Source organism: Vulpes vulpes, chromosome 8, assembly GCF_048418805.1.
Source record: "Vulpes vulpes isolate BD-2025 chromosome 8, VulVul3, whole genome shotgun sequence".
NCBI classification, from domain to species: Eukaryota; Metazoa; Chordata; class Mammalia; order Carnivora; family Canidae; genus Vulpes; species Vulpes vulpes.
The window spans coordinates 57411491-57555669 of record NC_132787.1 but is presented as its reverse complement, the minus strand read 5'-3'; the positions used below and the strand labels follow the sequence as shown (position 1 = coordinate 57555669).

General features: G+C 45.8%; 1 protein-coding gene across 1 annotated transcript; it reads left to right on the top strand.

Moving 5' to 3' along the window:
- Positions 1–59560: 59560 nt before the first annotated feature.
- On the top strand, positions 59561–137051 carry PTGFRN (prostaglandin F2 receptor inhibitor). Its single transcript, XM_072766783.1, has 9 exons — positions 59561–59743; positions 99280–99648; positions 103020–103433; positions 106154–106534; positions 118713–119138; positions 123634–124053; positions 130344–130448; positions 134962–135267; positions 136752–137051. Exons 1-9 carry the CDS (start codon positions 59695–59697, stop codon positions 136916–136918), a joined length of 2637 nt encoding a protein of 878 aa, XP_072622884.1. The 5' UTR covers positions 59561–59694; the 3' UTR covers positions 136919–137051.
- The last annotated feature ends 7128 nt before the right edge of the window (positions 137052–144179 follow it).

Below are 144179 nucleotides of genomic sequence, written 5' to 3'. Positions count from 1 at the left end.
ACTAACAAAAGATGCATTAATGAGAGCAAAACAAACAGGAGTTTATTAGCATGTGCATCGTGGATGCAGATGGGCTGCTCCGTAATGAGTAACTCAGAAGGGTGGTTAGAACTTGGGCTTGTGTAGGATCTTAACAGAACGATGAATTTGTGCAGGAGCGACAAGACCAAGGAAAAACTGAGTTTCTAGGGCGGCAAGTATTGGGAAAACCAACGGTAGATAAGGGCAAGTTTTAGCGAAGAGTGCCTTTGGTGCTGACCTCCGTCTGGGCTGATAAGAGTCTCTGATGATTAGTTTCCCTCTTTCCTAGAAGACGGGAGGAGGGGGACACCTTTCCAAACTTATGTCCTGCTTTCAGGCAGATGGGGAGAGCTTTCGTGAAGCTGCTTCTTCTCAACTGCCTCCAGCTCCAAACAATCCTCGTGCCAAAGTGGCACATTTTGGAGTGACCTGTTCTACCCTTCACAGTCCTCAGATGGCCAGGCTGCACCACCACCGGATTATCCGTCACCCCTGTTCTAGATATCATATGCCTATTAATGCCCCGATTTAATGATAACAAAGCGCAGAGGAGAAAAAGAGAAGGAAATGAATTGGTCTTTTCAAAAGCGAGAGCTATTACAACCATTTTTGTGAAATGTTTATTATTGATGCCTGGTTGTCATGCGGCACAATAACAGCTGATGTCAAAATCTGAAGGGCTGCCAAACAAATGAGGGATTTGTCAGATTACATTTGCCAGGCATTGAATGCGACAATAGCAGTTAACTCGAGATAAGTGGCCTCAGTCTTCCTGGTGTGAAGCTCATTGTATTAGTAACAGATAAACCCTGAAGGCTCAATGATTTAACACAATAAAGTTTATTTCTTGTCGCTTTCTTCTCTAGAGGTGGCTCTCCCCTAAATCTGAGATCCAGCCTCCTCTTCTGCCATTGTCAACAGGCTGTCCCCAAGACTGTCCTGCCCGGAGGATGCCCCCCCCCCAAAGAAGAGAAGCCCATTTCCATCTAAGCCGGAGGGGAGACCATGGCTGGTGGCCCTGCTAGAGGCCTTTGGGGCAGGGGTGGGAGTGCAAGGCATCATCCTAATCTGACCTAAGCACAAGGACGCTGGACAATCCAGTCAAGGTGTGTCCCTAAGGAGCAGAATTATCCTCCTGTCTCTTAACAGTCCAACGAGGGCGGTACCTTTTGGGTGGCAAATAACATCTTGAGTTACTGTGGAAATCGTCTGACCTCATGAGCCTCTGAAAGGGTTTCGGGGACCTCCAGAGGTCTCTGGACCACGCTTTGAGACTACGGCCCTAGAACATCAGATGGCCCTCAGGCGGACTAATGTCGCAACACTACAGGAGGCTATTAAAAGGGCACGTAGGGGTGTTGGGGGCTCAGTTGAGTGCTGGCTGTTGGTTTTGGGTCAGATCGCGGTCTCAGGGTCGTGACATAGAGCTCTGCTCTCATCGGGATGTCTGCGTGAGATCCTCTTTCTCTCTGCCTCTGCCCCTCCACCCGCTGGTGCTCGCTCTCTCTCGCTCTCTCTCTCTCAAATAAATAAACAAAATATTTTAAAAACTCATTAATTAATATTCTTAAAATAGAAAGGGCATGCAGTAATCTTTTGCCTTCTTCAAAATTTCATATTCGGAATTAAAATGTCCATCTTTGGTTTTCTGCTTCCCCCCAGGTTCAATTCTAGGGGACTTGGCTAACTGCCTCCCCTCCACGTTAAGGGCCCCTGGAACTCACCCTGTCAGCACTGTGCTGTGCTGTCTGTGGCTTGTGACCTCTTCCCATCTGTTGCTTTCAGCTCAGACAGCGCACAGCCCTCCCTGGGGGCAGAGCTTGGCCCGCCCTGCTCACTCAGTTCCAGTCCTTGCTCCTTGAAAATGACCAACAAAGGAGCATCCCCGCTCTCCTCTGAGTCCCAGTATCTCTCTTACCAGCATCCGTTGTCCTGGGCTTTCCCGACAGGCACTGTCCTCCTGCTCAGTCCAAACAAATGGGACCTGAGCCCTCCTTACCACTTAGGAGCCCACAATGTCCCATGTCTCAGGGCCTCTGTCCCTTTCCTCATGCCCATGTGGCAAAGGCACACCTGTGTACCTTCCAGCACTTCCCAGCAGGAAGCTCCCCAGACTCCAAGGCAACTCTATTTTAGATCCTGGCTTCCCTCACCTCTTGGAGGGGAATAAAGATGTGTGCTGTCAGAACTTCCAGAGCTCTCCCCATCTCCTCTCCCAACACTGACTCCTTCCCAGGCCTGTGCCTAGAGTGGGGAGGGGAAGCTGGGCAGAAACCTGTCCTGTCTCTTAGTACTTCAGATCTCTCAGTCTTGCTAGAGATGTTGATTTTTACCCCAAATGTCAGGAATCAGGTACCTTTTGTAGGTCTCTTCCTTACCTGACGAGTCCCCTTTGGGGCAATGGGCAGCCTCCCATCTCCATATACAAATGCCAGTGGCAGTGGAAGAGAAAAGCCAAACACTGGGCTTAATGTCTCAAGTTATTACCATGTCTGCCCTGTACTAACATGAGCGCAAATAGGTTTAGTGGCTTCTGGGCAAAAATTATCCATAAACGCACTTTTGAGAGAAAGAGGACTATTCTAAAGACTTGGCTTTAAAGTGGGCCCTTTGGGGTTGTTGGCATCAGCCTGCCAGCAGCCCGTGGGGTCAGGGGAAGACTGAGCAAGTAAGGACTAAATCTGAAAATGCCCTGAGAAGAGCTAAGGGCCCCTCCAGGCCATTTTTACCTGGAAAATTCTCTTCTTCAAACCCTGGCTCCTGCCTTCCGCTCCCGTTTTGCCAAGGCCCCAAGCAGGTCCTCCTTCCTCCAGCCCTCTGCTCCTTGTGTGTTTCCTTAATGTTCACAGGGCCATGCCTCTTGGTTGGGGAAACCCAGGTAGTAGAAATGCTGAGAATGACGTAAGCAGCACCTGATCTGTTCGCCGGAGCTCAGGACCAAGAGGTGCCAGGTCACCTGTTGTCACTACACCTGGATTTCTGAGCACTGATCAACACCTGCTCTCTGACAAAGACCTGCTCCTTGGGCAAATCCTGGCTGGGCTCCTCTGAACTTTCTTCTCACCTAGGGCCTGAGCTTGGGCTTCTGTGTTTGGCCCTACATTCTCCAATTTTAACAAGAATCCTGCTGAGTCAGGTTAGCACGAATAGCTGGTCATCCACACATCTGATCGGCTCTTCATTCTCCACCACCAACACCCTCCCTTCCCTCACCTTAGCCTGCCTTCGGCAAGAATCCTGATATATCGAGTTAGCCAAAATCCTTCCTTAACGCTTCCTCTTACTTTCCCATCCACCATCCCCCACCCTGCTTCTTGGTCATAAATTCTTACTTTTCCCTTCTGTTTTCAGAGTTGAGCCCATTCTCTTTCTTCCACTGCAAAACCCCACTGCAGTGGTCCCTGCACCCATCATGACATTCCCCCTGTGATAAAGTCTGCCTGACTTTGCTTTAATGGGGCCAGGAATAATTTCTCCTTTAGCAGATATGATAGTTTCTCTTTACCATCTCATAGCGAGAGCTCATATGTCCACACCGAAGCCTGGGAGGCTCCTAAGAACTCCTGGAAAATGTGCAGATGAGCTGAAAATAAGTCGTCTCTGAGAAAGCAGGCTGATGATGCATGCCCTCCTCGAATCTTAGTTGGTTTCATGTGCCCAGCGAGAAAAACCTCCACCCTGACTACCAGAGAGAATGCTGGCACTGCCTTCCCCGCTCCTGGACCCCAGAGAAGCAGGGCCCTGGGATAGAGGCCACTCCTGCAGAGAGGCTGCAAAGTCACAAAGGCTAGAGGAAAGAATAAATCAAAACAGATATGGAGTCAACCGTGTGGACACGATTGCTATGTGACCCACAGAGAAGGCAATTCCAGAAGAACAGAACTGGGGTTTCTGCTAGTATCATGCACACACTGGACACCACACAGCCTTCACCATCATGCCACCAAATGCAGACTCGGGTAAAATTTGGTTCTGATACAACCGATGATACGTTCTGTAACAGCAGTGATACAGCGGAAGGAATACAGAGCTGAGCGGACAGTGGGATGTGGTGCAGCACCACTTGCTGCAGAAAAGAGGCCGGGAGCGAGATGGTGGTAGGATCAGCTCTCCTTCTGTCTGGAACAATAGACACTGTCACCTCCTGAGGACAGGAGGGTCCAGCCAGGGCAGTAAATAGTTGTACTCAAAGACTGACCTAGGCTAAAGGATGTCCAAAGAACCAAGAGAGTGACAGTAGAAATGACCGCATTTCTTCCTATATACCAATAAAAATTCTAGTATTTAAAAGTGTGCCAGATGCAAACAGGGGCATCACAGATATGAAAATATTGGAATGACACAGGGATCACCAAGGCCCCTGCAGCAGACAACTTGCACCCTCGTGAAGCACTCCCTATTTGCGGGCACTAAATACATAATAGTTCTCACTTTCTCCAAAATGACCTATAGAATGGTTAAAAAGAAGAGACTGGGGTGCCTGGGTGACTCAGCTGGTTAAGTAACTGCCTCTCGATTTCGGCTCAGGTCATGATCTCAGTGTTAAGTCAGCCAACCAGCCAACATGGGGCTCCTCCCTGGGCGTAGAGCCTGCTTGCCTTTGCCTGCTTAAGATCCTCTCTCCATCTTCCTCTGCCCCTCCCTTTACCACCCCTCACCCCTCACTGTGTGCTTGCACCACACTCTAGCTGTTAAAAAGAAAAAACAAAAAAAAAAGACCAGAAGTAAGTCAAGATGTCAATGGTGGCAATTCCCAGTGTGAGAACATGAATGTCTTTTTATTTTTTGTATTTTCTACATTTTTTTAATTTTCTGAAAACAAAATGAAAAGGCATCAAAAGGTAAATGCAGCACAAACTGGTTGAAACCCCTAGGGTTTCACAGGTATAATCTTAATCTTCAAATCATTTCTATGGGACACATATTATTTTCCTCATTTTCAGATGGGGGAAACTGAGGCTGGAGCTGTTAAATTGTCTCCTTGAGTTCACACAGCTAGTATATGAATGAGTCTGCACTAGAACTCAGATCCTTTTTTTTTTTTTTTTTTTTTTTTTTTGAGATAGAGCATGATGCAAGGGGAGGGTGTGGGGGCAAAGGGAGAGGGAAACAGAGACTCTTGCCCAGCATGGAGCCTGGTGGAGATATGACTTAAATCAAAACCAAGCATCCGATGCTTAACCCTCTGAGCCACCCAGGCACCCCTGAACCCAGGTCTTTTGACTTTGGATTCCACATTCCTTCTTCCACTCTCCCTGTTTCCCAAGAATAGCATATTCTTCCGACAGCTAACACAGCAAGATACATCAGAAGGAAACCCACTGGTCCTCTCCTGCTCTTGCCCAGAATGAGTGACAGGGCTGCAAATGCCTGGGAGTGACCAGGAGAGAGTACTGGGCCACCCCAGCCTGGGAGACAGGTGACTTGGGAGACATAGAAACATGGCCTTCTGAGGAATGAGCACGGCTTGGTCACGCACTCAAAGAATCCTCAGGTCAGAGCTAGAAGTAGACCTCTATTTTGCAAATTTCCTCTGCAGAATCTTATAATTCGTGGGCCTCCCACAATCTTGATCAGGCATCTATATTGAAAAAGCCTGCAAGGCCTTCACACCAGCTACCACTGCTGAGTTACCAGTTACCACAAGGTTGGCATCTTAGAGCAAGTTTAGAACTTAGTTTACTTATGATTTTCTGGGTGAAAAGTTCAGGAAGGACATGGCTGGGCAGGTCTCACTGGAGGGTCACTTGTGGTTAAGTTGGCTGGAGTCACAGTATCTGAAGACTCAGCTGGTCTGCACAGGCTGTGAGCTAGAAAGTCGGCCCACGGCCTCTCTGGGTTAGCCAACTTGGGGTGGCAGGACTTCACAGGAACCCCTGTGGGGCTCTGAGGACTTTCTGATCCAGCCTCGGACGTCACACAGCACCACTCCCTTGGCATTGGGTTAGTTAACAAGTGAATCATCAGGTAGGCCAGATTCCCACACACACAGAGCAGGAATGTTTGTGTGGCTCATAACACACCAATTAGTAACCGTCTATGATTAACAAAACTTCCTTTCCCTACTTTCTCACTAATGGGCACTCAAGGGCAAGATTTCCCACCTGGTTTGGGGTAGTTTTTGAGCCAACAGAATAGAACTGCCCCAAGCACTGATTCCTCGTGCTATAGGTTCCCCTGCTATAATGTGTCCAAAAGCTTTAAGATCATTTTCTGTCTCAATTCCCATAAACATTAAAGGAGAGAATATGTGCATTCTTCATGCATTAGATCTGTTTAAAATATCTGCTGCTGGGGTGCCTGGGTGGCTCAGCAGTTGAGCATCTGCCTTTGGCTCAGGTCGTGATCCTGGAGTCCTGGGATCGAGTTCCACACGGGGCTCCCCTCATGGAGCCTGCTTCTCCCTCTGCCTGTGTCTGCCTCCTCTCTCTCTATGTCTCTCATGAATAAATAAATAAAATCTTAAAAAAATATATATCTGCTGCCCATCACAAAGAATACTAATTCAATGGACCAAGCACTTCACATATGTTAAATTTCATAAATTCATAATGGCTTCAAAACAACGATAGACATCATGATGACAATCTTTGGGGGTTTCCGGGGCACTAACTCATTCAGAAAAGTAGAAATTAAAGGGAAATTATAATAAAGCATCTCTCCTGCCTTTCCTGCATGAACTATATTTCATGGGACGCCAGTTACTAATGGACTGCCTCTCAGCCCCCAATCCAACCTTCTTGGTTCTGCAGGGTGATTCTGGTGCTGGACCCTGTAAACATCTCTCCTGCTGTCACCTGGCATAGTATTAAGCATTTGTCAGTACGGGATGCTAGAAGGACATTGCAGGAAGAGGAGCTTCTCCTGGCTCTATGAGGCTTTTCTGCTTCTTTCTGTGGTACACAGTGGCCAAGAATGTGAAGGATACCTCAGTATGTTCTAGCAGCACCCTGTAGGCAGCTTTCTATTGAGCCATGTCAGCACTCCAGTGGATGGTTTCCTGCTTCCAGCCCTAGCCTAAAGTATTTCAGTGAACTTCTCCACCACCCAGTGGGTTACAGCCACCCTCTCTCCATCCTTGGAGTGGGGGAGACCCTCTTCTGGTTCGTCACCCACTTGGGTGCTCTGACTTTGTTCTGGAGGTATAGCTACTCCCTATATCTGCTATTCCTATATTCTTTAGAGTTACTTAACCTTTTTTGGCTAATCCTCAATTATTAGTTAATAATTTCTTTTTTAAAAGATTTTTATTCATTTATTCCTGAGAGACACAGAGAGAGAGAGGCAGAGACATAGGCAGAGGGAGAAGCAGGCTCCATGCAAGGAGCCCGACGTGGGACTCAATCCCAGGACCCTGGGATCACGACCTGAGCCAAAGGCTCAACCACTGAGCCACACAGATGTCCCTATTTAACAATTTCTTACACTATCTTTTTTTCTATTCAAATGACTGTGTGGTTTCTGTCTCCTGCTTAGACCTTGACTGATTCTCAAGGTAATCAAATAATTGATACAAAAAGACCAGGTAATAAATATTCAAGGAATGGTAGAATTAGAATTTTTTTTATTTTTTTTGATTTTTTTGATTTTTTTTAATTTAAAAGAAAATTGGATCTAGGCAATGATCACCAACAGATAATGCAATGCTGACAGGGAACATAATAAGGGATGGCCCACACTGATTTCACCTGAAACCAGGTGCAGATTTACTGTGAACTAATATAGGGTCAGTTTCAGGGATGGTACCACTCCAAGGCCTAGAACCTAATTTTATATTTCTAATTTTGATTTCTTGCTCTTACAGAGGAAGCTCTTCAATTTGGAAACTTTTATCTTCACAAAACTGGGATCACTGTGTGAATGCACTGATGAATCTTAAGACCACAAAACAGAGACGACCAAATAGGTACCTCCTGGTGTGATGGAACAGGAAATGGCCCCTTGTGAAATACTTTCACCATAAGTTTTTTCACTAACTGATCAGGCCTTCAGACAGAACCACTAGTTTGTACAAATGTCCGGGATAGAAGAACATGAAAAAGACACTGTGAGGATATAGCCAAATACAAAATAGGGGAGATTTTGTAGGACAAATTACCCAATTTTTTTCAACAAATAAATAGCAAGTGTAAAAAAAAAGCTGGGGCTGGAAGGGAGACTGTCATATAGATTGTTTAAAACTTGAGAAATGTCACCAGAAGGAATGTGTGCACCTTGTTTGGATCCTGATTCAGATTAAAAAAACCACTTATGAGATCATCAGAATTTTTATGCTGACTGGATAGATGGTATTAAGGAATCACTGGGGTCACTCCGGGTGGCTCAGTTGTTGAGCATCTGCCTTTGGGTCAGGTCATGATCCCAGGGTCCTGGGATCAAGTCCCCCATCGGGTTCCCCACAGGGAGCCTGCTTCTCCCTCCCAGGGTCTCTGCCTCTCTCTCTCTCTCATGAATAAATAAATAAATAAAATCTTTAAAAAATACTTAAATCTCTATCTCTAAGCGATAAGGACTCTTTAAAAAATATATCCATAATACTATTATCACATCTAAAAAAATGAACAGCAATTCCTTTTTTTTTTTTTTTTTTTTAAGATTTTATTTATTTGGGCAGCCCCCGTGGCGCAGCGGTTTAGTGCTGCCTGCAGCCTGGGGTGTGATCCTGGAGACCCCGGATCGAGTCCCACGTCGGGCTCCCTGCATTGGAGCCTGCTTCTCCCTTTGCCTGTGTCTCTGCCTCTCTCTCTCTGTGTCTCTATGAATAAATAAATAAATAAAATCTTAAAAAAAAAACTTGTTAAAAAAAGATTTTATTTATTTATTCATGAGAAACACACAGAGAGAGGCAAAGACATAGGCAGAGGGAGAAGCAGGCTCCCTGTAGGGAGCCTGATGAGGGACTAGATCTCAGGACTCTGGGATCACCACCTGACCCAAAGGCAGATGCCCAACCACTGAGCCACCCAGATGCCCTGAGATTTAAGTATTTTTTAATGAAATATAAAATCTTGCAACTCTTGATCTCAAGGTTGTGAGTTCAGAGTGCACATGGGGCATAGAGCTTACTTTAAAAAAATGTGAATTAGGGCAGCCCAGGTGGCTCAGAGGTTTAGCGCCACCTTCAGCCCAGGGTGTGATCCTGGAGACCTGGGATGGAGTCCCACGACCGGCTCCCTACATGGAGCCTGCTTCTCCCTCTGCCTGTGTCTCTGCCTCTCTCTCTCTGTGTCTCTCATGAATAAATAAATAAAATATTTTTTAAAATGTGAACTAATATGGGATTGTTTTAAAAAATAATCAAGTAAAGAGTGAGATAGTAGAGGTTCTCTAGTGCAATTGGTCTTATGTTAGTAAACAGTAAAGCTGGGTGATGGGTACACAGTAGTTCATTATAAATATATTTATTATTTCCAAACATATTTTAGTGTGTGTTTGAAAGTGTCATTACAAAAAGTTTAATGAAAAAAAATACATGTTACCCACAGGTGGCATATTAACTGCATAGTAATAATAACAAATTCATATCGTACATTGCAGTTTACAGAGCACTTCCCATGTATAATTTACTGTAATCCTAACCTTAGGCCTCCAAGATAGGTTTTATTATCTCCATTGTTACCTGTGGTTAACAATTTCAGAAAGGTTAAGTCAGCGGCTCAGAGGCCTGGAGCTAGTACAAGGCAACACTAGAATTCAGATTTAAGTCCTTCATCTCTAAGACCCATGCTCTACCTGGTGAGGTAGGAGAAGACTCGATGCTCCTGGTTAAGTCATTTAACTTCCCAGCCTTAGAAAAATGGGAACAGTACCATTTAACCTGCCTTCTTAGTTGCTGGGAAGTTTGAGTCTGGTAATTTCTAGAGAAGCGCTTTCTACATTGTAAAGTGCCTTATAAATGTATCATATATAGATGTGTCTTCTAGTGGGGGTGGGGGTGGGGGCTCCTACAAAAATGGAAGAAAGAGGAGAGAGCTCCAGTGGCTGGTCTTGAGCAATGCAAAGCTTGCTCTTGGCAACTTCTGTATCCCCTTTCTAGAGACCAGCTCACATTCCAAAATCCATCCGTCCCATCAGCATTAACGATAATGGTTAAGATGCTTTTCCTTATGGTGCATTTGAATGCTTGCCATTGTCCCTGGTGTACTGTGTTATTAGTAGCTTGTGGGGGCAGAGGGCCCCACAACAGCTGTTTATAACTCAAAGTTTTATGGCTAGTTTTTAGGCTAGTAAATGAGTAAGAAGCTGCATGGTCTTTTCTGCTGTTGTCCACAATTCTCTATTAGATTATCTACACTAACTCATCGGTGCCCATGAATTCTTACCAAGCAACCCTGAAAAACAAAACAAGACACATTTTGGTATCTCCAGTGCAGGGGATGAAAAGTGGAGTGGTACGGTTCAAACTGCTGACATTAAACAGCCACACCAGCTACAGAAACTAAGAAAAAACCTCTTTGGGAACTCGATGCGGACATCTAGACAGCCCCCTCACAATGGTTGCATGCAAATAACCACTTGAAAACACCTTGCTCTGAAACAACATGCCATGATTGCAATGTAATTCTGCCAATATATTAGTTATATACTATCAAGAGCATTTAAATATAACTATTTCATTTTAAATACGATAAGCTATTTCACTTGCAATTATTTCTTTTATGGTAATAATTTTAGCCATAAATAACTTTGGAAGTCCCATCATCCCCTGTCTCGATTTTCACAGGCATAATTTAGGAACAACAATAATATTTATTTCATGGGTTAAAAATTCAGTAAGATCATAGGTGTAAAAGTACCTTATGCCTTTCTCAGGGCCTGGCACAAGGCAGATACTACATGTTAGAGCCTCTTTGGATGCATTTGTTAAGTTGTGCATTTAAGTCTACAGCTGCCCTAGGAGCTCGGAGAGGGAGAGTTCTGTGGACAAAGCAGGACCCTCATGTGGTAACTGAACACCAGTACTTAAGACACAAGGCCTGCATGTGTAGCAAAACAGTGTAAAATGCCAATTTTCAAATCTCGGTGCTCAGTATACAGTTGTTCACGGTAGCAGTTGTTTTTTTCCCCCCACTTTTCTGAATGTTTGGAAATTGTTATAATAAAATGTTAGGAGGCAGGGTTAAAAATAATATCAAGCGGCCCCTCTGAGCTGTCATGGCCATGAGCAGTCTCAGCCGTGTGCATGGAAATCAACTGTCCAGATGGATCAGTCCACGGACACTAGGGAGGGAGAACCAAAGGTAGGGCTGCGCTGGGGGTTCACAGAGGAAGCAGCTCATTCCTGCCAGGGGCCACAGTGCTGGGACCCCAGCCTCCAGAGGGTCTTGCTCGCGTGCAGCCAAGAAAGTCTGCGGCACTTGGAATCTGTGCAGGACTTCTGCCGCCAGACGAGCCACGATCATTTCCAGTTCCACTTCCAGCCTGCCTGGGGGAGCCGCATTACCAACAATTACTCTGCTTTCAAAATGGATTTCAACAGCAACTTCTGGAACTTGTGAAAGGTGTCCCCGATCCTCGAGAGTTGGATGAAAGGGTGAAGTTTCAGAAATGCTTGCAAAAGCGAGCCTCAGACGTCCTGAAAATGAAAACAGCGTGTCCATAACTTCTAAGTGCCGTGCAGGTGATTCACTGGGACTCTGATGTCATGTTTTGGTCTGATGGGTCGTACAGGGTATCAGTCGGGACAATGGTGCAGTATTTATGCCAAACACAGAGCAGGGGGTTATTATCATACTGAGTAGCGGTTCCCTTAGAATCTAGTGAAATGGGAGTATACATGTATATCTTAACTCTGAACAAAAGTTTAACTATTTTCAATATTATTGAAGCCAAGAAAATCTGTTGAGCACCTACAACCTACCATGTCAACATAAGAAAGTACAGCAAACACTACTTTCTCTATAATGCATTATTATGTAATTCCAGGAATGTGTCACATTCCCACCTTCTGCAAGCACAATCTCTCCACCTCCTCTTCCCTATGAAAAATCATTGCATTTTTTACCGTCATCCAAGTATTCAGTCAGAAGAAAGTTGAGACTCTATTCAGCTGGTGAGGAGTTGTCATTACGTCCCATTCTTGTACTGTTTGAGTGGTGTCCTTTGTAAAAAAGGGTTTTTAAAGTAAAAATGCCAGCGGTTTGAAAGGATAGAGACTGAAAAGTCCATATCCACATGACATCCCCAGTTTCACTTCTCAGAGGTCAGCCTGGTAACATTGTTGCATACGCTTCTAGAATACTTTATACATGCACTGCACATATGTGACCCAGATGCTGACAATCTACATCATCTACATGGCTTCATTCTTTTGGTCTTCATGCCATGGTTGATGCAAAACTCAGCCCCTTGACCAGCATTTACAAGAAATCCAATCGTACCAGGTATATTCTGGTGTTTAAAGTATTATTTAAGATGGATGGAGTTGGGGAGTAGGGTCACATTGTCTGGCACAGCATCTCTCACTCAAAACAAGATTATGTTCAATATATATCTCCACCATATATCTTCAGCCCATACTGGGCATATTCTTCTTTGGCCCCTATTCACTGTATCTTGTCAACACACACACACACACACACACAGTAACTCTGGCATGCCTATTCCAAGGCCTCTGCATCCCCATCCCAATCCCTACCTTCTCCCAGTTCACCCCAGTAAAATATAAAAGTGCAACACTTTTAATTTACCCCGTCCCTTTGTGATGGACTTTTTTTAAAAAAAATTATTTATTTATTCATGAGAGACACAGAGGAAGAGGAGAAGCAGGCTCCCTGCGGGAAGCCCAATGTGTGACTTGGTCCCAGGAACCCGGGATCATGGCCTGAGCCAAAGGCAGACTCTCAGTGAGCCACCCAGGTGTCCCTCTGATGGACCTTTAGGTTGCTTCTAATTTTCTCTTGCCACATTAAACAATGTCATAATTAATACTGCTGAAGATACGTCTTGTAAACTTGCAGGTTTGTTGTAAACTCTTAAAAGTGCAGTGTCTGAGTCAAGGACATATGCATTCACAATTTGGGTATATTTTGACAAATTGCTGTTTGAAAAATGACATGAATGTCCATGAATGTATGCTCCCACAGTGTCTGGGACCATCTGTTTCACATACCTTGGCCAAGACTAACTACCACCAAACGCTGTCATCTTTACCAATCCAACAATGAAGAGTGGTACCTCATTATTATTTTCATCTGTGCTTCTGTAATGATGAGTATGATTAAGCATCTTTTCATATATTTATGTGCCATTGATCTTTTTTTCCCTGCGAACTTCATCTCAGCGTTGAGATGCTGAGACACCTCCTAGAAAAGATCTTTTCCCTTTGCTTCCAGGACACTTCCAACTTTTTCCAAGCACTTCTTTGGTCCCTGTTTCCTGTTCCTTTGCTGGCTTCTTTTTCTTTACCTCTGGAATGTCACTGTTCTCCAAGATGCCAGCCTCATCCTGCTTGCTTTCCACTAGACACACTTTCATCTCCTCCTCCACTTATTATGTTCTAGACATTCTGTTAGGCCTTCATCATGTGTATTATAACACTCTGAGGTTGGCATTATTGTCCTCCAATTTACAAGTGAGGAAACTGAGGTCACAGATACACTTGCTTAAGTCATGCCGTCAAGAAATGATGAAGTAGGATTTGATGTCCGGGCTAATCCTCGCTCTCACTCACCTTGCCGTGTCCTCATGTACCATCTAACAGGGAGAGAATCCCAAATCTGATTACCACTCCAGGCCTCTCCCCTGGTCTCCAAACCCATATACTCAATTCCTCCATAGAAATCTCTACCTGGACATCTAAAGGAACCTCAAATACAACATGCTCCCCCATGAAACTGCCCTTCCAGTGATGCCTTCCATGGTTAATGGGGTCTTTCAGCTTCCTAGCCTTAGCCAATCAGTCACCAGATTCCAGAGAAACAGCTCAGACTTCCAAACTTGTCTCTTTCCCTCTGCTGTCCCTTAGCTCAGGGCCTTGTCATTTCTTGCCCGGAATGTCCCATACTTTCTATTCTCTCTGCCATCAGGCTCTGTGCATTCTAGTTTATCCCCACTCTGTTGCCAGAGGTAGCTTTTTCAATAAGCATAGTAATCCATAAATGATTATAATGCTCTTTATCTTATAAGGCTCTTACAAGGAATAAGTAAAATAATCTATATAGAATATATAGCTCATGCTAATTCCTCAATACATATTAGGACTCTTCCCTCCCTCCTAAAATGCAAATCTGGTAATATAAATCCCTCTGGCTGCATAAGAAAGTCTACAGACCACATGCGTTCCAAGGTCCTGACCTACTGCCCACCCCTGCTCTGGCCTCATACCTTCTGCTCTAGGCAACCAAAGTCCTTGCTTTTCCTGTCTCTGTGCCTTTGCATAGACTATTCCCTCTGCTTGGAATTCCCTTCCTGCCACTTACCCCATTGGTGAGCATCCTTGAATCTTTAAGATCTAGCTCAAACAGCATCTTCCCCATGATGCCAGCTCTGAATTTCTCCAGCCAGGTCCCTGGGCCCCATCTCTTCCTCCTTTATTTACTTACAACACTGCATTGTAATTTGTCTACCTGCTTCTCTCTGTGACAAGGGTGAGAATCAGGGCCATTTCCTATCCATCTTCAGAATCTCAGCATATGGTACACAGGAGTTCCTTTAAAAATGTGTGTGGAGTTAACATGTCCCATGTGTTAAAAAGCACCCATGCCCCCTTCTCCCCTCTTCTGGAGCTAGAGTTCTGGAGAAACAGAATCAAAGTCATGCAGCTCGTGAAAGTGCGCTGCAGGCTAGAGACCCAGGTCTAGACTCAAAGTCCTTGCCCTGAGGCATGATGCCAGCTGAGTCACCCCAAGCCTCTGAAACCTTGCGTTTAGACCTGGATGTAGGCCTCAGCAGTCTCTCAGACTACTAGGGCCAAAGGATACAATACGTGAGAAGCTAAAATGCAGCCCAAATTTAGTAGAGGTTAGATTTGCTGGCCAAAGGCAGATGAAGAACCATCATTCTTAGGTTGAGAATAAGATCATGACTTAGAATCTAAGTCATAGATGCCTGGACAGAGTGCAGGCATTGGAGTCAGATCAATTCAAATTCACAACGTCATCCTGCAGTAACAAATTAACCCCCAGATGTCACTGACTTGACGCCACACAGGGCCAGCTTCACTCACAGTATGCGTCCACGGAGGCAGGGGTGGGGACCTGCTCCTGCTCTACCCTGTCCTTGGGGACCTGTACCAACAGAGCACAGGCGACCCATGGCAAAGCAGACATTGAAAGGAGATCATGCAAGAGAGGTCAGGACGTGCTCTTGGGATCGACACCTGTGCAAAGAGCTGTGGCAAATAGGACTGTGTCCAGGGGAGAGGATGAGCTGCATGCAGGCCTTCAGCATCCCTGGCCTAACCCCGGGGGACATCTGCAGCTAGGACAGCCCTCCAGAGCTGCTGGATCCTTATACTTCCACGTTGGTGGTTGGTCGGGGAGGACTGTGGGCGAGGTGGCTCTAGAGATGATCCCCGCAGGGAGATGATGCCCTCGGGGACAGGCCGCTGAAGGCTGTCTGCGGACAGCACTCCCTGCTGCCACTCCTGGAGTCAGTCCCTCCTTGGCAGCTCCAAACCTGCCTGGCCCACCCCGGTGACTGTGTCCCAGGTAGCCGTGGGAAGAAGCCATTGCTGCGAAGAGCAGCAGGAGCACCGTGGGCACGACTCAGTGCAGCCTGCAATCTCTCAGGAATGTGATGCGGCCTCAGCCCGGAGGTGGGAGAGCTAGTGACCTGGGCCACCTGGGCCGGGCTTGGGGGAGGAGGGAATCTGCTGTGCCCTGGTACCAGCCACCACCGCCCATCCTCCCTACCAGTTGCGGATGATTGAGAAGTCATTTTATCTTTCTGAGCCTCAATTTACCCATATGTAAAGTGGAGAGGACAACCCCAACATCATAAGAATGTGAGAAACAGAACCAATGCACATGAAGGATCTGCCACACTGTAAACCGTACTGGTGACAATCTGGTTCCAATCTGGAGTCACCTGATAGGTTCTCTTTATTTTATTCTATATTTTAGAACACAACTATGTTTTTTTTGTGTCAATAGGATGCAAAAAAAATTTTTTTAAGGATTTTATTCATTTATTCATGAGAGAGAGAGAGAGAGAGGCAGAGACACAGGCAGAGGGAGAAGCAGGCACCATGCAGGGAGCCCAATGTGGGACTTGATCCCGGGACCCCAGGATCATGCCCTGAGCCAAAGGCAGACGCTCAACGGCTAAGCCACCCAGGAGTCTCAATATAACGCTAAAATAAATATACTCACTGGACATTATGTATTGTTGAAATCCTAAGACGAATTCCAAATAGATAAGTATTTGAATATCTTATATTTGAATATTAAGTATTCGTATTAATATATTTCTAAATAGTCTATTTCAATTTTGTAGTTCACAGAGGGCACCCAGTAAATGGTTATTATTATTACTTGGAAACTCTTGGCAATCAATCTCATTAATGCCAGGCAAACAATGGATCCAGAATGTGAGTTACCCAGATAAACAGCTCAAGGGTCTAGTTGGAGAAGAGAGCTGACCTATGCCTGTTGACTCACCATGTAAACACAAGTCAGGGTAATTCACTAACAGCGAGACCTATTTCCTGCAGAGCACTTCCAGCTCCAGCTCCAAATCTAGTCACAGGGGAAGAGGTCAAATATGCTCCCATGGAACCTGTCCCTCTTTCCACTAACCTCTGAGCGATTAGACACTTGCTTGTTGCAAAGTCATCAAAATGAGACGCGGAAATTCTTCACCTGCCATGAGCTAGACAGAGCTTTTGAGATGCAAACTATAGACATTCTCAGAGGAGAGGAGTGAAACAGAAGAGAGAAGTCACTTTCAAAGAACCATCCCCCTGCCTTCCCTCTCTATACACATGCTAAGCACACAGAGCTTTTGCAATCTGCTACGAAAACAGAATTTTAAAATAAACCCAAGTCTGCTCTCTCAAGTCAGAATCTAGAGGAAGATGGATTTTTGTAAGGTGAATTTGTTTTCCCAAATTAATTTCATTTTCACGCATGCACATCCACACTTATGGGCGCACGTGTGTGCGCACGCACAGACACACACACACACACACACACACACATGCATGCACACACCCGCAAAATGAGGCATCCATTAATAGGCCAAATACAGACCAGCCAAGTTCACCCTGAGCACAAGAGAGACGGTTGATAATTATGAGACCGGCTTGAAGCTGCATAAAAATAAAACCCACAGAAGCCAGCAGATGGCACTTAATCATAATTCTTCCTATGATTTCTATTAATTGTTAAATATTCTTCATTCTGTCTTCCCAGTAAGATGAATGATATGCTAATATGGCATAGTAAGTAATGTTTTTCCTTTGAGATATTAAATAGGCTTGTTACATGAAATTTCCCCACCTATATAACTAGCCCAAGACCCACTTTCCTCATGCATATATTTATATCACAGTAAGCATATGCATGCCCATATATCTGTGTGCTTCCAAGCATGCAGCACATTTGATAAATGCACGAAGTAAAAGCTCACACCTTCATTTCTTTCCAGAAGCAAATCCAAATCAAGGAGCTGTTGTTCCTGAAACAGTCACATAAAACCATTTAAACCACATTGTCTGCCAAAAATAGAAACATAGAAATACCTCAGGGAGGCCACTTTGGCAATTTCCTTCAGGGCTCCTATTACCAGCATTAACAAGGTGGGCGACCCCTTCCAGGCTGTTGTGCTTCACCTGCCAATTCCTGGATTTCCTCCCTCCCCATCCACCCCCCCCCCCCCCCATGGCTCTCCTTCCTTCTCCCCATGCCTCTACAATGCCTCCCTCTGTTCTGCTAATTCCCCTTCTTTTTTTCAGCTTCTCCCATCTTTCATCTCTCCTTCTCCCTCCTAAGCCCTGGAGTTGGTTTCCTAAGTCTTGCAGGGACAGATGCTATACCAGTCAGGGGTCTTGGTTTCTGACACTTGAAATTGACTCTGTTAAGCAGGAAAAAAAATTATTGGAAAGTGATCAAGTAGTTCACAGAATCAACAGGAAGCCCGGAGAATCTGGCTTGGCCAACAGGCAAGAACCAAAGGAGACTGGCACCAGAGAAGACAGCCAAGGTCACACCACTGAAAACTGCTCAGTTGGAACAGTGCCACCCGCACCGCAGCCACCAGCCACTAACGGCCACCACTGCTGCCGCTTGACGGTACTGAATTAGCATGTGCTCACTCCAAGGGCTTGCTTCGTTCCTTCCAGATTCCCAGTCCAAACCAGAGAGCCCAGTGCCAAGGCAGGGAGGGCAGGCCGCATGTGTTGCTCTCCAAGAGCAGAGCTGTAGCTCTGGCTCCTCATGAAAGGGGGTTGGGTGCAAAGTAGAGGGCTGAGGAATCTATGGAGAAAGGAGGACAAAGCTGATCTTCGGGGCGCCTGGGTGGCTCAGTGGGTTAAGTGTCTGCCTTTGGCTCAGGTCATGATCCTGGATCCTGCGATCCAGCCCCACACTGGGCTCCCTGCTCAGTGGGGGGCCTGCTTTTCCCTCTCCTTCTGCCTGCCACTCCCCCTGCTTGTGCTCTCTCTCCTTCTTTCTCCCTCTTCCCCTGCCCTCAAATAAATAAAATCTTTAAAAAAGAAAGAAAGAGAAGAAAGCAGATCTCCAGAAACACTCGAGGTTAGGAAACTCCCAGAGCCACAGACACCACTCACTTCAAACCCACCCTCTCTCTGGTGCACAGATGGGAGGTCTGCACTTCTGCTATGTAGGGACAACTTGGGGAACCGGAAAGCTTTGGGGCAGGATACAAATCAATCATGCCCATTCTAGAAAGACAGACTGAAGTGAATTTCGGCTGATGCTGTAGCCCTACGTGGTCTCCTTGATTATTTCCTACATACCGTATTCTAGACAAAGCAAGGAGCCACACTTACTAATTGCAGCACCCTTTGTTTGCCATTTAAATTCCAGCTCCTGAGCACTCTGCCTTTGACCTCCCACATCTTAACCCTTAAAGGAGCAAGTCAAGCTTCTTTCTAGGGATGAAATTTGTAACATGATTCCTGGCTCTGCAGGGGCCTCCTTTCTCCTCCTGCCAGCTGGTCCCAATTATGAGCTGGTTGGGGTAATTTAAGAGTAAGGAGGGTGTCTGTGCAGTAGGAGGAGCGTTCTCTAAGTGCTTCCCTTAGGATCCCAAGCCCAACTAGAACTAATGGATTCTTTAATATTCTGAATTATGAGGTGATTTTCACCGGTTTTCTAAAAAAAAGACAGAAAAGGAAATAAAATATATAAATAAAACCACTCGGTAGCGTGCCTGATAACCACTGCCAACACAGAGTGAGAAATGAAGGCAGCTGTTTATATCATTCTGGCAAAGCTCCAACTTCGCCTACATATTTTGGGTGCTTGCCTCAATTTTCCTCTGTGCTTTAACAGAGTAGGCCTGTGTTGCAGCAAGTTTCCTTTGTGATAAGTGGCACCACTGGGGAAGTCCAGTTTTAAAGGGCCACAAGCCTATCTGAGGTCAAGTTAATGTTTGGCCAACTTAGTGTTTATTGAGCATCTATTACAGCAAGGCCCTGCAAGTCCTGCAAATTCAAAACTAGATACAACTCACTGTCTAGGAAGATGGATCTCATCCAACCAGTGGCATTCCAGGGTGGTGGAGGGTAGAAGAGTCAGCCGTTGGCTAGGAGGAGCATTTTGTCACTGACATTGTTTAGGATCACCATAGTACATGGTGATAATACTAACCAGATGGCTTTAAGTTGGTTTTATTATTTTTAAACTCTCTACAGACTAATACACTCCTTATTGGCTGCACCTGGGCCGACTTCTCCCACAGGCCCCTTAGCCATAGCCTTCTGCTTCCAACCACTCCCCCAACTTAGGCCATCAGGGGCAGTCTGAGTAGGTGCAGGAGGGAGAAATAATGCATTTGAAGACAGAAATGTGACCGGAAGACAAGGGCCCATCGCTGAGTGGGCATGAGCTCCCCTGGTGGGTTAATGCCAGTGTTAGTGGGGGAGACTTCATTGTTGTGGGGCCTGTCTGAGGCACTCCCTCACCCTCACCCCTTGAGTCACATTGTTGGCATTTCTGCACCAGCTTCTTTCCTTGCTAAGTTATTATTTTCTGTCTTTGGGCCCAAGTGTTTTCACTTGTAGAAGAACTAAAAACTGTCATTCCTTAAAAAAAAGAACAAAGAAAACAAAACAAAACGAAAAAAAACAACTGTCCTTCCTGGAAGGATTATTGTAAGGATTAAACAGTAGAGCATATGTAAAGCACCCAGCACATGGTAAGCACTCCATAAAGGTTACCTGTTATTATTATTCCTTTTTTTTCTTTTGAGAAGTCTTCATTTTATATGTGTAAAACCAGTAACCAATTAAATGGGAAGCATGCCACATGGTTAAATTGCCAATGCTTTGTTGCTAATTTTTAAAATCAGTGTGAGGGTTTTTTTAAGTATAGTAGACGCATAATGCTACATTAGTTTCAGGTGTACAACATAGTCTATACATTACGCTATGCTCACTACAAGTGTGGCTACCATCTGTTACCATACTACTGTTATTACCATATCTGACTATATATCCCTTATGTTGTGCCTTTTATTCCCATGACTTATTCATTCCATAGCTGGGAGCCTGGGTCTCCCACTCCCCTTCACCCATTTTGTCCTTCTCCCTTTGTCATTATTCTATTAGAAGACATGAGGTATACGGTGCTTAATTGCAAGGAATAATTTTTTTTAAATCTTTCCATAAAATTCAAGCTCGTGAATTAGGTTGTAGACAATAAAAAAAAAGAGAGAGAGAGAGAGAGAGAGAAGGAACCCAGGAGACAGGCAGAAGTATGTACCCTGGTCAGCTTTATTCTTTTTTTTTTTTTTTTTTTTTTTGAGAGAGAGAGCAGTATGCAAGTTCATGCAGGAGGTGCAGAGGGAGAGAGGGATAATCCAATGTGGCGCTCGATCTCATGAGCCTAAAATCACAACCTGAGTCAAAACCAAGAGCTGAACACTTAATGACTGAGCCACCCAGATGCCCCTGCACATGTAATTCTGAGGGACTCTTGCCTGAGCACTACCTCCCACTCTGATACAGGAATGGCCAGGAGATACAGGGTGGAGAGGTTAGTTCTTTCCTCACACCGTATAACCCATATTCACCACTACCTATTGAGATTTATTTCCTAAATTATTACACCAACTATTGTCAAGTGGTGACTTCCTTATACCATTATTTCTTCTGCATTTATTAGTGACAGTCTACTGTAAGAAATAATTTTCCTCATTTTTTTCATTTATATCTCTACATGGACTTACAGGTTTCCATTTTATTCAGTGGGTTATTGTTATTTTGATCTTCAAATTGTCCGAAAGTTGATCAACAGAAGCCCCCTTCTAGACTGTTTCTGTGTCCTTTGATACATCCTCATCATTCTTGGAGAAATTCGTTACATTCTGGTACAACAAAATGTTCTTATACCATCTGATCTTTCCCTGCCCCACTCCTGGAATCAGCCATTTGTTCAAGGAAGCCAATGTCTCTGATGGTGGAGAGTAGTGCTGGAAACTGACATCCGAGCACAAGGAATTCTTGTTGCTACATGGGGTATCAATCCTTCTAGGTTCTTTCCCTGGACAGAGCTAGCAAACACATATGTGTACACATACACACACATTTATTTTATTTTATGTATTTATTCATGAGACAGGCAGAGACACAGGCAGAGGGAGAAGCAGGCTCCCTTCAGGGATGCAGGATTCCATCCCAGGACCCCAGGATTATGACCTGAGCCAAAAGCAGACACTCAACCACTGAGCAACCCAGGTGCCCTATACACACACATTTATATTTCCTTTCATTTCCTGTCTATCCTCTATCCATCTGTCCATCAATCTATCCTCTATCTATCCATCCATCTACTTATCTGTCCCACAATTTACACTGATAGATCCAGCTGCAATCCAACACCATAACGTTTATTTTTGTTTCCCCTTGCCCTATGTGTGCCTCCCTTCTCCAAGAGAAATAAACCTGCTCAACCATTAGCTCAACCTACCTCTAGATAGCCCATCTCTCAACACCACTGACTCATGCCACACACGACCACCTCTCCTTGAGCTTGCAGTTCCCATGTTCATGTTTTTTTTTTTGTTTTTTTTTTTGTTTTTTTTTTGATGAAGAAAGAAAGCAGGGACGCCCGGGTGGCTCAGTGGTTGAGCATCTGCCTTTGGCTCAGGGCGTGATCCCACGGTCCCAGGATCGAGTCCCACGGGATCGAGTCCCACATCAGGCTCCCTGCATGGAGCCTGCTTCTCCCTCTGCCTATGTCTCTGCCTCTCTCTCTCTCTCTGTCTCTCATGAATAAATAAATAAAATCTAAAAAGAAAGAAAGAAAGTGAAAAAGCCAATCAATTTTTTTCCAAGACAGGAAGTAAAAGGAAGAGAAAGGAAAGGAATGGAAAAGAGGAGAGCTGGGTCACTTTTTTATTTGCATGTTTAAAAAAACACTCCAGAAGATTTGTGGAGAAAGACTTGCAAGTAAACAAGAATAGATTCACCACCACTGACTCATCTTGGCATTCCTAGCACTTGGTAGCACGTTTTCAGAGAGGCACTATATAAATGTTTGGAGAAGGAAGGAAGGGTGGGAGAGAAGATAAAAAGGGAGAGAGAGGGACCAGAGGTTTCCCCCAAGGGATACACCACAGAGGAACTTGTGGTTTGCTTTTCTATGGTGGAAGTTGCCTCTTTCTATAGTCAAGGATAGAAAATCACATTGAAGGGCTCTGTGAAAATCTCTTAAGTGGCTTCCTGCAGTCCATACAAATGGAGTAGGTTTAGGCCATTGTCCTGTTGAGGGGTAAATCATCCTGAACCAGATATTCCTTGCTCAGTGACAAGCCACTCACAATCTCTTTTAGTTCTATAAATGTAGGACAAGTGGGCCCTTTGTCCTGGGAGAAGTTGTAACAGAATTTTTTTCCCCCTCACCTCACCACTGAAAACCTTCCTCATTCTTTTATTTTAATTTTTTTTAAAAATTTATTTATGATAGTCACAGAGAGAGAGAGAGGCAGAGACACAGGCAGAGGGAGAAGCAGGCTCCATGCACCGGGAGCCCGACGTGGGATTCGATCCCGGGTCTCCAGGATCGCGCCCTGGGCCAAAGGCAGGTGCCAAACCGCTGAGCCACCCAGGGATCCCAACCTTCCTCATTCTTTCACATGTAGATGAAGACATTCTGGAACCGGAGGACCTGTTTTCCTGAAAGCCCAGTGTCTCCTGGGAGGGAAAGGATTAAAATCCATGACCCTGCTCCCTGAGGTTCAAAGTTAAGAGTCTATTGTTCGGTGGCATGACTCGGGCTAGGCAGTAAAGTTCCCATGAGGCTACAGTGCACCTGGCATCTCTAGCTCTTGGTAGCAAGCCTCACAAGAGAGTGGGATCCTCCTTAAGTCAGATGGGTCCTCCAGGTAGCAAAGGCTGGCACCTGGCCTGAACTTACTACTTACAGCTAGCATGATTCCAGGGAGGTGGCTGTTTGTTGGCGTGGACAAAAGAGTTGACTGGTAAGAGCTGTAAACCAGTGGTGTTCTGGAACGGGTTCCTACTGGCTTGCGAGAACTCATTGTCAACTTATCAGGAGTTTTGCCAGCCAGTTGTTCAATGTACCCATTATTAAATATTCAATGATGTAAACTTTCAACTAAATCATTATATTAAAAACAAGGGTAATAAATACTCAAAACTCATCACTTACTAATTATTTGACCACATCTTACTATTTTTTTATGCTCCTGAGATTATATACATCTCTTGTAGCTGCATAATGGAGACTTTATACCTACTGTGGTGGACTGCTACACACCTGCAACTCTGCCTTTAGTGCCATGGTGTTGGTAGCTTGCAAGCAGCCATGGTGGGAGTATTTACACCATGAGAATTGGCAAACTATGAATCAGCACCCCCTCCTCTCCCTCCAGCCAGTTGCCAAACAGTTAGCTGCACTTCTTTGACCAACCCTTGAGACTTATTCATTCTGTCAGCCTTTATCGACTGAGATTAGCTAGGGTGCAGGTCCTCACAACTGAGCACACTAACAGGGTGGATCCTGAAGGAACTGGAGCAGTGGACTCAGGTACTATCTCTATCCTCCAGGCTTGGAAGATTCTGGAATTGCTTCAGCTTCCTGAAATTTTTGCCTTCTACCAGGAAGACTCAACAAACTATGAAGTTTCTATTCCAACTTTTCTTCTACCTTGTTTCTAAGTCACCTTGTGGCAATATTGCTCCCCAGTCCAAATCTCTGCTCTTGTGTGTCCGTGAAATGCCTTGAGGGAGGAACAAAATGAAGGACCCCAGGATCTTTCTTCTGAGCAGTCCTGGCCGTTGGTTGAGGAGTGTCTATCACAAAACATAACTCTGGTGAGTGGACCAGCCCTCAGAAAGATGCTATCACAAGGCATAGCATTGCATTGTCAAACCAGTAGCTGTTACAAGAGGGGCTTGGCACAACTTCCACGTTTTGAAACATGACCTATGTTGACCAATCTCTGTTAAGTAGCTAGCATCTCTCTGCCCAGTGAGCACATTAAGAGAGGAGCAAACTGGACTGGACACTCATTTTCCCTCTAGAATTCCTGGACATAATATGGTGGTTACAAACATGGAGGGGAAAAGCTCTCCCTTTAGACCTCCTGTGTATCACCAACATACAGGGTCATGAATAACATGCTCTGGAAACCAACTGGACACATTATTTGCATCTCCAACTGGGTAGAGAGAGAGCCCACTTCAACAGGAAGGAACAAAGGAAATAAATTAGGAAATTAGGGAAGAGCACCAAATATTCCTCCTCAGACTACTTCCTCCCCACTATCCTCCATCTCAATTAATGGTATTTTCATTTTCCAATGGCTCAGACCTTGGTATCATCCTTGATTCCTCTCTTTCTCAGCCCAAATTCAAACCGTTATCACCTACACTTTCAAAATAAACCCAGAATTCAACCTCTCCTCACCATTTCCCACTGCCATCACCCACCTAAGCCATCATCACATCCCTCCTGTACAGTCACAAAGGCTCCTAATGGGCCTATGTTTACCTTCTCTATTTTCTTTTCTTTTTTTTTTTAAGACTTTATTTATTTATTCATGAGAAACACACAGAGGGAGGCAGAGACACAGGCAGAGGGAGAAGCAGGCTGCTTGTAGGGAGCCTGATGTGGGACTTGATCCCAGGATCCCAGAATCTTGCCCTGAGCCGAAGACAGATACTCAACTGTTGAACTACCCAGGTGTCCTGACCTTCTCTGTTTTCAACACAACAACTGGAGTGATCTTGTCCAGTCACAGGCCAAATGACATCACTCACCAACTCGAAGTCTTCCAGTAGCTCTCATCTCATCCAGAATGAAGGCCAAAGTCCTTCCTCTGACCCACAAGGCCCTGAAGATCTGCACCCCCACCCTCTTCAACCTCTATCACCAGCTACTTCGCCCCCCTTCACTCTGTCCCGGCTGTATTTGCCTCTGCAATTCTTGATTTTCCCTGAGACACTTCCACTTCAGGGCTTTTACAGTTACCTTTTGCCCCTTGAGATGCTCTCCAAGTAGCTGCATGGCTGACCCTTCATTTCTGACTCACAAGTCATCTTCTCAGTGATCCTTCCCCAGCCACCTTAACCAAACTTTCCTCAACCCCCACTCCTCCACTCCTCCATAGTTTATATTTCTCCTTTCTACTTTATTTTCTCACCTTGGCTTTTATTACTATTTGTGTATTGACTATCTGGCCTGCTAGACTGTGGATTCATGAGGAAACAGATTTTCATTTGTTTTGTTCACTCTCCAAATTCTAGGACAGTGTCTGGCTCATCTCAATTGTCTATTGCTATATCATAAAGCATCCTGAAGTGTAGTGACTGAAACAACAGTTTGTTCTAGTCTCACAATCCCATGGGTTGACTGGGCTTGGCTGGGTGGTTCTTCACTGGGAGTCTTTCATGTGGTTGGAGCCCATGGCACCTAAAGAATACAACTGGCCGCTGATACTCACTGCTGGCTAAGAGTTCAGCTGGGGTGGTGGTCTGGAGCGCTTTCACATGACATTACCTCTCCAACTTCATCGGAGGGGGGGTGACATCTACCAGAGCATTCAAGAAGTATCTGTGGGCAGAAGGAAGGCAGGAAGGGAGCGGAGGTGGTAGTAGAGAAGGGAGTGGAACTTTGGAAAGACAGAAATGAGGAAGGAAGGGAGGGAGGGGTATAGGAGGGAGAGAGGGGAAAACGGAGCTCCACTTCCATTTCTGAGTGTGACGATTACATGTGATAGCCCTGGAATAAAACCCTTCTCCTGCTAGACTCTCCTTTCCCTTTTTCGTCAAGTTGCACAATGACCTGGCTTGGAAGCAGATTCATCCAACGCTGCATATCAGAACTTGGAGTGCTCTTGGCAGAATCTTTTACAATTTATACCCCAAGTTCCAATTTGAACCAAGGCATATTTCCAAGGGAAGAACAACACAGCACTTCATCTTGATGTAGCTTGTTCCCCTTGGTAATTTCAAAGCAGTTTTATAAACAAGCACTATCATTGTACAAGAAAGGAAACGGAAGGGCGCTGGTAACATTTAGGTAACCAAGAGCAAAATCACTGAATCAATGCTATACAGAGGTGATTAAATAATGATGTGGAATCAGAGGCAGGCTTCAACAGCATCAAATTAATAAAATATATTTTGAAAGAAATAGAATATGAAAATTTCCATATAAAAACTGCAGCCAATGGAGATATAAGGAGTTAAGAAATAAAAATAGGTTTATACCAAACTAGATGGAACAAAATTTAAACAGTTGTTGGGATATTAAGAATGGATTTGCTTTTAAAACAGTTTGGAATAGTTTAGTCATTTTCCAGAGCCACAGATATTCTGTGCCAGTTGGGAAATTTTTCCTAAACCAACCTGGCAGACAGTTGTCTAATAAGGGAGCTTTGCAGACAAGCTCCCTGGCTAAAACCCAGAGAAGTAAATGAATTTGGGTTTCTGAAGCTCCAGTATCTCAATACAGAGGGTTAGGTATTAGTGTTTCCTAGAGAGACTGACAATAATGTAAATTGTGGTGCAACAGAATGTGAATTCCCTGAACATGGAATTCTCCTCTAACTTATATATCAAGGGCAAGGTGACATCTTGTTTACTTCCATTTGTGGCCTAAGCCACTTTTGGTCTTCAATCTCCAAAATATCCTCATCTTAAGGAAGTTGGGATAACTCAAGCAAGTCATTTCTCATGTAATAGTTAAAATTAACTTTGGCTCAGGAGGTTGAACTCTTCTTACCCTTCTCCCCTATGAAACAAAGAACAAAAACAAAAAAACACAGTGGCTTAAACAACATGGAAGTTTATTTCTCTTTTCAATGAGCCTGGTCAAGTAGTTCACTGATTATAAAGTGCTCCACAGTATCAGTGACTCCGATTTCTTTTTTTTTTAAGATTTTATTTATTCATGAGAGACCCACAGAGAGAGGCAGAGACACAGACAGAGGGAGAAGCAGACTCCCTCTGGGGAGCCTGATGCGAGACTTGTTTCCAGGACCCTGGGATCATACCCTGAGCCAAAGGCAGACACTCAACCACTGAGCCATCCAGGTGCCCCAGGGACTCAGATTTCTTTTCCTTAATTTTCTGCCTTGTATGAAATCCCATGATGATACCAAATCATCTCATAGTCCAAAATGGCTGCTTCAGCTCCAGCCCTTTCACTGCACTCCAGAGAAAGAAGAAAAAGATAAAGAGAAGGAAACTCGCCCTTCCTTTAAGAACACTTGCTAAAAGGTGCGCACACTGCTACTTACATCCAATTGACCAAATCTTAATCATGTGAACTTACGTAGCTGGAAGGGAGTCAGAAAGACTGGGAAATGGAGTCTTTCCAGCAGCATTTGCCTGCTTAAATATTAAGTATTCAATACTCTAAAATCAAGGAAAACAAATGTTTTCAGATAATTTAGCAGTCTCTGCCATAGTTTGCCCCTTTGACTTCCCCAAAATATATGGGTACCCTTCTTTTACATGCGGGATATATTCCCTCCCCAAAAGAAGAAACACCAAAATTGTATCAAGGGACTACCTCCAGATTAAAATCAAGATCAGTGGATGATGTATAGTCTCTTGGCGTGAATCCAGAGATGATGTTCCATGGTCTTGCAAACCATCAATTAAAAACTAGTTATCTACCCCCTACCACAAAATATATGTGCCCAAAATATGTGCCCCATACACAGTGATGGAGTTAGAACCTGAAAACCACCATTAAAACTACCATTCAGAAAATGGGAAAGCCCAAGAAGTCACAGTGTACAGCAATGATCAAATCCTGCTAAGCAAGAATAGAAGAGGCCAACCTCTCAAACAGAAGAAGCCAGCCAACTGTCCTCTGGGAGGCTCCCCTGTGTCCATTATCTCTCATGGCCCTAGCTGAGGCATGGAGCAGGGAGTATGAACTCTGCACAGCTTTCATATCTTGTTTTGGAAGGTGGAGGGTGGTGGAGGCACAAGGCTTGCTTTAGCACTGAACAGTCATTGGCGTTTGCAGATTTGGTCTATGGTTCCTCTGGGAATGCAATTCTTTCAAAACTCGGTAGGCCTCTCTTCCATTTGCCTTCCATCAGTCCCATGCATAAGGAACAACAGCCCAAGATCTTGTCTAAAAATGGTGTTTGAAGGTGAAGACTCAGGCTTTTACTTACAGACATTTGTCCTCTGCCCATCCCTCCCTCCAGTTTAACAGCAGTTAGTTGAGCTACCCCAAAACAGTACATTTTAGAAGGAAAGCAATACCTTTAATTGGATATTAACAGCTAAGCTGTCACCCATCGTCTAGCAGAGAGCTTTTAACGGCACTCACCAGAATGAAACTTACTACGGTTTTAGAGCCACTGCTTATGAATGGATATTTTGGGCAGGGGCGGGTGTCAGAATATCTATCTTACCGTGGGACTGCTAGTCAATTTAAATGGCAGGCAAAAGGTGGGAAGCATATCCCTTCTCACTGTCCTAACATCTTATAAATTGGATAGATTTAGCTTTAGTAGCTTTTTCTACTCTTCCTGCTGTTCAAGCATTTTAGGATTGTGTAATGACAAGACTCCCCAAACCCCAAATCCCAATACCAACTTATGTCTTGGCTAAGATGGGCAAAATGGCTCCTGGAATAGACCTAAGCATTTAATCATGCTAAGACAAAAGAAGTGAATTTCCCTTTGACATAACTGATGGGGATAGGTGCTCCAGAGATTTCGGGTCCCAGACCATATGAGGCCATCTTCAGAAACAAAGCAGCTGGACTAATATTAGTGAATAGGCTGACTAAGTGCCTCTTTTCCCAGACCCTGGCCTCTGAAGAGGTGTTGAGAGAACCTACCCACAACCTGCACAGCAGATTGCTATGTAGGCAAAATTCAAAGTTTTTAACTAATAGAGTTTCATGAGAATGACAATAGAGCATCCATATAAGAGAATGTCCATTCCCAGGACGCCTGGGTGGCTCAGTGGTTGAGCATCTGCCTTTGACTCAGGGCGTGATCCCAGGGTCCTGGGATCAAGTCTGGCATTGAGGTCCCCACAGGGGGTCTGCTTCTCCTTCTGCCTGTGTCTCTGCCTCTCTGTGTGTGTCTCTCATGAATAAATAAATAAAATCTATAAGCATATAGCACAGCCATTATTAGTACATTATAGTCATTCGAGATGAGATTATCATTTTTACTTTTTTAAAAATAATTTTTGCTTTTTATTTGTTATTAAGAAGACAATGTGTGCTCCACTAAGTTTGAAAAATACACAGAGTTAGGAAGGAGAAAAATCAGCTGAACTCCTACTACCCGGGATGACACTGTCAATGTTATATCTCGATGACTTCATTATAGTCATCCTCTTTCTATCAGGCTATTATTTTTAAGGCTGTGGACCACGAGGTACCCTTTGATTCTATTACACACAGGCAGTCCCCCCGCCCCCGTGTTACGGAAGGGAAGCCAGAAGTCATCAGTGTGAAAAATAACTCCTCCATTAGGAACAAAAGGGCTTTGTTAATATATTCCAAGTTTCAAGGGACTAGAGAGTAGCCTTTCCTAAATTAGGAGGCATTGGGATGATCCAGGGGCGTGGGTGAGACTAGGGCTTCTGTAGATGTTGAGCCAATTCACAATCTCGCCTCAGGCGAGTTCTGCTGAGGAACGTCCAGTGCTCATTCCAGTCAATAGGGTATTCTAGTCACAGAGGGGTTGTGAGATTTGGCAGAGAGCACAAAGCAAGAAATGCAGACAGAAACACTTAAAAAATTGCAACTTGGCACAGGGCAGAAATAAAACCCCAAACTCTGGATTTACATATTCTGACATACCCAGTCAAACTGGAACAAACATCAAAAATTTAAATTGGACAGCCACCAGTCAGGACTTATTTCTTCCCCCATGGACTACGTAGGAATTGGCACTCAAGGACGATGTTTATAATAATCAGTGATAATCTGATAATAGAATAACAGATCAGTTTGTCATTTTTAATTTCTATACCTCCCCTCGCTATTATTGCCACCTAGACATTTTGCATTCGTCTTTAAAATGTAAATTTACCTGCAGCTACTCATGCTGCCTATTCGAAAGCCTGTCAAACCGAGATAAAAGAACGCCGCACCAAGGCAAGTCTGAGATCTTCGTCTCAATCAGTAAAATCTTCCGTGGAACCTTGCACTACTCAAGCAAGACAGATCTGAGCTCCTGATATGGTTAGAAAATGTGACCTACTTTAAAACCCAGCAGTGTGTGTGTGATGAAATGAAAGTGAATTGTTTTGCTGAAATCTGACACTAAAAATAGGGCACCGGATCCTTCCCCTGCTGGAAAAAAAAAAAAAAAAGGCATTAAAATGAGTGTGTGTCTGTATGTCTGGGAATATGTCTCCATAGCAACCATTGTCCCACCTACCCTATCAACAGCATTACCCCTTTCTACAGAAAGAGGTCAGATGAACGCCTTTCCCCAAACCCCTCCCAATCCCTTGCTCCCTGAAATCTAATTAAAGAGTGAAATGAATTTTAGTGATGGTTCTTGAGGCTGGGAGAAGCCCAAGGTTGGGGGAAGAGGATGGGAAGATGGCTGGGGAGAGGGACCTGGAGACCTGCCCTTCCACCTCGGAGCCGCAACACACAACTCTGTTCTCCTGTTTAAAAAGAGCCACAGCTCCCACGCTGAGGAGCTGCAAGGGAGTGATAAACCTGCCACGCTAAGATGTTATTACTTTAATGGATACAGGACTGGTTGAGCACTTTATTTCCACCAGGGCTTTTTCACGTGTATCTTCTTCCCCTTACGCAACATCCAATTTTCCTCCAGTGCCCCCCCCCTTTATTAAGGAACACTGTCCCCATTTCCAATCCCACTCCCATGGGCAGGGGGAGAGCATCACTGGAGAGAATGGGTCTGTGTCTAGAATGGGGTGTGTGAGACAATCACACAAACACCCCCCACCGCCCTCAATACCCTTTTTTGTATAGATTAGAAGTCAGGAAAGGATGAGTGGGGCAGGGTGGAGTGGTCTAGTGTCTTCCTGACCCTGGGGGAGGTTGAAGCAGTTTGTGCAAACCAGCCTCATGGTTTTTTGTTTTTTTTTTTTTTCTTTTAGCATCTGCTAGGGACCTCCCTTCTTCCTTTCCAGCAGCTGCCTCCTCCTCTGTCCTCATCCCACATCTTTAGTGCCCAGTCAGCAGCTGCAGGAGGCCCCCTCTCCCTCCACCCCTGGCCATCCCTGACCTTGCTGTGTAGGCATCTGTGCCTCATTTCTGCCTCCGAATGTTTTCCCCAGGTCGGAGGTCAGTCTGGCATTGAGCCACGCGGAGTCCCAGCTGGAGCAAAACCATCCTGGAGTGAGGATCCGATCAAGTCTGGACTCGTCCCTCTGGCAGGGCAGGAGGCGAGCGGCAGGAAGGCCTGTGGGGCCTTGGCGGAAAGAGGGGAGAGCCAGTCACGAGTAGTCTTCATCCCTTGCACTGGCTCACTGGCAGAGAGGAGGTGCAGTGTGAACAGAAACACAGCATCTGTCTCCAGACTTGTGTCCATCCTAACAGATGGAGCATGTAGGGGCTGCATGCATGTGGGAAGTGAGAGCCAGGCTTTCACCGGGACAGGGTGGCAGGGCCCAGAGGAGATGTGTGGGGGGTGGCTGGCATGTGACACTGGGCATCCACAGGAGACAGCACCAGCTGTGGCATCTGCAGTAGCTGACACCTCGACTGTCAGCCCTGTGGCCTCAGCAGCAGGCACCCCCCTGTCCTTGGAAGAAATTACCAACCTTTCTGTGGTGGGCAGTCAGCCTGCAGCTAGCATGGTGGGGCTTCTCTCTTGCCAGCCTGCTGAGCTGCAAGAAGTCCTCGTATGCCAGATAACCCCCTCTTCCCAAGGCTTCCCAGAAAAACCCAGGAAAGATCTGCAGGACCAGGTTGTGGTCAAGCCAGAGAAATCCTATGATTTTCAGGGTTTTTGCCCAAACTGATGTGGCTTAGGGAAAATGGCTTATCCACAATACAATCATGAGAACTAATATTTATTGAGTGCACACTCTGGGCCAGGAAGCTTTCCAGGCACTATACATATACTAATGTAGGCCAACGTTCGCCTATGACATGGACATCATTCTTATCTCTCTCTGACAGGTGAGACCAGTATATGCTCAAGGTCATATGGCTAGAGAGTGGCCAAGGGTCTCCAGCCGGACAGTTAAAGCCAGTGGACATGCTCTGGCCTCTCAGAGTGAGATCTGCACGTTCATTAAAAGGCACAAACCTCTTGTCTTCATCAGACCATCTTCATTTTCTTCAAAGTGCTTAGGAAGTTTTCAAACACCAATATCGTTATATAAATAACATCATGAAGAACATGCTCAAATGGAAAAGAAAAAGCAGTGACTGCTAAAATTGCTCCTTTGATTTTATACATACAGGAACTCATGCGTTTCACAGAGTGAACATTTAATTCTGTATTCTGTGGGCTTTTTCATGTAATGTTATAAGGGTATTTTCGTCATATTTTCTTACTCATTTCGTAGTTTCTTACTATCTTAATTGCTACATAGCATGCCTTCAAGTTGATGTACCAAAATTCACTTAGCCAGTCCCCAGTTTTGGACCTTTAGATTATTTCCAGCATGTGACCATTTCAAAAGGAAAAGACAAAAACAGAACAATCTTTGCTCCCATTTTTTTCCTTTTATTGAACATGTCAAACTGTGTTTAGACAGAGGAAAGGCATTTAATCTGGGCAATTGGAGCCATTCTGATAACCTTTGGCCTGCTCTCAAGGTTTATACTCAAAAGTTAGAAATGTGTGAGCTGGAAGGATTTCATAGGTGCTCTTCTTTACCGAAGGATTTAGAAGATGCAAAAGAGTGACTAGAATAATGCTCATTCTGGAACGGAACATTGCCGCCGGGATGTCAGTAGTGGTGTGTGTACCAGAGACCAGCAGGTCTTGCAGGAGTGACATTTTTAACTTGGTAACAGATGGCCCACAAGCCAAAGCTCAAAAGGTCAGGGCTCCTTCAGCCAAAGGGACACAGGCATATGATTCAACTGCTCCCCATAAGCTGAAGAACTGCTACTGTCCACTTGCCAAAGGCCACAATGTCTTGTGTGAATATGCAGGAGACGTGAATTATTTCTGCTCCTCTAACCTACCTAATCTCTGCTATTTCATTTTTCTAGCCTCAGGTCGAGGTTTTTTAAAACTCTGAATCACCACCAACTGCTTTCCCAACTCCATCTGGGCTCAGCTCCTCTGGACTGATGGGAAAACCTCACAGTCTAGTGTATGTTTAGACCAGATGGAATTCTGCTTAAACCCTGGTAAAAAATGATCCATCTCACAAAAAAAAAAAAAAAAAGAAAGAAAAGAAAAGAAAAAGAAAGAAAGAAAGAAAAAGATCCATCTCCCCATAGCTATTTATTTTTATTTTATATTTTATATTTTATATTTTATATTTTATATTTATTTTTTAAGACTTATTCATTTGGGGTGACTGGGGGCTCAGTCAGTTAAGTGTCTGCCTTCAGTTCATGTCATAATCTCAGGGTCCTGGCATCGAGCCCCATGTTGGGCTCCCTGCTTAGTGGGGTGTCTGCTTCTCCCTCTCCCTCTGCCCTTCCCCACCTCCACCCCACTTGTGCTCTCACTTGAGTGTGCTCTCACACACTCTCTCTCTCTCTTCCTCAAATAATGTGTGCATGTGAGAACAGGGGTGGGGTGATGTGTGGGGGGGGGCAGAGAGAAAGAAAGAGAGAGAGAGAGAGAGAGGGACTCTCAAGCAGACTCCCTGCTGAGCACAGAGCCCAATGCAGAGCTCGATCCCACAACACTGAGATCATGATGTGAGTCAAAAACAAGAGTTGGACACCCAACCAGCTTAGCCACCCATGTGCCCCTCCATATCTCCATATCTTTAAAGGCATCTCACTGGCCTCACCCTAGTCCTAGCCCTGCCCTAAAATCATAGCAAGGTGCTGGCTTGATGTTTTCTACCCTTCAGAAGCTCACCTCCCCAGTAGACTCTAATTAAACGTGACATGTTAAAAAAAAAAAAAAGGCACCTCCACTTAAAGGTAGCAATAATGGAAGGGGATAGGCTGACAGCCTTCCCATGCCCCTTTCGCAAGTATAAGCCTGGGTACTCCAACTGACTGGCCAGGGCTTTTAGTATAGACAACCCAAAGCCTGACTTCCAGCGGACTGGTACTCGTGGGTTTAAGCCTGCTGAAAGAATTAACATTCAACAGCTGTGAGTATTCACGCTGCTGAATGCATATTACACAATATTATCAGACATTCTCCTACGCAGAGCAGTACTATTGGCCCACTGGGTGATTCATGGGGTTCCAACACCAGCCGCCAGCGGAAGAGACCTATCAAGATTTTGGTGATGAGAGAAATTATAGCACATGGCAACAGAGGAAGATAGACCAGATACCTTCTCAGGATGGATCAAGAAAAAGCTTTGACAGAATGAGATATGATTTTTCCTTTATTTGAAACGTTGTAGGTCTAGAGACTCACTGCAATTCGTTCCGTGTGTGGAACAACGCAATGAGTATTCCCACCTGAGCAGCTGGGAATGAAGCGATGTGAAGAGCATGGGGGGAGCCAGGTGAGTTCACACTTGAATAAGAGGTTCTCTTGGTAACAAAACCAGGGAGAAAGCTAGGGCTGGCCCAGGTCCCACAGATAACAAGCCCTTCTTCCTGAGTCTCAACTAGCTTGTATTTTCCTTATATGCCACCTTGACTATGTCTGTCCCCAGAGCAAGAAGCTTTCCCCGTATCTGAGCCAGTAGGGTAGCATGCGTGTGCATTGATCAGTTGGGGTACAGAGAATATACTAGATCATGTTTGATAATTATTTGGCCTCTGCCTCGGTTTCTAGTCTCGAGTAAGTTGTATAATGTAAATCGTATGTTAGTACAGTGGTAATGAGTATTCATTTCAATGAGGGGTGCTCCAAAGGTGTCACACTAACAGGCTGCATGATCAAAAAGGTTTGGAAGTGACTGGTCTGAGCAAGCAGAACCGCCTTAGCCTGCTGCACAAGGTCCCCTGTTCTACCTCCTGTCCTGCTGTTTCACTCCTCAGTGCACCCACTGCAGTAAAGTGGATCCAATCATCCAAGATTCCTGAGTTGCATGCCTGTTTTTTTTTTTTTTTAACACTTTCTTGCTTTTGTGGCTTGGCTGGTCAAACACCCACAAATGAGGTCATGTTTGCTGGGATACATTGAGCCTCCAACCACTTTACCAGTAGAGATTCCAGTCCTTTCTAGGATACGACATCCTAAATAAGCTCCCCAAGAGAAACTAAGATGCTTGTAATTCTGAATGAAGCAGAGCCCATTGTTGTCTGGAGAGGTGGTGACTCAGATATAATCAACTCTCATGGACAAATGCTCTAGTTGCTGCCTCCCCCACTCCCAGCTGCTCCCCGTGCTTGGTAGACCGCAGAGCATCCACATCAGAGGAATTATTACCAGCCATGTACCTCGCCACACCAGCCTTGGAGATAAGATATTGGCATCACAAAGTAAAACTAATTCCAGGAGGTACAGTATGGGGATCCAGAAGACATTCCGCTCCTTCAGTTCGCGCAGTCAGAGGTCTTCCCTGGGGCCAAGGGTGCCACGTGCGTTCCTGTAGCAGGTACACTGCACAATGGTGCTTGGTGGGGCAGTAGATCAAGCCTTCAAACTGCTACCTTTTCCCAAGGTACCTCCTGTCAGACAGCATTTTCCAAACATGGCAGCCTTGATATCTCCTATGCATCCTCCCTTGAGGATGACATGACACATGTCATGACACAGACACTCCTCCCACCTACTGTTAAGGCCCAAATCCCCTCCCTTTAAACACGGATAGGTCTTTGTGATTGCTTTCATCAACAGAGGGTGACAGAAATGATGTGCAACCTCTGAAGCTAGGTCATAAAAATGTCATGCCCTGGGCAGCCGGGGTGGCTCAGCGGTTTAGAGTCGCCTTCAGCCCAGGGCCTGATGCTGGAGACCTGGGATCGAGTCCCACATCGGGCTCCCTGCATGGAGCCTGCTTCTTCCTCTGCCTGTGTCTCTGCTTCTCTCTCTCTCTCTCTCTCTCTCTCTCTCTGTGTCTCTCATGAATAAATAAATAAAATATTTTAAAAATAATGTCATGCCCTTCTACAAAGGTCTCCCCAGATACTTCATCATCTGTGGCACCTGCCACAGTATGCTGTGTGACTGCGGGCAAGCTGCCTAAACTCCAGGAACCTTCATTTCCCCATGCATAGAATGGGGATAAGACTAACACTTGGTACATGAGAATGAAATCAGGCAACCCATGCAAGTGCTTGGTGTGATGCCTGGCATATAGTAAGCACTCATGGTTAGCAATTATTTCTATCACCACCTGCCATTTGGTAAGTGGCCAACTAACATCTGTCCGCTAATTAATCAAATTGTGCTATACACAGACTGAAAAGAAGACAAAGATCCAATCTGTATCCAAAGACATGTTAGGCTCTTTGTGTCCTGGCTCTGTGAACACCTCTGGCCTCAAGCCTGGGCACCAGCAGTCCTGTGCATACTACCAACATGGCATTCCACCACTGGGCCTCCTCCCCCCAGGCTTCTCTGCCTCTTCCCTCAAACTCCATGTTGACTTTTAGCCTTGGCTTTTGAAGGTTCCTTTTCCTAAGGGATTCCCTTCAGCTCCTCATTTCCCGTTCAACTAGTTTTCACTAGTACTGCAGTTCTCAGCATTGAGGGCACCTTGTTAGAAGATCTTCCTGACCTCGAGATTAGATCAAATCTTCTCTCTGCTTACCCTGGTGTATAGTCCGTCACCGTCTGGCGATTGCTTGCTGATTTCTCCATCTCCCACAGCACCTGAAAGCTCTGGGAGGGCAAGATTGGTGTCCTGTTCACCAGTGCATCCTCCCTGCTGAGGAGTGCCCAACCGGTAATAGTCACTTACCAAACACTTATTGAACAAATGATTGCACATCAATAGCAACCCTAAACTATTAAACTCCAAATAGCTACATAATAGTCAGCACCATTGCTTTAAGAAAGTAGAGGCCTGTGCAATACATTTTGAAAAAATTTCCATCCCAACAGATTCAGATCAAATCTTGGCACTTAAAGGAGTCAGCTTCAGTTATCTGGAAAAATAATTTGCTTGTAAGGCTTTAACAGAAGATGTTGAGTAAACGAGAAAATGTGCTCTAGTTTTTTCATGGACTTTTCAAATGTGGAAGCTCTTGGGAGGGCGGGGGGGAGGGGAAGAAAAAAAAGCACATCATTTCCAGAGTGCCAGCGATGGAGCATGGAACACTTAGTCGCACAATCGATATTTGATGACAGACTTATAGAAATGTAAAGCTGAAAGGGACCTTGGTGGCCGACGGAAGATGGTTTGATTGAAAACTGAACCGATCAGAGCCTGGGGAGTGGACCACAGAGCAGCTGTCACTGGCCAGGAGAAGAAGGGAATACCTCCACTGCTCCAAGGATCTGGCCTCAGGTGTCCACACTGAATAGCTTTCCAGGAACCCCAGCGGTCCCTGCCAAGACTGCATTTTCTGGTTTAACTGCTACAGCTTTCTGTATGAGACAAGGAAATCTCTGCAATACTTTTTGTCCAAATGTGATTAGCGCAGCATTTTGTTGTATTCCTTCCCAAAGAAAGCACACCCTACTTAGACTGGGAAAACACCCAACATTTCCATTGTGATAGGATCCACCAGGGTGAGGTTCACTTCAATTGCTACCATAACTCATAGAAAGGTTTCTCCACCTTGCTTTGTGTGGCCAGGACCTGTTGGAGTACTGCACGCCATAACCTACACTTCTCGGTCTGTCGGCTGTTAGCAGAAAGCCCAAGACTCTAACATAATAGCAATACTCTGCATAACGCCCAATGAGTCTCCTCCTTGCCTGGGGAAGCCCTCTTCTAGACAGGATACGGCATGTTGGTCTGGGAGGTAGCGGGTTAAATTTTTCTGCCGCCACCCAGGGGAATGTGGAGGTTGGTATGTCCCTTCACGCTGTGTCTATCGTTTTTAAACCTTCCTCAGGTTTTTCCCCGCAAAAGGTGCCACATTGACCGTCCTGCCCAATGACTTCTAGGAGAGCTGATTCAAACTCACATCAAGTTTTATTTTTTTTTTCACATCAAGTTTTAGTACAATATGAAAACATGTGGGGGGAAAAGTACCTGAGCTGTGGGTTGCACAACCCCAGGGGCGCTGTTCACACCGAGTTCTTCTGCCAACAATGTGAGTTGGCTGTCTCACATCATTTCTTAGTTCTCTCTAATGTGACATCTCTAACATTGGATTCCTAGGTGTCTCTCTCATGTTATAGCCCCTTCCCCTAGGCTTTGACCGGGGGAGTTGACATTTCTTCTGGTTAATAATGACAGCTTACTTTCATTTATAGTTAAGAAAACACTTTCAAGTATTTTGTACTTGAAACTCTATTCTCCTTTGAAGGGGTCAGGCAGTTATTGAAAACAGGCTCACAGAGGTCACTGACTTGCCAATGGTCACCCAGCCCAGGAAAAGCAGAGTTCTTGACTCCTGGCTTACTGTGTATTCCATCAGACAAAGGAGCTTTAGGATGCAAACAGGATTACCCTCATAAGTGCTGTTACTGGCTCTCCAAGTAAGGCCCCTTTATTTTACTTATTTTTGGGACCTCCGGAAAACTCATGTGTGCTCACACACGAGCTCCTCCAGCTGTCACACGACATCCTCCACTCTCCTTCTCTGCTTTTCCATTGGTCCTGTGATGCTCTGCTGCTAGTGCTGGCAGTGAGAAACCGTGGAGCTAGTCCTGGATGCTAGAGCTGCCATTCCGGGTCAAGTCCACCATTCTAAGAGTGGAAAGGGGAAGGGCAGGAAGCTAGGGAACATCCCAACAGCCCCTACTCTTGTCCTAGGGCAGAGAGGTGCCACTAGAGAACGGGAGATCTTGGCACAGGATTGTAGGTCTCATTCTTTGGGATGACTCTTTTTCTGATAGTCTAAACACTCCTTGCCCCTTCGTGCAAATTGTCTGCTGGCAGCCTGTGCTTTTGATCCTCCAAATATGCCCAAAAGCATCTGAATTTCAATCAGAGATAGATTAAGAAGATCCAGCCAAGCAATTGCCCAGGGTTTCAGAACACCACCGTTATAAATAGGAATGATTGCCACTTAATTCAGATATCTCCCCAAGTCATGTGAACATTGGTGTCTTTCCTGAAAACACACAGCATCGCTTGAGTGAGGAACTAAAAAACGCTGCCAGATTGACCTATCTCTGTGGATTATTCTCAGATATGCCACATACACATGCTTGATGCAACCAAACCTGAAGCCAAAAGTCACAATTAAATGAATTCTGAACCGGAATGGGGCAACAGAGTGCTACTTACTGAGATGGAATGTTCTAATTCTTTTTGTTTAAATTGAAAACACTTTTGTATTCCTATCACGAAGCTGTCTTGTTTAGAAAATTGTGAAAGAAAACTGAATCGAGAATAAGAACATCAGAAAAGAGGAAAATATTTTGCCAAGTTTTTTTGTTTTTTTTTATTTTCAAAAACAGAGAGTCTGTTTTGGCCAGTGGGTATAAATGAACAAGAGGATCTGTTTCTAGATGCAATTTTTTTTTATTAATAGAAGATCAATTTATTCCTAAAGTCACTAAATAAGTGTTGAACAAATATTTCAAAACAACTCATTTAGCCTGCCAGGTGCTGGCAATTTTGGTCTAGCGCTGATCCTAGGGGGGGCAAATCAACTCAGGTTCCTCCAAGCCCAGTTGGCCTCTGGTTTGCTCTCCTGTGAAATGAAGGAATTAAAGTCGAAGCCTAACAAATGCTTGTTAATTGAGTACCTTTAAAAAATCGCATGAATCTTTGCAGTTCTTTCCTGAGAGAAGTGGACCGTCAGCTGGAATGTAGAAATCGTTACTGTGCTAGGGATTTTGCCAAGCCAGGTTTGCTATGGTTATAAGATTTGGTCTGAAGAAGGAGTGACTGAATGGAGCTCCACCCACGCTGGCTGGATTCCTCTCCGATGCAGCCCATTTTTCTCTACTTCTTATATAATATAAGGAAAGTTGTGAGCAAGACCAGAGCCAGCTTGAGTGATCACAGGGGATGCTTCTAGAGGCTACCAATTAGGGCCTCCTTTGGGGGTGCTCAGACCCCATAAAGAGTGCGTGTTGAATTCATAAACCCAAACACATGTTCACCATTCACCTCAACAGCCTCTAACCCATGGCTTCTCAAAATGGAATATGCATACAGATCACCTGGGGATCTTTTATTATAAAAGGCAGATTCTGATTAAATCAGTCTGGGGCGGGGCCTGAGAGTCTGTGTTGTTAATAAGCTGCCAAGTGATGTTCGCGCTGCTGGTCTCCAGACCACACTTTGAGGAGTGAGGTTCCCATCTGACACAGGAGCACAGCCTTCATGGACGTAGGGTCTAGGGACAGGGGGCGAGGCAGGGAAATCAAGAGTCTAGAACAGGAAATAAATACATAAGCCAATGGTTACATTACATACAACACAGTGTTAACAAAGGTTCATAGAAATGCAGTTAAGTACAGGGGAGAAGGCGGAAGAGTAGAAGAGCATAAAGGCTTAAAAACAAGAAAGAAAAGGGCCACACAGAATGAGATGGACTTGTATCTATGGATTCTCTTGACAGAGTTCAGGAAGGAAACCAGGCCAGTTTGGCACCGCTGTATTTGGCACCCTGGAAGTGGGCAGTAGTATTTTGTGCTCACTTTTGTATTCTTAGGATGGCACTGGCATTTAAGTTCATCATAAATTCTTACAGATTGAATGAATGACTCAGTTATGTATTATGTTTCATTTAGTCTTTTTATTCGGCAAACCATACATAAGTTTACTATTTTAACCATTTTTAGGTGAACCTTTCAAGTGGCATTAAGTACATTCACATTGTTGTGCAGCCCACACCAGTAGCCATCTCCAGAACTTTCTCATCATCCTATACTGGTGTGCCATACTCATTAATAATGACTCCCCATTCCTCCCTTCCCCCCAGCAACCACCATTCTATCATCCGTCTCTCTCAATTTGACTACTCCAGGTACCTCATAAAAGTGAATCATAAGACATTTATGGGTTTTGTGTTTGGCTTATTTACAGAGCATCCTCCATGTTGTAGCATGTGCCCGGATTTCCTTCCTTTTGAAGGCCAAATACATCATGTCTTAACACCACATTTTGTTCAACCATCCACCTATCCATGGACATTTTGGGTCATTTCCACCTTTTCTGCTCAGTGAATAGTGCTGCTGTGAATGTAGGTGTGTAAATGTCTGTATGAGTCGCTGCTTTCAATTCTTTGGGTTATATACTCAGAAGTGTAATTGCTGGGTCATATGGTAATTCTATGTGCGACTTTCTCGAGGAGCCTCCTTACCATTTCCTTTCACTTTGAATTTTAAGAACTTAATTAAGTAGAACAGGAGATAAGCAATTTAAACATCTAGGTTCTCCTTGTTGGGAGAAAGGAGGAATGACTTTCAAATCTGGTGGTTTATAAAATGGCTTAGCTTTGCTTACCCTCCCCCATAAGATTTCCTGTAGGTAAAGCTGGAAGGCAGGCTGTTGGTGCCATCATCTTACCCAGGCAGGGTGGACCAGTTAGCAAGGGGACTGTCAGGCCTTGGCAATTCTTCACTGACCAGCCCATGCCTTTCAGGGAGCCTCTCTACAACTTCTCTACAACTGCAGAGAAGGGAGATGGCCCCAGATCAGTGCTGTGTGGCTTTCTCCCACAGGAGAGCCTAAGGAAAGCAAAGCCAGCAAGGCTCCTTATGCCAAAGGCAGGATGGTTTCTGTAACTAGTGACACTAGCAGAAACATTTTCCAGGGAGCCAGTCTAACTCAAACAGCCAAACCTCGGGAAGCACGGTCTATCCAAAAAGCAGAGCCCACTGAGGGTGTGGCTAAGGCCCAAGGGAGGGGCTGGTCCAGCAGCTGGAGGCCATTAAAATGTGGCAAAGCCTCCCTTCTTTGTTCTCAGGATCAATTTAAAGTGCTTACCAGCCTCTTGGGCAGGGACTTCGGTTCCAGGAATAGGGGACTCAGGACTATCCAGATAGAATCCTGACTCAAACACAGGATGTCATTTTTCAAAAGCTCTTTATTGAAATAACAGACTTAAAAAAAAATGCACAGCCCCACCCCACCCCCCAGCAGATTCTGTTTTCATTTTTCCATGTTCTCCTCCATAGCTAATGCAATTTTTATTGCTCTTTTTACTCAGTCATGCCTAGATTTCTCTTGTCTCCTCCCCACCTCTGAAGGCAGTTCTACCCAAACTATTGTCATCTGCAGTTTTCTGGGATTGGAGTGGGGAAAGAGTGATGACTCTCCTTCCTTCTCTATGTCTCTTGGCTCACTCCCCACCAACACACACACACACACACACTCCCACACTCCTTCCCTCCCTCCCTCCCTCCCTCCCTCCCTCCAGGTGCCCTCCTCTGATGTGTCTTCAATGACTAGCTGACTCGAGTTCATTGTCCACCTTCTTTGGGAAAGGCACTTGTTAGGAACAGACATGTGCTTTTTTAGCCTCATGCCCCCATTCTGGTTATGAGTCTGCCGGGAGTGTGTCATTGCAGAAGGATGTATAAGTGCAGTTGACCTCCCAGAGCCCAGCCTGGGCATGCTGCCCTATGCCAAGATCACCCCTCCCCACTCCCTGCTGCTGTTCCTGCTACTGCTCCAGAGTCCTCTCTCTCTCTCTCTCTCTCTCTTTCTCTCCCTGATAACAGCTCTCAGAACCTTCGCTTACATTAAGTGATTAAGGGAAGGGTTTTTCTAAAGGATTTATAGTGTTTGTATACCATCAGACTGGGTCTCATCTTTTATATTTCTCAATGTCTTAAAACTGTGACATTGGTATTCCTAGCAGGCAGAGAGTGTGATTTAGGGATTTTGGTTCTTGACAGTATCTCTAAACTAGCACTGGTCAGGTTCCTGCCCATAATGGGACCAAGACACAGGCTCTGGGGCCTCTCCCCCACAACTTCTGTTTCCCACCTGCTGTGTCACCCACTTCCAGTTCTTCGTTCAATTCCGATGCCCTGGATGATGGTCTCAACCTCACTGCATATCGGGGACTCTCATTTCAGAAGACCTTACTATTTCCTGGGTGCCTGTTTGCTTAAGTTTTCTGTTTGGGTATTTTGTATGAAGCCTTAGCTAACTGTCATGACTTTGCAGAAAATGTTCAAACTGTTTATCTCAGAAATGGGTAGGCAGGGGGAATTAGGACACAGGCTTAAATGAGAGCTCTCCCCACTATTCGGTCTGGACTAACACTCAGTGTCCTAGCCCCCTGTCTTGATGGGTCCTCTTTTTCCTTGATCGGTTTCCTCTTTTCTAGTGAAAAGAACTTTGGTCTAGATTAAGCTCAAGGACTTGAAAACCAACGTTGGAAGAGACTAAATAACTGTGTAACTTTGAAGACAGAGAGGCCATGATTGGATCCTGGCCGTGCCGTAGACTAAACATTGTAAGCTTGAAAAATGTGCTGCTGTCTTATCTTCAGATTCTGCATGTATAAAATGGGGTTAATACCAGGTACCTCCTAGGTTTGCTATGATAGTGAGATAGCCTATATAAAACTCTTAGCACACTACCTGGGTGGCACACGGTGCTCTACAATTGTATTTTAAAAATCACCTACTGACAATTACTGAGCAATTACTATTTTATCAGTACACGAATTCCTATTCATTAGGGTACTTTTATTTTTTAAAGATTTGATTTATTTATTCATGAGAGACACACAGAGAAGCAGAGACACAGGCAGAGGGAGAAGCAGGCTCCCTGCAGGGAGCCCGAATCCCTATCCCAGGACCCTGATCATGACCTAAGCCGAAGGCAGAATAACAAAAATCCCAATCCAACTGGTGAAAAATTCAGAAAAAAAACATTTTTTTTACGTGGCAATAGGTCTCCAAAGTGGGGGTGGGGGGCGTGCTCCAGGGTTAATTGGATCAGTGAATCAATGTCACCAAGGACCCAGGTAATTTCCATCTTTGTTCCCTGCCATTCTCATAATATTGGTTTTGTCTTCATGTCTATAAATTGGCTTACACATAAACAGCATCACAGCCAGGCATAACACCATCCAGGTAAGAGGAGATCATATACGTATGCGAGTTTTTGTTTTGTTTTGTTAAAAAAGAGAATTTTCTATTTCTGGCCATGAAAGTGTAGCTGATATTGGAACTGCCTTTTTGCCATAAAGAATTACAAAACTGGACAAAATAAATGAAAAAAACTGTTTTCCAACATTGGACACAGGCAGTGCAGGATGATTCTCAAGAGAAGTGGAAAAATTAGATGAGCTCTACAATTATCCTGGCTTTCTTCCTGGAGACACTTCTGGATCCCAGAGCAGGAGGGGGACCCACACAGAGCATGGCAACCTCTCTAAGTTTGGGAGACAGAGATCAGAGTTTGGGGACATGGAGTTTAGAATGGGCAGTCAGAATGCTGGAGAGATGAAACCACACAGAAAAACCCCCAGTAATCTGCTCAAGGGGAAACTTTGAGTCTTTGGTTGAAACTAAGCTGTGTTAATTCAGAGTAAAACTGCATGAGGCTGGGCAATAAAACAACTCTTGAAGCTGACTAATTCTGTGTTCACACAGGAATGACAGCTGTTTGTATTCCAGCCAGCTAGAGTGGAGAGTCTTCTCTTTACACCTGGGCATTCACTAGGGACTCCAGAAGGGTCATGCCTTAGTAGTAAGGCTAAACCAACCCTAGATTAAAAGCAACTTGCTTAACAATGGTGAAAAAAGTGCTCAAAAGAATCAAGGTTTTTGTTTTGGGGGGATTTTTGTTTTTGTTTTTGTTTTTTATTTTGTCTTATGCAATATTTAGGATATACTTGTGTAAAAAATTGCTCATTGAGGTTCAAGATTAACTGGGCATTCTGTGTTTTTAGTTGCTAAATCTGGCAACACTGGATAAATGTACTATAGTAATGGAGATGTTAATATCAAGGGAAGCTGGGTGAAGGAGCTGTGCTACCTTTGTAACTCTTCTGTAAATCTAACACTGCTTCAAAATAAAAGACTAAAAAAATTAAGCTTATATAAGATTTTTAATGACATGAGAAAATGTTCTTACATGGAAAAGAGCAAGGAACAGAGCTGTGTATTCATTATGATAATATCTATGTATTTTTAAAAATAAAATGTATCCTTAAGAGGCAGAAAAAAAACATTGAAAAGAAATACATAAACAGTGATTATTGCTGGATGATGATATTCTGGACTGCTTTATTTTATTTTTTTATACTTTCCAGATTTCCAACTTTTCTATTAAGAGCAAACATTACTTCAAATAATGAAAACATTTAAGTTGTTAAAAAAGAAACTAAGCTGATTCACAGGTAATTGCCTAATTGCCTCCTCATGCAAAGCCTATTACTCTTTTAAGGAAGACAGCAAAATCCAGATACTTAATATCACAATCACAGTACCCAGCAACCAATATGCAAAGAAGCAGAGAAATGTGACTTCTAACTGAAAGAAAAATCAGACTTAAAGGTGAAAGTCATGGTGGAATTTTCAAAAAAGGAATTTAAATGGCTATTATAAACATGTCTGAGAATTCCATACAAAACATGAAAACAATAAAAATGTAAATGGAAACTACTACAAAAATAATGAAATAGAACTTCTAGAACTGAAAATACAATACCGGAAATTAAAAAAATTGACTGGATGGGCTTACCAGAATAATCAACACTGCAGGAGAAAAGATGAATGAACTTGAAGACATAGCAATAAAAGCTATCAAAACTGAAACACAGACAGAAAAAAGCTTTTCAAACAAAGGGCAGAGCCACAGTGACCTCTGGAATAATATCAAGTGACTAATATACACACATCACTGGAGTTCAGAAAGAGATAAAAGGACAATGAAGACCAAAAATATATTTGAGGAAATACTAGCCAAAATTTTTCAAAATTCACTACAAACTATAAAAGCACAGATCTTAAAATTTTAATAAACTCCTGACAGGACAAACACAAAGAATATCACAGCAGAAAACATCATATAAAATTGCTGAAAACAGTAATAAAGATGAAAACTTAGAGAGAAAGAAATACATTATAAACAGACAAAGATAAGAGTAATGGCTGACTTCTTGTCAAACACCCTGCAAAGCAGAGATAACAAAATGACATCTTTAGACTCCTAAAGAAAAAGAAACCTTACAACCCAGAATTCTATATCCAGGGGAAATAATATCCTTCAAAAATGAAGACAAAACAAGACATTTTTTTGGTAAACAAAAGTTAAAAGGATGTATCACCAGCAGACTTACAGTACAAGAAATGTTAAGAAAGCTTTTGAAGTGGAAGGAAAACAATACCAGATGGAAATTGTGAACTGTGCATACAAAGAAATGAAGAGCTCTAGAAATGTAAGGATGTGGACTAATATGGGACATTTTTCTTATTTAAAAAAAAAATTAAGTCATTGTCTAAAGCAAAAATAACAATGATGTAGTCTGGGATTTATAACATATGTAGAACAAAATTAATGGAAAAAATAGTACAAAGGAGAAGAGGAGATGGAAGTATGATGTTGTAAGTCTTTTACATTTACATGAGGTAGAATATGACAAGTTGAAGACACTTATTGTAAATTCAGAAACTACTTTAAAAAAGAGCAGCAAAAAGGTATAGCAAAAAGTCACAAGAAAAATAAAACAATACTAGAAAACGAAATAAAATTCAATCTAATTAAAAGAGAAGAAGAAAAGAACAGATGAGACAAATAGAAAACAAATATCAGGATCATAGACTTAATTACACTGAAATTGCATTAAATATAAATGTTTCAGATATCCTCAATTATAAGGCAGAGATTGTTAGAATGGATAAAAGAGCAAAATTCAACTACATACTATCTGCTAAAACTGCACTTTAAGTATAAAGTCACCAACAGGTAAAGGTAAAAGGATGAAAAAAGATAAATCATGGAAACACAACTCTGGAAATAAACATCTGTATAAAATGTATTGGATAGAGCAGCCCCGGTGGTGCAGCGGTTTAGCGCCACCTGCAGCCCAGGGGGTGATCCTGGAGACCCGGGATCGAATCCCACATCAGGCTTGTTGCATGGAGCCTGCTTCTCCCTCTGCCTGTGTCTCTGCCTCTCTCTCTCTCTCTCTCTCTCTCTCTCTCTCTGTGTGTGTGTGTGTCTCTATGAATAAATAAATAAAATCTTTTTTAAAAAAATAAAATGTATTGGATAGAGAACTTATCTTCAAAATATATAATGAACTCTTATAACTCAGGAATAAGAAAACAGACATCTCAATTAACAATGGGCAGAATATTTGAATAGACATTTTACCAAAGAAGGTAGACAGATGGCATATAAGCACATGAAAAGATATTCCACATAGTCACTATGCAAATTAAAACCACAATGAGGGATCCCTGGGTGGCGCAGCGGTTTGGCGCCTGCCTTTGGCCCAGGCCACGATCCTGGAGACTCGGGATCGAATCCCACGTCAGGCTCCCGGTCCATGGAGCCTGCTTCTCCCTCTGGCTGTGTCTCTGCCTCTCTCTCTCTCTCACTGTGTGCCTATCATAAATAAATAAAATAAATTAAAAAAAATAAAAATAAAAAATAAAACCACAATGAGCTCCTACTACAGACCCATTGGAATAGCTTAAATTAAACGTGTCTGACAATACCAAGTGTTGATAGGGCTCAAAGGAACTGAAACTCTCATATGCTTTAGGGAGGAATACCAAGTAATATATTTCAAAATGTTAATTTAGAAACAGTTGGGCAGTGTCTTATAAATTTAAGCATAAAACTTAACATATGATCCAATAATACCATTTCCAGTTATTTTCTCAAGAAAAACTAAAAGGTATATCTACACAAACACTTTCCTGTGTTTATAGTATCTCTGTTCATAATAAACAAAAACTGTAAAGAACCAAAATGTGCATCAACTGGTAAGTGGATAAGCAAATTGTGTTATATCTATATAATAGAATACTCCTCAGCAATAAAAGGGAATGAACTACTGATGCATATAATGACATGAATGAATCTTAAAAGCATTATGCTATGTGAAAAAAGCCAGACATACATGACTATATGTGTATGATTCAATTTATATAAGATTTTAGGGGGGTGAAACTACAGTGATAGAAAGTTGATCAGTAGTTGCCAGGGCCTGGGTGTGGGATTGACTACAAAGGGGCACAAGGATCTTAAGTGGGAGATGGAATTTTCTTTTTAAGATTTTATTTTTTTAAGTAATCTCCACACCCAATTTGGGGCTTGAACTCACAATCCTGAGATCAAGAGTTACATGCTTTTCTGACTGAGCCAGCCCGGTACACTGTAAAGATTTTTTACCATGATTGTGGTGGTGAATTTTATTGTATATAAATTATACCTCAATAACCCTTAAAAATGAAGGAAAACAGAAATGAGAAAAAGCAGTAATCATAAAAAAAGCTGGAGTGACACTGATGTAAGAAAGAGACTTTTGCAAGACCCTTCCAGAAGACATGCCCTCACATCTCAATGGCCAGAGTTTTCTCAGCTGGTCATGCTTCAACCAATCACTGATGAGGGAATTAAAGTTATAAGTCTTCAAGTTTAGAGCTTTAGAAATCTGGAGTTGTAGAACAATCAAGAATTCCCCACTGGGACTGCAAATGGAGCCAGCCTCCCTTGCTGCATAGGGCTCATCAGAGGTGGGCAGACCCATCAACAGTGAGGTTTCTTAGGAAGCTCCTGGGTGGCTCAGTTTGTTAAGCATCTGCCTTTGGCTCAGGTCATGCCCCCAGGGTCCTGGGATTGAGCCCCAGGTTGGGCCCATTGCTCAGTGGGGAGCCTGCTTCCCTCTTTCCTTCTGCTCCCCACCCTACCACCCACCCTGCTAATGCTCACATGTGCTCTCACTCTCAAATAAATGAAATCTTAAAACAAAAACAAAAAATAGTGGGGTTTCTTAGAAAAAAAGGGAGGAAGCTGTGCTACTTGGGATAACTGTAGCAGCTGAAATAAGTAAGCCCCACATTTCAGTGACTTAACACCAAGCTTATTTCTCAATAGTATAACAGGACCAATGCAGGTGTTCCTCGTTGAGTGGCAGCTTTCCTCCATGTAGAAATTTGGGGACTCTTGTTTGTTTCCTACCTTGAGGATCTGTCATCTTAAGCCTCTGCTTCCAACTAGCAGATGGGAAAAGAGTATGACTGCTTTTTAACTTGCTCCTCTCAAAGTTCTATGTGTAATTTTTGCCGTTTCATCTAGGTGGAAAGGGAGCTGGAAATGCAGTCCCCAGAAGGAGGAGCAGTTTGGGGTGATGATTCCACAGTGGGGAATGGGGCACGCTCTTGGTAGAAGGTGGGGACACTCATTGTTGAGTAACAAACCAACAGCTTCTGCTTCATCAATATGTAAGTAATCCTTTCTCATGTCCCAAAATAACACTTTGCCATAAATATTATTATCATCCCCATTTTACAGATGTGCTTATTGAAACCCAGAGAGGTGAAATAACTCCTGCCAGGTCAAAGGGCTTTTGTAAGTGGCAAGCCTGAATGTTCACCTATACTGTGTGACTCCAGTTCAGTCCTCTTAACCTTCATTTCCACCTTTCCTAAAGAAAAACATCGTCACTTCTTTAGCACTTGACTTTTGGAGCTTCTGGCCTAGTGAGTGTTGGAAGGAGAACTTTTGAGAATGCACCACATGGATGAGAAGCAGGTATCTACTTTACACTCATCAAATTGGTGGGGGTTTTGTTGTTGTTTTGTCACAGTATTAGGGACTGTAAAAACCCTAAGCCAGGTCCTCTTTTGTAGAGTAATATTGGCCCATGTTCAGGCAAATAAGAAAAGTTTAGTCTGTTCAAATGAGCTCTAACTCTCTCATTTGGCAGGACGACTAGTTCTTATGACTCACAATCTCCCCTGCCCGCTCAAGTTAAAGTTTTTCACTGTTTTTTTTTTTTTTTTTAAATATTAGCATGCAGTGAGGAGTGGTAAACTTTTATCTTTCCCGGTTTTCATCAAAATCTTTGACTATTTCTGGCATTCCGTATCTCACACATGTGTTCAAGCCTGCAGCAGCAGATTTTCTAGAGGTAGGAGGGAGCACAGGTGACGGGGTTCAGAGAGTTTTTTCAATTTATTAAGATAATACCATCCACATCTCATCTTTTTTTTTTTTAAATTAAAAACGAAAACATCTCGGGGTGCCTAGGTGGCTCAGTAGATTAAGCGTCTGCTTTTGGTTCAGGTCATGATCTCACGATCCTGTGATCGAGCCCCACATGGCAGGGTTTTCTGCTCAAAGGGGAGCCTGCTTCTCCCTCTCTTCTGCCCTCCACCCTGCTTATGCTCTCTCTCTCTCTCTCTCTCTCTCTCACTCGCTCTATCTTAAATAAATAAATAAAATCTTAAAAACAAAAAACAAAAAACCTAAAACACCTCTCCCTATAGCTGTCACTGTCAGATGAATGGGTTGGAGGAAGAGAATGCTAAGTAAGTTCATTCTGATTCAAAGTCCTTGGTACATTACTTGAAAATGTGTTTACAGAGGGCGAATTTTTTCTCCTGGAAGAGAGAGCCCCATTCAAGCCATTCACCTCTTTAATCAGAGCTCAGGAACTTTCCAAGTTAATTTATTTTAAGCAATTTCCTGCTGGAAATCCAACACAGAGTGGTCATACCCTCCATTTGAAGTGCTAATAATTTACATTGTAACTCCCACTGGCTCCCTTGTCTGCATTTGGCATACTTTGTGGAATCATTTTAATATTCTGTAATCACTCTAATATACTGTGTAATCTCAGACAAGTTACTTAGGCTCTCTGGGCCTCTGATGCCTCATCTGTAAAATGAGGGAGTTGGACTAGATAAGTGGTTTTAGATTATTTTTCCCCCAAATAAAATTTTATGTGACCCTCTCCATCAGATGAGAGAGCTACAAACTACACAAATTGGAGCTGATGCATTTACTGACCAGGCTTACTGTGTCTGGCACTGTGTTGGGTACTGGGGTACAAAGCTGAGTAGAATGCAGCCTCCTGCTCATTAGTGGGGAGACGAACATGTAGAGGACTGTTGTATAAGACACACATTAAATAAGGAGGTAGAGATATCCACCCCCTTGTGTGTGTGTGGTGGGGGACACTAGCCTGGAAATAGGAGTGATGGGTATCTATATCAGATGCCCGGAGTCACATCCCTTGGCCTCTCCTGGGGTTTCCACGAAGCTGTGGGGGACAGTTCAGTGAATGCCATTAGTGACCCACCTGGAGCACACCTGTGCCACTCTACCTGCCTGCATCAAGACTCTAGGCTAAGACAGGTGCAAATCAGAGGGATAGAAGAATTAATGCCACAGCAGGGGTGGGGGGTGGGGGAGGTAAGGGGGTAGGGAGGTGGGGAGCCTGGAGAACGAGGGAGTAATACTTGAACCTTCTGTTTCCACTGGGGACAGAGGGGACAGTCCCGAGGCACATTCTACACAGTTGGCCCACAGCTCCCTCCCTCGATAACACATGTTTGATTGACTCTCTCTCCCTGACTGGTTCCCCCTGCTTCCTCATCTTTGCTTTCTGAAATCACTTTCCAAATAAATGATTCACACCCAAGTCAGTGCCATCTGCCCAGACCCCTCCAACCCTCCACCCATTGTGCGCTTAGAGAAAGCACGTGAAGTCTAATATTTGCCAGCTGGTGCGGACAGATGAACAAAGGCTGTGCCCAGGGTTAGGGGAGGTGAGGCATCTGTCTGCTGTTCTCAAAAGGGATGTCCTTTCTCTGGAATTCCTGGGTGCCTGATGGGATGCCCTTGCCTCTCCCATACGGGACCTCGAGTTCTCGGGTGGCCGACTCAGCCTCATCACATGCCAGCCTTTCTCTGGAAGCAGAGTTCATTGTGATTATTACCTCATTGGATTTAGTTTGCAAATGAGGAGTTAGAATTTAAAATGTCTCTTGCAGGGCAGGAGGTGTGGAATAGAATATTACAGTAGTAGGGAGGATGGGAAACAGGTTCCTGTGTTATACATGTGAATGAGCCTCAAAGAAAGGAAGTCAACAAAAAAAGTCAAATGAGGGAAAGGGGAAATAAAGTGGCAAGTAAGGTTATTCAAAGTCTGTGCTTTTTGTCCTGTTCATTTGCGAGGGGATGGGGGGTGCGTGGGAGGGTGGGTGTGCACAGATCTGACCAAAAGCTTTCTAATCTCAACCATGAAAAGCAAAACACCACCAGTTATAACATGTACAGAGTCCAGAAGGTAAAAAGAAACCAATTGCTAAGGGAAAGCACAGTCATTTGTAGTACTGAGAACAGAGTAAACATTTTCCACGAGTCCTAAGTAGAGAGGCTGCTGCCTGACGTAATGAAGAGCATCTGTAAACCTGTCCTTCCAGGGAAGACAATGACAAAGTGCACCGGGCTGTTTGTTAGGCCATCCCTCAATATTAACTGATGGCATCATGACAAAATGGGATTCAGTAAAAGCAACTTTATGGAGGTGCCAATATGCTATAGCTAGGTATCAAGCTCACTGATGGTCTACTTAACTCATAATTCAGGGGGATCTTAGGGTATCTAGAGGAATGTACAGACTGCATTTACTTCAGGTAATCTTCCATAAATATTGTTGCACTCAGTTGGGCTTTTAAAAATATCATGGAGTGGTGAGTTTGCAATCATCATCTGGACAGTGGCTGGGACGGGTGGCTGGTTAAGCACAGAAACACTTACCCTACCCATCAATCAGCCCACCTGGGGTAGGTCTGACATCCTCTCGTGAAGATGCCAGGGCCATGCCAGGACAGCCTACCATGGTTCAGAAGTGGACCTCTAGTGTTTTCATGGGCAAGGTCCCCAAGAGTCTCCTCAGGAAGGAACTTTGTATTCTTCCTAACTCAGAGGCAAATGGGTGATTAAGAACCCCCCCCCCCCCCCCCCCCCCCGCCAGCTTTATGTCACAAAGCATGGATACAATTTCAGACCAGAAAAAAACATTCACACAGGTGCTTCAAGCCTGCTTCTGCTACAGGGGACAAAGGTCATTCAGTAAAGTACCATGAAGTGGCTAGCTGGCAAAATGCCCCTCCCCATGTACCTTCTGAGATAGACAAAATTACAAAATGTACCCCTCTGCTAAGTGACTCGCTGAGGGGGGTTATGAGGTACAGAGTGCTTAAAAATGGGAGATGTTTACCAAAAATGGCAAATGGGTTCTAGAATCAACTTATCTGAGTAATCTCCAGTAGAGAGTAGGTAGGTAGCAGGGGTAGTAATCCTAGTTTTTCACAATAAAGCTGTGGTGTCTGCATGAATTTGCTAGGTTCTCTAAGCTGCAGGATAGACACCTAGCCCAGCCCAAAGGGGTAGAAGTTTTAGAAAAGGTAGGGGCAGAATGGACAAAGATTTCACTTTGGAAGAGGGACTCGGCAAGAGAATTGGCTGGCCTTAGGTAAATCACGGGATCTCAACGTTGGAAAGGATTGCCTCTGAGAGCGGCTTCTCTGGACCCCCCTACTCAATGCAGTAATCCCCCTATGGCTACCCTTACAGGTAGGCATTTAGTGTCTGGTTGAATGCTTTTTAGAGAGGAGAGGATTCCAATAACATAGCTCCCCTCATCACTGAGCTCACTCTGGTTATGACAAATGAGGCCAATTCTGTCTCTTGGCAATTTTTACCCAGTGACTCAACATAACACCCCGAAGCGAGTCTACTCCTCCTTTGAAATGCAAAACTTCAAAATAATAAGAAGATAACTACTTAGAGCTGCCCCCCCCCCCCACAACACCCTTGTCTTCTCCAAGTCTTCCAGAAGAACCTATTTCCATATAAGGTAACTTCCCTGGACGAGGGTTGCCAGATTCAGCAAATAAAAATACAGGATGCCTAGTTGACTTTGAGTTTCATATTAATGAGGAATACTTTTTAAGTATGAGGGTGCTCTGGGCAATATTTGGGACATCTTTATCCTAAAAAGTATCCCTGGTTTATCTGAAATTCAGTTTAACTGGGCATCCTGTATTTTAGCTAGCAGCCCTACTCTGCATGCATTTTAGGTAGCAAATATTTCAAAAATGTAGTGCCTAGGACTTGAGATCATATTCCAGTTGAATCCCGAAGCAGAGCTCAACTGGGGTGAGAAAGGCTGGTAGGGGGGAAATGGTAAGGGGAAGGAAGGAGGGCATCCCTCCCCTTCCCCTCTCTCCATCCCCATGCTATGGTGAAGTGCTTCCATGTGAGGGCAGGAAGGCCCCTCCATGGCACACGAGCTGCCAGGACAACAAGGTCAGGCCTGGTGGGGCAGCCCTGGCCTTAGGTGAAAGAGCCTCCTCGGACATCCTGAAGCCCCCTCTCGCTACTTCGGACCTCTGGCACGTGGCAGCTCTTCTCCATCATTAACTCCACTGAGTGTGCTCATCATAGGAGGTGTTTTCAGTGCAGCCGCAGAAGGCTACACAGAGTGGCCGTGCCTCACCTGTTCACCTCCTGTTGCACTTTGTACTGGCATCAGCCTGCTTCCCTTCCTTTGCAGCACTGCTGCTCTTTTGATACATTAATCTAGATTATAAACTCTTCTAGGGCAAGGGCCATGTATATGCTGTACTTCATACTAATGCCTCACTTTTCTTTTTTTTTTTTAAAGATTTTATTTATTCATGAGACACACAGCAAGAGAAGCAGAGACATAGGCAGAGGGAGAAGCAGGCTCGCCGTGGGGAGCCCGATGTGGGACTTGATCCCAGGACCTCTGGATCACAACCTGAGCCAAAGGCAGGTGCTCAATCACTGAGCCACCCAGGTGCCATAATGCCTCACTTTTCTAGCGGGCTCTTATTGCAAAAGGCCTGCCTCCATCCATTCTCTTCTTTTTGCCCCACACTCTTGATGCCCTGTGTCCCTGGGGGAGTCAATGCTGCAGGGCAGAGACTCAGGAGACACTTCTGACCTGGCACAAGTGCAATCAGGGGCAGTCCTGGTCACCTAAGAACACTTTCTCCACTATCTCCTGTGCCAGCCTGAGACCCAAGGTCACAGAGCCCAGCCCTCGGCAGAGTCATGCTTAACTCCTTCCCAACAGATGAGGCCCTCACTGTTTTCCAAGCTTGTAGGTTGGGTGTTTCATAACTTCCCCCATGGTCTTACTGGCGCCGTTGAATGACTGTCACTCATCAGGAAATGAAGGCCTCCTTGTAACTCTTCACTCTTCCTTGTAACTCTTCACTCTTTCCTTGTAACTCTTCTTCTTTTTTTTTTTTTTTTTAAGATTTTATTTATTTATTTGAGAGAGAGAGAGAGAGAAGGAGAGAGAGAGAGCATAAGCAGAGGGAGGGACAGAGGGAGAGGGAGAAGCAGACTCCCTGCTAAGCAGAGAGCCCAATGTGGGCTCCATCCCAGGACCCCGGGATCAAGACCTGAGCTGAAGGCAGATGCTTACCCGACTGAGCCACCCGGGCACCCCATTCTCAACTTTAAATAATAGGGTGACTTTCTTGATCTCAGTAGGAAAATCTGTCAGGAATGAGAGTGTGAGGACCTTCACTGGGTTTCCAGGGGCAATGCCTATAGACAGATACGTATAATCAAGAGCCAAAGGCTGGCTGTTGTGACCAGAGCCGCCCAGGGTCCCTGAGATCTGGCAAAGGAAATGGTAGGGCTCCCAGGGTAGGGCTCATCTCCTTGGGGATGGGTGTGGGTCCGAGTTGCTGGAGAGTGAGCCCTTCTGCCCCAGGCAAGCCTGCGGACTAACCAAACTGAGAACAAAAGGTTGGGGCAAAAGCCTTACCTGTAGAGGAGGTTACTCACTCTGGTAAATAATTATCTTTCATAATAAAAGCATCATCATCAGATTCCAGAGTCGTGAATTATCAAATTGTGCTGGTCGGCTGCAGGCGTTATGTTTCCTTAGGATTTTATCCTTTGGTAGTCAGAGCTATGCAAAGGGCGGTGGTTATGACCAACTGCCTGGAGTTTTGAGTTATTAATTTACACTCATTTTCTGCTACAAACGGCTGTCTTGGGCTGACTCTCATGACACAGCTGACTGCCCACTGCCAACAGGCTATCCACTTTAGCCCTTATTCTGCTTGCCCTGCCTGAGACAGTCTTATTTATTATTTCCATTTCAACTACTAACCACTGCTATTTCCATGATTGAAAATGCACCATTAATTTAATAACACCTGGTGGAGAGGGCAGGGGAGAAGAATCCCTACCATATTAAATACACAACATCTACTGTAAACACATCCTACACCTCACAGCTGAAGATCTCCCGATGGTTCCAAACTCATCTCACAGACATCCCCTTTGAGCAGCTTTTCTGGACAATCTTTCCCAGGACTGACTGCTCCCTGTATCACACCTGGCACCTTGCATTTGTTGCCACACCTACCAAGTCACGAAATGCAGACCATAAACACGTCAAGGGCAGGCACTGTCTTATTGATCTCTGTATTCCCAGGGTCTGGCCCAGCACCTGGATCATTCACTCTATAAATATTTATTGAAGACCTATTATGTGCCAGGCACACTTCCAGACTTATACTTATTTGTTAAACAAAGGAGTTTTTAGCACTGACTCATTCCTTTATTAGACAAACATGGGAGTGGTGTGTATGTTGCATAGTTTTAGTGGGCTCAAGCTGCCATGGCAAATGCCATAGACTAGGCAGCTTAAACAAGAAACATTTATTTATCATAGTTCTGGAGGCCTAGAAGTCCAAGATTTAGTTCCCGGTGAGGGTCTTCCTCATGGCTTGCAGACAGATACTGTCTAGCTGTATCCTTACATGGTAAAGAGAACGTCTATATCGTGTCTCTTCTTACAAAGGCGCTAATCCCATTCAGAAGGGCTCCATCCCAACTTTAGGACCTAATTACCCTCCAAAGACCCCATCTCCAAGTATCATGAGGTATTAGGGTTTTAATAAATGAATGGAGGTGTCTGTGTGAATACATTTAGTCCATAGCATGTGCTAACTTGAATGTCACCAAGTGCCAAAATGTGTGGTCCAGACATTAAGTGCTGTGGGTGGTTAAGAAAGGAAAAGATGGGAGCTTCTAGGAAGGCCAGGCCTTCCTCTTCTCTGTAGTTTCAGCATCTTCCAAGGCCTAACATTAGGCTTGCATTTGAGGCTGATTGAATTAAATTCAAAGACTTCCCAGAGAAATTCTAGAGAGTTCCACGGGATGGGAGGTGGAAAGGGGTTTCAGGGTGAGTGAAATGTGTGAGGAAAGGCTCAGTGGCACAAACGAAATAAAAATCCTTTCTTTATCATGTTAAAACCCAATTTACCATTTTTTAAAAAAAGATTTTACTTACTTATTCATGAGAGACACACAGAGAGAGGCAGACACAGGCAAAGGGAGAAGCAGGCTCCCAGAGGGGAGCCCAATGTGGGACCCGATCCCAGGACTCCGGGATCACACCCTGAGCCAGAGGCGGATGCTCAACCACTGAGCCACCCAAGTGCCGTTTTAACCATTTTTAAGTGTATAGTTTACAGGCACTAAGATATTCACATTGTTGTGCCACCAGGAAAGAATTTTCGAGTCCCTTTTATAGGGGTCCATACCTGGCTAATCACACACTTGTTGGTGGAAAGAAGAACGCTTGTTAGTGGAAATAATGATACTTCAGAGTAAAAGCAGTCCTCCTCTCCCGGATCTGGGCAGTTTGTCCATTAACATCTGTGATGTGTTTTGCATGTATTAATGAAAGGCTGTGGTCTTGGGGGGCACTGGGCACCAGGGTTGCTCCCTATAGGCGCACCCCCTTGTGAGTCACCCTTGTGAGGTTTTAAACAATGAACACTAATTTTGTTTCAATACTAGGTCTTTTGTATTCAAATCAGAGGCACAAAACCCTATTGTGGGGAAAACGAGTCTTTATTGGTAATCAGTTGTGTCCACTTAAAGCAACAAATATTTAGTCTTAAGTGTACATTCCATATGAAGAGCTGTAGCTATTTATACACTTGGTTGGCTTGTCTTCCCCCCTCGGGTGTATTCGCGGGGAGACTTCTAATCACTGCCGTAGGCACCCTGGAAAGGGAAGGGAGGCCCCCCCAGCCGCAGGGCAGCGAGCAGAACCGGGGAGATGTAGGTCGTGCTCTGGCCACGGGGCCGCGAGGCCTTGGGTAGGGTCGCCTGGCACTTGGGGCCCCTGTGCCGCGGAGAGGTCGAACTCATGACCTCAAGGTCCCGTCCTCTCTGGGGCTGTCCCGCCTGGGTAAGTGCAAGCCGGCGCCCGGGGCTGGAGAGGGCGCGCTGAGCCTGGGGCGCGCGGGCGCGCGGCGGGGAGGCAGCTGCGGGGCCAGCAGGCGCGCCGGGTGCCTCGGGAGGGGGCGGCGCGGGGGTCCCGGAGCGGAGCTCGGGCCACGGGGTTTCCGGGCGCGTCCTTCCCGGGCCAACTTTTAAAGGTCGGAGGAAAGTCTGTCGCGGGGCGGGGGCCCGAGGGCGGCGCGGGGGGGGCTCCGACGCCTCCTCCCCTTTAAGCGGGGGGCCGGGCGCGGCCCCGTTACCTGGAGCGGGGAGGGGCTTGGGAAAGTTTGTGTTTGTTGCTGGCAGAGCGCCGGATGGGAGGCGCGGGCGGCGGGCGGGCGGGCGGGCGGCGGGCGGGCGGCCGCAGCGGCTCTTCCTCCTGCTTTCGGGAAGCGGTCGGGGCTGCGCGTCGGCTCGGCGGGGCGGCTCCGGCGCCCGGCTCCGGGTCCCGGCCGGAGGGGGGCGGGCGGCGGGCGGCGGGCGGCGCGCGGGGGCGGGCGGGGGCGGGCGGGGGCGGGCGGGCGCGCGGGCGGCGCGGAGCGGGGGGCGCGCGGAGCGGGGGGCGCGCGGGCGGCCGGGCGCTGGGATTCCTCGGCTCGCGAGCGGAGCGGAGCGGAGCAGGCGCGCGGCCCGGGCGGGGGAGCGCGGACTCTGGAGCAGCCGGAGCTGGCGGCGGCGGCGGCGGAGAGGCGGCGGGGGCGAGCATGGGGCGCCTGGCGCCGAGGCCGCTGCTGCTGGCGCTCCTGTGGCTGGGTGAGTGCGCGCGGGGCCGGCGGCCGGCGGGGGCGGCGGGGGGCGGCGGGGGCGCGGGGCGGCTCCCGGGAGGGGCGGGGGCGGCGGGGGCGGTGCGGGCCGCGGGCAGCCGGGCTGCCGGGCAGGCGGGCGCGGATCCGGCCGGGCGGCCCCGCCAGGCCGCGCCTCGCCCCACCTGTGCGGGGGGAGTGGCCCGGGGCCCGCTTCCCGTCGCCCTCCCTACCTGTTGGCCGCCCGGAGCCCGGCTCACCTTGAACTCGGGGCCCAGAAGGTGCCCGCGGTCCCGGCGGCGTCCGCAGCGGGGGCGGCAGCGGGCGCCTGCGGTGTGCCCCGCGGTGGCCGAGCCGGCCGGAGGGTCCCCGCCCCCGCCGGCCCCCGCCGGCCCCCGCCGGCCCCCGCCGAGCCGCCTTTCCAGGGAAGGGACACGACCCGCCAACTTCCTTCTACGAAGGTCACGGGGCGGCCCAGAGCGCTAAGGGAGAAAGCCGGCGTGCGCGTCCTTCATGTCGGCGGTGGCTCGGTTTTCTGCCTCAGTCTTTTTCCTCAGCTCCTCTGGAAGCTGCCTGGCTCACATTTGCACACAAAGACCCGGGGCCTTGGCTTCTCCAACTTTTCCTACCTGTTACTTTTCGTCCCTGTACGGCCCCCGTCTTCCGCCCTCCCCAAGCCTGGGTGCCTCCTGGTGATTCGACCCAGCACCCTCCCCCCCGCCCAAGGAATCTTTTGATTTTTTTTTTTTCCTCTTTCTTCCTCTCCATTTTCCTTTTACCCCATACACACAGACACCATTTTCGTGTATATACACATGACTATGGTAATATGGTTATTTAACATAACGATGCAGCCATCAGCCCTAGAAATACATGTTTGTAAGGTGCTGGAGGGCTGCCCCCAGTGCTTTGATATTCTTTAATATTCTTGGATCCCTTTGGTCTGTGTCAGCCAGAACTGAAGGAGTCCTGTGACCTGCCCAGGGAGTTCCCTTCCAGGCCTCTGAGGAAGGCAGATCTGAATCTTTTGCAGAATGCATGGTGTGTGCTGTTTGTCCCAGCCAGGCCCCAGCTGCACACAGGGCAATCGACTACTTTGCACTTACAGTCAGAGGGTCCCAGTGGAAGACTTCCACAGCCATTCCCATCCTGCTGACACCAGGGCCCCCATTGTCTCAACCCCTATGACTCCTGCTGCTGATGGGCCCGCCTTTCTAGCTGCGACCCTGTTTTCTTTCTTCGTCTTTGAAGGGTTTTCTGGAATTCACTTCTCAAGAGATCTCATCCAGTCATATTGCTCTAGTGGCAACCATGTGCAGAAAGCTTCCAGATCTTTCGCTTAGTTTTGTAGCATGTCTTGTATGGTCTTGGAGCGTAGGGCTTTCCCTTTCCTCCTGGGACCCTTGAAGTTCTCTGTTTGCTGTGATAGTTCATGCCCGTTAATTGGCTGATGTGTCTGGGTCAAACCAGGCCGTCGCCCATGGTTGCACAGATTGTGCACCGCACAACTCTAGGAGCTGCTGCTTAGTTTGTAGCCAATGGGAATGACCCCCTAGAGTTGTGCTGTATACTACCCATGTGCCGGCCCAGTTGGTGGGCCCATGTAGAAATTTGAAACAAATGCCCTTGAGTAGCTATGAATGAGGGAGAAAAAGGGAGAAAGGGCAAAGAGAGATGGGCAAAAGCCAAAATAGAAGTGGGAAAGCCTGGACAGGTCTTGGTTACATGTGCACCAGGGTATCCTGCAGTGGCTGGGCATTTCATGTTAAGTGCTTCATGTTAACAGGAATATCTGAGGTGTCACCAGCCAGTGCCTTTCCACCTAACAGCTCTCAAACTTGGTGTTCCAGATGATGGCTCTGCCCTCAGCATCTCACTCAGTGTGGCTTCTTTGTGACCTCTGGGAAGCCCTCCATGTTGTACTGGCTCCTGAAACTTAATATGTTGATACACAAGCTCATCTTTCCTCTTGTATTGCATCCTGGGCATAATCTTGCCGCCACCGTTCTTTCTGACCTCCACGTTCACACAGTCCCTCAATTTTGTGGCTTTTCTGCCAGCACAGACTCAAGTCTTCCCATTCTTCCTGTTTCTATAGCTATAGCTCCCCACAGATAACTTCTAACATCTCCCTGGTTGACCTTTCCTTCCAGCCTCCCTTCTTAGTTCATCATTTTCCAGAAGGATCAGTTTGGGGGAGGGGGGAGTCCCATCTTTGCTTGTCGGTTATTTATGGTTTTTCTTCCAAGGACATTTCTGCCCCTTGTGTTTGCTTCCCTCCGAATCAAACACTTCATTCTAAGTTTCATTGTGTGAATGTTCTGGCCTTTCCCTTTTGCATGATCTGGGAACATCCCTCCTGCTTCTTTCTTCTCACCTGTGTATTTTCTTTTTCCCTAAAGTTCGCTTCCTCCTTGAAATTTTCCTAAGTCTGCCTCTCAGTGATCCCATCAGAACCCACTCAGCTTCCTGGAGCAGGTTTTCACTTCCGTTTTCTGTGCCTGACCCGTCTTGTCCATCCATTCAATACAGCGTTTCTTGAATCCCCGTGAGAGTCCACAGAGCGTCCCAGACATTTGTCTCCCTGTCTCCCTGAGTGGTTGGTGCAGGTGGATGGTCAGATAGTAAATAAAACAGCTAACTACAAGACAAAATGAAATACCTGACAGAGAAACCAAGTGCTGGTAGGAAGCAGGGAGGAGGAGGATGAATTTTGACTTGGGGTTGATTTTGCTGAAGAGGTGACATTTGAGCTGAGCCTTGAGGATAATTAGAATTTTGAAAGGAAGGGTGGAAGAGCGTTCCAGGAAATGCACACTTGTGGAAGGGCATTAAAGTGTGGATGAGTGAAAGTGCTCAGTTTATTCAGGAAGGGCATGTAAGTGCCATGGCACAGGAGATGGGAGGGGGGAGGTTGTAATGGGAGAGCCTGCTGGAAAGGGATTTGGGGTAGGCTTTTCATGCAGGGCTGAGAAGTCTAGGCCATGGGGGGGTGGATTCATTGGTTTTGGGAGTGCTGCCTGTACTTTTCCTGTCATGTCACTTACTTATCTCACTGTGTATAATTGTCTTGTTTCTGGTCTAAATCCCCACCCTGATTATATCACCAGGGGCAGGATATCCATCCTGTTTAGTTGGGTGTCTGGCACATAGTAGGTATTTGGTAAATGTTGGCTGACTGAATGAATACATCTGTATATCCCTTTACCTGTGGGTAATAGATGGCCATTAAAAGCTCTCAGGGTGAGGCTGACACTACACACTGATGTGCTTGAGGAGGCCAGTCCTCACTAGAATGCAGCCTGAATTAGAGAGTGAAAGGTAGGAGGATCATGGGGAGGGATTAAGATATTCTCTTCATTTGTGTCTTAAAAAAAATTCTTTCAAATCCATTGAAATCGTTTTAAATGACAAAAGCACTACATCTATATTTTCAAATTCAAATAAGAAGAGTTTTCTATTAATTAGGTAGGCCAGGCTGCTTTAACAAAGAAAGAGACTCAAAGCATAACTGTTCAAACAATGAAAATGTCTTTCATAACAGTGCCAAGGGGATGCTTCAGATGAAAAGCTTCTGTGGTATTCCTGCTCCTTGGAGCCATTTTGGCTCCCAGGCTGATGGCAGCTCCCCTGTTTTCCACCCATCTAAGATCACTTCAGTTGTCCTCATCCCCTCTCCAGCTCCATAAGGGGGAAACAGCGTGGAGGAGAATGCATGGAGGTTTCACAGGCCAGGCATGGAAGGGGCATGCATCATTTCTGTTCACATTCCATTCAAGAAAACATAGTCTCGTCACACTAGCTGCAAGGGAAGCCGAGAAGTGCAAAGTAGCCTGGCAGCCTCAGAGCACCCCGGCTGTGGAAGAAAAGAACGGATTTGAGGGGAGAGCTAGCAGTCTCTGTGTCAGTTGCAAAGGATGTAAGGTGAAAAGAAAATGTGCACATCCTCCACTGCCCAGGCTAAGCCACTCCTATAACGTGCACGTGTTCATATGCTCAAGGTCTTGTTTGTTCTTTTCTCTTAGTTTCTGCAGAGGCCTCTGTACCAAATGGAGTAATGATGGTTGCCATTTAGATAGTAAATCTTGAACATCAGGTTTTATTTGATTTCTCTTATTTAATCCTTACAACACTTTGAGAAAGGTGCTGCACTTTTCTCCATACTGCACACGAGGAAGGTGACACCTGGAAAAGTTAAATCATGTGCCCAGAGTCGTACAGCTGTTCCGTGGCAGAGCCAGGATTTGGTCACGGGATTCCATTCTGCCTGTACTAAGGAAAAAACATTGACTAACGTTCGCCATAACCTTACGCTGTGCGTTGCTTGAGACTAGTTTCTGCAGAAAAGGGTGGTCGTGTTTTGACGGCCAGAGCACAGTTGAAAATAGGAGGGTGAGGGGCGGGGGGTGAGTACAGTCCAGATGCGGTTCCTGGAGGAGCTGGACCAGGAACCACCTCCCAGATGTGGTGACTCTGCAACCCCTCTCAGGTCACCACGCCTGCTCAGAGAATTGGGACCAAAAGGCAGCTTCCTCCAGAAAGGTCTGAAGGAGGGGGAAGGCTGGCAGGAGGAACCCTAGTGAATCCATCCAGCTTAACGGTCTTTGAAGTGTTGTGGCCTTCAGAGATTCCTTGGCACTCATTTTAGCCTTGTTAACAGAATTCCTGTATCTGCCAAGCTGATTAATGCCTGCCCTGGCTATAATTATTCTTATTAGCCTGCTGAATAGGGACCGTAGTTGTCAGTGATCGTTCCTTACAAGGCAGTGGGGCTGGTCGGCATTTATATGGCTATTTTGTTTCAGTGATGAGCTGCTGAGCGGATTTTTACCCTGTGGATTGAATGTACATTTTCATATCGGCGCCGTGTCTGGCAGTTAAATAAGGTGTGTGCTTGTCTGTCACTGTGTGTCTGTGTCTCACTTTATCAAATGAAGTTGGGGGGAAGCTGTCAGGGCAGTTCAGAGCTATTCAGTTTAATTGCATCGGTTTCTTAAAGGCAGGGTAGCAAGGCCATTCGACTCTCTGCTTTGGGAAAATAACTTGAACTGGCAAAAATTCTTCATAATTTATCTTCTGGAAAAGGCGAAGCGCTGCAGTTGGCACAGTTAGTGGTTTTCAGATCTTGGAATATTTTTCCTCCACACCAACTGTACAGTCTTTGCAAAGCAACAGAATTAGACGCAGTAGTGAATACTGTTGTGGGCCAGCGATGTGATTTCCAGTAGACTGGAGATAATGACACTGTGTACACGTTTGTGTTCGGTGAATGCTGGTTTCTCCACAATACTCGCTAAGTGTTCGTGTGAGATTATGGAGTCGCTAAGCAGCATGATTCAAGTTTAAGTATGATGTTCTGAGACCTTAATTGCATCCTGCTTCGCACCTTTATAAGCAGCTGGAATGTGAGCATTTACATCACTAAGGGTATTTCAGGGGAATCGGGGAAACACTGGCTAGTGTTGCTCTGTGGAGGATGAATTTTGCTTAGCACCGTGAAGAACAGAATTATGTTTAAGGGTTCAGGGCATGTTTCAGAATGGGTGCTACCTTTGAATCCTGATGAACCAGAAGCAGTGTACAGACCCATTGGGTTACCTCTCGGCCTTAAAAGTGACACCAAGCCAAGAACATCCTGACAGTGGCTCTTCTTTGTCCTTACTTAGAGCTGGTCTGGAGCAGAATTTGGCAGCCTGTGGGCCATGATAGGGTAGGTGTGTCATGATGCTGAGGCCCTCAGCTCCTGGAGCTTAGAGGTAAGAGCTGCCTCTAAACCAGAAGCCCTGTTTACTGAAGAGAGTCATATGGATATTATCACTTCCTGTGTGTACTCTGATCTGATGGAGATTGCTAGTTATCTCTTTTACCTGGTGAACCACAGCCTATTAGGCCTGGCCTGGCCTGGGGATGAGCTGTTTGCGGACGGAGGTTGAGCAACCCAGTGACCTGGCAGGGAGGTCATTTATTCATTCAATGACCCCCAAGAGTATGCAGCCCAGGCACTATTCTGAGTGCTGATTCCTCAGTGAACTGAGCTGACTCAGGTGGGCGATCCTGGGTGGAACAGGTTGCTGCACAGAACTTTGGTGAGTGGTATCACCCCAAAGCGTGGCACCACCTGGATGACTGAGGTGAGGGTCAAGGGCAAGTTCTTGGGAATGGCTGCAGTGAGGGGGCAGGACCAGGAAAGGAAAGGAAAGGAAAGGAGAGTTCTAGGAGGCGTAGTCAGGGACCAAGGAAGATCCAGGAGAGCACTCTGTCAAAAGCCAGCAGAGAAGGTTTAAGGAGACTCCTTAAAAGGGATTGGTCAAATGCTGCCGAAAATGTGGGAAGATCGAGAGGAAGAGGAGCCCTGGCTTGAGAGATTGTGTGTCTAACTCAACAGTGAAGGAAAAGGCAGCATTCACTGACGTGGAGGCGTGAGCAGAGCCATAGCAGACGCCACAATCCACCTTTTCAAGTGGTCCCCAATAGAAGAGCACCGTGAGGGGAGTAGCTTGGGGTGCAGGGACTTGAAAAGCCCTCGGGGCCTCCAGCATGCCTACGGGGAGGCCCAGGCTGGGGAGGACTGTGAGTCTGCACTCAGGGAAGGTAGGGCAGTGAGGGGTATTCCCAGGGTACCCCTGGCCTTGAAGGTCAGAGTGCGAGGTCATCTCCCAGAGAGGAGGGAAGGGCCAGGTGGAGGGCGAATATGCTGGGAGCAGTACCGTGTGGGAAACATGGTCTCAGCTCTGCTTTCAACCTTTTCAGCCCAAAGAATGGCCACAGAGTTCCCAGACATGCCAGTTAGAGGTTCTCTGTGTGTTCCCTTTCAGTTTCTGCACGAGTGGAAAGTTCTCCCCCTGCTCTCCTGGATGTCTTCTTCCATGTTGATTGGTGGAATTAACCTACTTTCAATAGCTGCTTTTAGGCCTTCAGCTGTTAGTGGAATCTCCAGCACAGGGACTCTGTGGCCGTTTCATAACCCATCTTTATCTCCTCCTCATCAGCTAAGAAGATTTCATGTTACAAATAAGCCATTCCATGTGCTTTTCTAAAATGGTTTCTGCTCTTGGAAATCCCTTACATAGAGGAAAAGTAGGCCTCAGGCTTTGGAATCTGCCCTCTAGCAGCCCTCCGGCCCTGGACAGGCTTCTTAACCTCTCTGAACCTCAGTTTCTGCATCTGTAATATGAGATGGATATCTGTCTTGCAGGTTTGTCAGGAAGATTAAGAAGAACGTATCTAGAACAATGCAAACATTACATTTTATGTGATTCCCTCAGACTTCGCTCAAGGTGGGGTCTAGGGGCCAGCAGCATTGGCAGCCCCAGGGAGAATCTCAGGGCCCAGTCCAGTCTGCTGAATCGGAGATTGCATTTAAACCAGATCCCTAGGGGATTTGAATGCCCACTAAATTTCGAGAATCCCTAGCCTGGAAGGGAGCTCATCATATAGGTTATCTTGTGGCCTCGGCTTCCTTGTTGAACTCTGAGGCAAAGGCCATGGTCAGAGTCAGAGCTAGAGGAAAGTGGGCCGGGGAGGGCTCTATGGGCACATGGCAGGTGTTTAGTTGGCCATGAAGGATGGGATTAGTGTAGGTCTGTCATGTCGGCAATTGGCCTGGTTTCATGACTGTTACATCAAGTTTGGCAGCCTGGAAGCAGGGGAGGGATATGGTATGATCTCTCCATGGGATGAGGGATGCAGGAATCTGTAGGGAGCTAGTGACAGCTGTCATGGAGAAGGTTGGCTAGGGAGTATGGCTAGGACAGGCAGGTAAGTGAGGTTGGAAGCCCTGATGAATTGCAGAAGGTTGGAGGGTAAAAAAGATTCAAAGGCTCACAGGAGTGAGTGGTTTGGGAAGGTAGGAGGTGAGGCTCCAAAGAGGTAACTTCTGAATCCATGGTCTCAGAAGTGGAAATCCGAGGGGGCAGTAGGCTGAGCGGGCAGTAGCCAATATAGACACTTGGCCAATTTTTACCATTTTGGGCATTTTGGCCAATTTACCTCTCGTGACTGACTGGGTTGGGCCTGGGTGGATGCAGAGACGGTGGTGTAAAGTTTTAGATGCATTATGTTCTGGTGTTGTAGGGTAAGGGCAGTAACCTGAGACTAAGATGAACTCAGGGCTGGGGAGAAACCAATATGGGGGTTATTTCCTCCCCAAGAAGTTTCTTCCTGCTTTTTACATAGCCTTTCTTTTGTGCCAGGCACTGCACTTAGCATATGGGAACTCATTTAGGAGGGCTTCATAACCCATGAAGTAGGTGGTTATTACCCCCATTTGATAGATGAGAACACTGAGTTGCAGAGACATGAAATAACTTGCTCAAGGTTATAGTACCTGACAGAGCTGCTGGGAATTCAGACCCTCAGGCCTGGCTCCAGAGTCTGGACGCAGAACCCATAGTGTGCTGTTCTGCATCTCCCCATCAGTATAGATGCTCAGAGTCAAGCATGTGGTTGAAAACAAAACATAAGAGCGGGATTGATACAATTAGCCAAAATGTGATAACATTTGTTTCCTTGTCTTTTAAAACAGGAGGCGTAGATTCTGGCCCTTGACCTTCCACTCACTAGCTTTGTGACTTTGGACAAGCTGCTGATTAGCTCTTAGCCTAAGTCAAGTGGGGCCTGGGCTAGTTGGTCCGGAAGGCCCCTTTCCACCTCCAGAACTCCTCAAGTCCACGCTGAGCCCCACTAGTGGCCGTATAGGCTGCTTGGTCCAGCCCTGGCGTCCCTGGCTCCTAGAGCATCTTCCGCAGCACTCACCTATCTGCAGCGTGCCCCTCTCACCTCTCACCTGCCTGCCACCTCTCCACAGAGGGTTGGCTGGTGCCTCAGAGGGCTCTGGGAATACTTTGTTGTTTTGTTCCATATTGGCAACTACTTTCTCCTTCCAGATCCTCTTCCCTTGCTGGGAAACAGGCCATCTTTTCCGGCGGTTCTTCAGGTTATGAAGGTGTCCGACCACCAGGCTCCCTGCAACCTTAGATGGACCTCTGGGAGCAGTTGCAGAAACAGAGAAAGCAATGGGCATTTCTAGATGGCAGACTTTTTCTTATTACTAATTTTTTTCACCGGGGGTGGGGGGGGGGCAAGTTTTGTTTAAGGAAATCAGCCAGAAGTAAGTTGGGGTTGAAATAATTCTCAGTCCTCAGAAAGGTGACTTGTGTTTTCTTTCCCCCTTTAGCCTTTAAGTCTAGGGGAGAGCCTGGCACATGGTTTTGCTGCTCAGGCTCTCCTTTTCTGAATACTCTCCACACAGAAGAGACAAAGACATCTTAAAATGTGTCCAAATATTGACACTAGTTTGGATTTTCCACTTTCCTAAAGGATGGGAGAGTCGAAATTCAGACGTTTCCAATCAATAGCCTTAATTAGCTGAGAAATGTGTTCCTCACGTTTGGGGACTTTCTTCCTTTTCATTCTCTTAGTCTGAAGGGGGAGGTAGAAGTGATTTGGGCTGCAACACTAGCTAAAAGGGTGTAACCTCCATGTTGTTGCTAGGGAGCTGTGTTTCTGGCCTTGGTCTTTGCTGCAGCCTGGCTACTTTGGGACGGAACTCTTGCTGCTGACCTAGTGGTGTTCTCTCTCACTCATCTTGGATGTGAAGATTTCTCAGGCTTATGGAGAGCCTTCTAGGGAGTGAGTTCTCACAGATGTTAAAAGCGGCTGGCTGGCTTGCACAATCTTGGAGGTGAAGAGGTGCGTTGTGCATCATAAACGCACTGTCCCCTAGGATGTCCTCAAAGCAGAGTATTAGCCGATTTGGTGTCTGTCCAGTGTTGCTGCTGCTTTGCTTAGATTGCAGTGAGGACTTAAAAAAAAACAAAAAACAAAACGAAAAAAAAAAACCCACTTTTGGCACAGCTATTCATTTTTCCATTTTCCGAAGGCTGGCATGTCCAAGTGTTTTCTTATTTATTAGAAGACATTATAGTCCATCATCTTCGATTGAGAAATTCATCCAGTAAGTTTCAAGTTCAGGCCGTAGTGCCTAGCCCAGAGCTGGGCACTCGGTGGGTGCTTAGGTCGCGCAAAGTGAATATGGTTGTGAATAAATCATTTGTGCCCAAGCACCACCCTATTCTACAATATAAGACATTTCTGCTCTTTCTTGTGATCTTAATTTTTAGGACCTCAGCAGCATTTAGGGACTGTGTACTGTGTTTCTGACACTGGGAGATGGCAAAGGAATTAGGAAATGGGGCCAACCTGGAGACCGAACCCATTATAACAGAATTGATTGTTGGTGTTTTTCAAACATCGAAGCGGTTGAATCATTAGATAGCTGTGCATATGGGGCTGTCAGAATCAGGGGGAGAAGCAAGGCCAGGAGCTGTTATTATGGAAAGGCTCCACGGAGCAGGTGGGACTCGAAAGCCATGTGAGCCAGGAGCAGTGTAGAGCATTTCAGGTGGAAGATGACCAGTGTCATTTCTTAGAGGTGGGAGATGATCGGCGTGGGCAGATTGGCATTCCAACTGGGAATTAACTGACTTAAACTGGAACAGTAAGAGGGACTTCAGGGGACATGGATATTAAACCCTTAGGAGGGGAGGTTGGCAGAGAAGCAGAATGTGAACAAAGTCACCCTGAAAGGTGTTGGCAGCATTGTCAGCACCCACAGAGCAGCTCAGAGCCTGCATGCACAAGGCCGGTGAGGTCTGCTGGGGCCTACAGGAAGTAGCCTGCTAAATTAAGGTGATAAGTCAGGCCATAATCCTATTTGGGATTGTTTCCTACAAGGATAATGGCTCACAAAACAATCACCGATAGTACCCTTAGGTAGTTGATCAGAGTGTTTCTTCAAAGGCCTAACACTTGATAAGAGCCACAGATAAGTTTTAGAGGAAAGATGGGGAATTTTAGATGCCTTTCTGTGAAAACCAGGTTTATGCAATCATGCGGTCTGTTCAGAGTTCCACTTTAATAACAGTTTATCCCACCAATAAGCTGCATTCAGGACATCAGTACAAGTCCCAGAAGGTGTCATTTTGTACCTGGCTTGTGGGTAACTGGAGGAGGTGGGCTTTGTCAGCACACCTCTGTAGTGTCACAGAGGTAGCTCCATTTGCAGCCTGAGGACCCACGGGAGTCATTACAGACCTGAGTGAAAGTTTGGTCCTGAGGAAACAGCACTGCTAAGGCAAGCTCTGTGTTCTGTCCAGCATGTTCGTTGAGGGCACCTGAGCCTCAAAACAGAGAGCAGTGTGAAGAAAGGAACACACAGTCAGGTTTTGAGGACTCCTCTTGATGTTTTCCCAGGTGACCCTCACTCCATGCCCTTGGAAACGACCACATAATCTAGGTATGGAGCACTCCCCTTTTGTTGATATGTCGTCTTGGAATTAATTCCATCTGTTTGATTCTTTGGAGCCCAGGTCCAGCTTCGCTGCCCCAGAGAGGATGACACATTCAGATCCAGGGCAAGGTGGCCCAGAACACATTCCTTTTTCGCAGGTGCTCATTGAGCCACTTCCTTCAGAGCACAGCCATCAGTTGATAATGATCTTTTTATTAGGAGGGGTATTTGTCTCATTCCAGCCATGAAAACAGGACTGAGTCCATTTTCATTTATCTGAGTATCCAGGAGTTCAAGTCCGTGAGTGATTAATTTGTGTGCTTAGAAAACATCTGTAGAGCAGTATGCATGTACATATGGCATCTGTGCTGCCTGTGACATAAGACACCTGTGTGAAATGCACATGTGAAATCTTGAGATGCAAAGGAGGCAGAGGTTATCCATGTGTCCTTGCTAGCTTTTTGTTGTTGTTGTTGTTACTCCACTATTCCTGAGAGAATGGCTTGTGACTCCATTTCTAGAATCGAGCATTGGGGAGCAGAGTAGGAGAAAAGAGAATGTCCCCCCCCCCCCCCCCGCCATGAATACAAAAGGATGGACAAGTCTTCATTCTTCTTCATGAGAGTTTCTCCATGTTTCTTCCTTGGCAGCATGTGTGGAGGACAAACGACTCATAGGTTCTCATAATTGTCTCCACACTCCCTCCACCCCTTTCTCCCTTTGTGGTGTCGACACAATTTCCCCCATCCCAAACTGGCATCTCCTCCCTTTCTGGGCTTCGTCTTGGTTGTCCACAGTATGGAGAAACAGACTTCTTTCCTTGCAGGGCAGGCTTCAAGTGTCTCGCAGCTGCATTAGTCCCAGCCGCAGACCTGACTGCTTGTCATCACTGGCCAACAGCCAGCTCTGGTCATGGCTGAGGGCAGGGGCAGTAGAGCTGCCGGTGGCAGGAGCCTTGTCTTTCTGTCTGCCTCCTTCGAGACTCCTACTTACCATCTACTCTGTGCCAGGCATGATTCTCAAGCTCTGGGCACTTGAGGACGTAGACACAGTCCCGTGACTCCTGTAGCTGCCTGTCTAGATGTGGAGGTGTGACACACGCACAGGAAGAAAGGTGGCATTGAAGAAGTGTCCAGGATGGCTAGAGTCAAAAAAATGTTGAAAGTTTGGAGAAAAGGAAGAGTATTGGAGGCCAGTTCAGACAGAGGTGCTCTTTATAGACAAGGTAAAATGACTGACCTAATCCTCTCTGCCTATTTGTATTACTACCTGTGTCTCCTCTGTACCCGTCTATGCATTCTTTTAGGCTTCGGTGCCTTGTCCATAGTGAGAACCTTCTACAAGGTTCTGAAGCACCCAAGTACGTTGGCTTCTCTAGCCCCAAAGAAGAGCGGTAATAAAACTGATCATCAGAACTTGGGATTTGGAATATTGTGATTTGTGTTTCACATCCCAAGGGGCTGAAGTCCCCACTCTGAGGTCTCTTGACTGCTACTGTGTGTTATGGTTGCTCTAGCCATGTGTGCTTCACTTTCTGTGATGAGCTTAGCAAACAGCTTTTTTGAAAATGATTGATCAGGGGACTCCAGATTAGTTGAGCGTCAGCCTTCGGCTCAGGTCATGATCTCAGGGTCCTGGAATTGAGCCCCATGTCAGGCTTCCTGCTCAGCAGGGAGTCTGCTTCTCCCTCTGCTCTTCTCCTCACTTGCATGTGCACTCTCTCTCTTTCACTCTCCCCCTCTCTAATAAATAAAATCTTAAGAAAGAAAGAAAAGAAAATGATCAGGGGTAATTTCTTTCTTTCTTTCCTTTTTTTTTTTTTTTTTTTTTTTTTTAAGATTTTTATCTACTTATTCATGAGAGACCCAGAGAGAGAGAGAGAGAGAGAGAGAGAGCGAGCCAGAGGCAGAGACACAGGCAGAGGGAGAAGCAGGCTCCATACAAGGAGCCCGACTCAGGACTCGATCCTGGGACTCTAGGACCATGCCCAGGCTGAAGGCAGGCGCCAAACTGCTGAGCCACCCAGGAATCCAATCCGGGGTCATTTCTGATATACATGAGATTAAGTAACTCCCATTGACTGACTAGACAATGATCCAAAGATTGGTTTCTAAGATTCCAGTTTGCAGAAGTTCCTTGAGATCGGCCTGATGACAATCATTCTGTCACCAGGCGTGTTGCTGGGCTGGGACGTGGTGATGAGCTGGGAATGATCTGGGGCTCCCAGTCTTGTGAGGGGCTCCCAGTCCCATGAGGGAGGCAGATAAGCAAACAGGCTGCTAGCAGTGGCTGAGCCAAGTTGACCCTCAGCAGACACATTCAGAGCTCTGGCTGGGGACCAAGGCAGGGGAGGATCAGGAAAGGCTTCCGCAGGGTGGACTCATGAGCCCACTGAGTCTTGTTTATCAGTGGGGTTTTATCTGGCTGAGAAGGGCTGGGCTCTTTGTTTTAGGCAGAAGGAAGAAAATGAGTAAAAAGTGGACCTATACCTATTTATAAGAGTGTGCTGGTCTTGCATGAAGGAAGAAAACCCTTTGTGGTTGGAGTGGAGGACCTTGCAGGTTCTTCAGAGGGAAAGAGCTGGGACTGGAGAGAAAGTCATGAGATTGGGAAGCACTTTGAATGTTACCTGGAGGAGTTTAAGCCTGATGTCGTGGGGGAATTTGGTTGTTTGTTTTCTTTTTTTCCTTCCTGGTTCTGTCTTCCCTAGAATGCTTTAAGCCCCTCAGGTCCTTTAGTTACTTGTATTTTAAGATTCCCACTGTTGGAGAACTTATCTCTTCCTGGCCTTTCTGCATAGCTGCCACCCTGTTCCCTCTCCTCAGCTCTGATACTGGGCAAGGTACTGGCTCATCACCTTCCCTGGTGATGTGGTTCAGCACATACTAGGTGTGCAATAAAGAACTGCTGAGTGGAGGAGTGAAAAATCGGATTGAGGGAGCCAGAGTCTTCTGTCCAAGGCAGATTACCACACTATTCATCACTGGGCCTGAGTGGGGAAGCTGGGCAGAGACTGCCACACCACCCACGGCATCTGGCAACATGCCTAGAGATGTCAGGGGTGGGCCTGAAGGCTTTGTGGTGGAAGAAGGGTGGACAAGGCAAAGGAAAAGCAGGAAAAGGATACCGGAAATAGTAAAATGGGGAGAGAGGACAAAGCTGCTCACCGTAGGGAGTAGAGGAGAATTTCAGCTACTACCTTAGGTGCCTTTCATGTCCACATGCAAGTTTAAATCCAATAGGAAGCCCCATTCTCTTTACTAGAGGCTGAAAGGAGGACCAGGTGTTCCCACAGAACTTGGCAGACAACATTGACTAGTTCGAACATGGGGAGAATTGAAAATGGTTGAGTAGTGACGGATGCTGGGCAGTGCCTGGTCCGCGAGCGCTGTTATTTTGATAGAACGCTCTAGAGTAATCCTTGTGGATAGATAGGCCTTTTCTGCCTCTGGTCCCCGGACAGAATCGTTCTAGTCATTGCATGAGTATTGAGTTATTTTGGTTCTTCTTCAGTGTGGCCTGCTGCAGAGCGGTTTTTGCACCTGTCCTTTGGTCACCTGACTTCTCTGAACCTCAGTTTCCTTATTTAATCCTCTCAAGGTTGAGTATTCAATCATGTGAACAGGATTTGCAGACTATAAAGCAGTGCTATAAATGTAAGGTGGTTTCTTGTCAATTACTGAGTCCTTGAGGGCAAAGCGGTCTGCTCAATACTTGGTGTACTGTGTCCGTTAGGGTTCCATCAGGGAAGGAGAGCCCCCCTAAATAGAATGGAAGAAGGCGTGTGTTAGAGGGATTAATCTTTACACAATTATGGGAGGAGCTGGGGAAGTGACAGCTTGGAGAAGCAGACCTGGAGGATCAGAAGAGAAGCACTAGTCAGCCCTCCTGAAGCACGGGTGGACAGGTGGAGGCCTGCAGAGGGACCTGGGAGCCATGCAGAGTGGGGTGGGGAAGTGGGGATGGCTTTGCAGCCAAGCATCTGGTGGTCTTGGGGTACACGTTGGTCGGTAAGGATGGTAGTTGGGAAGGAACCTGGAGCAGAAAGAAAAACAAGGACAAACTAGTGCCGGCCAGCACCTGTGCATCCACCTCTCATCACCATTAATGATGGTGATTGCCAGAGCATGAGGGCTGTGGCTTCCCTGGCTTCTACCTCCCAGATTCACACGCTCTTCTAGTCTAACTCTTAACCTGGAACTGCACAGGGAGGAGGAGTCTGGGAAAGTAGTTCCAATTTGGCCAAGCAAACACTGTATCCTCACAATTTCGTAATAGAGGATTCAAGATTTGGTAAGGCTCTGGCCTCCCAGTACCTCTCAAAGGCCACGGAACTGGAGGTGACATCATGGTTATATGATACAGCATTTCACTAGTAAGAAGTGCAGTTAATGATCCGGTCTTTTAAGCAGTGACTTACAGTTGTGTTTCTCAGTTGCTGGTGGCCCTGCAGCTCTGTCTCCCCTGCCATCTCCTGTCTGTAGTGCCACAGGTGCTGGTTATCTCAGCCCCAAGAGCTAAGTCAAGGTGGATTGGTCCTGAAGAGCCTGTCCCTTCCAGTAGAGTCTGTCTCCTTTCTATATCAGAGTTCTTGTTTGGCTCAGGGATTATAGATACTTACTCCTCCTTGCTCTGTGTGAAGACTCCAAGATCTCCAGGTATGAATGGCTACAGACTAGAGGCAGAAGCTAGCATGTACAGATTAGGTGAGAACCAGGTTTAGATCTCCTGACCACCCTTCTCCTCCCTGTGGTCTGTTGGGCACACCGCCACTTCCTCGTGCTTCGGCAGCCAGCCTGCGCCACCAAGGAACCAGGGAGTGCCTTCATGGTCATCTCAGCCCTTGGGAAAATAACACAGTTTGTGAGATTTAATGGCCATACCTGGACTTGGTTGTCACTCAGAAGTCTTTCGCCTTCTTGATTGTCCTCTCTGATATCTTCCTCTGTGACCACAACCTCTTCCCTTTACTCCTTTCAAATTCCCCTGTGCCAAAACAAAACAAAACAAAACAAAAAACAAATTCCCCCTCCCGTCTCTGGAACCTACTCTTCATCCTCACTGTGATCCTTGATCTCGGACATTGCTTTGTCCAGCTCACTGGGCCATTCTCACCATCCTGGACTCTACTCCCTGTGATGTATGTTTCAGCAGTGGGCTTGTTAGCATCCCGGAACCCTCTCCCGTGCTCCTTTGCTGGTCCTCACACTCCGGTTGAGTGATCCCCACTGACCACTGTCTCTGAGCCTGAGCTGTATCAGCTTGCTGGGGAAAATCTCAAACCCTGCCCACCCAAGTTTCCCAAAAGTCAGGGTGTCTTTGCCGTGTGTCAGTCCTCCTTGTGTTCATTCTGTGATGGCTTCCAAGTACCCTCCTTCTAATACTTGTTCTGAACCTTTTCCATGGTAAGGGTCTCAACCCCTCTCTGCTACTTGACGGAGACATTGGAGACGAACCTAATGTCCCTCCAGCTTTTTCCTCAAAACTTTTCTATAATTTTGCCCATCCTTTTCTCCTAAATTCTAACAAAAGTAAGGGCTTTAGCTTTGGCTCCTTTTTCTTCTTTATGTAAATACTTTCTCGCTGTGTGAACCTCTGCAACCTGTGGCTTTAAACAGGTCTCTGCTTGGGCCTCCCCCAAGCTCCAGAGACACACAGGTGACCTTGGAACAACATGGGTTTGAACTACATATGCAAATTCACTTACATGTGGGCTTTTTTTTTTTTTTTAAAGATTTTATTTATTTATTCATGAGAGACACAGGGAGAGAGAGGCAGAGACACAGGCAGAGGGAGAAGGAGGCTCCATGCAGGGAGCCTGATGTGCAACTCCATCTCAGATCCTGGGATCATCCCCTGAGCCAAAGGCAGACGCTCAACCGCTGAGCCAGCCAGGCGTCCCAACTTTTTTTTTTTTAAAGATTTTATTTATTCATTCATGAGAGACACACAGAGAAAGAGAGAGAGAGAGAGAGAGAGAGGCAGAGACACAGGCAGAGGGAGAAGCAGGCTCCACACAGGGAGCCCAATGTGGGACTTGATCCTAGGACTCCAGGATCAAAGGCAGGCGCTAAACTGCTGAGCCACCCAGGGATCCCAGGACTTTTTTTTTTTTTTTTTTTTTTTAGTTTTCTTCCTTTTTCTTTTCTTTTTAAGATTTTACTTATTAGAGAGAGGGAGACCAACATAGTGACAGAGAGCACAAGCTAGGAGCAGACGCGGGGCTCCATCTCAGGACCCTGGGATCATGACCTGAGCTAAAGGTAGATGCTTAACCAACAGAGTCACCCAGGCGCCCCTACATATGGATTTTTTTTACAATAATAGTACTATAAATGTATTTTCTCTTTCCTATGATTTTCTTAATATTTTTCCCTAGCTTTATTGTAAGAATATATCATCCATATAACAGGCAGAATATGTGTTAATTGACTATTTATGTTATATTAATAAGGCTTTCAGTCCAGAGTAGGCTATTAACACCTAAGTTTTTGGAGAGTCAAAAATTTTTATGTGTATTTTTGGCTGTATGGGGATGTCAGCGCCTCTAACTCCCATGTAGTTGAAGGATCCACTGTACGTGACATATCCTGACTCCGACCCCTTCTGACAATCACCACCACTACAACCTGAGGCCTGGTTTCCATCATCTTGTACTTGGCTTACTATAAGGTACTCCATACCCGTGTCTGTGCTTCTAGATTGGCCCTGCCATAATCTCTTCTTCACACTGCAACGGGGGCGAACTTCATCCAAAACAAGGTCTGTCATTCCCTAGCTTATGTGCTTCCCATTTCAGCCAGAACCCAAGGCCTCTGGCCCTCATTCATTATAATCCAGGTACGCTGATCTTTTTTCTATCCTGTGAACACACCAAGCTTGCTCCATTTTAGACCCTTTATATTAGCTGATCTCTGTGCCTGGAACAGTCTTGCCCCAGAGCCCCTCCCCCTTTCCTCTTCATTCTGGTCTGAACTCAAGGTCAAGATGACTTTGTGAGAGGGTCACCTTTCTTGACCACGCTGGCTAAAGCAGCCTATACCCCTCAACCCCCAGCCCCAGTCACTATCCTATCAGGTCCTTTATGTTGAGAGCATTTATCAGCCCTCCGGGGCTGTTCCTCCTTAACTAGAACACCAGCTTCTGATGAGTAGGGACCCTGGGCTGCATGTCCACAGGGCCTAAAAGGTTCTTTAGGGAACCAACAGGGCTGACTTTCCAGAATAAACTCCCATTTGCTCCCTTTATCTCCTCTGGCCAGCTTTGGATCTTTCTCGTGGTTGTGCCCTCTCTTTATTGCCTCCTTGATCCTTCCGTTTCCCTTGGCTCTTTCTCTGCGGATCCCACATGGCGTCACTGCAAATGCACTCCTGTGGCGGTTACCAATGATCTGCGGTCATCAATTCATTTTCTTTTCTTAGCGGTTCTCTCCCTTGACTTTTCTGCAGGTTGGACATTGCTGTTCATTCCCCCCTCCCCCCCCAAACTGGAACATCACAGGAGTCTGCTGTAGATACCATGCAGGATGCAGGGTAGGTAGGAGGCAGGTCCTGCCGGGAGCAAGGAGATGGGCATGTCCAGGAATGAATGGCAGATGTATTCTCAGCCCTTTCTTTTTGAAATCCTTGCATCCTGTGGCTGCTAGGATATAAGCCTTTTCTGGTTTTCTTCCTAACTGCCTGAGATTTTTTTTTCTCTTTCTTCTGCTGTGTCTGAAATACAGGAGATCACTATGGTTTGTCCCTCCGGCTCTTCTCCGTACAATCTTCTGGTGACCTCAGTGATCCCACATCCTCACCGTTAAGGCGGGGTTCCTCTTCACCCACTTCCCTCCATGCGTGTGATTCCATGTTAATTTGGGGAGCTCAGAAACCTTTAGGGGGTCTACCTCCCCACTGCCTGGTGGACCTTTCACCTTGCCTAAATCACCTGGCGCTCTTTCTGCAACTGGTAGCTTCCCTGTGCTGTCTCCCTCATGCCACCAGTCTGTCAACTTCTAGCATGGCCCTCAGAGCTGCTGCCTTTCCATTCCTGGCATTGCCCTGGTTTGGGTTCTTATGTGTCCTCTGTCCTCATGTAGAGGGCTCCCGACAGACCTCTCATGTGTCCATTCCAGTCTGCCCTTGGTACACTACCCTAACTCCCGTGCTCCCCACCTGCCCCCTCTCCTGCTCTACCCTGGTCTTTGTTCATGCTCCTTATTTGAGCTCTAGTCACCTTGGTCCACAGTGTCCCCTGTCCAATGCCCCACCTCCCAGCCATTTTTCAAAGGCCTCATCCAAATGTTGACACTTGCATGAAGCTTTCCATTGATCCCTTTGGGTGGACATGCTATCATTCTCGAACCCCAAGGCATTTGTTAGTACCCTGCTTTGGTTTTTTTCTTTTTTTTTAATTAATTAATTAATTTTTTAAAGATTCTATTTATTTATTCATGAGAGACACAGAGAGAGAAGTAGAGACATAGGCAGAGGGATAAGCAGGCTCCCTGTGGGAAGCCCAATGTGGGACCCAATCCCAGGACCCCGGGGTTAAGCCCTGAGCTGAAGGTAGACACTCAACCCCTGAGCCACCCAGGTGCCCCTCTTTGGTTTCTTATATGTTTCCTTATATTGCAATTTTCACATGGACCTGATGGCCCTTAATGTACTCTGAGTCTCTTAAAAGAAGATCCAGAGACTGATTGACCCTTTCTCTCCCATATCCTCTAGCACATGGGCTTCTTGCTCAATAACTCTTTGTTGAATGAGTAATACTGTCTTATATTTGTCTAGTGTACCTCAGCGAGGTCTTAGCTGAACCTTTTTTTTTTTTTTCTCTTTAATGATTATACGGCCTGCTCTAGTAGAACCTTATTTGCGTTCAGATGGGATTTTGAAGTACTGCCATATGTGACTTCATTACACATTCTCTGCTGGCTGTAACTTGTTTAATGTGTACATTGCTGCATTTTCATCACTTAGGGAAAGCTGGCACGATCTCTTCCTGCCAGAGCTCTCAATGGCAGACGTGAAGAGACAAAGGTTTTTCGTTTGTTGAGTCAGATCCTCCAGTTAAGGCTCTGTGAGAGCTTACAAATTTGACCTTCTCTTTGCTCGTCTCTGGCTCACATGTGGACTGGGAACTGCATGTGAAAATCCATAGCCCCCCAGTCACTTTTAATGGCCTCGTAAGGACTCAGAAAGAAGGATTTAGGTGTCCTTTGACAAAGCAAACTGAAATACCATAAGCCCTTTGTTAAAATATTTCAGCTCTACCTGTACCAATGGATTCAGTAACTGCCAATATTTATCTTACAAATGGCTCAGGTTGGAAAGTCAGATTGTTTGCTTCTAGGCAGTTCAGTGAGATGATAAAATTTGAGCAATAATAGAAACAATTGCGAAAAATCCTTCGCAGATATGCTGTACTCTGTGGGTCTTGATTTAGAATAATGTTGATGATAACCCAAGAAATAAAATCTACATATTTCCCATGGATATCATGAAGGGGTGGAAGAGGGTAGATAAATACAGTTTAGTCTTCATTAGCTTGTCTCTCTTAATGATTCCTCACGGTTGCCGGTAAGCACTTATTATTGAAACAAGTATTGCAGGAATAGCTTACCTTGAAAAACTTGCCTGCCTTTCTTTCCTATCCCCATCCATTCTACATAATACAAGAAAGTGGAAGGCATTTATTTATCCCCCTCTCCCCCCAAGTACTTCAAAGGTAGGGAAATGGTAATCTGGAAATAATGACATCTTGCTTCTTAGTTATTCATACCGCTGAAAAGTCACAGCAATAGGATTCCAAAAGTCCTTCCTTTGTGATTTTGGGATAAAGTTCTTTTCACCTTTTTTGAATATGAATGTCTGAGATGTTAGAGTTAGCATTGCTTAAAATAATAAGGGCCATAGGTCAGGAAAGGTTTTGAAGAAACTGGAAGTTACTTTTAACAATTCTGTTTCTAACAATTCTGTTTCTCTTGTCTAGCCGTTTCATACTGAGGATCTGTAATATTTCCTCTTAGGACCTCATTGTTACTTTGCTGCCTATCTGGTTCACATTGCCCTTGGAGAATTTCAAATATTTTATAGGGAAATTCAAGCTGTTTTTTCTTCCTACTAAGAGCAAGGAAAAAAAACAATAGAAGGTGGCAATATTGAGAGTGCAATCGAAAGCAGACCAGTCCAACCTATCTTTGTCTTGATAGGGCTGTGTAAAGGCCAGATGAATCTGGGTTTGGGTCCCTCATTTAATAGCTCTAGTGACCTTCAGCAAGTTATTGAGCTTCTCCGAATCTCAGTTTTCTCGGTTTCAGTCCTTTGTCTTGTCAGTCCTATGATAGGGGAGGTAGTATCTACCTTAGGGTTCTGTTCTGTGGGTTAATTAAGGTAAGTTATAAATAGCACCCAGCTCAGTGCATGGTATAAGAGACACATAGGATGTTATTGTTCCTCCTTACACTATACCAACCTTACTCTTGAGAGATATTTGCTGATGAATCAAAGTAAACAGATGACAAAATAAATGAGAAATGCTTTTATGATTTTAGCTGAAATGATGGATTCTTTGATTAATCGGGTATTTTGTTTTATTCCCCTCCTTCCATTAGTTTGTTATCATTCTTTCATTTTCGTGGTCATCTTAGAGATTAGAATATACATTGTTGACTTATTAGTGTTTAGTAGTGGTCCTTTTATCACCTCCAGGATCATGCAAGACCTTAGAACATGAAGTACCAAAAAAAAAAAAAAAAAAAAGAACATGAAGTACCATTTATTCCACTCTTTTCTCTCACTTTTCGTGTTGTTGGTGTCATATATTTTTAATTATGCATATATTTTAAATTCCAGAAGGCATTAGTAATATTGTAGTATATAGTCAATTTTCAGTAGATTTACACAGTTATCTTTTTTTTTTTTTTTTCCATCCTTTCTGTTATCTTTCAGTTGCTCTTTATGCCTTCTTATGTTTCCATGATTCCATCTGGGATCATTTTCCTTCCATTTGAAGAACTCCCTTTAGTATTCCTTTTTGGTATTTCTTTAGTATTTTTTAAGTTAATTCTCTTTCCATTGTTGGGAGTTGGTGGAAAGCACATTTATTTTGTTTGCCTTTTAAGGAAATTTTTTTCTGTGTAGAGTTGTAGGTTGGCAGTTACGTTCTTTCATTACTTTAAAGATGTCATTCCATTGTCTCATGAACAGTGTCTGTTAAAAGTCAGCTGTCAATTGTGTCCCTTCTCTGCTCTTACAGTTTTACCATGATGTTCCTAGGTGTGGTTTTCTCTGTATGTATCCTGCGTAGTATCCATAGGACTTCTGGAATCTATGGCATAATGTCTTTTGTCAGTTTCACGTCTTGGTCATTATCTCTTCAGAAGTTAATTTTGCCTGATTCTACCACATTCTCCTGGAGGACTCTTACACATGTTTAACCTTTTCTACTGTTTCGATATGTCTTGTACACTATTTACTGTACTTTTCATCCATGTTTTGCCTGCTGGGCTTCAGTTTGGATAACTTGTACTGACTTTCTTTCTGCAACATCTAACCTGCCCTCAAACCTTTTTGACCTCTTAATTTCAGATATTCTGAAATTAGTTCTAAAATCTCAATTTGATTTTTTAAAGATTTATTTATTTATTTATTTATTTATGAGAGACACAGAGACAGAGGCAGAAACACAGGCAGAGGGAGAAGCAGGCTCCATGCAGGGAACCTGAAGTGGGACTCGATCTGTGGACCAGGGATCACACCCTGAGCTGAAGGCGATGCTCAACTGCTGAGCCGCCCGGGTGTCCCTCAATTTGATTTTTTTCATAGATTTTAGGTAAAGGGTGAAATCCTGTTGTCTATTTCTGTAGGAAATGAATCATTTATTTTAAAGTCCATACTGATAATACCAATATCTAGATCCTTATGGATCTATTTCTATTGTCTGTTGTTTTTATTTTCTCTTGTATTCAGTAATTTGGTCCTGTCATATGGAATGTCTCATAAATCCTGGTTGAATACTGAAAAACTGTGGAGACTCTGTATGATGTTCTCTTTTTCCTAAGAAGATTTACTTGTATTTTTTCTGGTAGTCCAGCAGAAAAAGAGAAGCTCACTGTGATCCAGGGAGGAATTGAGATGTTTTGAGACTGGATTTCAGTGTCAGTGAAAGCTAGTGTTTTCAGCTTTGCTGGCACTCCAAGGGCATATGGGCCTTCCAGGGTTGTAACCAAAAGCCTGGAGTGTTTACTATTGTCTACCTTCCTTTGTAAAGTCAGAATTCCAATTTTTGTCTCCCCAGTACTGAGAGATGGTTGAAAACTTTGCTTAACCTTTTAGCCTCCTCCTATTTACTTTCTTCTTAGCTTCTCAGCCACTTACTCAACCCCAACCCTTTCCCTCCCAGTGTAGCTTTCATGATGTCTGTTTGCCTTGAGGAGAAAGCAGTGCAGCATGTCAGCCTTGCTTCTCTGCTGTTGCCTTTCTCTCTGGGGCCCTGGCTTCTCAAACTATGATTTTCTAGGGGTCCATAATTTTACTTGTCTTCTTAGCCCTTTGAGGTGTTGAAATACTCTGGAGCTACTAACTTCTGCTTAATTTCTGGCCTGCATCACTTAAAAGTTGGCAAATGTTCCAAGAGAAAAAGCAGTGGCCATTGTGGTGTTCTTCTGTGATCCTGGCCCCTTGATCCTACATACCTTGTTTATGCACCCTGCTTTCAATTAGCTATTTCTTGCACTTTATCTGTCTTTTGTAGTTGTTTTCAGGACCAGAGTTGATCTGATGCAAGCTGCTCCATCATAGCAGAAAGCAAAAATCTCCCAGAAGGGGAAATCTTAATTATTGATCTTTTGAAATTTATACTCTACTTACCTCTTCTCTTTCCAAAAAAGTATTTGAGGCAATTTACAGTGAAATACACATGCACAACCAAGAAAGACCTTAAAGTAAGGTTAAAAAAAAAAACCCCAAACAAACCCAAAAGTGCAAGGGCAACAGAAGAAGGAGGAAGGTATAGAGATAGAAAAAGGAAATCATTAGAATTTTTTTTTTTTTTTTTTTTTTTAGAAATTTTGACAACATATGATTTCCATCATTGACCATCATATTTAGTACTGAGCTTGAAGCTAAGATACAAATCACAAGTGACTTTGATAGAAGTTGGGGGAAACAGGACTTGGAATTTGGTATAGAAAAAGAGAGATGAAGTTAACAGTAACAATTAGATTGTTATTTTTTGTTTGGGCCTTTTTTGTAGGCTTAGGCAATTTTTTTTCCTTTTTTTTTTTTTTCCTTTTTTTCTTTTAAGACAGGAGTTAGCAGACAGTAGAAGGTGCTGAGAGTTAGCTATAAGGGTTTAATGGAATCAGGACATTGGGATGTGGTGCTGGGCCACGTAGGAATTGGGAGTGCTAATGCTTTGGCATAGAAGCCTTCATACCACTGCACAGATGTGATGTTAGAGTACCCTTATTTTTCTTGAGTTTCAAAGGTACTCTGGGGCCATGTGAACTGGCTTGAATGCAAGAGATACCTGCACACTTCTTGTTTTGGGGAGGAAGAATGTACAACGGTCCATCAGTAGGTATTTTTTTCTAATACTGAATTTTGAGGGAGTTTTATCATACGGATTCTTGGTTATTGAACAACACAGTAGTGTCCCCAATAGTACTTTCAAGGCTGATAAGGAAATGCTTTTTTTTTTTTTTTTAAGATTTTTGTTTATTTATTTGAGAGAGAGCATGAGTGGGGTGAGGGGCAGAGGGAGAAGCAGACTCCAGAATGTTGGACGTGGGGCTTGATCCTGGGACTCTGGGATCATGACCCAAACCAAAGGCAGAGTCGGTGCTTCACCAACTGAGCCACCAGGTGCCCCAAGAAATTCTTTTCATGTGAAGGTTTCTTATATTGACCCCTAAAAGCAAATGAAACCACAATTTAAAATTGTTTCTTTGTAAGGACATATTTATGGAGAGCTGAATTAACACAGTTCAGTTACCTCTAAGGGTCTGGGGCTGTTACTTTGAAATACTGGTAGAGATTGTAAAATTGGAGGAAAATTTTGTTCTTTTTCCCTCAGTTATCAACTGTTACAAGAGGTTTTGACAAAAATTGGCAATGTGTGGCTATGTAGATATTCTTTTTGATTTGAAGAGCCATATGCTTTAATTTTTACAAGTTACATTTCTTTAAAAATATTATTAGCTGTTATTTAACAATATTAAAGGGAATCCGTGCTGAGTCCCAGACTGCTCATAGCAAGTTGAAATTCTGTTACCAAAATTTAAAATCTTGATTTGTATGGAAGAGGATGTCTCTGTTCTGCATGCAAGACACTGCTTGGGTTTATATCTTTTTGGATTAGAATTTGATCTTTCAAGCATCTGTTCATACCTGCTTTACTTTTCCCAGTGGCACAATAACAGAGCCAGCATTGGAGGTATTTTTGCAGGTTGAGTTGGAACATGGAGGCAGGAGTACCCAAGTGATCCCAGGAGAGATGAGGAAGGCTTCACAGAGGAGGTGGTGGTGGAGCAGTTTCTTGCAGGAGGATAAGGAGAGCATTCCAGGTGAAGGAGACACAGAAGCAGGGGCCGTGGGTCACGAGAAAGCATGATATTTGCAAGAAAGGAATGGTCATTTGTTTTGTTGGAGAATAAACTTTAGAGAGTAGGAGAATGGCAGGAGATAAGGTGGTAGCTATGGGTCAGACCATGAATGACATTGTATGTCTTTTATTCACCCATTAAGCAAATATTTATTGAGCAACTGCTATGTACCAAGCCCCATTCTAGGCACTGGCATTCAGCAATGAACAAGGCAAGTCAAAATCACTGCTCTTGTAGAACTCATATTCTAGTAAGAAGAAACAAATAATAAATAATAGTAAAAATGTACAAATACACATAAAGTGTATTAGTGGTAAGTGATAAGAAAATTTGGTGGTACACAAATGTGTGTGGGTGTGTATGTGTGCGCATGTGCACACATAAGAGGCTGACCCAGGAATTAAGATCTGAAGCTGGTTAAGGAGCCTGCAGGTGGAGTATGCACCACTCAGGGAATGTGTAAGAGGGTGAAGTAGATCTGAAATAAGGGGAGAGCATGACTGCCTACCATCCAGGGAGTTGGTGGGAGGTTCTGGAAGCAGAGGGCTAGGTTCGGTGAGACCTCTGTGGCTTTGGGCTTTTACCTGAGATGGGGAGCAGTTGGCAAATTTGCAACAGGGTGATGACATAATCGGGCTTAAGTGTTTAAAATAGTGCATTGGCTGCTGTGTTGGGAGTGGAGGACACGAATGGAGGCCAGAGGCCAGATGGGAGGCTGTAATAATTCATGGGAGAGGGATGGTGGCTTGAACTGGGGTGATCACGTGGGGAGGGGGAGCGCTGGGAAGATCGATTGTATTCTGGGGGTGATGAGGAGCTGTTACGGACCTGGACCAGTGAACTGGCTATGATTTGTGTGTTACAGAGACGATTTTGGCAACCGTGTGGAGCAAGGATTACAGAGCTGAGACTAGGGGCTGGGTCCGGTTCCAAAGCTCCAATCACTAGGAAGAAAGAGTGGGGACCTTATAAGGGCTGTGGGCTCATGCTGGAGGGCGCTGTGGGCAGCTTGTTAACCCCGTCAACGTCTTGACAAGGGGACAGGAATTGACAAGATTTACATGTTAGGGAATTCTTTTGTAAACCTTGCCAAGAAAGCGGAGTGGAAAGGTTGTGATCAGGTTATTCTGAGTGCAGTCTGCGGGGCAGATAGCTGCAGCTCCATCGCAGCCCAGCCCAGGGCCCTGTGGTGAGGATGAACAATCTGGGGGTCGGTGGGGGGCAGAGGGGAGGGTATGGCTGTTTCTGTTTCACAGATGAGAAACATTGGCTCCAAAGAGGTTAAGCTCCAGGCTGCCCTGTGCCTCAAGTGTTCCCCCCCCCCCCCCCGCCCCCCACCACCACATGACTGAAAGCTCTTAGGGAGATTCAGAATTGTCTGGTCATCACTAAAATTAAACGGAAAAAGGAGGCTACACCTTCCTTTGTGAACCCTGGTGGCAGACAGCTTCAGTGCAGGATAGTCATGTAGTAATTTGAAGGCCCTGGGGTTGCCAGTGACAGAAATGCATTGAAGGAGTGTAAATGCGGAGGGGTGAAATTACAAGAAACTGAGGTGTGTGTGGGAGGAAGTACGTGCATGTGCGTGCAAATGGAATGATTTAGATGGTGTGGCTGGATCCAGTGGCTTGTGTGATGCTTTTGGGTCACTGGGTCACTAGGTCACGTTCATCTCACCTCTCTCTGGCCCAGGTGCTGCCGGCCTGGCTCTCTTTGCCCTAGGTGGCCTCCTCTCCTAGTTAGGAGGGCTGCCCAGTGCAGCTTCAGAGGAAATCCTCTCTCTCTCTCTCTCTCTCTCTCTCTCTCTCTTTAATTGAAGTATAATTGCCGTAAAATACCATATTTGTTTCAGGTGTACAGAATAGTGATTCAGCCTCTGTATATGTTTTAAAATGATCACCTCAGGAAGTCTAGTTACCATCTGTCAACATACAGAGTTAATACATTATCACTGACTTGTATTCCCCATGTTGTACATTATATCCTCATGACATTTATTTTATAACTGGCACTTTGTACTACTTTTTTTTTTTTAAGATTTTATTTATTTATTTGAGAGAGAGAGAGTACAAGCAGGATAAGCGTCAAGCAGAGAGAGAGGGGGAAGTAGACCCTGTGCTGAGCAGGGAGCCAGCCCTGGAACTCTATCCCAGGACCCTGGGATCATGATCTGAAGCCGAAGGCAAACACTTAACCGACTGAGTCACCCAGGAGCCTCTGGAAGTTTGTATTTCTTGATCCCCTTCACTCATTTCACCTCCCCCAGCCCTCCACCCCCCACCTCCTTGGGCAGGCATCAGTCTGTTCTCTGTATCTAGAGTCTGGCTTTTGTTTGATCGCTTTGTTCTGTAGATTCCATGTATAAGTGAAATCATACAGTATTTGTCTTTTTCTGTCTGATTTGTTTCATTTAGCAGGATACCCTCAAGACCGGGTAGATACCCAGAAGTGAAATTGCAGGATCGTATGGTAGTTCTATATTTAATTTTGGGGGGACCTCTGTACCATTTTCCACAGTGGTTGCAACAATTTACATTCCCACCAACACTGCACCAGGGTTGCCTTTTCTGCCCTTCCTTGGCAACACTTGTTATTTCTTCTCTTTTTGATTATACCCATTCTGACAGGTTGAAGGTGATGTCTCATTGTGGTTTTGATTTGCATTTCCCTGATGATCAGTGATCTTGACCATCTTTTCATGTGCCTGTTGGCCATCTGTATGTTTTCTTTAGAAAAATGTCTATGTAGATTTTCTACCCTTATTAAAATCAGATTGTTTGGGCTTTTTATTATTATTATTATTATTATTATTATTATTATTTATATGAGTTCTTTACATGTTTTGGAAATTAACTCCTTATTGAATATATGATTTGCAAATATCTCCTTCTGTTCAGTGTGTTGCCTTTCCATTTTGTTAATGGTAATCTCTGTTGTGCAGGAGCTTTTAGGTTGGATGTAGTCTGTTTATTTTTGCTTTTGTTGCTTATGCCTTTGAAGTCAGATTCCCCCAAAAAACATCACTAAGATGAATGTCAAAGAGCTTACCACCTATGTTTTCTTCCAGGAGCTTTTGGTGGTTTAATGCTGATTCAAATATTTAATCCATTTTGAGTTGATTTTTAAATTATGGTATTAAGATAGAGTGTTCATTCTTTTGCTTGTAGCTGTTCAGTTTTCCCGGCACCAACTGTATATTCTTGCCTTTTTGGTGGTAAAGTAATTGACCAGATATGCGTGGGTTTATTCCTGGGCTGTGTTCTGTTCCATTGATCTATGTGTCTGTTTTTATGCCAGTAACATACTGTTTTGATTACTATAGCTGTGTAGTATAGGTTGAAATTTGGGATTGTGGTTCTTCTGACTTCATTCTTGTTTCTCAAGATTGCTTTGGTGATTTGGAGTCTTGAGGTCTTTTGTGATTCCGTAAACATTTTAGTTTTGTGAAAAATACCATTGGAACTTTGATAGGGATTATACTGAAGCTGTAGGTTGCTTTGGGTAGTATGGACATTTTAACAATATTAATTCTCCCAATCCATGAGCATGGAATACCTATCCATTTATTTGTGTCTTCAGTTTTTTTCATCAATGTCTTTTGTTTTAAACATTTTATTTATCTATTTATCTATTTAGTTATTTATTTATTTGACAGAGAGAGAGAGAGAGAGAGAGGGGAAGAGCCAGAGAGCACAAGGAGGGGGAGGGGAACAGCAAAGGGAGAGAGAACCAGACGGCCTGCTGAGCAGGATCCTGGGATCATGACCTGAGCCTAAGGCAGATGCTTAACTGACTGAGCAACCCAGGTGCCCCTATCAATGTCTTATAGTCTTCAGTATACAAGTCTTTCATCTCCTTGGTTAAATTTATTCTTTAGGTATTTTATTCTTTTTGATGCAATTATAAATGGGATTGTTTAATCTCTAGCATCATGTCATCTGCAAATAGAGTTTTATGTCTTTTGATTTGGATTCTTTTCATTTCTTTTTCTTGATTAATTGTGGCTAGAATTCCCAATACTATGTCAAATAAAAGTAAGGAGAGTGCTCTTATTGTCTTATTCATGATTTTAGATGAAAAGCTTTTAGCTTTTCACCATTGAGTATGGTGTTAGTTATGGGCTTGTCGTATATGGCCTTTGTTGGAGTATGTTTCTTTAGTACCCACTTTGTTGAGAGGCTTTTTTTTTTTAAGATTTTATGTATTTATTCATGAGAGACATAGAGAGAGAGAGAGGCAGAGACACAGGCACAGGGAGAAGCAGGTTCCATGCAGGGAGCCTGATGTGGGACTCCATCCCGGGACTCCAGGATCACACCTTGAGCCAAAGGCAGACGCTCAACCACTGAGCCACCCAGGTGTCCCTAGTGAGAGTTTTTTTTTTTTTTTTAATTATTATAAATGGATATTAAATTTTCTCAAATGCTTTTTCTGCATATATTGAGATGATATGATTTTTATCTTTCATTTTATTGATATGGTGTATCATATTGATTGATTTGTGGGTATTGAACCAGCCTTGCTCCCCTGGAATAAATCTCACTTGATAGTGGTGATCCATTTAATGTATTGTTGATAATATATGATGGTATGTGTGAATGCTATGTGATCCATTTAATGTATTGTTGAAGTCAGCTTGCTAAGTTTTATTGAGGATTTTTACATCCGTGTTCATCAGAGATATTGGCTTGTAATTTTCATCTTTTTTAGGGTGATAGTTTCTGGTTTTATTATCAGGGGAACGTTGGCCTTGTAAAATGAATTTGAAAGCATTCCGTCCTCTTCAATTTTTTGGAAGAGTTTGTGAGGGATAGGTATTAAATTTTCTTTGAGGGATCCCTGGGTGGCGCAGCGGTTTGGCGCCTGCCTTTGGCCCAGGGCGCGATCCTGGAGACCCGGGATCGAATCCCACATCGGGCTCCCGGTGCATGGAGCCTGCTTCTCCCTCTGCCTGTGTCTCTGCCTCTCTCTCTCTCTCTGTGACTATCATAAATAAATAAAAATTAAAAAAAAAATAAAATAAAAATAAATTTTCTTTGAATGTATGGTAGAATCCACCAAAGAAGCCATCTGGTCATGGACTTTTGTTTGTTAGAAGGTTTTTGATTACGGATTCAATCTCCTTACTAGTAATTGGTCTTTTTCGGATTTTCTATTTCCTCCTGATTCAGTCTTAGAAGATTGGATGTTTCTAGGAGTTGATCCGTTTTAGGTTGTCCAATTTGTTGGCATATATTTGTTCACAATAGTCTCATCATCCTGTGTATTTCTGTGGTATTGGTTGTAACTTCTCTTTCATTTTTAATTCATTAATTTGATTCCTCTTTTTTTCTTGGTGAGTCCAGGTAAAGCCTAGTTAGTTCTGTTTATTAAAGAATTTTGTTGGGATGCCTGGGTGGCTCACCAGTTGAGCATCTGCCTTTGGCTCACAGTGTGATCCTGGAGTCCCGGGATGGAGTCCCACATGGGGCTTCCTGCATGGAGTCTCCTTCTCCCTGTGCCTGTGTCTCTGCCTCTCTCTCTCTCTCTCTCTCTCTCTCTCTCTCTGTGTGTGTGTGTGTCTCATGAACAAATGAATAAATAAAAATCTTAAAAAAAATTTTTTGTTTATCTTCTCAAAGTTCTTAGCCCCATTGATTTTTTCCTATTATCTTTTTAGTCTTTATGTCATTTATTTCTGCTCATGATCTTTATTATTTCCTTCCTTCTACTAACTTTGGGCTTCTTTTGTTCTTCTTTATCTATTTCCTTTAGGCATAAAGTTAGATTGCTTACTTGATATTTCTCCTGTTTCTTGAGGTAGGCCTGCATTGCTATGAATTTCCCTCTTAGAACCACTTTGCTGCTTCGTATAGATTTTTATATGTCATATTTCTGTTCATTTTTCTCTAGGCATTTTTTTATTCCTCTTTTGATTTCTTTGTTGAATAGTGGTGTTCAGTAGCATGTTGTTTAATCTCCACATATGGAGAGTTTTTTTAGTTTTCTTCATGTAATTGATTTCTAGTGTGGTTGGGAAAGATGCTTGCTATGATTGCAATCTTCCTGAATTTATTGAGACTTGCTTCGTGGCCTAACATGTGAGCTGTCCTTGAGAGGATACCATGTGCACTTGGATAGAATTTGTATTCTGCTGCTTTGGGATAGAATGTTCTGAAAATATCTCATAAGTCTAACTGGTCCAATAATGTGTTGTTTAAAGCTGATGTCCCTTACTGATTGTCAGTCTAGAGATCTATCGATGGAAGTGGTTGGTTAAAGTCCTCTACTGTGATTGTATTGCTGGCAATTTCCCTCTTTAGGTCTGTTAATATTTGCTTTAAGCATTTTGGCACTCCTATGTTGGGTGCATGAAAATCTATAAATGTTATATTTTCTTGCTTACTTGAATCCTTTATCACTATGTAGTGGCCCTATTTGTCTTTTATTATAGTCTTCATTTTATTTTATTTTATTTTATTTATTTTTTTTATATAGTCTTCATTTTAAAGTCTATTTTGTGTGATATGAATATAGCTACACCAGCTGTCTTTTCATTTCCATTTTCATGGAATATCTTATCCCATCCTTTCACCTTTCATCTGTGTGTATCCTAAAGTGAGTTTCTTGTAGGCAGTGTGTAGATGAGACTTGTTTTTTAAAATCCATTCAGCCACTCTGTGTCTTTTGATTAGAGAATTTAGTCCATTTACATTTATAGATAGGTACGCACTTATTGCCATTTTACTAATTGTTTCCTGGTCGTTTTTGCAGTTCCTCTCTATTCCTTTCTTTTTCTCTTCCTTGTGGTACGATTTCTTTCCTTAGTGTTATATTCCTTTCTCATTTTCTTTTGTGTATTTACTTTTCTTTTGTGTAGTTTGTGTTTTGTGATTACTGTGTGGTATATATTTACTGTCCTATGTATGTAACAGTCTGTTTGGATTGACAGCAGCTTAAATATGAACACATTCCGAAACTCTAAACTTTTACTCCCCACCAGTCCACATTTTGGTTTTGATGTCACATTTTACCTCTTTTTATTTTATGCATTTGTTAACTAATTATTATAATTTTAATTTTATTACTTTTGTCTTTCAACGTTCATGCCAGTTTTATAAGTGGTTAATCTACTGCTTTTATTATACATTTACCTTTTCATGAGATTTTTACTTTTGTATGTTTTCTTGTTGTTAATTAGTGACATTTCTTTTCAGCTTAAAGAAATCCCTTTAACATTTCTTGTAGGGCTGGTTTAGTGAACTCCTTTAGCTTTTGCATATCTGGGAAACACTGTCTCTCCTTCAGTTCTGAATGATAACCACGCCAGGTGGATATTCTTAGTCAGAAGTTTTTTCAGTATTTTGAATATGTTACCCCACCATCTTCTGGCCTGTAAAATTTCTGCTAAAAAATCTTTTGTTGGCTTTATTAGATTTCCCTTGTATGTAAGAAGTTGCTCTTCTCTTGCTGCTTTTAAAGTTCTCTCTTTATCTTTAACTTTTGACATTTTAATTATAATGTGTCTTGGTATGACCCTCTTTGTGTTTATTTTATTTGAAATTCTCTGTGCTTATTGGACCTGGGTGTCTGTTCTGTCTCCAGGTCAGGGGAGTTTTCGGCCATTATTTCTTGAAATGTTTTTTTTAATTCTTTTTTTTTCTTTCTTTCTTCTTTTGCTGCTCCATCTGGGTGATTTCCAGTGGTTTGTCTTCCAGTTTACTTATTCATTCTCCTGCTTCATCCAGTCTGCTCTTGAACCTTTCTATATATTTTAGTTCAGTTATTGTATTCTTCAGCTCTGTGACTTCTGCTTGGTTTTGTTTTTGTTTTTTTTTGTTTTTAAAGTAGGCTCATGCTGGGCCAACATGGGCTTGAACTCATGATGTTGAGATCAAGACCTGAACTGAGACCAAGAGTTAGATGCTTAACCAACTGAGCCACCTAGGCACCCTGCTTGGCACTTTCTTATAGTTTCTTATCTTTGTTGAACTTCTCACTGAGTTCATGCATTCTTCTCCCAAATTTGTTGAGCATCTTTATGACCATCACTTTGAATTCTTTATCAGAAAGTTTTCTATCTCCATATCATTAGGTCTCTTTCTGAAGTTTTGCGTGTGTGTGTGTGTATGTTCTCTTGTTTGGAACATATTTCTCTGTTTCTTTATTTTGCTTGGCTCTCTGTTTCTGCGTATTAGGTGAAACAGCTACTTCTCTCAGTCTTGAAGGAATGGCCTTGTGTAGAAAATGATCCTTCTTGTTCAACCTTGCTCTAGTTCTTGATTGTCTCTTAAACCTTTGTGATTATCTAAGTAGCCTGATTTATTCTTGATATGTCCCTGTTGTTGAGGTTGTGCCAAGACCTATCAGTGTTCCAAGGGGACGAATCTCATTTATCACTGAGTTTCAGGTTGATAGAAGCCAGACCCTTAGGCAGCAGTTTTTAAAGTATGCAAATATGTATAGTCCTGTGGGGCTGCAGTTGTAAACCCCACTGACCTCCAGACCAAGGAGATTTACAGGTGATCTCTGGGCAACAGTTGTAAAAGTTGGAGCTCTACACAAGTGTATAATCTCATTGGAAAGTCTCATCAAGCTGTAGTGAGGCTAGTCTGGTGCACAGGAATGGTATCTCTTTGTTTATGTTCCCTGGGAGTGCCCCTTAGGGCCTCTGGGTGTGTTGGAAACCTGATGATTGTCCCTTAGTGTGAAGCTTTAGGATAAGTGAATAGACCTTTTTGCCCAGGAAAACTGTACATATGTGTCAGTGTGCAGTCTGTGCAGGGCCCTGTGGGTATTGACCTGCTAAGAACTGTCTTTCTGATTGTTACAATCCCTTGGAACTCAGTAACACCAGCCCCCTGGCCACCAGGCCCTGGCCAATAAGGAGTGTCTCCTGTGTGGCTTCTGTGTGTCTGCTGGCTTTAGCAGAGCAACTGGAGGTTGTAGGGGTGGGGTATACTCACCAGCTTCAGAAAGGCAATGGGGGGGGCGGGGGGGGAAGAAAGGCAGTGGGAAAATGCCTCCACCATGCATGCCTATGGGGTTCAGTGATGCAGCAGGAGAGTACCCTGTCTGCATACAGGCTTTGGCCCAAGTTGGGCATGGGAGAATGCCATGACCACCAATGCTCACCAGCCCCAGCCAGGCTGTGGGGGAGTGTCACAACTGCCACCTGCACTCATGGACTTCAGCAAGGGAAGGAGAGAATGCTGTGATTGTTTATGTTCACTTGACCCTGCCAGGTTGTGGGGAATTGTGGCAACCGCCCAAGATCTCCAGGCTCAGCGAGGCAGCAGGACAGTGCCATAACCATTCACCCTGCCCGACCCAGCAAGGCAGTGGGAGGGTGTATGGCCAGGCACCCAGTCTGCACCAGTAGGCTGGAGGGCTATAAATGGTGTCCACCAGTGCATCTGTCTCTCGAGAGAGCACCGACTATCCCTTGCCCCTCCAGCAGATGCCCCCAGACCAGCAAATGAATCTCCTTTACAGACAGTCCAGGAGCTTTTGAAATTGGGGCTTTTTCGGGGGGATTTAGAAGGGAAGTGAGACTGCAGGTACTTCCTATGGCACTTTGGGTTCCTTGGATGTCAGCTCAGCTGGCTTTCTTAGCCAGATGTTTCTGGAAGCTCATCTCTGATGCAGACCGAAAGGGTTGGAGTGCCTGATGTGGGGCACTGACCCCTTACTCCCCCAGGAGAAGTGCCTGTCTGGTGAGATCTTTCCCTCTTGCATGTCACTGCAGTGAGGGTGGGTGTGTTGTAAGGCTGTGTCATCTCTCCTAACCATTTCAGTGAAGTCCTTTTATCTTTTGTTGTGAGAGCAGTTAATCTAGTTTTCAAATCTTCCAAAGGGAAATTATCTGTATGTGGCTGTTGATTTCATGTGTCCTTGAGAGAGGGTGAGTTCAGGTTCTTCCTACACAACCATCTTGGACTCTTTTTTCACAAATCATCCATATAGTACCCTGATTCTAAAGGAAGTAAAAATTTCTGAGTAGCTTCAGCAAAAATGAGCCAGGAGGATCCTGATTGACCTGGTTTCAGCCAGTGTCCATCCCTGGGATGGGACATTCAGCATCAGCCAGATCTGAGGAACAGTAGAGGAACCCTGGGTAGCAGGCACGGATATGCTGCGTGTTTGTCAGAAGTAGTAGGTATGAGGTCATGGGTGTCATCCTATAGGCATTGAGTTGCCTTAGGAAGAAAGCATGTTTCAGCACTACTCTGTAAGAATATTTGGGGTTGGTTCTGTTATTTGCAGGAAGAGATGTAACCCATAATCTTGAGTCGCTAGCACCAGTAACTCTATTTTTAAAGAGAGTGCTTTTGGGTACCACATCCTTTCTTTGAACTTGGCAGCAGTCTAGACCCATCCCTGGCCAGGCTGGCAGAGAGCCCCCTGCTCAGAGCACACACTAACCTTCTCCCCATCTCTCTCTTATGGATGCTTTCTTTTTCCCTTGTCTTTTTCTTTTCTTTCTTTTTTTTTTATTTTAAGATCTTATTTATTGATTCATGAGAGACACACAGAGGCAGAGACATAGGCAGAGGGAGAAGCAGGCTCCCCATAGGGAGCCCGATGCGGGACATGATCCCAGGACCCCAGGATCATGCTCTGAGCCGACGGCAGACGCTCAACCACTGAGCCACCCAGGCATTCCCCTTTTTCTCTTTTCAAAGAGAATGATAGGGGGAGGAGAAAATAAGATGGCTTTTAAAGAGTGTTCAACACTTTTTTTCTTTTTTACCCCACCACAAATTAAGATAAATGTTTTCATCATAATCTGGTACACACAACTTTGTGTACTTAACAAAATTTAATGAAACAGTATGTACTCCTTACTAAATGCAGAGGACTCTAATATTTCCTCTTTTGTTTAATTGTATTAAGACACACACACACATACTCTGGTCACAACCACTATAAATTCATTTCACAACTACTGAAAGGCAACTTTGACTTTGAAAAACATGAATTAAATCATTGAAAACAAGCAACAATAGTATATTAGTTTGCTAGGGCCACTGTCACAAGGAATCACTAACTGGGTGGCTTAACCAGCAGAAACGTGCTCTCTTGCCCCTCTGGAGACTAGCAGCCTGCTTGTCAGCAGGGTCGGTTCCTTCAGAGCATCATGGAGAGTCTCTGCTCCAGGCCTCCTCGCCAGCCTCTGGTGGTTTGGGGGCTATCTTGGATATTCTTTGACTTGTAGATGCTTCACCCCCATGCCTGCCTTCATCTTCACTTGGCGTCTCCCTGGATGCATGTCTGTGTGCTGGCTTCCCTTTTTAAGGATGCTAGTCATTGGATTAGGGTCCCTCCCTATTCTCATATGACCTCAACCAATGATGTCTAACAGCAACTGAAAACATCTGTAGTGACCCCATTCCCAAATTAGATCACTTGTTGAGGTCCTGGGAGCTAGGGTTCATCATATGAGTTTTGTTGGGGGAAGCATAACTCAATCCGCAACAAATTATAAAAATACAAAATTGAAAAGACATCATAGAAGTTCCCATCTCATTGAGCTCTTATTATGTGGCAGACTCTCAGCCAGGCATTTTATTGCACAAATTCAATAAATCTTTCTTGCCCTATTTCATAGTTGAGGAAGCCAATGGTGAGAGAGGTCAGTCTCTCAGATTTAAACTTAGGTCTCCTTCAGAGTGTATATGTGAGGGTAAACCTGGTGAGGTAGTTGCTCTTGGAACTAAGCTTTTTTGGGATAATTACTCAATTTTTTGAGTAATTACTCAATTACTCAATTACTTAATTACTCAATTTTTTTTGTGTGTGATTTCTGTATAAAACATAACTGTTTCCTTTATAAAAATATAATCTATTTGTATCAGGAATGAGCTCTTTCTGATAGTTCTAACGACTTCATGCTTTTTCTTTCCATTATAATTGTTAGTATAGTGTTGATTTTATTCCATTTTTTTAAAACTGAGTATTCTTTTCAAAATTCTTATACTTTTTGAGTGATTTTTTTTAAAAGATTTTGTTTATTCACGAGAGACACACAGAGAGGCAGAGACACAGGCAAAGGGAGAAGCAGGTTCCCTGCGGGGAGCCCAATCTCAGGACCCCAGGATCACGACCTGAGCCGAACGCAGGCACCCCTTGAGTGATTTAAAAAAAAAATATTTATTTATTTTAGAGAACTCGAGCAGGAGGAGAGGGAGAGAGAACTTCAAACCAACTCCAAGGGGAGTGCAGGGCCAAGGTGGGGCTGGATCTCGCAGTCCTGAGACTACTGAAATCAAGAGTCAGACGCTCAATTGACTGAGCCACCCAGGTGCCCTGAGTGATGTTTCTCAGTAACATAGTAGCTATACCTGATGTTAATATTGAAGAAGTTAGTTTAGAGAGACTTACGGAATGTGCTCTTATCCCAGCATGAGGAATATGTGCGGAATGCAGGTGTTTTGTTTTGTGTTACGTCACTGGAATACAAAATAAAGGAAATTTTGAATTAAGAAAAATAAATAAATGGGGATCCCTGGATGGCTCAGCAGTTTGGTGCCTGCCTTCGGCCCAGGTCATTGCCCTGGAGTCTCGGGATCAAGTCCCACGTCAGGCTCCCTGCATGGAGCCTGCTTCTCCCTCTGCCTATGTCTCTGCCTCTCTCTCTCTCTCTCTCTCTCTCTCTCTCTGTCTCTCATGAATAAATAAATAAAATCTTTAAAAATAAATAAATAAATAAACGAACTTAGGTCTCCTGGAGTTCAGAGCCCATGGTTTCCCGTTTGCCTTAGCGCTGTACCTGTTCATAGAAAATGGTCCAAATTGAAATGCTCTGCACAGATAAGAAATGCACTACAAAATCACACTGAAGTTCACAGCAAAGATGACCTCTTAAAGGACCTGCAGGTGTTAGGGTCCCTAGGGCCCTATGAGTCCTGGGAGGTATGTGCCCTTGGGGCAGGGAGTACCAGTAAACACTTGGCTTTGTCCACTGAACTCATCATCCCCAGCAAGCTGCTGCATTCCTAACAACGCCCAGCAACCAGCCAAGCAAAGCACTGTCTCCCTTTGTGCTTCCCTACCCTCATTCTGAATTTAGATCAGGGTGAAGAGTAGAGAGAGAAGGAAATGAGCCAGAAAATGGAAAATTAATACTTGGTGGAGTCGTCATATTTTAATATTAATTTATAGGCAATGTCAGATCACCAGAGTTAAATCTTTTTATCAGCAGGCTGCTCTAGGGTTTGAAAATTGGCATCCATCATTGTAAATCAGGTCTCAGGAGCCCTAGGGAATGGTCTCTAAGGATGAGGGTTGATCCAGGGTGGGCAGAAATGTAAATACTTGATTAGCTGTGTCCTTTTCTTTCACACCAACCCTAAAATATTTCTACATCACATTGAGTGACAATGATATGTTAAATAGTTACGGGAGGTAAGAAGCTATTCAGGTTTATATGGTTAGCCTACTTTTAATACTTGTCTTCTTCCCTATCAATCCTAGGAAACTGTTTTGGGAGAGGCATTTGTTTCGGGGTGGTATTCCTGGCTCACAGGTCTAGGAATGGGCTTATTCATCTCCTGTCTGCTCAGGCCCTAGCAGCACACCATTTCTCCCAGCTGGCCAGGTGTCCCATTTTTGCCATGAGGCTGGGAGCAGGAGCACTAAAATGACTGGGATGACCTCCTGTGACTCTCCTCTCTTGTCATTGCAGCACTCTGCGGAGGGCGCGTGGTGAGAGTCCCCACGGGGAGCCTGGTGCGGGTGGTGGGCACTGAGCTGGTCATCCCCTGCAACGTCAGCGACTACGACGGCCCCAGCGAGCAGAACTTTGACTGGAGCTTCTCGTCTTCGGGGAGCGGCTTTGTGGAGCTGGCCAGCACCTGGGAGGTGGGCTTCCCAGCCCAGCTGTACCGGGAGCGCCTGCAGAGGGGCGAGATCGCGTTGAGAAGGACCGCCAATGATGCTGTGGAGCTGCACATAAAGAACGTTCAGCCCTCAGACCAGGGCCACTATAAGTGTTCGACCCCCAGCACAGACGCCACCGTCCAAGGCAACTATGAGGACACGGTACAGGTTAAAGGTATGTCCTCACTCATCCTGTCCGGGGCCAGACTTTTCTCTGCCACTCTGCTTTGTTCAGAAACTTAACTCCTCTGGGACTCTGCCCCCTCCCCTGCCCCTGGCCAAGGTACAGAGGTCTCTTACTTGACTGATTCAAAGCAGAGGCTAGGCCAGGTCACCCGTGAGGGCCCTTTCTCTTCATCACGATTCTGAACCACCCGTGGCTGGTACAGTGGCAGGGCCCAGCTCTCTGCCGGGTAGCCTGCACTTGGTCCAATGGCTGGCTCTACCATTTGTCAGCTGTGTGGCCGTGGGCATGGCATGGCCCATGTGGCCCGTTCTCCTCCTCTACAGAACAGTGCTTCCCTTAACCGTTGTGAGGACGAGGTGAGTTAACATGTATCAGGCCTCAGAGCAATTCCAGAGTCAGCATTCCTAAGGTTTGCAGTGAGAAGGTGATGGTTATGATGACATTCACTTTGATGGGAATATCAGATACTTCAAAGCTCATGTCTTTGTGTCCTTCATGATTTAAGTGCCCACTTGTGGGCAGCCCTGGTGGTGCAGCGGTTTAGCGCCACCTGCAGCCTAGGGCATGATCCTGGAGACCCGGGATCGAGTCCCACGTCAGGCTCTCTGCATGGAGCCTGCTTCTCCCTCTGCCTGTGTCTCTGCCTCTCTCTCTCTCTCTCTCTCTCTCTCTCCTTCTGTGTGTCTCTATGAATAAATAAACAAAAAATCTTAAAAAAAAATAAGTGCCCACTTGTTCTGGAATTTGGGTGGGTTGTACATAGAGAAAGAACGATGTAGTCACTGCTAGCTTATGATGGAACCCTACTAACTTTTTGTTCTCATTCTGCAGAGAATCAAACCTTATGTATCTGGAAGGTTTAGGGTTTTTTGGGTTTTGTTTTGTGTTTTTCCATTTTCCAAATCCTATTAGATTTATTCCCACATTCAATTCTCTGAACCCCATGTAGAATATCAGGCAGGATATTTCCCTGATTTACATATGAGGAAATGGAAGAGCATAAAGAGGTTAATTACTTGCCCAAAAATCATACAGCTGATTGGCAAATGAGCAAGAACATAGAAAGATGTTTGGGGCCAACAACATAGAAAGCTGATTATTGTTATTATTACTTAATTACACATTTATTTGTAGCCTGCCTTATTCCAAAAAGTATTTATATCAGAGTAGGGAGTGTAGGTAACGATCGGGAAAGGAGAAGATGTACGTGATGATCTAAGAAGAAGGGACTGATCCAGGTATTCATCCCCTCTGTAATGATGTACAGAACCCTGCCATGTCTCAGGTGCTGTTCCCCACATTCGACCCATGACGGAATAAAACAACCATATCCATTATGGAGGTATTAAAACATGGAATCTACCTCTTTCCTCACCTCTTCCTTATAGAAAATCCTAAAGCTGTTTTGTTAGAAAAAGTCTCGTGAGACATTCTTGCATTGCAGGTAAATAATGTGTTGTTTTTAGTTATCACACACATACTGTACCTGCGTTAGGTCAGATGCACACCTGTCTCCCCTGTAATTCTCATCCTGAGGAGTAGGGGGCAGCAGGAGAATTCGCTGGGACCCTGTCCCCCAGTGTCTTCCTGTTTCTTCTCCAGTCTTAGGAAGGAAGGAGCAAAGAAGCAGCTTTTCTTGGGTGAGGAAAGCAGTTAGATGGCCATGAATGAGACTGGCTGGCTGCCCAGGTAGGGCCTCTGGTGGCCGCCACGCATGGCCCAGGGTCTGTCTAGCCGTCAGCTCTGTGGGTCTTGAAACCATTCAGCCATGTGTTGACAGATATCTGACTACGAGAACGGAGTCATGTTAACTGGACTCGCAGACTGACGGGTATACTAGGTCATTATATTCATTTTGCAGTAGACAATTGTCTTTGGGTTAGGCCTTTGTAAAAATGAAGCAGTTCTTTTCCTCAAGGACACAAATTCGTTTCTAAGTGGAATTTCAAGAAAAACCAAAGACCTAACGAATAGTAGCATTTGAGGATTCTTTTATCCAGCTCATAGAGGAGCCTAAGAGTGTAGAGCCTTGGTAGAGCCTCCTGTCTGGTTATCTTGATTATCACTTCCCTTTCCTCAGTAGCACTCACCAATACTTTAGGTTTTTTTTTTTTTTTTTAAGATTTTATTTATTTATTCATGAGAGACACAGAGAGGGAGAGAGGCAGAGACACAGGCAGAGGGAGAAGCAGGCTCCATGCAGGGAGCCTGATGTGGGACTTGATCCCGGGTCTCCAGGATCGCGCCCTGGGCCAAAGGCAGGTGCTAAACCACTGAGCCACCCAGGGATCCCTACTTTAGTTTTTTTCCCCCACCAATACTTTTCTTGATTTCTGGCCCCCTTGTTCTAGACTCTAAAGAGCCAGGCTTTTCCCAAATGGCCCTAATACAGGGTACCCAGCTGAGGGTTCTGCTTCCTTTGACTGGTTCCTATCCTGCACATACTTTCTGCTCACCTTAGTTATTCTTTTTTTTTTTTAATTCTATTTATTTATTTATTTATTATTTATTATTTATTTATTTATTTATTTATTTATTTATTTATTTATGATAGAGAGAGAGAGAAGCAGGCTCCATGCTGGGAGCCTGACGTGGAACTCCATCCCGGGTCTCCAAGATTACACCCTGGGCTGAAGGTGGTGCTAAACCGCTGAGCCACCGGGTCTGGGGCTGACCTACCCTAGTTATTCTTAATGCATTTCCCAGGCCTCAGGCCACAGGCAGCTCTTGCTGTGCTTTTGCCCTCCTGGGATCATGTTGCTTTAGCTGGTAGAAGATTCTTCAGGCTCCCTGCTGTAGCCAGGTGCCCTGCCACAGGAGTGTTGGACGGTACCAGCCAGTTATTTTACCACTATTGCTGAGTGCCAAGCACCTCAGCTTCTCACTCCAGCTGTCATCCTCCTCCCCCCACCCCACTGCCCTCACCCCAGACCGGTCCAGTCGTCATCCCTTTGTAGAGCTGGGGAAACTGAGGCAGAGGGGAGTAAAGTAGCTTGCTCAGGGGTGGCAGAAACACGTACCCAAGGCATAGCTCCCAAAAGGGGGAGGGTGCTCCGCCCAGTTCTGGTGGGAGTAAGGGTCCTTTTAGTGCCTCTTTTCCTTTTCTCCCCTTCCTTGTTCTTTTTTCCCTTTCTCTTTTGTTTTTTCCTTGTTCAGATCAGAAAGTCAGCTGAGATTACACCCGAATTACAGTGGGAGAGCGTTCCCCCGCACCCCCCCTTCCGTGGGCATCAGAACAGGGCCCGCGCAGAAGGCCCTGGAAGGGGCAGGAGCCCACGGAGGCGGGAGGGGCGGGGCAGGGGCGCGCGGATGGGCCGAGGCCGCCGAGGCAGGCTGACGGCTGTGCTTCCTCCCCGCAGTGCTGGCCGATGCCCTGCGCGTGGGCGCCGGCCCGCCGCCCGCCCCGGACCTGGGCCTGCGCCTGGGCGAGCCGTTCGAGCTGCGCTGCGCGGCGTCCACGGCGTCCCCGCTGCACACGCACCTGGCGCTGCTGTGGGAGCTGCGGCGCGGCGCGGCCCGGAGGAGCGTGCTGGGCCTGAGCCACGACGGCCGCTTCCGCCCGGGGCCCGGCTACGAGCAGCGCTACCGCGCGGGGGACGTGCGCCTGGACACCGTGGGCGGCGACGGCTACCGCCTGTCGGTGGCGCGCGCGCTGGCCTCGGACCAGGGCTCCTACCGGTGCGTGGTCAGCGAGTGGATCGGAGAGCAGGGCGGCTGGCAGGAGATTCAAGAGAAGGCCGTGGAAGTGGCCACCGTGCTGATCCAGCCCACGGGTGAGCCCCTGGAGCGGTCGGGCTGGGCGCGCGCTGCGCTGTTTCCTGGTGGGTGGCGGGGAACGACCCAGGCGGAGCCCCGTGGGCCCTGCTGGCCAGGTTTGTGCTGGTCGGGTGAGGCCTCGCGTCCAGGGGCCGGGGACCAGGTAGGATGGCGGTGAGAGTTTGGCGAGGGTGCATTTTTTGTGCCGAGTCCCTCAGCTTTGCTTTTACAGCTGCCTCTCGTCTGGATTCGTACTCCTGGGACGCTCGCTGCAGGCTGCGTAAAGTACTAAGACGGTTGTTGGCTGACAGATTAAGGCCCTTTAAGTGCCAGAATGAGGTCTGACCTGGTGTTCAGAGGGGCTTCGGGGCAGAGCTTCCCCCACTCTGCTCCGTTTGTCTTGTTTTGTCTTAATGGAGTGTTTCCTGAATTTCTGGATGTGCCGTTTCACACAGCTGTTGGGAGTGCAGCTGGCTCACCCCCACATGTCTGGTCTTCCTTCAGTCCTCTAGATGTGCCTTTCAAGTCTCCTCAGATGTGCCATCCCAGCTAGGTGAGACTTCTCTCGAGCTGGGCCTCTTCTTGTTTTGTGTATGACACTTATCCCAGGAGCGTGCATCTAGCCCTGGGGTCTGTCTCCCTGCAAGAAGTCCTGTGTCCTCTCACCTGTGAACCAAGCTTTGTTTTTGAAGAAACACACACACACTTTCTGAGGCCTGCTAGAAAGTAAGAAAATACAAGATACATTTTAGAAAACCCGTAAAAAGAAAAGTTATTATTGACCTAGTGTCCAACAAGCATTAATAAAGAACCTATACTGGGTGATCAGCTCTGTCTGCGCCCCGGGGTCAGAAGTGCTTCAGGAATGTCCCCAGGCCTCATAGAGCCTCCTCCAGCTTTGGCAGAGACAGCATAAAGAGACCATGTCAGGATGAGGTCATTGTTGTGGATGGATGGCTGTCCTTGGTTTTCCGGGAGTCTGACATCTCCAGATCTGTCGCTGTGGCCTCCTGCTTTGTCAACTGGGAAGACCATGGGCAGACTCATTTCTTGCATATAAATGTGAACGTGTGGCCGCTCTGTAGCTCAGATGAGAAGGGAAGCAGGAGATAGTACTCGTGGGGAGTATTTTTCCTCTGCGGGCTACATGGTCCTGAGCACTTCACTCTGCATGTATACTACTGCACAGGCCACCTTTTGCCTCCGGCTGGCACAAAGGGACTCCAGCAGTATTCCAGCAGCCCTAACCGTAAGCATTGTACGTGGGACTATTGGAACCACAGTGCAGGCTCAGAGCAGTGGTTTCCATACGGACTCCTCTCAAAAGATGCCCTCAAATTACCTTTGGCCCCTTTAAGGAGGTGAAGGAGGAGGAAGAATTTGGAGGGTGGGTGAAGGTGAGAAATCAGACTTTTAAATTTCCTTTTATAAATACTCTACCCATCTCATTTTCTGTATTTGTCAAAGTGGGTCTTGAACTTGGCCTGAAGGGCTTGTGGGAAATGTTGTCAGGCTTTGGAAATAGGCATAGGAAAGCAGTCCGCTCTGAAGGGCAACAAGGCCTGTGGGGTTCAGCCTTTTCTGAACCTGCCACCAGCCTTTGTTGCTGAGCTTACTCAGGAGAGCCACTGATGAAGACCAGGGCTGTGCCTCCACTTGAATCCCCTGGGAAGTGTTAGCTATTTCTCATCGAAGGGGTTGTTCCCAGAGCATTAGCACAAGTCGAATGTTTTTCTACTCTGATTACAGATGTTCGGCTTCTTAAAAAAAAAAAAAAAAAAAACTTCAGTAACGTAAAATGTTTCCATGTAAAAAGCTTTGACAGGGGAATGCTGAAACCAGATCTGCCTTGAGACTGTGACACTAGATACTTCAGTGCTTCATCTAAATATAGTCTACTTTTAATTATCCACACTCGTGTGAGAAGGCAGCAGCGTGGATAATCCAAGAGTCATTGTGTTTTGGTTTTAGAATATGCTTTATGTTTGACTTTAAGGCGGATATGCCTAATAGAATAAATGATGCTCTACGTCTATTCCATTGCATTGCATTTTGAAGGCTTGACTCATAAGGCATTTTTGTCTGGTTTCATTTTCCTGGTCCTTCTGTTTAAGATTTTCAACTCTTTTACCCAGAAGATGGTTGTACCCTCACCTCCTGCACTCCAGCCTCCAACGCCAAATCCCTGGTCCCCAAGTCAGAACTGAACTGTCCTTTCTCTGTAAAATCATCCAAGTCTTATTATGCACATGGAGAAAGTATAATTTTAGTTTTGTGAAGTCCATCTTTTTTTCAAACAAGTGTTAACAGTTAAGAGCAGGGTCCCTGGAGGCAGACAGCCTACTTTTAAATCCCAACTCCGCTGTGTTTTACCTGTGTGACCTTGGGCAAGTTACTTAACTTCTCTGCCCTTCAGTTTCCTTATCAGTAAAATGAAGATAAAAATAGTAGTTACCTCCTAGGGCCGTTTTGAAGGTTAACGTTTCCAAGGCACTCAGAACAGTGCCTGGCATATTGTAAATGTAAGTGTTTCCCATTCTTAGTGTTTTCATGGAATGAAAAGAAATACGTTATGATTTCCTTTATTTATTCAGTAAATACTTCTCAAGCGCTTAAAATTTTGGTACAAACCCTTCTAACTTTAATGCCATAAATAAGAACATAAAAGGAGATGATCTAAAGGGGAGGAGGGGCGCACATAACCCAGATTATCTAGATTTTTTTTTTCATTTTCAAGTTCTACGAGCGGCTGTGGCCAGGAGTATGTCTGTGGCTGAGGGAAAGGAGCTGGATCTGACCTGCAACATCACAACAGACCGAGCAGATGACGTCCGACCCGAGGTGACATGGTACTTTAGCAGGACACCGGATGGCACTTTGCCTGGCTCCCTCATGTTGGCACGGCTGGACCGGGATTCCCTGGTGCAGAGCTCTCCCCACGTTGCTTTGAGTCATGTGGATGCACGCTCCTACCATTTACTGGTTCGAGATGTTAGCAAAGAAAACTCTGGCTACTATTTCTGCCACGTGGCACTCTGGGCACCCGGACACAACAGGAGCTGGCACAAGGTGGCCGAAGCCAGGTCTGCCCCTGCCAGTGTGGACGTGACCAGGCTAGGTGAGTGGTAGGGAAGATGGCTCTTAGCCTCTCTGGCTTGCTCCCTTTCCTGGGAGATGAGGATGAGTCAGAGCACTGCGCCTTTTGCGGGATCTTGGCGTTCTTTACATCAGGGTGAGCGTACTTGAGCCTGGACAGATCCCAAGCTGGGGGTGGGGAGGAGAGCAAAGCAGGCTGAAACAGAATCTGGCAGGCAAGGGAAATGTTTAGATAATGTGGCCTTAGTTGTCTCAATACCCTCATTTGAGAGGATATAGTTTCCTTTTGTTGTCAAGATTTGCAGGGTCGGCCCTGCTGAATGGCTCTTTGAAATGGATCTTTGTTGGAGCCAGAACACTGCCATTCTTCCTTTCCTATCCTAGACTCTGAGGTGCTCTCTGGCAGGAGGTGGTGGTTTCCTAAAGTCCAGAGCAGAAAGAATTCCTTGAGCTAACGGAATGTGCTTGGGTTTTTTTTGCCCCCCCCCCCCCCACAATGCCCTGGAATCCCACAATGATTTTATTTGTAGATACCAGTTAAATAGCATGGCCTTCCTGTTTCCCCAGGCTCTTGCACCCGCTACAAGTCCCCAGTGGAGGAGCAGAGTGGCTCTCAGCTGTGGGCCACCGGGTCCTCACTTTATAACTGCTTGGCATATATGTGAAATTGTCATACCTTTCTTTTTTACCACTGTCATCTTCCCTGCCCCTCGTTTCACTAAATGCTTGCCCTGCAGGCCCAGCGTTCTTAATTTTTGTCACTAGCTTGTGATTAATTACCGGTTAAGCCTTAAGCAGGACAGGGTTGATTGGAGGAGGGGGTGTTTCCCTTCCTACCTCGTCCAAAGGTGGAGATGAGCCTACCAGTCAGTCAGCCTACCCTGCTGTTTTGAGCTCGATCTCTCTGCTGTCCCGTGGCTATTCTGAGCCCCAATGCAGGCATTTGGCATCCCTCTGACGTTAGTGGGCAAACCAGATCTTTAAAGGCCAGGAAATCATTTCCCCTGTTGTCATACTGAGCATCCTCCCACCATGACCCCCATCTCACGCTGTGCTCTTCCTGGTCTCTGCATCAAAATCTCCTGGGTTAGTCGCACATTCACTGTCTGTTTCTCCCCATTACGCCTTTATTTGGGCCTTTATTTGGCAGACTGGGGGAGTTGGCAAGTGGGGACCGAGGGGGCAGGGTGAAGTGGAAGAAGAGAGTGAGCAGAAGCTTGGCCAATTCAGAGTGAGACCAGGCAGGGTGTTAATCATCCCTGGTAGCAAAGTGATTCTTTGATATCTGCACAGTAAAAGGCACAGGCTTTATCTGGCGAGCTTTTTATTCCTGCCGTCTGAACCCTGTGCGAGACTCTCGCTAGGAAGTACTGAACTGGAACAATGTTGGCCCAGCTAGAACTCTCCTTAGCAACCTTCAAAATAAAACAGATGTTGTCAGCACCGAAAAGAAGATTTTTCATCTCTGGAGCTGAATTTGTCTCACGGCTCTGATCCTCGGTGCATTGTGTGCTGCTGTCAAATCCCTGCGCTGACTCCCAGTACCTCCTCCCCCTCCAACTTAGAATCAGCTCTGGTGCTGGATTTTTTTTTTTTTTTTTTTTTGAAAGCCTGGTCTGCACTCCAGTGTGAGGGCCTCTTTGAAGTTCTGTCGTTCTGATCCCAGCATAGCCTGGGGGAGATGTGCCTGGGGGAGACGTGGGGTGGGGGTGGGGAGTGGGGGTGTCAGAAAGCAGGAGGGTTGCTCCGGGAGGGAATGGGCTCTTTTAACTGGAAGGGGTTTGTTGGTGGTGATGTTCTCCAGAGGGTGAGAAGAAATAAAGAGATTAAATTGTGGGAAAAGGCTCCATTATTATCCTGGGGATCCAGTTGTTTGTTTTCCTGCAGAGTGCCAGGAAAACCACTGTCCTGAAAGTCATCAGTCTGCTTTATGCTGACCCATGGGAGGTATGCAGGACCCACACCTTGCACGTCGTTTTGCACATGAAGGGCACACTCAGTAAACATTGGCTGAATGGTTTAGATAAGCCTGGGTAGTGTTCAAGTATGTGCACAGGAAAGCAAGAATTGCAAAGAAAGCAGTGACAATTAACTTAGAGGATATGCAGAGATACATGCACATGGGTAAACCTTCTGGGAGCGTAAATGGTAGAAAAACCGCTTGCATTCTTCTTTCTTCCTCTTGAATCTCCTCCTAACCCTGCCTATGACTCACACCATTAGAGCTGCTTGGACACTCATTCAGGAGGCGAGTTGGGCAGGAGTACAGCTGCAGACCTTTCCCTAGGACCTCCAGAGATGGATGGGCCTGGCCTGATGCCATAGGATTGTTGTATCTAGATACACAACCTGTACGTGCACGCATGTGGATACCTGACCGCGTGCATCTTGGGGCCTGTTGGAGGTGATGGAGGAGTGTCCAAAAAAGACAGGAAGACAGGTGACCCGCCAAGGACTCTGTTTATGTAGGCCATCCTCAGTTATGTGATTATGGGATGTTGTCACAAAAGAGTTCTTGAGGAAGTTGGTTCCTTATGCGGGTGTTAACACAGAACTTTGAGTTTTGTTGCTTGATAAAAATAATCATTACTGTTTATCAAACGGTTACTAGAAATTGGGCACTGGTCCAAGGGCTTTACGTGCATTAAATATCTGACTTCCATATAACCTTGTGAGTGAGATACTGGCCACTATTCCCATCTGAAAATCACTGATCTTTATTTTGCTTATGATTCTGAGGATCAGGATTTAGGGAAGGACACATCAGGGTTCATCACTCATGCAAACAGGGACAGCTGGGACGACTAGAGATGGGGATCCCCTTCCATATGGCTTTCTTGTGTGCATGACACTGTTCTCCTGGCCCTCCCTATCTCCACGTGGCATTTCACTCAGGCCCTTTGCATGTGGCTTGGGTTTCTCATAGCATGTTCTTCTCGGGACAGTCACACTTCTTACATGGTGACTGGCTTCCAAGAGGCAGGAAGTACATGTTCCCAGCCAGTTGAAAGCTGGCCCTGGCCTTGGCACCGTGTCACTTTGGCTGCTTTCTATGGGTCATGGCCATCACAGAGTCTGTTCAGCTTCAAAGGGACAGAGAGAAAGAGACCTCATGTCTCTTAAAAAAAAAAAGATTTTATTTATTTATTCATGAGAGACAGAGAGAGGCAGAAACATAGGCAGGGGGAGAAGCAGGCTCCCTGCAGGGGGCCTGATGCAGGACTGGATCCCATGACCCCAGGATCACAACCTGAGCCAAAGGCAGATGCTCAACCACTGAGCCTCCCAGGCGCCCCAGAGACCCCATCTCTTAGAGTAACAAGGTCACACAGCAAAAGGGCATGGAAGATGGGAAACATTACTGTAGACATCTTTGGAAAATAGAATCTACCGAATGGTGAAGGCTTGTTTCTTTTATTTCAAAAGAAATGTTTAGAATGATTTACAGAGAATTATGTTCCAAGACAAGTCTGTCCCAAGTATTTGTCATCTTATGTGGAAACATTTTGGCTCTGGGAATCAGCTTTATTCCTGAAACCCTAGAGCATTGAGTCCTAAAAGTTGGGCCATTCTTGTCTTTATTTGCTTGGGGTTAGTGCACAGAGCAGATGAGGGAGTTGAAGCTGATTTGGGTCTTCTCATATGTTCCATGGAGATCAGGGCAGTGCTGTGCATGGGTCCAGTGAGTCCAGGAGTGCTTGCAGCAGCTGGGTGGCCTGTGGTGATTTTGTAGAGGGCAAGAAAAAGCCTCTTTTACTAGGATTTATGTCCTACTTTTGAAGGAGGGAAAAAAAAAAACCACACACAAAGTTGGCCTGCAAAATTAAGCCCAATTTAAAGTAAGGGATATGGGGAATCTGGGTGGCTCAGTCCATTAAGTGTCTGCCTTCAGCTCAGGTCATGATCTCAGGGTCCTGGGATCGAGCCCTGCGTCAGGCTCTCTCCTCATCGGGGAGCCTGCTTCTCCTTCCTCTGCTGTGCCCCTTGCTTGTGCTCTCTTGCTCTCTCTGTCAGCTAAATAAATAAAATCTTTAAAAAAATAAAGTAAGATATAGAATCAAGATGAAAAAGGGTAAAAACAAATCAGGATAGATATCGCAAGGTAGTTGGGATGCATTAGTTAGCTGCACTCAAGCACTCAATTTGCCTCTGAAGTTTTGAAGAGTTGGGGCAAAGAGAACTGTGATTGCACAGTTCACCTCTGATGAAGGGAAACGGAGAGCCAAACTTTTTGTTGACACTGAATTTATCATGCGCCTTTTTATGTAAGGGCATTGGATAACATAATGGACAGTGCTTTCAACTGTTCTTTTATGAAAGGCTGAGTGATTGTTTAAATGGATGTTTCTCGTCTCCACTCTCTATAAAAGCTGAGAGCGTAAATCTTAAGTGTGTGAAGGAGTTTCTGTAAGAAGCTGAGTTACTGTAGAGGACAAATGTTGCTTTGTGTCGATCCAATTTAGTTTATGGCTAGAACTGGAGAATCTGTGGAGGAATGGCTAGTTAATCTGCATAGTAGGCCATCTCTCTCTGCAATCAGATGTCTCAAATGAGCCTTTGGCACGGATTGGATACTAATCAGTTTATGGTTGAGCTCTCTGCCCAAAGTACCAGACTTCTGCGGTGTTAATTGGAGGAGGTTTTGTGGGTTTCAGCTACAAGAGCAGGAGGAGGCAGAGCTGAGTTGGGCTTTTTAGTCTTAAAAACCTGATTTGCATTCTTCCCCACTAGAGGACTGTCCCCTCTTCCAGCAGTGTGCCAGCAAGGAAGGTAATTATTTTTCTTTAAAAGGAGCTGCTAATCTGCTAGGTACTTGGTAGAGACTTCAGAGTTCTGTGCCATCCACGGGAGATAAGATTCAGATCTGCGGAACATTAGGGGCCACTATTATCAGCTCTCTGTCCACGGTTACCTCTGAAGGCAGAATAGCATGTGGGCCAATCCCGGAGTCCTGCTCCACCATCTTCTAGCCGTGTTGTGTTGGGTGTGTTGCTTTGCTTTTCTTGGTTTCGTGGAATAATGTGCACGAAGTGCTTATAGCACTTATAGTGCTTATAGGACCCTGGGATCATGCCCTAAGCCAAAGGCAGACGCTCAACTACTGAGCCACCCAGGTGCCCCTGCACCAAGTTCTTTCCTAACTAAGGCATACAAGTCTGTCTCAGGGCATGGAGGGGCTAGGGATGTGTGTCCTGGAAGCTGCTGCTCCCAAGGAGAAGGGGTTGAGATGACCACACCCAGGCCCCTTCCTGCCCCTGCTCCCAAATCTGGTAATTCACTCTTCTGCCTCTGGGAGCAGCGAGTAAGGAAGAAGATAGAAAAACTGCATAAGGGTCATCCAAACGATACTACTATTTTTTCCAAAATAGGCTAATGCTGGAAACAACCTCATAATAAAGGTTCTACTAAGGAAGGGTCAAGTGTCTCCCCAACACAACAGACTTTTTGTAGCCTTGTCTGTTTAAACGTTAAGGAAGAGGGATGCTTGGGTGCTCAGTGGTTGAGCGCCTGCCCTTGACCCAGGGCATGATCCTGGAGTCCCAGGATCGAGTCCCACATCGGGCCCCCCGCATGGAGCCTGCTTCTCCCTCTGCCTTGTCTCTGCCTCTGTCTCTGTGTGTCTCTCATGAATAAATAAATAAAATCTTAAAAAAAAAATTAGGGAACATTTCATTGTTATGCAATTGACAAGAGTAGCAACTCTGACTGTCAACTTGCTCTATCTCGGTGGAGTACCTGCCCAGTTCAAGAAACTAGAACTCTGTATCAACAAAGACAAGGGCCCACTTTCTCCTTTTCCCTGTAACTCATGCACGCAGCTTGCTCCTCTGATTAGCTCTCCCAAGCTAACGAAGCTTCAACGCGGGTATTAGAACAGGGCCCTGTTGCACACAGTTCAGGATTAGTGCCTCAGCTATGATTACCACTCTTGCCTTTTGGGACGTAGTGGGCTTCAAGAAAGCATTAATAACCAGGTGTGTGAGGAGGCTGTGCAGTTTGGTCCTGGTGGGAGCCCAGCCATAATTCTGCTCACACATGTCGCGCAAGACCTTAGGCTCCCAACCCAACTTGTCTGGGCTTTGGGTTTTGTTTGGCTTTGTTTTTTCTTTATTCCATTTGGAAAACATACATGAAAATTATACCTGTCATAAGGTTGTTAGGCTTAATCGAAAATGCAAGGAAACAATACAGCGCGGCCCCTGGCATATAGGAAGCCCTCAATCCGTGCCAGCTGCTGTGACTGTCATTGTAAAACAGGGATGATGATAATACCATCTTTACGGAATTATTGTGAGAGAGGCAGTCAGGACACCTGGGTGGCTCAGTGGTTGAATGTCTGCCTTTGGCTCAGATCATCTTGGGGTCCTGGGATCGCGTCCTGAATCCTGTGTCTTCCTCTGCCCATATCTCTGCCTCTCTCTGTGTATCTCTCATGAATAAATAAATAACACCTGAAAAAAAGAAAAAAAGAAAAGAAAAAGGAGGCAATCTATGTGAAAACCTTCAGTGCTGGTCCATGCACACAGTAGGTTCAGAGAATTTCCTTTAATAAATTAGCCAAGGATTCTGACAGCTTTTCACCATTTTTGAAAGTGGTAACATGGGAGTTTAATGACCTGTATTAAAAAAAAAAACAAACCAAGTCTTGCTTTGGGCAGGGGATGGGGAAGGGGTTGCAGTGTTGGTGGCCGTAGCTTTAGGAGATGGTGTGCATAGGAGCAGATAGCATCCTGGAGCTAGATTAGGGGGCAGGTCCTTACTTGTAAGAATAGAAGTATTGCTGTCATGCTTAGACTGGCCTCAGTATTTGGTGAAAGGGCTTGCAATGTGGGTGGGCTGTTGTTAATTTTTTTTTTTGACTTTTCAAAATACAAATTTAAAAAAACTTAACACAGAATTAGAAAGAGGTACCAGCTTCCATAATTACCAGTATTTGGCTAATCTTATTTCATCTCTCGTCTCTCTTGCAGTTGTTCACGTGCATGCGTGCAAACACACGCACGCTTTTTTTTCTGGAAGAATTTAAAGCCTATCCTAGACACATGTCATTTTGACATTAAGTGCTTTAGCATGCATCCTTAACTGATAAGCATTTTTGCAACATAACCACCATTGCATTCTTAGCTGATTTCTTGATGAGATCAAGCAGGATATAGTGCTAATCAGTAGTGAAATGCTTAGGTCAGAAATGAGCATTTTTTTTATTAAAGATTTTATTTATTTATTCATGAGACACACACACACACACACACAGAGGCAGAGACACAGGCAGAGGGAGAAGCAGGCTCCATGCAGGGAGCCCAATGAGGGACTCGATCCTGGGACTCCAGGACCACGCCTGGGGCCGAAGGCAGGCGCCAAACCGCTGAGCTGCCCAGGGATCCCCAGAAATGAGCACTTTTACGCAAAGTATTAAATTTATTCCAGTTGAGCAAGTGTATTAATATCTTTTATGTAAAAGGCACTGCAGGCATAGTACATGCAGATGAATTACGTAGGTAGTCCCTGACCCTGGGCAGAGTCCTAGAGAAGGTCCGTAAGGCATACATACAATAATAATCAAAGATCAAGGCAGCATTGAGATAAAATCCTTGGAGAGCCAAAGCCTGGTGGGAGGTAGGGTCTCTGTGAAGGCTTGTTGAACACGAAGTCGAGGTGTGACAGGTGAGTTCAAAGTAGGCATTCTCCATTAATAGGAAAGGCTAGATAGAAGACGTATGTGCACGATGGATTTCAAAGAATAGGCACAGTCTCTGCCAACGATATTTATAATTGTAAAACAGCAATAAAGGGAAATTTTTGTACACTAAGACACAGAACCTACCTGTACTCCTGACATTCTGACATGGTAAAGCCGTATCTTCTGCTTGGAGATGGTTTGGAGGTTATCTTTGTTGTCTTGGCCAGAGGCAAAGGGAGCCCAGATGAGGGTGGTGTAGATGAGCTTTTCCACTTTTGTTCACAAATATTTATAGAGCATGTACTATGTGCAAGTCCCAGAATGGGAGCCGTGTGAGAGTTAGGGACCCTCAGAGTGGATAGAGATGGCACACAATTCTGGTGGAGGTGACTCAAGAGAGTGAATGGTTGGTGTGGCAGCAGAAATAATAATTGAGAAGTTAGGAGGAAGAATAGCCATGTCTGTTTAGAGTGGGAGTCAGCTGCATGCACATGTGTGTATATATGTATGTGTATGGATGGATATGTGCTTCTATATGTGTGTATGTGTGCATGGATATATGTGTATGCATATATGTATGTGTGTGCATGCATACGTATGTGTGTATGTGTATGAATGTGTGCTTGTGTGTGTGTGGATATAAGAGTATGTATGTATGTGTGCATGTGTGCATAGGTGTGCGTGTGTATGAACGTGTACGCGTGCATGGATATGAGTGTATGTGCATGTGTATGAATGTGTGCTTGTGTTGTGTCTTGCATGTGTACATGTATGAGTGTGGTGTATGTGTGTCTGAATGTGGGATTGTGCATGTATGCTTGCATGTGTGTGTGTGTGCATGCAAGTGCACTGGCAGAGGGAGGTGGGAAGTGAGTTGATTAGCGTACAGATGTGCTATATGGTGATGCCATGGAAGCATGAAACCAAGATGCCTAGAAGCCCACTCTGTGCCCATGTTAGGGTCTGAGCTTAAGGAAGAACCCAGGGGAGCAGCTGGATTCTTATCCAAGGTTTCCAGGGCCTTGACCCTGGGTTTGGCCAGGCCAGAGTGTAGAAGGAGAGGGAGAGAGCTGCTCAGGTGGTTGGTGTGGGAGCTAGTGGCCACCTTTTCCATGTATCCCAGGGTTCTGACCACATATGTCACCAGTTCTCTGCCGTCTTTCATTCTAACTTTGACAGCCTTTATTTTCAAAGTACCACTTTGAAGGAATATGCTCAGAGGAAGGAGGTAAATCATGAAGGACTGAAGGATTTACTTTTAAGAGCTGGTAACTGATAAGGAGACAGAAGAGAAATCCAACAGATTGCCTTTGGCCATTTGGATTGTGCTAGTCATCCAGACTGAGGTGATGACCCGTGGGGAGTTGTCTTCCTGGGTCAGATTCCTGGTGTTGGTACCATGGCAGTGTTGTTGCCAGTTGTGGCATTCCATGTTGCTACGGGTCATTAGCCAGTCAGTGGTAGTGAGAAAATACAGAGTTTAGAGGACAGGGAGCTTGGGGGCGCCTGGCTGGCCCAATTGGTTAAGCATCTGCCTTGGGCTCAGGTCATGATCCCAGGGTCTTGCAATCAAGCCCCATGTCAGGCTTCCAGCTCAGCAAAGAGCCTGCTTCTCCCTCTGCCCCTCCTCCCCCCCCCCCCCCCGCTTGTGCATGCATACACTTGCTCGCTTGCTCTCTTTCACTCAAATAAATACAAATCTTAAAAAAAAAAAGAAGTCAGAGAGCTTGGTTCATCTGAGAGGTGAGGATGTACTTCAAAGGTAGCAGAGATATGGCACTGGATTCATATCTGCCACTTTTGAGCTGTACGGGCATGTTACTGACCTCTTTAAATCTCTAAATGGTGAAGAGTAGTTCACAAATACCTACATATGTGTGTGTGTGTATATGTGTATTAATACATATGTGTACATATACATACGCACACGTTAGGCACCAGTTTAAGCATTTCATATATATTTTAAATACATATTTTTATATATATATAAATATATAAAATATATTTTATTTTTAAATAATTTCTATACCCAACCTGGGGCTTGAACTTAACAACCTGAGATTAAGAGGCACATACTCTGCTGACTGAGCCAGCCAGGTGCCCCTGTATATGTTAACTCTTAATCCTCACAGCCACATTGTGAGCTAGTTACTATTGTTGTCTCTGTTTTTAGTTTTTACAAGGGAGGCACCAGACAGGTTAAGAAATGTACGCAAGCGTACGAGTAGGTGGCAGAGCCAGGATCCCAACAGTCTGCCTCCAGATCCCTGGCTCTTCACCATTGCTCTTCACTGCCTTGGTTTGTTGTTTGGGGGAACAGGGGAATAGGTGAAGGGTCTTCGTGTTATGCCCCCCAGGGAGGTGGGCTCTGTGAGGGGCAGTGGCCCCTGCTGCCATGTCCTGAGCACTCTCAATGGTCCAGCCTTCCAGGGCAGCCCAACAGAGGGATGCAATCATGCCAGGTGCACAGCCCGTCCGTGGCTGTCCTTGCCACATGAGAGGAACCTGGTTGTCCTGTCTGCACCTGGGCTGCTCTGGCAAAGTCCACCAGGCGGAAAGGGTCTGAAGCCTAGGATGCAAGGTCATTTGGGAACACCTTGTCTTACTCACCAGACGGTGTAAGGGCATTTTGATGGTATTTACTCCACAGTCGGGGTTACGGAAGAGGCAGTGTGGAGTGCTAGCCCTCTGCCCAGGAGGCAGGACACCCCCCAGCTCTACAACCCTAGCACACTCGCCTATGTGGAGCAAGAGACAGGGTGATGTTCTGGTAGCTGTGGTGTCTCTGTACAGTGTCCACCCTGCAACACAGCGTGTTCCTGTTTGCCGGCCGGGTCCCGTCAGTTTAACCCTGTTTGCCATGGGGTCCACACTCACTTGCAGTTAAATGCTTGTGAAGCTGACATTTGAAGGAATGCGGATTTTGAGTTCTTTCCATTTCCTGGCCACTGAATCATTCTTGAAGAAGTCACAATGCTACCCGTTTTATTAGAAGCATAAATCACAAAAGAACAGGTCCCTCAACCTCAGCAGTTTATAATCTGAATGAGTTGTAAATAAGAGCAACATTAAATAAAACTCAACTGTTTGATTGAGGTAATGGGAATAAAGATAGTGGTAGCAGATGGAAAGTTCTCTTTAGGGGGAATTGGTTTCCTCCTCGCAGACCAGTCACCACAGGAGAAAAATGTGGCCTTTTCTACAAGCCAGGCGGCATACAGTAACTGAGTGCCTCCTGCATACAAGGCTGGGTCTTTGGAGCTTGGAGAGGAGATCTTCAACAGGGCGTGATAACAGGAGGGGCTGCTACTGAACAGGTGTCCCTCCACGGCATCTGGAAGTATGGAGAAAGGGTACCACATTCTGGGGACCCAGGAGGGGACCACAGAGGAGGTTACATTGAAGAATGAGTGGAAGTTGGCAGGGCGGTCAACAGGAGAAGGCCACTGCCAGCAGGTGACCACAGTGGTGTGACACGGTGTGGGTGCTGAAGATCCTCAGGTCATTGGGAATAAGCATTGGGAATGACCTGAGGAGGGTTGGGGACAGAGGGACGAAGGCGAGGAAGAGGTTCCAATACCAGTTCTTGGCAGGTATGGAGGATGATGGCCTTGGGGTCAGTGAAGACAGAAATGCGGAGCTGCAAAAGCGGATGAAGTGGGTGCAGTGAACATCAGAGGGAGGAGGGGTGTCCACACAAATGGAGACTGTGAGGGCTGCAACGGGTGGTAGGGGATGCCAGGAGGGGGCTGGCTGTCCTCCCTCACCTGTCACAGTTTGTATCTGGCAGGGGAGTGGAGGGGTCCTAAAGGAGCGGGCTGAATTGGCTGGGACAGTTAACGCGTGGCTCCCAAATGAATGTCATCTGGGGAGCGTGAGGACAGGTGTTTATTGACCATTGGACACAGATGAAGTGGAAAAGGTCAGAGGATCAGGGAAGCGAGAATGAGAACTGTTAGGGGGAGCGATGATCCGAGGGCCTTGCATTTAGAGTGCGGCCAAGGATGGCAGGAACCCAGGCAGGCCACTGTGGGGATTGGCCTCGAGTGCTAGAATATTCTCTGGTGTGGGGTTTTCCTGTGCTGCGGGCACTTCCGAGATCCGTAGGCACCTCTCGGCATTCCATGCAAAACCTTGGCAGAGTGTGAGCACCGAGCTTCTCAGATCCTTCTTAAAGACTAAATTCCCCAGGGAAACTGATGACATGATGACAACCCCCGTGCCCCCACTCCACCATGGAAAGGTCAAGACTGGGACTGCAGGCCTTTGGCTTCTGGCCTTGAAAGCTTTCCTGGGGACCATAGTGGTGGCAGCATTATTATAACAAGTTTTGCAGTAACAGACTCTGGATCCTTCCAATCCAGGGCAAAGACTTTCATTTCCATCCATGTACTTGGCAGGATGGGCCTCTGATTGTCAGGACAAGAGTAGTGCTTGTCTCGTTCCTCTAGCTAATTCTTAGTATGTTGCTGTCTGATTTTTTTTTTTTCCTAAATCCTGGCCCCTGTCTCTCATTCAGAACCAGACTACCAGGTGTACCTGAATGCTTCAAAGGTCCCCGAGTTTTCAGACGACCTCACGGAGCTGGAGTGCCGGATAGTGGACATGAAGAGCTCTGAAGCCAGTGTCCGTTTCACAGTATCCTGGTACTACAGGGTGAACCGGCGCAGTGATGATGCGGTGGCCAGTGAGCTGCTTGCGGTCATGAACGGGGACTGGACTCTGAAGTATGGAGACAGGAGCAAGCAGCGAGCCCAGGACGGAGACTTTATTTTTTCTAAGGAGCACACGGACACATTCAGTTTCCGGATCCAAAGGACTACAGAGGAAGACAGAGGCAATTATTACTGTGTCGTGTCTGCGTGGACCAAACAGCGCAATGACAGCTGGGTGAAGAGCAAGGATGTCTTCTCCAAACCTGTCAACATATTTTGGGCATCTGAAGGTAGGTGCTTTGTTCTTCATTGACATTTTGGTGTTCTGTTTTGGCCCATGTCGTCCCACTGCACATTTTTAGATGCTGAGTCTCCCTGCGAGGAATCCGAGACACTGCAAGCTCAAATGCCTGCTGCTCGTACCAACAGCATGAACCTCTTTAAGATACTGATGCTGGGGAGGGGTCCATCGCAGTGAGAGAGCTGGGGCTTAGTGGGTGGTAGACAATCGTCTCCTAGGTGCCCGCAGTGTGTGGGGGGCAGCCCTTGACACTATTGCTCTGCTGGGTGGTCTTAGGCCATTGGGGTGTGTTCATGTCTTTGAGTTCCTGCTGGATGTGGTGCCACAAACAGGGGCAGCCACAGACTGTTGCACCTGCCCCTGAGGTGCTGGTCATCCCTTCAGAGAGGTTGTTTTGGGGAGGGGTGACAAGAACTTGAGGGAAACAGTTTCTTTGCTACGTCTCCTCTCAATGCTCAGAGCACTATCTGCCCTGGAGTATCAGACTCATCAGGTCCATCGCTACAGGAAGTCCAGGCCTCGGAGGTCCCCCTTGTACCCAGATGTGCAGTACCACATGTCCCTCGAAACACCTCAGTTGGCTGATTACCCCCCACTCTCCCCCAATGCCAAACAGGGCCCCCTCAGAGTCAGCACAATTTCCTGTTGCCTGACGCTCTGCTTGGAATGTTCCTTTCTCTTTCCCACATTGAATGTGACCAACCTCACTCCCCACTGAGCCCACTGTTTGCCCTGGGGTCTCCTGAGTGGAGGTATTTGCTTTCCACACTCCTCACAGCGGGGCCTGTCGGTCCGCTCGTGCGCCCTCCTCTCATTGCACTCCTGGGTCCTCTCGTGCCCTCGGGGAAGCAGTTAACTTTTGGTTTCATAGCCACGCCCTCAAGTACTCCTACTGACTTGTAGCTTCTCGCCACGTACAATGCTGGCCCGCACTTGGACCACGCAGCATGATCACCTGAGGAGCTTTAAAGCAAACAGTGATGTTTGAGCCCCAGCAGAGGTCCAATCGTGGTTGGTTTGAGGGTATATATGCAATCTGGGCATTGGAATTTTTTCTTTTTAAGATTTTATTTATCTAAGAGAGAGCACGCATGCACACACACGAATGGGGAGAGGGAGAGAATCTCCAGCAGACTCCAGCCAAGACCTGAGTGGAAACCGACTGAGCCACACAGGCGCCCCTGGGCAATGGAATTTTTAAGCTGGTTCTCCTGCACAGCCAGGGTTGGGAACCCTGGTGAAGATAAGCCTTTCTTTCTCAGTCCTCAGCCCTCTGGAGTTCTTGTGTCCTCTGTTTGGTTCTGTCATTTCCTCCTGTGCTCACACCCTGCACTAGATCATCTTGGTTGTGACAACTGAAAACCCTCCGTGCTCTCACATCCAGGCATCCTCTTCTCCAAACATACCTTCTGTCTTTCTAGATCACTTCCTCCACTCCTCCAGCATCACTCATTCAACCCCCCAAGGCTGGCAGACCATGAGCCCTGCCGCCTTGCTAACACCTCCGTTTTTCTTGGTAGGACCAGTTGTCCAGGGTAGTCCAGTCTGCACCTGTTGCCCTGTGTCATTTCTAACAGCACCCCCTCCCATCCTTGGATATGTCCAGGGGCAGAAGGGAGGGTAAGATGTGCAGTCACCCCACTCACAGTCCTAGCCAGCTATAACGCTCCCTTGCACCCTGAGTCTCCTTGTCCTGCTCTTGTTGTGCTCTGCGCTCCGGCCAAACCACAAGCCAGTTCAGAGCCAACGCTCTGCTACTTGCCTACCTCCATTTGTAGCTGGATGAAAACATTTAAATGTGTTGACTGGCTTCATTTTAATTCGGTGATCATTTATGTCAACGGGGCTCTCAACACTGCCTGGTAATCATTCTACATTTCCATAATCTGTTTACTTCTCTCCTCTCCAAAACGATAATGGCATACCACCTTCTCTCTGCATACCTCCTCTCCCAGCCTTACTCTCAGCCCTTGGTCCCACTCTCTCCTTCCCTAAAGCAACAGAAATAATCAGAAGAGAACTTCCACATGCTCAGCCCGCAGCCTGTGTCCTAGCAAAGGCCAGCCCCTCTCTCTCTTATGTCGTCAATATTCCTTTCTTTTCTGCACCTTTCCTGTTGACCTATAAACATGGCTAGACCTCCTGTTCCCGTTTTTATATTTTATAAAGTAATTTTTATCTGGCTTCTCCCTCTGTCTTTCCCTTTGCCAAGCCCCTCTACCCTCTCCCTTTACTCTTCCTTTCCTTTTATAGCCAAAGTGTTTGAAATGTCTGTACTCCGTGTCTCCGCTCTCTCTCTTCCTGTTCTCTCTGGCACCTGCTTCCTATCAGACTTGTCCCCTAGACCTTGTGTTAAGATTGGTAGTGATTGACGTCCTGCAAAATCCAGTTGTTCGTTGTCTTACAGGACATAGCAGGATGTAATGCAGGTGGTCACTCCCCCACTCCCAGAAATACCTTGGATTTCCCTTGACTGTAGGATGCCACCCTCTCTGGGCCTTCCTCCCACCTCACAGCAACTGTCTCCTTTGCTGGATCTTCTTCATTTCCCTGACCCTCAGACATGAGACTGTCTCAGGCTTCTTTAGCTGACTTTCCCTCCCTTAGTGATGTCTTCTCCCCACCCCCTTGGTGATGTCTTCTAACTTCATGGGTTGAAATACACTTAACACACCAGTAACTCCCACATTTACATTTCTACCCCAGATCTCTTTCCAGAATGCCTGATTGAACACTCTTTTGCTTTGTTGACACCTTCACTTGTCTAATGAGCATCTCAAACTTCTGTCCCGAATGGTGCTTCTGGTCCCCTTTTTGCCTTCTCTAGCACCTTCATTGTGGGTTCAGTCCAAAACCTTCATCCTTAATTCCTAATTCTTCAAGATAAAGTCTTGCCACTGCCATGCACCCCCGTTAGCCAGCCACCAACTGTCTCCTGCCTAGATTATATCACTGCTCGCCTGACCGCACTCCTTGCTTCTGCCCTTGCACTCGGCAGCTGGAGCAGTCTTATTAAAATGTCAGTCAGATCGTGAAACTCCTCTGCCCTAACCTTCAAAGGTTTACTATCTCACTGAAAGCAAAGCCCAAAGTCCTGTTGGTACCCTTGAATGCCCTATGGTAACTGGCCCCCATTACCTTCTGACCTCACCTATAACCCTTCCCAGTGGTCACTCCACTTCATCCCCTCTGCCTTTCCCATGGTTCCTCCAACACGCCAGACCTGCCTCTGCCTTTTGGCCATCTGCTGCCTCCTCTCTCTGCCTGGAATGCTGTTCCCCACGTGGGTACAAGGCTCATTCCCTCACCTTCTCAGCTCCTTGGTGCCTCATCAGGGATGCCATCCCTGGCCACTCTGTCTCACATTGTGTTGTCTTGTCTGCCACTCCGCAGCACCACCCCCCCAACACACACTTTTTCTCCTCTTTCCCTGGTTTATCCTCTGTCAAACACCTTTCAGTATCATACCATGTATTTTACTTATTTATTTTGTTCATCGTCCTTCACTAGCACATAAGGGGAGGGATTTCTGTATCCTTTGTCTACTGCAGCATATTCCCAGTGACTGCGGTATGGGAGGCTCTCCTTGAGTACTCGCTGAAGGAGTGAATGGGTTACCAACCCCACAGGAGAGTGTGCGGGTGGCTCACTAGAGCCTTAGGAATCAGTGATACCAAAGATGCTATAACATGCGTGTTCTGCTTAATAGGTGGAACAGCTCTTCCCACAAACCCCAACATAAAACTTTCATTGTATAATCAGACATTATAGAATTAATAGTCTTATTAAAGGATAAAAAGAATGTGTTTCATTTATTCTTCCATTCAACAAGTATTTAAGTACCTTCCAAGTGCCTGACATTGAGCAGTTATAATAGAGATGACTTCTAAAGTATGTAATGCTTCGGGATTTCTCTTTTCACAGAGAAGCAGGGAGTAATGTACTTAAATCTAAAGTGAGTGTAGCCATGGACACTTGCTCAAAATGGTAAAACAGTATCTCTGTGGAAATCACTAGATTGAGGAGTATGTGCTCTAGTTGCCCGAGTAATAATCTGTTCTGTACTGTGACCATCATATGATTCAAACAGAAAGAGCCCATATCTCCCTTGCTCTGCTCTTCCCAGGAGACTTTCCCTGCACACAGCAGAACCTCAGGGGAGAGGAGGCACCTGGCGTGGCCTATGGCCTTGACCTGGGTGTTGTGTTCCGCTATGTCTCCTCCTCTTCACAACGAAGAGTGAGCTCTGCCTCACATCCTTGAGGGCACCAGTAGTCTCCCATTAAATCACATCAGACTGTTCTGCTTTATCCAGCCTGGTGGTTTGTAGCCTGCTTACAGACACTCATGATTTTCCTTCTGATTTCCTCAAGTGCTATCGCACAGCAATTTGCACATAAAGTCCAATTTCCTTGTCATTTCAGACACATATCTGTTTTCACTTGTCCTGTTGGCAATCACCTCTTTCTGGTACTTCATTCTAGATTCTGTGCTCGTGGTGAAGGCAAGGCAGCCAAAGCCTTTCTTTGCTGCAGGGAATACATTTGAGATGACTTGCAAAGTGTCTTCCAAGAATATTAAGTCGCCTCGCTACTCTGTTCTCATCACCGCTGAGAAGCCTGTGGGGGACCTCACCAGCCCCAACGAAACCAAGTACATCATTTCCCTGGACCAGGATTCTGTGGTGAAGCTGGAGAATTGGACAGACGCATCCCGGGTGGACGGCGTCGTGTTGGAGAAAGTGCAGGAAGATGAATTTCGCTACCGAATGTACCAGACTCAGGTCTCGGATGCAGGGCTATACCGCTGCATGGTGACAGCCTGGTCTCCTGTCAGGGGCAGCCTGTGGCGAGAAGCAGCCACCAGCCTCTCCAATCCTATTGAGATTGACTTCCAAACTGCAGGTGAGCGAGGGACCCTATTGAACCACAGACTGAACTAGAAAGCGACCCTAGGATTTTGATCCAATGGCTGTTTTTTCTTAAGCACTTTTCCTCTTTGAGATGTGATTCACATGCCATATACCTTACTCATTTAAAGGGTATCCTTCGATGGCTTTCAGTATATTCAGAATTGTGCAACCATCACCACAGTCAACTGTAGAGTATTTTCATTATACCCCAAAGAAATCCTGTATCCCTTAGCTGACACCCTTCCATTCCCAGCCCTCTAGCAACCACGAATCTATTTTCGTATCTCTGTAAACTCGTCTGTTCTGGACATCTATGTTACATTAATGGAATATAACGTATGCTCTTCATGTCTGTTTTCTTTCCCTGTAGCATACCGTTTTCTCTCTTTTTTGGTCTTATTTCGAGGATCATCCATGTTGTAGCATGTGTCAGTACCTTTCTGTGACTGAATGATACTTCACTGTGTGGAGACACTGCATTTTGTTTTATCCATTTATCACCTAGTGGCCATTTGCGTGTTTCCAGTTCTTGGACTATTAGGAATGATCCTATGAATTTTTGTGTACAAATTTTTGGGTGTACCTACAATGCTTATTTCTTATTTTTAATGGATAAACCAAAACCCAGCTATTTTAGCTCCCTTAGAGAACACGGTGGAGTATAATTAAAGAGGGCACTGAGTCTCCAGAAGGGTTACATGACTTGCCAAATGTGTACGGTTCAGAGCCAAGACCCCAGTTGCATCAAGCCCCTGGCTTTTGCTCTTAGGGGTCCCTAGGACTGCAGGTGCTGGGTACTGTGTTTGGCTTGGCTCATAGACCAGTATTTCCACGCAGGAAATGAGTATCCCAGCCTATGCCTCACCTTGCTTTGGGACTAGAAAAAGATTTCCCATCAACTAGTTGAGTTGCCAGAGCTGTGGTGGTATGGATGAATTTATCTGTCAACCAGTTCATTAATAGTTATTGGTGGTAGTCGTGTACGGCAAGGTTAACTTAAAAAAGGGCATTTTTGTGTCTATCCTGAATTGACTTTGTTTTGTGGTTAAGTAAAACGTTTTTATGCTATAAGAACATGCCTCTGTTTCCTTCTAAGGAGTTTTACAATTTCGGCTCTTATACTTAGTGCTATGATCTGTTCTAAATAAAAATTTTTAAAAGATTTTATTTATTTGTTTGAGAGAGAGCGTGTGTGCATGCACACACCAGCTGGGGAATAGGGAGAAGCGGGCTCCCCACTGAGCAGGGAGCCCAACATAGGGCTAAATCTCAGGGCTCTGAGATCGTGACCTGAGCTGAAGGCAGATGTTTAACTGACTGAGCCACACAGAAGCCCTGATTTTTGTGTGTAGCAGAGGGTGGGATTCAGTTTTATTCTTTTGCATGTGAACACCCAGCCATTTTTACACCACTTGTTGAATAGCCTCTTCCTTTCCCCTTGACTTGTCTTGGCACACTCATCAAGAATCATTCAAACATGAATTTAAGGATTTTTCTAGACTCCCAGTCCTATGGTGTTGCCCCATTTGTCTTTTCCTATACCAGTACCACATTGATCACTGTAGCTTTGTAGTAAGTTTTCAAATCAAGAACTATGACCCTTCCAGCTTTGTTCTTTTTCAAGATTGTTTTAGCTATTCTGGGTTTCTTGCATTTCTGTATGAATTTTAGGATTACCCATTGATTTCTGCAAAAATTACATCTGGGACTTTGGTAGGAATTGTGTTGAATCTGTAGATCAGTTTGGAGAGTATTGCCATTTAACAGTATTGCCTTCCAGTCCATCAACATGGAGCATCTTTCTATTTATTTGGGTCTTTAATTTCTGTCCATAGTGTTTGTAGTTGTCAATGTACAAATCTTGAACTTCTTTCATTAAATATATCCTAAGTATTTTATTTTTTGATGCTATTGTAAATGGAATTGCTCTCAATTTCCTTTTCCATTTATTCCTTGCAAGTATAGAGAAACAGAGCTGATTTTTTGTGTATTGTTATTGGATTCTGCAACCTTGCTAGACTTATTATTAGTTTTAATTGCTTTTTGGTTGATTCCTTAGGATGTTTTATTTATTTTTTAAGATTTTATTTATTTATTCATGAGAGATGCACAGAGAGAGGCAGAGACACAGGCAGAGGGAGAAGCAGCCTCCCAGTGGGGAGCCCATTTCGGGACTCGACCCCAGGACCTGAGCCAAAGGCAGACACACTCAACCGCTGAGCCATCCAGGTGCCCCTCCTTAGGATGTTTTAAATACAATAAAACGGCATCTGTGAATAAAGACAATTCTACTTTTTCCTTTCCAAACTGAATACCTTCCAATTCTTTTTCTTGCCTAATGGCCCTGGCTGGCACCTCTAGAATAATGTTGTTGAATAGTAGTGCACAAGTGGACATCCTAGTCTTGTTCCTGATCTTACAGGGAAAGTTTTCAGTCCTTTACCATTGAAAGTCATCATAACTGAGTTTTTCATAGATGCCCTTTATTGAGTTGGGGAAGTTTCCCATTTATTACCTGTTTGTTGAGTGTTTTTACCATGAAGAGATGCTGAATGTTGTCAAATGCTTTTTCTGTGTCTAGTGAGATTAAGATGATTATGTGGTTTTTGTCTTTTATTTGTGTATCTGTTTTACTCTCTGTAGGAGTTTATTCCATCTTGTTTTACATTTGTTATTTGATATTTCTCTAGAATTGTTATGGGAAACCGGGGAGACATAAAATATTTTGTATTTCTGGGTGAGGAATAGGAGGTATTGCATCTATTTTTCAATTCTTTAAATCTCTGCATAACAGATAAAATGACTGTGGCTTCCTGCCTGCGGCTCAGGGTATGATCCTAGTCCAGGGATTGAGTCCCGCATCAGGCTCCTTGCATGGAGCCTGCTTTTCCTTTTGTCTGTGTCTCTGCCTCTCTCTCTGTCTCTCTCATGAATAAATAAATAAAATCTTTAAAACAAAAATGACTGTAGCTTCCAGGCTGAATAGACTGGCTAAGATTTTTATTTTATTTAGTCCACGGAGTTGTCATGGCCAGTTGACAATTTAATTAGGAGAAGTTGCCATCAGATCCACCTAGCACAGGTCCCTTGCCCCAAATGGCTCCCAGTAAATACTGACTTGATACTGAAGAGTCTTCACTTCCTAAAAATCAACAGTACACCATAAGATACACATAACAAAGAGGTCCTTCCTGGTGTCCACCTTTCTATCCGCTGGCTATGGGGTGCTTGCTTCTTGATTGTGAGGACTGTGTTTCCAAGGGGCGCTGCTGAGTCTTGAATTTCACTGACCCAAAGTGTCAGGGAGAATACAGAATAAATGTTACTGTGTTCAAGGCGTTTACCATTACAAAAGGATAATAACAAAGTTTTTCTCCTGAATAGAGAAAACTTGGAAATACGATAAAGTAGAAGGAAAAGAGTTACCCATAACCAACCAGATACTTAATTTGTGGTGTTTGTCTTCCTGGAAATCTTCCCAATGCGTGTTTTCTTCATGACTCTGAGATCAGGCTGGGTATACAGTTTTGTGATCTTTCCCCCCTTAACCTTCTAAAATAAGCAGTTTTCATGTTAAAACAAATTCTAGGTAAATAACAACTTTAACGACACCTCCTAGAATTTAGTTAGCCATTACCCTATTGATGGACATGCAGATGGTCGGCAATTTTGGCTTTCACAAAAATACTGTGTACAGCACTTTTTAGGGGGTGGGGTTAGCACATGATTCTGTCAATGTTTGTATTTAAAAGCTCAGTGTGACCCATGTACTCTCTGCAGACTGGGAATCGGGGGACATCTAGTGACTCTGGTGTTCACTTAAATTCTCCGTGCCGGAGTCTGTCATCTGTGAAGTTAACCAGACAAAATCCCTCACAAAAACAGCATTACCACAGAAATTGACCATAATAAAAATATTTCCCAGCCTGGGATAATGACCCACATTAACAGTGAGTTGTTGATTTCATTAGAAGGAAATCCACTGCTGTGAATATTTTACAATGAAGGCCTTTTCCCCAATCCATGTCTGCATGGTGAGCCTTAGCACAAATATTCTGTTGTTCCCACATCCACAGCCAATAGGGGAAATGAGAACCGTAACTTGTGACCTAGAAGGCATTTTGGGTTTTCTTTGGAAATGTAAAGAAAAGAAAGTGAGATTTGTCCAAATTGGTAAGTCTGTCTTTTCTGTTTCCAATTTAGAAAACTAAATCCATTTTGAGGGTCTTTACGTTTTATCATTTTGTGGTTTCTTACCATGAAATTTCTAGTCAGAGAAAAAAACGTCCTCATTGCCCACCTTGGTTGCTACTAACCTGTACTCCCAAGTGGCCAGGTATGGAAGTGCCCCCCAGGCATGAACACTGAGCCAAGGCAGAGCCACTGGCTTGATCCTGTCCCACCTCGCTGCAATAAACAGAGCAAATCCAAGGTGGTCAGGACCTGTGAACCATGGCTGGGAGAGGAGTTGATCAAAGGGCAGGCTGCTCACAAGTAGGTCAGGTTTCCTCGTCCTCTCTGCTCTCATCCCTTTCCCTATGCCCTGTGACCACCATTCTGTTACATTCTCCCCTACTCCCGGAGTCGATGCCCTTCTGCTGCTCTCTGGTTAATCTGAACTCTCACCGCCACCTGCTCAGGGCTGCCCCACCTCCCTGGGTTGCTGGGTCCTGCACCTGCCTGTTACCTTTTTCCCAGCAGAACACCAACTACTCTGGGACTTGGCATGAGGAAAGCAGTCCGAGTAGTTTGTCTTCCACTCATGGTGAAGTGAAAATACAGCTTTTTTAGCTCTTTGCCTCATTGGTTTGTGTGACCTTTACACACTTCTCAGTCATTTCTTTTGGATGTTAAAGCACTTTTTCCTTTTTGGTGATCTGATTTAAAAGTAGTAACACTTGTGTTCTTAGCTTCTGATGAGTTTCAGAACCAGTGTCCAGGGCTGTCTCTTTTTGCTTCCCAGGAAACCCAGGGGAAATCCCATGGCACTGGTGTTCTGGAACCTTCTTTAGGTTTGCCTATTCTTATTAGAATAAGGTAAATATCAGGCTCTTAGGATCAGATGGGCTTAAAGCTGTGTAACACTGTCACCCAAAACTGAAGAGTAAAGGGTTTAAAAAAAATGCAGTACATTGCCCCTCTCTCTAAGAAGGGGATAGGAGCCAGATTCCTTCCATGCAAGGCATACTTTTTTTTTTATTCAAAACTCACTTATTTATGCCTCGTAATCAAATAGCATAATAATTGTACCTACAGTCAAATGCATCCAACTGACTGTGTGGTAAATATTATTAAATTCTAGCATTAAATTATCTCCATGTGTTCAGTCTTTGTACTTCATATTTTGTAGCCCATTTTTATGCTTACAATTCAGAACCTTGGCGCATCTTTGCCTTGCACAGTTTGGGTAGACACATCTTTTGGCCTCTGGAAGAAGGAAAGAATCTTTCAAAGCAAACTGAATATCAAGGGGGTGTTCTCAGGAAGGTGTGTGAGACCAATCCTGTCTGGGTAGTGTTTTGAAGCAATACCCGTGTGCTGCCTCGGTTTTCCCTGACAGACTGGAGCCATGCCTCTGGTGCTCCCATTGTCCCCTATGGAGTGTCGTCATTGTAGGCATGTCTGTCAGCTGACAGCGTTGCAGCCTCCTAATGGCAGAGCCCCTGTCCCCAGCACAGCGAGGCCACTCACTCCATCGGGCCCAGAGTGGGACTAGTTCAGTCCTGTTCCCTCTGATCTCCCACCACCTCTGTCAGAAAGTGAACCACGCAGAACCAGAAGCCACCTGGGCTGCATCAGGATAATAGGTGGGGGTGGCCCTCAAAGGGGACTGTATTTGTCATCAGAGAAGAGGGAAAGGAAAAGCCAGAAACAAAAGTAATTTTTTTAAGATTTTATTTATTTATTCATGAGAGACCCAGAGAGAAAGGCAGAGACACAGGCAGAGGGAGAAGCAGCCTCCATGCAGGGAGCCCAATGTGGGACTTGATCCCAGGACCCCATGATCATGACCTGAGTCACAGGCAGATGCTCAACCACCGAGCCACCGGTATCCTGCAAAAGTAGTCCTGTAGCAAGAGTTCTGTTGTGGTTGTAATTAAAGAGGATGCTTATTTGGATGGCCTGATGCACGTGTCTGAGGAGGAGAATAGCAACCTGAGAGCACCACCCAGCCCAGTTCCAGGGAAGATGGGCCATACACGGATGCCCATTTGAGTGCCAGGAATGGAATATAAACAATAGCCTGAGCGGGAATAATGCGGTGCTCTCACCCTCTTCCAGGGCCTGTATTTAACGCCTCCGTGCATTCGGACACACCGTCAGTCATCCGGGGAGATCTGATCAGATTGTTTTGTATCATCACTGTTGAAGGAGCACTGGATCCAGGTATTTCATCTTCTCTCCTTCCCCTACCCCGTGCTTCTTTTTTTTTTTTTTTTAATTTAATTTAATTTTTTAAATATTTTATTTATTTCTGAGAGACATACACAGAGAGAGAGAGAGAGAGAGAGAGAGAAAGAGGGGCAAAGGGAGAAGCAGTCTCCATGCAGGGAGACTGACGCGGGACTTGATCCTGGGTCTCTAGGATCATGCCCTGAGCTGAAGGCAGTGCTAAACCGCTGAGCCACCCGGGCTGCCCTACTTTTTTTTTTTTTAAGATTGATTTATTCATTCATTCATTCATTCATGAGAGACACACAGAGAGAGAGAGGCAGAGACACAGGCAGAGGGAGAAGCAGGCTCCATGCAGGGAGCCCGATGCGGGACTTGATCCCAGGACTCCAGGATCATGCCCTGACCTGAAGGCAGGCACTAAACCACTGAGCCACCCAGGGATCCCCCCTTGTTGCTTTCTATAAACGCTTCTCATGTCACCATGACACAGATGTGGAGGTCAAGGCTTGGGCTGCGTGAATCCCCAAACTGCCTCACTCTGTAATGGGTACTCAGGGGGAGCTTAAGAAATACTGTTAATGGATGCATCCATCTGTTGGATGATTTGGAAACACATCCAGACCTTGGGCTTGGAATTGCCAAGGCGGTCGGTGGGCCACTTCCAGGGCCGATTCAAGCTGGTTTAAAACCTGCTGGCAGAGTCCCACTCCTTTACTTTGTCTTTGATGCATTTATATTCACGCAGATGATTTATTGAGCTGCTTCTGTTAGCAGGTACTGGGAATAGGGAAGGGATGAAAACAGTCCACATCTGTCATCATGGAGCTTGTGGCCGGGTTAAGGAGACAGACAAGAAAGCAGTCCTCTTATATACAGTATCAGGTAGTGTTATCTCTGTGATTAGGCACAGAGTGGAGTAAACAGGTAGCAAGTGACCAGGCGGTGCTGTCATAGTTTAAGTTCCTGGGAAATCTTTATATACCTTTTCTTTGCAAAAAAATATGTGTTGCCAACGTAGATCCGTGGGCCATCAGTTTTACACTTTTGCTTCAGTGACCAGATAGTGTCCCTGCCTCACTCTTAGACCCTCGGGGTTTAAAAGAACTGAAAGCACATAAGGTGTCTGTTGCCGAGCGTGACTGTACCCACCACCGCGTTCTTCTAATGAGACTGGAGAACCTTCTTCACTGCCTGGGGGGCCGGTCTGTCCTTGGGCAGCTTTGTATCACCCGCCCCATCACAAGCAGAGCCATGGCCTCTCTGCTATTGGCCCCTTGAAAAGGCCAAATTGTACAAGACTCAGAGTTCTGTGCAGAGACCACTGGACCTGCAGCTCTGGGGTGGAATCTGGAAGCAGGTTCGCCTTCTGTAGTAAGGGCAGGTCATAAGCAAAGCGTGGAGGGCCTGCAGTGGAACCGGAGTGGACAGCATGAGCAGGGGCCTGGGCAGAGCTTGTGTTGAGGGGAGGCCAAGCTGGCTACCAGCTGAGATCCAGCTCCTCCAGGACCTCTGGTCGAGGGTGCAGGTGGTAACCAGTTCAGGGTCAGCAGTTGTTTTCTGGAAAGGGCCCTGGGAGGAAGTATTTTTGGCCTTGTGGGCCAGATGGTCTCTGCAGCAACTACTCAGCTCTGTCGCAGTAGTGTAAAAGCAGCCGTATACAGCATATGAGCAAATGGGCTCCACCCTGTTCCAGGGAAGCTTTGCTTACAAAAACAGGTGGTGGGCTGGATTTGGCCTGTGGGCTGTAGGCCACTGACCCCTGGACTAGCTCACTGATACCAAATTGGCTCTCACAGGGAACCTGGACCTGGTTGAGCTGCAGAGGTAGGAAAAAGAAGTATTGGCAGAAGATGGAAGAAAAGGAAAAGAATCCATCCAGTTGGTTGGCTGTGTTCTCAAGGGCACAGGGTGGGGAGCCTCAGTTCTGAGTAAGCCGAGGTGCAGAGGATCAGGGACACAGAGATGGATTCAGAAGGGAAAACGAAAGTGAAAGTGGAGAGGAAACGGGCAGGGATTACCGTCCAGAAGTCGTTACCATGTTTACAGTTGAAGCTCACGTAAGCTGTATACACAACTTATTTAAATGTTCTTTCTCAGAAAAAAAAAGAAAGAAAAAAGAAATGTTCTTTCTCAGCAAATTAATGGGTCAGCATGTGCGCCCTTCATGTAAAAGTCTTTTTCCTCCAGTGTAATTACAGAAGCTATAGGTGGCTGTTATCATGCGGATCACAGTTTTCCAGAACTTTGCACTGTTGGACTGTGTGGGTGGAAGATTCTGAGTAATTAAGCACACACTGTAATTTAGTATTTCCTCACTCATCTGATGGGCTGTGAAGGAATTTTCTTTTGGAAAGGACATACTGTCTGAGTGGGCCAAGCACCCAGGCACTTCTGTGCCAGGACGGGAGGGACAGGGCAGGTCAGTGTCTTAGGTCAGGTTCTTGAGATGCAAAGCCTGAGACCAGCGTGCAAGTGACTAATTAAGGGTGTGCTTCCAGGGAGCAAGGGAGTCAAGACAGAGCAGGGAAAGAAGCCAGGCAACGACGTGAATTCAGAACAAGTCTAACTATCCACCACCACCTGCCGGGAAGCTCTGGGGCGTGGGTGGTACCACAGAGTAAAGGGACTGGCCTTCTAGATCCCTGCCATTGGTGAGTCACCATGCATAGGCTGAATGCTATGGGAGCAAGGGTGTTTCTGAACCTTCAGGAGGCGGCTTCCATCAGCTGAAGCCTATCCTCCGGAAGAGGGTACAGGGGTGAGAATGTTAGCAGCCCACACCATCAGCAGCTGGCCAGGGCGGGCCCGAAGAGGCTCCGCTACAGGCAGTGAGGCCCTCCCTGTTAGCAGCATCCATTCCTAGACTGTGTATGTCGTAGTGTGGAGTCAGGACGTTCGTTGTGGGCAGGTCATGAGCACCTACTATGTGCCAGGCAGGTGCTATTCTAAATTTCATTGCATGAAATTGCAGTATTCGTTTTACAGCTGAGGAAACTGAGGCACGGAGCATTAAGTCACTCCTCCAGGCCACATGGCTAGCAAGTACCGGTGCTGGGAGTCTAGTGCTGTAGCCTGGCCCTGCAGGCTGTCCACAGCTCCATGAGGCACGGCCAGACTGGGGCTAGAATCTACTCCCAAGTAACTTTTTGCCTCCAGTAACAACCCAGCCCCTGCAGGTCACAACAGCACTGAGCTGGAGTTTTCGATGAGCATACAATCGGGGTCTAGGGACCCACTCTGCTCCGGCACCCTGAGGGTGGGAGGGCATTGACAGCACTCCCTCTGCCCCCGGGAAGCCAGGCTTCTTGGTCAGAGGTGACCCATAACACTGGCAACCATCAGATTTTCTGCTCAAGGGTCACAGTGGGCCCACAGGCAGGGAAAGAAGGTACTTTGAGCCTTAGAGTGGCGAGCCGTCATCCTGTAGGTGGGATCGAGGTTTGCATGGGCGCTTGACATTTCCAAGTGAGTTGGGAAGGAAACATCATTGTATAATTTTATAGAAAGTCTTGCTTTTCATTTTGTTTATGTTCCTTTTTAGTACATAAGCAGATATGATTTGCCTTCAGACAAAGGTTATTAGTATATTTTCATTAAATGAGTAGATGTTACTTTTTATTTAATGAAAATGGTGCTATTTAATGTTTATAAAGAAAGCCTTGTCAAGTGCATGGAAAATAAAAAGTGTTTGTGGCCATACAGTCCTTCCTGGCCTGCTGGGTGTGCCCCAGGCCTGCCACAGCTGGTATCACTAGAGACTTGCCAGAAGAAGCCAGGGGCTTATGACCTATACTCTTATCTTTACGTTCTGTGAGAATTACCACTTGTGCCAGAGTCATCTTTTTTTCCTGTGCCCACATTAATTTATTCGAGGCCCTGAGAACCTTAATTTTGCAGAGTGCTTTGAGATTCAGCAGCGTCCTCTCTGGGACTGTTCACCTGTTTTCCAGTTTCTCAGCAGGACATGTCTTTCCTGTTGTTTTGGACTTCACATCTGTAGGGGAAAAACCACAGCAAACATTGAAACCTAACCTCCCTATAACTCTCGATTTTGTATGGTTTCCCTTGAGGTACCCTTTGTCCTAGACTATGTTAGCGTCCTCCTGGTCTTGGGCTCTTCTGCTTGAAACATCAGAGGGCCCTGCTTTAGGAGGCAGAGCCTGCAGTGTTGCCGCCTGCCAGCTCTATGTTCCGTGTCCCCTGCGGGGGATGGTTTTGGGCATTCCATGTGCTGGGTGGTGGCGGCGGCACAGTTGAGAGGGTGGACTGTGGAGCTGCACTCCCTGGGTGAAGCTGTGTGCACTGCTCCTGGCCCTGTGACCTCGAATAAGGTAGGGCAGGGCACGTGGTAGTACCTTCATTTTGGGGTTGGGAGGAATCCGAGAGATTAAGGCATGGGGGGCAGCGCTGGCCCCTGGGGAGGTGCATGCGTGTTAGCCATAGGTGGGATTTCTGCCCGTTGCGCTGACCCAGGCTTTCGGCTTGGTCTGCAATCAATCCGCAGATGACATGGCCTTTGACGTGTCCTGGTTTGCCGTGCACTCCTTCGGTCTGGACAAGGCTCCTGTCCTCCTATCATCCCTGGATCGGAAAGGCATCGTGACCACAGCCGAGAGAGACTGGAAGAGTGAGCTCAGCCTGGAGCGTGTGAGCGTGTTAGAATTCTTACTGCAGGTGCATGGCTCTGAGGACCAGGACTTTGGCAACTACTACTGCTCTGTGACTCCGTGGGTAAAGTCCCCGACAGGCTCCTGGCAGAAGGAGGCAGAGATCTACTCCAAGCCCATCTTCGTGACTGTGAAGATGGATGGTAAGAATGACATGCTGTTTGAGTGTCTGTGCCATGCTGCTACTGATGGATTCAGGTTGCTACCATTTGAGGAATGTGCCACAGCACAGCCTACTCGCTCTAGACCTGGCCTGGGCCTGTACCCAGAAGGAGCGCAAACAGGCCTCCCCCGGTATGGTGTCCAGCGCTGGAGCCACCACCAGGGAATGATTCTCAAGACTCCCTGGAAAGATTTTTGATGCTTTCTGCAAATCCTGTGCAAACCCATGTTCCTTGGTATGGGGTCAGCATGGACTGCTAGGCAGAGGCAGAGAATGTCATCAAGAGAATGGGCTCTGGTCCCCCCGGAGAGCAGTGAGTGGGCTCCTGCCACTCCCGCCCCGCTCTTGGTTTTGCTTCTTGAGAAGGGAGGCTACACCTGGTGTCATTAGCATGGAGGGGGATCTTTCAGGAACCTGGGGATAGGAATGGGGCTCTCTGCTTTGTTAGCTCACACTGACCACCAGAGTCATTCTAACTAGGTGCTCAGAGGGTCCCCTCCCCACCTGCCTGTTCCCCAAGCATCCCAGAGCGGGGGCAGTTGTTCCTTGGCTAATGAGAAACATGTCTTCTCTGCAAAAAGCTTCAGAATAAATGAGAATAGGGAGATTCCATGGAGAGAATAAAAGCCCCAGCACCTCTGAGGATCAGGAGAGCCTTTGAGTGTGTTTCCCTGTTGAGATGTCAGTTTGGAGGAGACTGGAATGGGAACCCAGCTTGTCCACAGATGACTTAGCCTTTGTGATCCTTTGTTTCCTCTCTCATGCAGTGGGGTAACAGTCTCTCATAGGGCTGTTTTGAAAGGTGAGCCACATTAAGTGTCAGGCACCAGCCAGCATGCCAGCCACCACCCAAGGAGAGCTGGTGCTTCTGGGAGAAGGGATTTGGGATTTGAATGTGTGCGATCTGTGTAGTGTTTGTGCATTCCTGACACTTCGTCATTTATACCCTATTTGCATCTTAGAAATTCCTTGCTTGAAGTAGCTCCATATGAAAACCCAGATTTCCCATACAAGGGAGCGATTATTCACTTTGCTAGATAATTTACTACAGTGTTACTTAAAATAGCTCCCCTCAACACACTTCAGTTATTTGATGCACAGAATTGATTTATGAACAGTTTTTTTTTTTAAGGATGCATCTGCTGTCGAACGCACCGTGCCCTTATACTGACTTTTAAAGATCCATCTCCTGCCAAAACCCTAAAAAGCAAGCCGACACTCGCAGACATCAAATGAAATCCTTTTTCCTTTTTTTTTTTTTTTGTTTTCTCCCCCACGGATCGGGGTCAGGTGTCATCTGCTCACTTTGTGGACGGCTCAGAGGGCTCCTGTCTCTAGCACCGTACTAGGTGCTAGATACAGCCTGAGCCCGAGCTGCCCCCTGGGGGAGACAAGATGGGGTGGGGAGGTGACAAGTGGGCTTCCCGAGGCCTAACCTGGCATCCCTCTGTTGCTCCCTCCCAGTGCTGAACGCCTTCAAGTACCCGCTGCTGATCGGCGTGGGCCTGTCCACTGTCATCGGGCTCCTGTCCTGCCTCATCGGGTACTGCAGCTCCCACTGGTGCTGCAAGAAGGAGGTGCAGGAGACGAGGCGTGAGCGCCGCCGGCTCATGTCCATGGAGATGGACTAGGACCACAGCGGGGGGAGCGGCCACCGAGGCGGCACAGGAGCGGCATGGGCGGGAAGAGGACAGCAAGCTTTTCATGCGAAGTGTGTGACACTAAAACCCAGTCCTCTCTAATCTCAGGTGGGACCTGGCGCTCTCTCTCCTCTGCATGTCCAGTCCTGAGCGCGGACACGTTTACCAGCACATGGCTCTTCTTCCCACGGCACTTTCTGGTAGAACAATCACGTGTGTGTCTTCCCAGCTGCGGCTTTTTAATGGTTACCCTTTGTCTAATTTTTTTCTCCTACCGGTTTATAGATCTCTGACCTGTGTGCGTTAGTATGTTTGGTTTTGAGGGGTTGCGGGGAGGGAGGATGATGGCTCTCAGAGTTCTTGGTCTTGGGGAGGTGGGGAGAGCGGAGCTGCCTGTTGGGAGTGCCGCCGGCTGCAACCCCCTGGCCTGCATAGACCTGTGCTGAAGGCTAAACTGGTGGCTTTGACCACCCTACCCATCCCCGTATTTTCAGGGGTTTAGACCACATTTGAAATCTAAACTTGCAGTATCTAACTTCTTACTGAGCCCAAAGGCTTTTTTTCTTTCTTTCTTTCTTTCTCTTTTTTTTTTTTTTTTGCTACTTTGCCCCCTTTCCATTTCTTTTATATTTGCTTTTATGTGAGTGTGCTGACATGGCCCTGGAATCTAGAATTTGGCTCTCCACCAAGCACCTTATCTTGCCACCTTAGCCTTAAGAATGAACATGAATATGAAGAAAAATACACCGCCTTCTCTGTCCAGGGCAGTAAAGAGGGCCTCAGGGAGGAGGAGACTGGGGACAAGGGAAGGAGTGGGCCCTCCCTCCAGTGGTGCTGAGGTCATGGGGCCCCAGGGAAAGCAGACACAAGGGGGTCCTAGGAGCTAAATGTCCGTAGTTCACGTGAGCTGCAGAGAGGCTGTGGCTCCCAGGGATGGCATCTGGAGGACAAAGCCACCTCGTCCCCATCCCTTGCCCTCGGTGGGTGGCAGAGGCTTTGGCCACCGGGGGACTGGCGGCGGCACCTGCAGACGCCCCACGTCCTTCACGGGCTGCGCGGGCTCCGTCACCTGAAGGTGTGCTGCTGCTTGCGAGACTGCCTGACTTCACAGACTCAGAAATTGCCTGGATGAAGACCATGCATTTTCCATGACCTTTTCAGCCCTTCAGGTCTTTGTAAGATCCCCTGCAGGGGGTTAGTGAGAAAGGGTATGCTTTGTGGTATGTTTGCTTTCCTGTTAGGAACACGAAGGAAACCAGCAATTTACCTGCCGTGTGAACAGCCTACAAAGTAGATCTGAGAGCAATCCATTCTGCCCAATTGCTCATACCCGGAGTAGGACGCGGACCAAAAGAGATCCTCTGCTCCCCAAGGCATGTGCCCCTGCATAGCACTGGCCTTTCGGAAGCATCCCAGTGGGGTTTTCTGAGGCTCACTGGTGACTCATGCCCTGCATTGCAATCCTCTGCGCTTTTATCCCGGCTCTGACGGATCTAACACTGCTCTGTCTTCCGAAGGGAAAAAAGATTCATTTGTTTTGAGCAATAAAGTCATACAAAATGATGGCCATTCATGTGCGGCTCTTTGTCATAATGGGCCGGACGAGCCACACTCCCCCACCCCTGGCTCGCCATCGTCCCCTCCACCTCCCTTGCTTGTGCTGCCCGCTTGTCACCGAGTCTCCCCCCACACACACTCAATCTCTGTGCCCCGGGGAGGGGCAGATTGCCACCCAGCTTCCCCTTTGTGTCCCACCCACCTAGGGGGACCACTTGTGGTAGACACTGCACTAACAGTAGCAGCACAGATGCGCTTCAGGCCCCATGTCTGCCCCACCAGCGCGTGGGTGACCAGAGGAAGACGAGGAGGCCTGGAGGACACTAGATTTGGGTCTTTCCTACCAGTCCTTTCTTATCCATGCTGTTTCAGAGGAGGTGGGTCACAGGTGATTATATATACAGAAGGAAACTGAGAACATATATATAGGTGCTATGTTAGTGACACCAGTGCCCTTTGAACCCACACAGTTAATCGCTTTTTAATGAAAATTCAGGATTGTCGTAGTGTGTGCAGGCCCTTCTTGGTAAGAGGAGAGGGTACTTAGCTGTGGGTGTGACCAGGTGGCCCTGGGTATGACATAAAACCATGGATGGATCACACCGGATAGTAAGAAGAGTAACGTGTGCTCACATGCTGTACCTTCTCCTTTCAAACTGCCACTGTAGCTCAAGACTAGGGAGGTTCAGGCACTGACCCCGACCCCAGCCTCTGATCATTGGGCCAAATTCCAAGTCGCCTTGGGCCTTGTATGGAGGAGGAAGAAATCCCAGGGTCTTGTACCAGGGACCACAGGGACCACAATCCTCCCAGAGACCAAAACTGGCCTGGGATGTGTGTCCTTTGAAAAGTGTGAGATGCACTCTTTTGCTGTACCAAATAGGGCTCCCCACAAAGTGCTCTTCCGGGAGGGGTTCCCGCCAGAAGCACTGGTATGAATGGAAGAAGCAGCTAGCCACAGTTCACACAGATGAAATTGCACTTCTTAGTGAAAAAGAAACTTTATAAAAAGTTTGGGTTTTTTTTTTTCCTAATTATAAAAATATCCCCAGAAAGAGCCTGAGCAATGTTCAGACAGAAGCCTCGAAATTACTTTAAATTGTTTACTTTGTAATGTTTACATGCATACACTTTTCACTTTTTAAAAAAAAAAAAATGCAAACTCTGACTTTTTAACAACTTTTCAGATTTTTCATGGGACGGTGGAACTCTGACTCACCAACTGGATTTACATCTTAATTTAGAAATGTATTTATTTGTGTGTTTCCCTCCCTACCCATGTGGTTTTCCCCTAAGATCCTGGCAAAGGATGCCCCCTCCTGCCCAGACCCTTGTCTGTTTTCCCCGGTGGCTCTTGCTTCTTGCTTTGCAGACTGCCTGCAGCCATGATTTTGTCACTGACATCTGTGAGCCAAAGACTGAGCCTTTTTTGGCAGGAATATTAAGCAATACTACACAACTTGCTACTTTCAGAGAACTTTTTTTTTTTAGCTTCACCGATGACAACAGAGGAAGAAGGGGACTAGGATTTTGGGTAAGTTCTCCTCTGTTGTTTGACCAAATTCTCAGTGATAAATAATTGTGCGCAGATCACTAGGAGAAAAAAGTTTGACTTTGTCTTTCTTAGCGTGGCACATAAGGATCTGCCGATTTCACATAGGCAGAGAAAGGGTCTTGTGTATTTTTGTCCATCTCTGATGTTATATGAACTAATTGTATTGTTTTATACTGTGACCACAAATATTATGCAATGCACCATTTGTTTTTTATTTCATTAAAGGAAGTTTAATTTAAATTGAAGTTGTGTGAGCAACTTGATCTTGGTCTCTGTACCCTTTCATTTCCTCTGCATGAGGGACTGCAGCTGAATTCCAGGTGCATCTCTAGCACCTTCCAGTCTCTCTGAATACTGTGATAGTGCTGGATATTTTCACTAAAGACAAAAGAAGTGGATTTAGCAGGATCAGTACCGGGTCCCCGCCAAGTGGAAAGCGGAGGCCAGGGTCCTGTTGCCTAGCAGGGCTTCCTGGTTCTTTGGTGAATATTCTCATGACCTTATGGGTCCCTCGTTGTGAAAGGGGGAAGCTAGGTGTTGTTCCTCTCTGTGGATGAGGAAACAAACATGAGGTTCTATGACCCTATAGTGACTGGAACACAGTGGCTCTTCTGACTCATGACCCTGTCTGAAGCCAAACAGGTCCAGAGAGTACCAGCTCCTGTGATAGAAAAGCAGTGTTCCTCCCCCAGCTGCTGGCTTCCGGAGAAGCCCAGATGGACAGGAGGGAACAGTGAGAGCCCCAATTCCCTGCTGGTCTCCCTTCTCCACCCCCCACCAGCAGCACCCTGTCCCCCGGCACCGCCACTCTGCCCCCTGTGAACCCCGGCTTGTGCCCCGGGCAGGGAGCATCTGTCACTGTGAGGTCTTCAGGGGCCAGGTCTGTGTCCTGTTTATTCACCTTGCCTGGAGGTTGGCGATTCTGGACACAGAGAAGGTGCATGCAGTTTAGAAATGCACAGTGAATGCTCTCCTGTGGGCACAGCCCATCGCCGCGAGCTTCTGGATGAACTGGAAGGATTCTGCTCACTTCAGAATGTGACAGAGCTGCTGGGTTTGAGCAGGCCTCCGCCGACTACTGAAACTGTCCCTCCTCAGTTTATGTGAAAAACAAGTCAGAAATTTGCTTGCACACCTACTGGGTGCCCAGGCATTGTGCTGGTTAGTGCAGGGACCTTGCCACTCACTTGTTTCTGCAGGCTGTGGCACATACTGTTCGCTTGCCTGGAAACCTCTCCTACCTGCCTGGCTTGTACCTTTGTTTCAGGGCCCAGGAAGCATTTTTGTTTTGCCCTTCTAGGCTGGGGAAGGTCCCCTGACAAATGCTCTGGAAGCCTGAAAGCCTGAAAGCCTGAAAGCCTGAAAGCATGAGATCGGGGACCATTCACTGCTCTGTACCCCCTGCCCCAGGGGGCTAATTATGGCAATAGCTAGCACTGGGATTATTACAATGTGCCATGCCCCAGGTTCAGTGCCTCAAGTCATCCCAAGGTGACTACAGCAGAAGCTCTCTTAACTGCTCTCCATGTAACTGGGTCTTCCAGAAAGAAGCTACTCATTTCCTCTGGCCCACCGACCAGTGTGTGTGGCACCCTGTTTTTTAAGACACGGGTTTTGTCATTATTTGGTAATAACGGGGACAGCGGAACAAGAGATGACTGCCATTGAAATGATAGTGCATTGTCCCAAATCCCAAGAGGAGGGGGCGTGCCCTGCCACAGTCTGGGAGGCCACACCAGAAAGGCAAGAGCCCATCAGAAGGCAGAGGGAGGGAGAAGCCTGGACAGCAGCCTCTAAGGTGGTTTTCACGGGAAGGAACAGGCAAGTCATGGTCCACAGGCTTCAGGATGATTCTTTGGATAATTCCAGTGGGCTCTGGGGTACAGGAGCTGTCCCTAGTCACCTGGTCCTGGGGTGAGTAGGGCAGGGGACAGTGGTCCTGAGTGTGAGCACCGATGGAGAAGGTGGCAGGGACGTGGGGCCTGGATTGGTGGCTCTGTGCGTGGAAGGCATGCTCACAGTGAATCAGTCCCTCCCTCTAGGAAGTGGCTGGCTCCGGCAGGGGCAGTCTTCAGGATCCATGAGGCCGTACCGTAGCAAAGCCTTAAAAGACAGGAAAGAACATGATCAATACACTGGCCTCACAGGGCTTGTAGACTGCTCAGGCACCGGAGCCCCACCTATTGAGGGGCGTTCTCCTGAGTGTGCCATCTGATCTGTGTGTTCGCCACCAGTACCACTTCCTGTGATTTCATAAATTTGGGCCATGGTATGTAAACCAATGAAATGTGAATGCCAAGGAAGGAGGTGTCAGGATTATGAGGTGATGATGCCTGGGCATTTTTCCGGGCGACAGTGCTGCTCACACCCAGAATTTAGACACTTAGCTAAGGACTTGAGTTTAGGAATCCTGCCATAAGTTCCTGCTTTGCTTTTCCCTGGGTACCATTTACAGTAACCACTTGGGGTCAAGCCCTAGAAAAGTTTGTGACCTCTACCCCAGGCTCCTTAAAGGTAATAGGTGCTTGCCACTCTGCTCTCTGTCTCCTGCTCACTTGTGACCTGGTGTGGAGGGCTACCCTTACCCCAGCTCATTGCCCTCACCCCTGCTGAGGGGATGTGTGAGTAATAAGTCTCTTTTAGACGAGGTATGATAGGTCTGGTTTATGCAGGGAAGGGACAGGAAGCTCCAGACAGCAGATTCCTTACCTAAAGGAAAGAGTTTGGATTTGATCTAGACATTTCTGGGGAGCCACTGAAACATTTGAATCAGGAGAATGAATGGCTGCGTTGACATGTTCAGTCACTCTGGGCTTATGTCCAGAGATTGGTGAGCAAGTCTGTTGGTTGAGGTGCGAATACGCTGTGTAAGATCCATAGGAATCTTTCTCCAGTTCTTGACTACACCTGACATTTTCTGTGAGTTGATTAACAGCTCTAATTATCTCAGATGATGGAGTTCCTCCTGTTACAGCTCCCATTTTGAGAGATAAGGAGATTAGAACTGACATTAATTTGCCCAAATGAAGCAAGATTTGAACCCAGACCTTTCTTACTCCAAAGTCTGTACATTAGTGCCCCCCCCCCCTACCTGCAGAGGACCCCAGAGGAGGCCTGAAACCCCGGATAGGACCAGACCCTATATTTACTATGTTTTTTTCCTATATGTTCCTATGCAGTTTTAACTTCTAAAAATTAGACACAGTAAGAGGTTAACAATGATAACTAATAAAATAAAACAATTTAAACAATATGCAATAATAAAATTAGCAAAGCTTCTCTCTCTCTCTCTCATTATCTTACTGTCCTGCACTCACCCTTCCTGTGATGACGTGAGATGGTACCATGCCTACGCAATGAGGTGAAGCACTGTGAATGCTGTTAACATCGTGACTTAGCATTAGGCTACTTTTGACCTCATGATGACATGACAGGAGGATCACCTACTTCCAGAAGGCTATGGTTGACTGCACAAAAGTGAAGCTGTGGGGAAGGGGAGACCACTGTACATGCTCTAAATCAGTACACCAGCCACAGTGCCTGTACATTTTAGGCATTCAGCAAGTATTTGTTGAATAGATAGAAAGATGAGTAAGCACTGGACCCCATCATTATGAAATTTATGGTCTTGAAGGAGAGGGAGGCACATAAATAATTCATGTTATCACATAAAAATTATACAATTTGCAAGCCTAGATTTTAAATTCCTTAAATAAATAGGCGTTTACCAGGGAGGGAGGGGGCAAGGCTCTAAGCAGAGGGGATAGCATTTGCACAGTTAAGGTTGGAAATGATGGTAAAACACAGCAAAAGTACAAGTGGTTCCATGTCTAAAGGGTGAGGTGGTGGGAGAGTTTGCCAGAGCCATCTCATAAAGGTTGAGTCAATAAGTTTGGACTTGATCTAGGAATTACTGGGGAGCCACTGAAACATTTGAATCAAGAGAATGCATGGCTGTGTTGACATGTTAGATCATCCCGGTAGCAGGAAGCAGGGTGTGCAGGCAAGGCCGGAAGAGGAATTTAACCACGTTAGGCCAGCAGAAGAATCGAGGCCCTCAGTAGTAACAGCAAAAGGTAGGATGAGTCCATAGAAGATTTGAGGAAGAACTGATGGGACTTTATAAGTGGATGTGGAGTG

Coding starts and splice junctions, on each gene's coding strand:
- PTGFRN (XM_072766783.1), top strand. CDS start 59,695: ATGGGGCGCCTGGCGCCGAGGCCGCTGCTGCTGGCGCTCCTGTGGCTG. Junction 59,744..99,279: donor GCTGGCGCTCCTGTGGCTGG/GTGAGTGCGCGC, acceptor TTGTCATTGCAG/CACTCTGCGGAGGGCGCGTG. Junction 135,268..136,751: donor CGTGACTGTGAAGATGGATG/GTAAGAATGACA, acceptor GCTCCCTCCCAG/TGCTGAACGCCTTCAAGTAC.